Raw genomic sequence first — 139650 nt, 5'->3', positions numbered from 1 at the left:
TTTTGCAAATTCTGTGGACAACGCCCGCATCGTTCTGCAGATTGACAATGCCCGTCTTGCTGCTGATGACTTCAGAGTCAAGTAAGCCTGGGGGGTTAGGAAGCTGGGGTCAAGGGGATTTTGTTCAGTCGTGGGTGGAGCTGGGTGGATGAGAGTAAAGCACCATCTATTTATTCTTCATGTAACTTGGTGTGAAAAACTCTGCCCCCCAAGTGCCAGGAACGGTGTTCAGAGGATTAGTGCTTGATTCCTGACTCAGGTGGCTGGTGTGCAGTGGGCGTGAGGCTGCTTTTAGGAGGTGGCATGGGTTGAGAAGGTTTGGGACCAGAGGCAGGGCCCTTCTGATCACCTCCATTCCCCACAGGTATGAGACGGAGCTGGCCATGCGCCAGTCTGTGGAGAGTGACATACACGGACTCCGCAAGGTCATCGATGACACCAATGTCACCCGGCTGCAGCTGGAGACTGAGATCGAGGCTCTCAAGGAGGAGCTGCTCTTCATGAAGAAGAACCATGAGGAGGCAAGCAGTGGCCCCTGGCCACCAGGGGGTCAAGACAAGTCAGGGTGGGGGAGTAGATGGAGCAAGCCACATACAAGAAGACTTACAGGGAAGTTGAGAACTACCAGCCTAAGCACTTCTTAATCAGACTGTTGCCATGCTCAGTAGTTCACCAGAATTAGACATGGTGAGGTCAAAAAGACCTGGGTGAGAGGATGAGATGAGGACCAACGAGGAAACAACTAGCAGTAGAGATGAGATGTGATAGAGGATGGTGAGGGAGGAAGGTACAAGGAGTAGTTCTGTAGATGGAAGAACAGGATGAAGAAAGAAGAGAGAAACCACCACCTGTGAGTAACAGGCATGGGTGGTCAACAGTGGGCATTTTACCCATATGGAGTAGAAACCCAGAACTGGTGTTGCCCAGAGAGCAAAGTCAAAAGATTCCTCAGTTCTGTTCCCCAACTGATCCTGTAGGACTCCTAGAAGAGGCAGTCACAGATAAAGAGGCTTCCTGGAGCTCTGACCCTGAGACCCTCCTCAACATTTGTTCCTCTCTCTTTTAGGAAGTAAAGGGTCTACAAAACCAGATTGCCAACTCTGGGCTGACTGTGGAGTTGGATGCCCCCAAACCTCAGGACCTCAGCAAGATCATGGCAGACATCCGGGCCCAGTATGACGAGCTGGCTCAGAAGAACCGAGAGGAGCTGGACAAGTACTGGTCCCAGCAGGTATGAGAGAGAGTGATGGATGCCAAGCTCGGCACAGAGGCATGAGGGTGCGGGAGGGAGGCTCATGGAGAAGGAGGAACCTGAGGACCGTATCCATCCTGCAGATTGAGGAGAGCACCACAGTGGTCACCTCGCAGACTGCCGAGATAGGAGCTGCTGAGATGACCCTCACAGAGCTGAGGCGCACCGTCCAGTCCCTGGAGATCGACCTGGACTCCATGAGAAACCTGGTAAGAACCTTCAGTTCCTTTCACTGGGAACAGTTGTTTCTCCCGTTGCATTTCCCATTGCTCCTACCCACAAGCCTCGTGCCTGGCAAATAGCAGGCATTCAACAGAGTTTCACAGAGGGCTGAAAGCTGCAGTCTCTCTCTCCACTTTGTCTCACCCCACCCTTTTCCCTGTGCCCCTGCAGAAGGCCAGCTTGGAGAACAGCCTGAGGGAAGTGGAGGCCCGCTACGCCATGCAGATGGAGCAGCTCAACGGAGTCCTCCTGCACCTGGAGTCAGAGCTGGCCCAGACCCGGGCAGAGGGGCAACGCCAGACCCAGGAGTACGAGGCCCTGCTGAATGTCAAGGTCAAGCTGGAGGCTGAGATCAATACCTACCGCCGCCTGTTGGAAGATGGGGAGGATTTCAGGCGAGTGAGGCTCTCTTCCTACCCCTAGAAGCTAGGATCAAGCTACCACTTATCCCCAAGCCCGCATATGCCTGTTCATTGGCCCACTGAGCACTGGGCTGGTGCTCTGTGCGGGCCCTGAGAAGAGAATTGACCAATTCTCTCACCCCTAGCTGTTCTTAAGGCACAGGTGGAATTTGGCCTAAGTAGCTAAGGGGGAATTAGGAAATAAGGTCAGGCTTATTTTTCTTCACTTTCCTTGTTTCTCTTTTCTCTTCGGGGCTGTTTATAACTGTGACTGTGTCTTCTGTTACAGCCTTGGCGACGCTCTGGACAGCAGCAACTCCAGGCAAACCATCCATAAGACCACCACCCTCCGGCTCGTGGATGGCAAAGTGGTGTCTGAGACCTCAGACACCAAAGTTCTGAGGCACTGAGGCAGCAGAAGCAGGATCCCCTGGGGAGCAGGGAGTCAATAAAAGTTGAGACATTATTGCATATCACTTTGTGTCTTCCGTGTCTGTTTTCATACTATGAGCATGCAAATGCCCTGACCTGATAGACCTGTCTCTCTGATCAGGCAGAAATCACCTCTAAGCTCAGGGGTTTCATATGAGTGGGGGTATGGGCAGAAGAAGCATCTGGGTTCTTGGAAACAGCTTCTCAGAGAAATAAGAGGGACCTAATAGATGAGATGGGCCAAAGGCAGTGGGAAAAACTGCAATAGAATTGTGAATCTAGAGATTTCCCTGGTAGTCCAGTGGCTAAGACTCTGGGCTTCCAGTTCAGGGGACCAGGGTTCAATCCCTGGTCTGGGAACTAGATCTCATATGCTGCAGCTAAGAGCCAGCACATTCAAATAAATATTTGTTTAAAAAAAAAAAAAAAAGACCCAAAGAATTGTGAATCTAAGGTTAAGAAAACTGGTGATCATAAAGTTCCCACCTGACAAGTGCTCCTTGGTACAAATCTGAGCCTGAGGAAGAAGTGGTGCCAAGGGCAGATGTGTGTGTGTGTCTGTGTGTGTGTGTAAGTGGGTTTCTTGTAAATAACTGTGATAATTATAGTTAATTACTGCTATCGAAAGTTTGCTTCTTGCTTGGTCCTCTGCCAGGTTGCTTCATGTAATGCTCAGGATCAACCCAGTGGAGTAGATACTATCCCATTTTCTTTTACTTCATAGAGACATTTTTGATTATTCTTATATTTTCTATTATGGCTTATTACAGGGTATTGAATATAGTTCCCTGTGCTGTACAGTAGGACCTTATTTATCCATCCTATATATAATAGTTTACATCTGATAATTCCAAATTCCCAGTCCTCATCTCCTCCCTCGGCAACCACAAGTCTGCTCTCTATGTCTGTGAGTCTGTTTCTGTTTTGCAGATAGGTTCATTTGTGCCATATTCTAGATTGCACACATAAGTGATATGGTATTTGTCTTTCTCTTTCTGACTTATTTAATATGACTGCCCGGTTGCACAATTCTGCCCTTTTATTGGAAGTGTGTCATCTAGTAGTGAAAAAAAAGGATGGCTAAAACTAATCATGCCTTGATTGGAATGGTAATTTTTTTTTAATTAAAAAGTATTTTTAAAATGTACAAAATCCAAAAGGAAATAAGGAGAGAAAATTAAATATGACCCATTCCATTCCCCACAGTTAACCACTATAAAAGTTTCTTAAACTAGACATATACAAGTACATTTTATTTTGTATATGTAGGATCATACTGTTCTGCACCACAATTTCTTAAACTCTGTTTTCTTAGTTTCACAGTGTATCTTGGATACCTTTCTGAATCAATATATGTAGACCTACCTTTATTTTTTAACCCAGATAAGTGACTTTGGAATCTCTTCTACCTTTATTTGGAATCCATATGCATGTTCCGTTTACTAAAAAAATTGTTAGTCCAGGATTGGGGGAGAAAAAAGTACAGAATTGCAATGATTATGCATTCTGTCACACATCCTGTTCTGGTGCCAATTTCAATTAATTTTTCCTACCCATTGTCCAGTTGAATGTTTATATCACATAAATCTGCTTTTAATCTGCAATATAGAGTAACTACTACAGTGTACAAATTCTTTCAAAATATCAGAACCTTGCTCTGTATAAGGTTCAATCATGCTCCACAGACCAACTTGAGAAATGATATTTAGATTTTTCTTGATCTTTGCCTTAGTAATTTGTCATCCATATAGTTTGAGAAATATACAAAATATGATACCATTTTACATAAGACTTTTTATTGCATCTGTATAGGAGTGATGTTGGCATCATTATTTTAAAAGAATCCTCAGTAATTTTCTCTCGGGTCTCAGCAATTAAAAAAAAAAAACTGTCATTTGATGGGAAAGGGGCTATTACATTTGATTTCACATCATATGTCTCATTATTTTTAACAGCTGCTTGGTATTTTAGTGTGTGGAGTATGAATTTACTTAACCCAGGTCTTCTAGCAATGAATGTCTTGGTTTCCAGTAGTTAATGTTTTTGCAAAAATGCTGCAATTAATGTTGATTATTATGAAATTAATATCTAATTACTATATCGTATGTAAGCGTATCTAGGAATTTATCTATAAATTCCTAAAACTGAGATGCTGGACTGCCATATTACCAAATATTAACATTTATGCAGTGCCTACTTTGTGCCGGGCCCTGTCAGCATATATGTGATAAACAAAGTGGGTATTGCCCCAACCTTGTGGGGCTCACAGCCTAATGATCAAAAGGATGTGCATTTTTATTTATTCTTTCAACAAATACTTACTGAGCACCTACCATGTACCAGCCTCTCTTCTAGGCACTAGGGGTTTTCAGTGAACAAAACAGACAAAATATCTGTCCTCACAGAGTTTATATTCTGGTGACGGGAAACATACTAACTGCAATACAGCATGTTAGCAAGAAGCTAAGTGTTAAAGGCCAGACAGAGCAAGCCAGGAAGACTGTAGTCAGGAAAGTGCAAAGGTGATGGCCCCAGGATAATGAATCTCCAACCAAAACGGAAAACTGAGTTTTCACTTAAGAAATACAGTGTGTTTATTCTGCAATCTCTAAAAATATGAAGGTCCTTGAAGAAAAGCTAAAGATAGTACTGTTGGAGCCCCTTGGTCCTTGAGAGGCCCAGAGGACAACAGCACCAGAACAGGCAGCCCCCGAGGGCGCAGGGAAGCCCCCAGAGGAAGGGATTGGGCATCTTTACCGCAGCAGGCGCCCTGAGAAAAGATGACTCAGAGGTGGGTGAAGTGAGCAAAGCAAGGGTCACTCTTCCTGAGTCACAAGGCGAGGTCATCTGGGAGCTTCTGCAGGTCACCTGGGTCCTTCAAAACATCCTTCCTGAAAGCAAGGTGCCCTAGTGAGGTGTTTCTCACCCTTCTTAAACCTACCTTCCCTGAATAAACATAGCAATCACTTATCCAACTTCTTCTTTCCCAACTGCTATCATCCCTCCACAATAATCTTTGCAGGAGTTTACAGGAAATGAAACCTTGGGGCAAGATGGTTGAGCTTTACTTTCTGAGATTTGTTATAGGAAGGCCATCGAGGTAGTAGTCTGGAGCGGTCCTCTCCACCATTTTCCAAATGTGTAAGTAGGACACGGCAAGTGTTCCCTCCGACCACACAGGTGCCCCAGAAGTCTGATGAGCCCCCCACAAAGTGTTCCACTGCCCTGGCGGGCCATCACTGGAATTCTGGGGGGGCCCCGCTGCACAGCATGTGGGGTCTGAGTTCCCACACCAGGGAGTCAAACCTGTGCCCCTGCAGTAAAAGCACAGAGTCTTAACCTCTAGACCGCCAGGAAAGTCACCTCACTGAAATTTAGTCAAGAGGAATCTAGCTTTTCTCAGGCCTCTAAAACAAAGAGATTTATGTGGGACAGCGAGTCGACAGGCCTGAGACTAGCCTGACCCCAGCAAACAGTATAGGAAGTGTACCTGGTTCTCTGGTGGCTCAGATGGTAAAGAATCCACTTGTAATGCAAGAGACCTGGGTTCAGTCCCTGGGTCGGGAAGATCCCCTGGAGAAAGGAATGGCAACCCACTCCAGTTTTCTTGCCTGGAGAATTCCATGGACAGAGGATCCTACTGGGCTAGAGTCCAGGGGGTCACAAAGAGTTGGACATGACTGAGTGACTAACACACACACACACACACACACACACACACACACACACCCCTGCCCAAGAGTGAAGCAGAAAGTCCCTGGCGGAGCCCAAGCAGTGCTTGCAACTGAGGCAAATGATCGAAGTAACCTGAGATGAGACACCTGGTATGACTAGTCCTCCCGCTGGACAATGTCTTACAGTTCCCAGGGTGCTCACCCATTTGATCCTCTTTAAAATCCTGTGAGGCATGCAAGGCAGCAGTTATTACTGGCTCTGGCCCAGAGAGGTGGGCACTGAGGTTCACAGAGATCATGTGACAGGTCTGAAGCCACAGAGCAAGAAGCTTAACACAGGAAACTACATTTCCAGATTCCCAGTCCCAAACTCTTTCCTCTGTAGATTACAATTTAAACCTGGGGTTTGGGCGGGGTTGGGGGGGCGGATGCGGAGGTTGGAGTCTCAGCCCGTGGATGCACATTTGAATTACCTGGGGAGATTTATAAACAATACCAAGGCCAGGTCCCATCTCCAGAGATTCTGACTCAGTTGTTCTGAGGTTGGGGCACAGGACTCAAGGTAAATATTAAGACTCTGGTGTGCATGCTCAGTCGCTAACTCGTGTTGACTCTTTGTGACCCTATAAACTATAGCCCACCAGGCTCCTCTGTCCATGAGTTTCTCCAGGCAAGAATCCTGAAATGGGTTGCCATTTCTTCCTCCAGGGGATCTGCCCAACCCAGTGATCAAACCCGCATCTCCTGAGTCTACTGCATTGGCGGGTGGGTGGATTCTTTACCACTGAGCCACCTGGGAAGCCCCAAAGAGCCCTTAGATGATTCCAATGGGCAGGCAAGGTTGAGAGTCAGACCCAGTCTGTACGGACGGTCAGCACCATGGCTTTCCCTCCTAATGCAGGAAAGAAAAAGGAGATCAAGGACTCTGGTGTGGTCTGGCTGCTTTGCGGTACTAATGAGCTTAAGGAAAGGAAATGGCAAGCTTGACCTTTTAAATTCTTGGCTTAAGAGAACCAGGCTGCTCCTAAGAAAGACTTCCTAAGTGAATCTCTTAACTCCTGCAGCCATGGGGCTGATGCAGCTGAAGCCAGATTCTGCAGGTTGTTGGATTACATACGTTGAAATCACAACCTTGCCAGGTCTTATGGGAAAAACCAAGAGATTAAGGAGGAATCCTAAGAATGGGCAAAGGGGCTTTGGGATATATTTTAGGATGCTGAATGCCCAGGCCCAGCTAAATCTCACTGGCTGCCAGAGGCAGCCCCTCTTTCTCTGTTTAATGAGGCTGGTTTTGTCTTACTTGGAAACTGTAAAAGCCTCACTTGCAGCAGTCAATATGCCATGATGCCTCAGACACAAAACTAGAGGAACAATACAAAATCTGACCCCAGAGGAGAAAACTCACAAAAATTGCAAACATTTACTAGTTTATGAAGCACAAACTTCGAAAATATGTATAGAGTAGGATTCTAAAGATCCTAAACCAGAGAAGAAGGAACACAGTTTTAGAATTGGGTTGAATTTTTTTTTTTTTTTTTTTTTTTTTGCCCCACTGCATGGCTTGCAGGATCTTAGCTCCCAACCAGGGATTGAACCCGGCCTTCAGCAGTGAAAGCATAGAGTCCTAACCAATGGACTGCCAGGCGGAATTCCCTGGGCTGAATTTTTTAATATGGGTTCAGAGATTCCAAACTCAGTGTGCTAACTCCAGCAGTTAGGAATGATTTTTATCTCTTCCCTTAATTTGTTAAAACCTGGATTCAGGCGTGGTGCACAACAAACGAAGCTGTAATATGAGAAATCCTATTGTATAACACAGAAAAAGAAATCCAAAGACTTAGACAGGAATGGTAAAGGGGATTTACCATGTACAATCCATTCACTCACCCCTAAATAATTCCCCTAAGAGGGCCTAGGGGAAACGTCCTTCACTGAGGCACTGAGAAATATACAGGTGAGAGAAGCACATCATTCTTTAAAAGGGCTGTGCTGACTTTTCTCTGCACTCAGGAATGAAGATGGACAGGCTGCTATGGAAATGGGCTCCCTGATTTCCATAGCAATGATGGATACCAGCAAGGGAGACCAGAGGCAGCAACTGACCACCAGAGGCAAAGTGGGTTTGGTTACCTTAAAAGGCAACAAGGTCAGTGTAATTATCAGAATGGTCTGACTTTCAGGAATCTTTGGCAGTAATTACCTGGTCACACGGTTCCAGTTCTGAAATAATTGGGCAATCTATTAAAACCATCTTTTTTTGTCATAAATGTGTCTATAAGAAATTCACTTCTAAACAGAGTGAAGTAAGTCAGAAAGAGAAAGGTAAATATGGTATATTAATGCATATATATGGAATCTAGAAAGATAGTATTGCAGGGCAGCAAAGGAGACACAGATATAAAGAACAGACTTTGGACATAGTGGAAGAAGGAGAGGGTGGGATGATTTGAGGGAAGAGCATTGAAACATATCCATTACCATATGTAAAATAGATAGCCAGTGGTAGTTTGCTGTATAAAGCAGGGAACCCAAAGCCAGTGCTCTGTGACAACCTAGAGTGGTAGAACAGGGAGGTAGGGGGCAGGGGGGTTCAAGAGGCAGGGGACATATGTATACCTCTATGGTTGATCCATGTTGATGTATGGCAAAAACCATCACAATATTGTAAAGTAATTATTACCTAATTAAAAATAAAAATTTTTAAAAAGAAATTCACTTCAAATCAAGGACATAAAAATATTAGAAATTTTGCAAAATTTTACAATGTCCTGAACTTGGAAATAATCTATATGCCCAACAATAGGGACTTGGTTGAATACATTTTTGAACAATTGTTTAATGGATTATTAAATCTAATGGGTTGTTAAATCTATTTAGAATATTGACATGAAAAATTTTTCTACAGATAAATATATCAAATTTTTAAAAATCAAGGGTATAAAAAGTAAAAGAATGAAAAAAAGAAGATATGTAATGGAATATCAATCAAGAGAAAGCAGAAGTGGCAGTATAAATATAAGATACAGTAGACTTCAGAGCAAAGAAAACTGCCAGAGATAGAGACACTATATAATGATATGAATTCAATCCACCAGGAAGACACAACAATCCCAATGTGTATGCACGGAACAACAGAGTTGTAAAACATGTGAAGTAAAAAAATCGATTGAAATGAAAGAAGAGACAGAAAAATCTACAATTACAGTTGGAGATTTCAACACCTCTTTCTTACTAACTGATAGAACAATTAGAAAATCAGCAAAGATAAGAGGAACTCAAAAACACTATCAACCAATAAAACTTAACTGTCATTTATAAAACAGTTCACCACCACTAACAGCAGAATACACAGTCTTTTCAAGTGCCCACTGGACATATACTGAGACAGGCTATATCCTGGGCCACAGAACTAACCTCAGAAAATTTGAAAGAATTTAAATCATATAGAATGTTTTCTTTGACCACAATGGAATCAAACTAGAAAACAACAACATAAAGAGAAGAGAAAAGTCTCCAAACACTTGGAAATTAAATACCACACTTTTAAGTAACCCATGAGTCAAAGAAGTCTCAAAGAAAATTTAAAACCACAATGAACTGAATGAAAATTAAAATACATTATCTCAAAAATGGTAGGATACAGATGAAGCAATATTGAGAGGGAAATTTATGCTCAGCTCCCATTTCAAGAATACAGAAAAAGAACAGCAAAATAAACCATAAGCAAGCAGAAAGAAGGAAATTTAAAAGGAAGAAATTTTGAAAACAGTGACACTGAAAATAGAAAAGCAATAGAGCAAACAATGAAACAAAGGACTTTTTTTTAGCTGCTCTGAGTCTTCCTTGCTACACTGGGGCTTTCCCTAGTTGCTGTGAGCAGGAGCTACTCTTCATTGCAATACACAGGCTTCTCATTGCAGTAGCTTCTCCTGTTGCAGAGCACTGGCTTTAAGTACACAGGCTTCAGTAGTTGCTTAGTCACCCATGGCATGTGGAATCCTTTCCAACCAGGTATCGAACCCATGTCTCCTGCATTAGCAGGAAGATTCTTATCCACTGGATCACCAGTGAAGTCCCAAGAACTACTTCTTTGAGGGGCTTCCCTGGTGGCTCAGTAGTAAAGAATCCACCTGCCAAAGCAGGAGATACAGGTTCGATCCTTGATCTGGGAAGATCCCACGTGCTGTGAAGCACCGAAGCCTGTAGGCCACAATGAGAAGGCTGAGCAGTGCAACTAGAGAGTAGCCTCTGCTCACCACAACTAGAGAAAGTCTGTGTGCAGCAATGAAGACCCAGCCAAAAATAAGTCCATAAATAAAAAAACTTTTTTTAAGAAGTACTTCTTTGAAAAGATGAACAAAATCAACAAATATCTAGCAAGACTGACAAATCAAAAGAGAGAAAAGAAACAAATTGCCAACACCAACAATGAAATGGGATTGTGTGTGTGTGTGTGTGTGTGTGTGTGTGTGTATAGAGACAAGATTATTCTAAAATTTACATCCCACTCCAAATATTCTTGCCTGGGAAATCCCAGGGGCAGAGGAGCCTGGCAGGCTACAGTCCACAGGGTCTCAAAGACTCAGAAACGACTTCACGACAACAACCCACACATTTAATACTCACAACAAAAAAATTGTTAAATAGGACTTCATCAAAATTAAAAATGTTTGCTCTATGAAAGAAGCTGTTTAGAGGATGAAAAGCAACAGACTAGGAGAAATTAGCTGCAAACCATACATCTCCCAGGTACTACTGTCTAGAACATATAAAGAATTCTCAAAACTCAACAGTAAAAAATAAACAATCCAATTAGAAAATGGGTTAAAACTTGAAGAGACAATTCCCTAAAGAGGATATACAGATAGCAAATAAGCATATGAAAAGATGTTCAATATCACTATCGGGGAAATGCAAACTAAAATCACAACAAGATATCACTACACACAAATTAGGATGACTAAAAATTTTTAAATGGACAACACCAAATGCTGGAGTGGATGTGGAAAAACTGGAACACTCATACATCGCTGGCAGGGATGGAAAATAGCACAACTTTGAAATCCAGTTTGGCAGTTTCTTAAAAATCTCACACACAATGCAGCCTTGCACTCCTGGACACTGATCTTAGAGAAACAAAAACTTTATCTTCACAAAAGGAATCTGTACTGGAAAAGCAACTTTATCCTTTAAAAAATTTTTTTAATTAATTTATCTGTAAATATTTAGTTATTAGTTGTGGCACACAGGATTTTTTAGTTGAGGCATATAGAGTTTAGTTCCCCGACCAGAGAATGAAACCAGGCCCCCTGCATTGGGAGCAAAGAGTCTTAGTCATTGGAACCACCAGGGAAATTCTGCAACTGTATTCTTAAAATAGCTAAAAACTAGAAACAATATAAATGTCCTTCAACAAGTTAATGGTTAAATAATAGTACCACATCCTTGTGGTGGAATACTTCTCAGATATATGCAATAGCCCAGGTGAATCTCCAAGGAATTATGCTGAGAAAAGTCAGTCCCAAATGTCACATATTGTATGATTCCATGTCTATTTCATTCTCCAAATAATACAATTATAAAAATGGGGAACAACTTACTGATTTAGTGGTTGGGGGGAGAGGCGCGGGTGTTAAGGAGGAACTGGGGCCAGAGCAAAGTGTGTAGCCATACAAAGATAACACCAGAGATCCTCGTGGTGATGGAAATGTCTTGTATCTTTACTTCATCAAGATCAAAGCCCTGTCTATGATCTATAGTACTACAGTTTTGAAAGAGGCTACCCTTGGGGAAAACTGGGTAAAGAGTGCGTGGGCTTTCTCTGTTATTTCCAACTGCATGTGTCTACAATTATCTCAAAATAAAAATTTAATTTCTTAAAAATGGGTTTGTAAAATGTTTCTCATTTATTCTCTCCAAAAATAACCTTAAGATTACTTTTTAATACTCCATCCTTACCTTAAACATAAACGCGCTCATCACACACATACCTGAGATTTTTTCCCCCTGAGTTCTATGTGTTATGATAGGAAAGTGCTCCTCCTCCTTATCTTAGGAGACTGGGGCATTGCAGGGGCCCCGGGACTCGCCCTGGGTGCTACTGAAAGTTCCAGAACAAACTGGAAACCAGGAGACCCAAGTGAGGGGTTCTGCGGATACAGCGGCCCTGCACCGAGCAAGCACCCAGATTTGCAGAGGCCGCGGGACAGGGCCAGGCGGGACAGCCCTGAGCCCTTTGGCTGCAGACACCCAGGCGCCCCCTGCTGACTCCACTGGGACTGGGGCTAGGAGAGGCAGACCCAAGGGTGTGGGGACGCAGGGGGAAGAGGAGGGCGCGGGCCGGAATGCAGCTTCCCCACGCGGTTTGCTCGCGAAACGAGCCGAGACAGGCAGCGCAGATCTGAGAAGGAGCTCCGCCAGCTCCAGAGAGTCCTTTAAGGAGAAGTTTTGAGTTTTAGGGTCCAGCTTCCTGCCCAACGGTCCTCACTCCCGCGCTGCCCGCGGCCCCACGCTCTGGCGCCTTCTCTGCGTCCTTCTCAGCACCCCCATCCGTTCCACCTAGGCTGTGGCTTTAAGGGGAATCCCACCGGGACAAAAAGCTTCTTTTTGTTCTCACATTACCTCTTTGCCCCTCAACCCCACCCACAAGGACTGCAGCCCTGGAGGAGGGCTTGGATGTGATCTGGTTTGAGTAGGGCCCGCTGGGTGCCAGGAAAGTGAGTTGGCCAGGTGCCCGCTGAGGGAGCTAGGGAGGGAAGACAGCTTCCGGACCCAAGGGTGGCAGCTCCCTCACTAGACAGCCCAGCCTCAAATCCCAGGAGAACCATTCACAGGCTGGGTGACCACTGGGCAGATTCCTTACCTATCAGTGCCTTAGTTTTCTTGTTCCTAAAATAGTACTAAGGGTAGTGCCTGCCTCTTGGGGTTGTTCAGTTCAGTTCAGTTCCTCAGTCGTGTCTGACTCTTTGCAACCCCATGAACCTCAGCACTCCAGGCCTACCTGTCCACCACCAACGGGTGGCCAAAGTATCGGAGTTGCAGCTTCAACGTCAGTCCTTCCAGTGTTGGGGGGGATTAAATGAATTAATGGATTAAATGAAAACATGTAAAGCTTGTTGGACCTGTCTAACCTATGTTGTTGTTCAGTCCCTAGGTCTTGTCCAACTCTTTGCAACCCCATGAACTGCAGCACACCTGGCTTCCCTGTCCTTCACTATCTCCCAGAGTTTGCTCAGACTCATGTCCATTCAGTTGGTGGGTGATGCCATCCAACCATCTCATCTTCTCTCGCCCCCTTCTCCTCATACCCTCAGTCTTTCCCAGCATCAGGGTCTTTTCCAACAAGTCAGCTCTTTGCAGCAGGTGGCCAAAGTATTGGAGCTTCAGCTTCAGCATCAGTCCTTCCAATGAATACTCAGAGTTGATTTCCTTCAGGATTGACTGGTTTGATCTCCTTGCTGTCCAAGGGACTCTCTAGAGTCTTCTCCAGCACAGTTCGAAAGCATCAATTCTTCAGCACTCAGCCTTCTTTATAGTCCAACTATCACATCCATATATGACAACTGGAAAAACCATAGCTTTGGCTCCATAGACTTTTGCCAGCAAAGTGATGTCTCTGCTTTTTAATATGCTGTCTAGGTTTGTCATAGCATTTCTTCCAAAGAGCAAGCTTCTTTTAATTTCATGGCTGTGGTCACCATCCACAGTGATCTTGGAGCCCAAGAAAATAAAATCTGCCACTGTTTCCACTTTTTCCCCATCTATTTACCATGAAGTGATGGGACCAGATGCCATGATCTTAGTTTTTTAATGTTTAATTTTAAGCCAGGTTTTTCACTCTCCTCTGTCAGGCTCATTAAGAGGCTCTTTAGTTCCTCTTCTCTTTCTGCCATTAGAGTGGTGTCGTTTTTGTACTGAGGTTGTTGATATTTCTCCCCAGCTTGTGATTCATCCAGTCCAGCATTTCACATGATATACTCTGCATATAAGTTAAATAAGCAGGGTGACAATATACAGCCTTGTCATACTCCTTTCCCAATTTTGAGCCAGTCCATTATTCCATGTCCAGGTCTAACTGTAGCTTCTTGATCTGCATACAGGTTTCTCAGGAGGCAGGTAAGGTTGTCTGGTATTCCCATCTATTGAAGAATTTTCCACAGTTTGCTGTGATCCACACAGTCAAAACCTTTAGCATAGTCAGTGAAGCAGAAGTAGATGCTTTTTGGAATTTCCTTGTTTTTTCTATGATCCAGAAGATGTTGGCAATTTGATCCCTGATTCCTCTATCTTTTCTAAATCCAGCTTTGTACATCTGCAAGTTCTTGGTTCATGTACTGCTAAAGCTTAGCTTGAAGGATTTTCAGCATTATTTTGCTAGCATGTGAAATGAGCACAGTTGTACAGTAGTTTGAGCATTCTTTGGCATTTCCTTTCTTTGGGGTTGGAATGAAAACTGACCTTTTCCAGTCCTGTGGCCACTGCTGAGTTTTCCAGATTTGCTGGCATATTGAGTGCAGCACATTAACAGCACTATCTTTTAGGACTTGAAATAGCTATGCTGGAATTCCATCACCTCCCTTAGCTTTGTTCGTAGTGATGCTTCCTAAGAGCTCATTTGACTTCACACTCCAGGATGTTGAGTGACTACACCACCATGGTTATCTGACCCCATGGACTGTAACCTTCCAGGCTCCTCTGTCCATGGGACTCTCCGGGCAAGAATACTGCAGTGGGTAGTCATTCCCTTTTCCAAGGGATCTTCCTGACCCAAGAATTGAATCCAGGTCTCCTGCATTGCAGTCACATTCTTTACCTCTGAGCCACCAGGAAAGCCCTTATCCGGATCATTAAGACCTTTTTGTGTATATTCTTCTGTGTATTCTTGCCACGTCTTAACCTCTTCTACTTCTGCTAGGTCTATACTATCTCTGTGCTTTATTGGGCTCATCTTTGCATGAAATCTTTCTTTGGTATCTCCAGTTTTCTTGAAGAGATCTCTAGTCTTTCCCATTCTGTTGTTTTCCTCTGTCTCTTTACATTGTTGACTTGAGAAGGCTTTCTTATCCCTCCTGACTGTTCTCTGGAACTCTGCATTCAGATGGGTGTATCTTTCCCTTTCTCCACTTTTTCACTTCTCTTGTTTTCTCAGCTGTTTGGAAGGATTCCTCAGACAACCATTTTGCCTTTTTTCATTTCTTTTTCTTTGGGATGGTTTTGGCCACTGTCTCCTGTACAATGTCTAACCTATAGTAAGTGCTGTCTAAGGCTGGATATTATTATAAGCAGGTGAGCAGTAGAATTCCCTCTTCTTCCCTTCAGTTTCCATAATCGCCCTCCCCTGCCCTTCCCCTCTCTGTCACAGTCTGCTTATGCCGACTGGTCACAAGGAATCAGAAGGGGGGCGCACCGACTCCTGCCATCTAGTGAGTCTCCTCACTCTGGCCCAGGTCCCTCTCCCATCTCCCCACCCTAGGGAAAGTCTCAGCTCTCCTTGGTGAAGAGGGGTGAGGAGAAAGATTTTCCAACTCCCCTGGGCTGGGTCACCCACTGGGGTGTGAAAAGCAGAGAAGTTCTAAACTCTGAATCCTTGGGACTCCCCTGGTGGTCCAGAGGTTAAGGACTTTGCACCTACTGCAGGGGCCCAGGTTCAATCCCTGAACCTAGTCAGGAATCTTAGATCCCACATGCCATTGCAAAAAAAATCCAAATCCTTGTCCCAGCGCTGTCACTACCTGAGTGAAATAAAGATATTGCTTTCTTGAGCACACATTTATTAGGTGTAGACTCTGGCCTGGCCTGCCCTAACTACTTCATGGGTGGTTGTAAGGATTACTTGAAATAATACAGGTGGAAGTGAGTCATGATGCTCCATAGAATTTCACACATTTCATAGTCCTGAAGTTTTAGGAGGCAGACCAGGTCACTCAGTGCCTGACTTCCACTCCTCCCACCTCCCGGCCGTGTTGGCTCCAGGAGATTAGCGATTTTGGTCTGCTTTGTCCTCAGAAGTAACCAAGGTTCAAATTTGGCCTCTCAGGGTAGGAATCTTCCCTATGGCCCTCCTGACATCTGTCCTTCTGTGTGAAGACTTTAAGATAGCCTGTAAAGGACTCCCCCCATAGTCCAGTGGTTAAGAATCTGCCAGCGCATGGGACACGGGTTCGATCCCTGATCCGGGAAGATCCCACATTCAGTGGGGCAACTAAGCCCATATGCCACAACTACTGAGCTGCACTCTAGAGCCAGAGAGCTGCAACTACTGAAGCCTGTGTGCCCTAGAGCCCGTGCTCTGCAACAAGAGAAGTCACTGCAATGAGGGGCCCGAGGACCACAACGAGTCAGTAGCCCCTGCTCACCACAATTACAGAAAGCCTGCGTGCATCAGTGAAGACAGTGAACAGCCAAAAATAAATAAATAAATGATTCTTTTAAAGACGGCCTGTAAGTATCTGAAATCACTTTGCTGTATACCTAAAACTAACATAATATTAGAAATCAACAACTATACTTCAATAAAAAAAAGAAAATGTTTTTAAAGCTAGCCTGTAAGTGACTTAAGATAGTGCCCCATTAAGGGATAGTTAGCGAGTTTGGGATGGACATGCACACATCACTAAAACAGATAGTCAATAAGGATCTGCTGCATAGTACAGGGAACTCTGCTCAATGTTGTGTGGCGGCCTGGATGAGAGGGGAGTTTGGGGGAGAATGGATACATGTATATGTGTGGCGGAGTCACTTTGCTGTCTGCCTGAAACCATCACAACTTTGTAACTGGCTATACTCTAATATTAAAAAAAAAAAAAAAAAAAAACTTAAAAGATAGTGCCCCCATTGGGCACTCTAGTTCCTAGAGTATTATTGCCACTGACACTGGGCTGAAATCTGCCTTCTTGTAACCTTCAAGACACAGCTCTGCCCACCAGAACTACACAGAACTCCCTTCTCAGTGAGATACTATCTGTGAAAGTGAAAATGTTAGTTGCTCAGTCATATCCAACTCTATTCGACCCCATGGACTGTATCCCACCAAGCTCCTCTGTCCATTGAATTCTCTAGGCAAAAATACTGGAATGGGTTGCTATTTCCTTCTCCAGGGAATCTTCCCAACCCAGGGATCAAACCCAGTCTCCTGCATTGCAGGCAGATTCTTTACTGTCTGAGCCATCTGTGAGTGATTATTATTCTCCTAACCTGTGTAGAGGGAGCCCTGAGCACTGTGTATATATTTAGCTCCACTGTTGGCCTTGGATGCCCCCTGCTTGGGAGTAAGCTGGGAAGGCACTGCTCTACCTAAGAACATACAAAGAATTTGAATGAATGAATGGTTTTAGTGATCCTCAGCTCTTGGGAAGCTGCTTCTCCCAAAGGCCCTGACCAGAACATGAAGAAGTGGCTGGTGCTGCAACAGGAGGGATTTAGGGTAAACTAGGGATACAATGCCCTGGGCCTAAAGCAGGCAGAGTCTCCCCCTACCTCACCCCAGACAGTAGGGTCAGCAGGTCCCTACCAAAGCAGCTGACCTTTCTCCACCAGCCAACCCCTCAGGATCTGAAGACACTCATTTACATTGTTGACTTTCCTCCAGGCCTTTCCCACACATACCTGTGTTAGAGTCCTGTTTTGTGTCCCCTGCTAGAGCTAATGATTTACACTCAAAGCCAGATGAAAGGGCTTGGGAGCCCGTGAGGGGAGGGAAGAGAGCGGGAAGAGACTTTGAAGCCACCTAGATATGGGGAATGAATTACAGCCCCTTATGGCCCAAGTCCTCCACCCCAAGTTAGTTCACTTTGCCAGACTAATATTCCTCCTTTCCTTCTTCCAAAAGCCACTACAATCTCTTCCAGGAATTCTTCTTCACTCTTCCATCACTCTTCTTTCCTCTACCCCCATCACCTCACCCTACCCTCATTAATGACTAAGGCAGCATTTTTCAAACAGAAGGGTATGAGCAGAAGAGTTGTCTAACCAGCATATACATATAATTTTTTAACAAAGTTAATAGGATAGGGTAAAATAAACTAAATTGGAGTGCATCCCATGTGGTAAGGGTGGATACTGTTATACTGTTTCATGAAATTCTTAATGTGAAGAGAGACCTGTTTTATAAATATATATATGTATACATATATATATTACTGTAGATTTTAATCAAAAAAAATTTTAAAGTCACAGTCTAAAGCACTTGGTTCTGTCATTTTGATGACCTATATCTGGATTTGGATATATGACCCATCTGCCTTACCCATCCCTCTTCCTCCTTCCGCCTCTAATAGCATCCAAAAGAACTTTACTTTCTGCAGTAAAGGAAGTATACTATATGTGTCCAGTATGGTGGTCACTAGCTCCATACGGACTACTGAGCACTTGAAGTATAGCTAATGTGACTGAGGAAATTTATTCTTATTATATTTCATTTTGATTAATTTAAATTTAAATAGCCATAGTAGTGGCTAGTGACTAAAGGCTACTGTACTGCACAGCGAAATTCTTTACTGAAAGCTCCCTGTGGGCAGAGCCTAGGCTGTCTTGCTCACTCTGGTGCCCCTGAGACTTGGCAGAGTTCCAGCACCTGGTAAGTCACTTATAAACAGTCAGGTGTTTTTCTGTTTGAGACAGAATAAAGTGTCCCTAACCTGTAGCATTTTCTAGTTTCCATGGTATAAATATTCCCACCCTGGTCAATTTCAAGCTACTAATGGTTTAATTCTGGCAAGCGAACTTCCTAAGTTTAGCAACCAACTCTCATTAGCTGTTTTTATTTATTTATTTTTTATTAGCTGCTTTTAAATTAATTTATTTGACTGCACTGGGTCTTATTTGCAACATGCGGGGTCTAGTTCCCAGACCAGGGATGGAACTCAGCTCCCTGCACTGGGAGCTCAGAATCTTAGCCACTGAACCACCAGGAGAGTGCCCCTCATTCGCACTTGAATGAATGAGTGAATGAATGAACAAATAAATGAGTGAATGACCTATCAAGATGGGACACTATAAGCAGAACACTCAAGGGAAGGCTTAATAAGGAGAGTGAAAGTGTTAGTATCTCACAGGTCTCCGACTCTGTGAGACCTCGTGGACTGTAGCCCGCCAGGCTCCTCTGTCCATGAAATTCTCCAGGCAAGAATACTGGAGTGAGTTGCCATTCCCTTCTACAGGGGATCTTTCTGACCCAGGGATCAAGTAAGGGAGATTTTTTAAGTTGTCCACAGTCATTTTTGGGGAATTTCTTGGCAGTCCAGTGGTTAAGACTCTGTGCTCTCACTGCCCAGGGCTGGGTTGAATCCCTAGTCAGGGAACCAAGATCCCACAAGCCTTGTGGCACGGCCCAAAAAAGCCCCAAAAAATCATTTTTCTCCCTCTGTAAACCCTCTTTGTACAAAGAAATAAAACCCATTGGGAGAATGGTTGAACTTCCTCAGTCTGTGGCCCTGCTTCACAGCCACAGACTGTTAGGAAACCTCAAAGACTTCAATAGGCCCCAACCTAAGCCATTCTAGCCAGAAGAAAACCCTGTGTATTACAAAAGCTATTGAATGAATATCAAAACATGTGGGGTGAATACTAAGCTCATGTAATATAGTTATCATTTTTTTAAATTTCCAAGTACAGAAATTATACAGCCTCCCCCAGTCACGTAAATAGCCTTTGTAATGGGATGTGCTAAAACTATAAATCTTGCTGTCTTTTAGGAATGCTTAGTGCAAATGTTTATTGGCCCCAGGCACCATTTTCCACCTCTCCTTTGAAGGGCTCGGCAGTTCTCCCCTGGGGTCAATCCTGCATTCCACACATGTTCAAGAAAGGAGGGGCAGGTTCCTACTTTTCAGATAGCCTGAACTCTCGGTGGAGACCTTAGACCTAACTGATTCAAAACAACAGAGTACTCAAATAAAAATTCAATCAATAAAGTAAGAGACAAGGATATGAGAAAGGTTATGAGCTGAATTCAAAACCAAGGAATGGCAGGGCAGTAAAACGCTACAGGCACTTGGAGCAAAGATGGTGATTGTGATTCATGCAGAAGTGGGATCTGAGGGGTGCCAGGGCTTGTGCATTCCAGGTGAGAGAATGATGAGAACACAGTCCGCAAGGTCAACCATGAAAGTGACACTAACACTAGCGCATAGTGTCCTCTGGCTCCGCTGTCCATGGAATTCTGCCCCAACCCAGGGATCGAGCCCAGGTCTCCTACATTGCAGGCAGATTCTTTACCATCTAAGCCATCAGGGAAGGTGTCCTCATAGTAGGTATTCAATAAACACTTGTTCCTAGTGTCCCAGAGAACCTGCATCTGCTCTTGGCTATGGCAATGGCAAGAGAGCATGGGTGGGCAAATGCCAGGTGTCAGGCAGTCGGTCCATCTCCAGGGAGATAACCTGAGGCTGGCAGGGGCATACCTTAGGGCTGAGCTGAGCCAGAAGCACAGACAAAAAGGTCTTGTCCCTGCAGCTGCTATCTAGGATGCCAGCCCCCCAGCTGCCTCAAAACCTCGTGTCTAAGTAAGGAGGTGACATCCTGCCTGCTGAACATGGCTCTGCTCAGTCAGGGTCTCAAAGCCCTGCTGTCCACCTTAGTGCTCCCTTGAGCCTGCCTGGCACCAGGCCCAGCTTCTCAGAGCTCTCAGATCCCTCCATTGGCAGGGCTAAGGGTGGCTTGACCGTGACAGCCCTGGTCAAAGCAAAGTCTTTTTGGGGTCCCCTGGAGCTATCTCTCATTTGCCACCCACTCCCAGGCCTCTATCACCTCTGCTTAGCCTTTCCTAGCAACTTCTTTGGCTCGTTCAAGCTCCCACCAAGTAACAAAAAAATCATCCTTAAAAGGCAGTATCATAATGTTCAAGCCCTTAACCAACAGTTTCAAATTCCAGAAAACTCTGAAGACCAGAATTTTGTTGTTTTGCTTGGCTGCATGGCATGTGGGATCTTAGTTCCTTGACCTGGGATCAAACCCACACTCCCCGCAGCGGAAGTATAAAGTCTTAACCACTGAACTGCCAGGAAGATCCTAGAAGTTTTTTGTAATTTACTTACCTGAAACCCTGACATGAGGCTGTGTCTAGGTTTTATATGTCTCACCTGGGAGGAATGTTCCTACATCTCCCTGCTGAAATAGTAAAGTATCTGATTTCATGATTCCAGGGGCCATCTCAACCCCCACTGCGATTTTCCTTAAACATTACATGAACTACGTTTCCTTTCTAAAATCTAAAAGATTCTGAATTCCAGGAGTCATCTGGACCTCAGGGTTGGGTTCAGTGTTTGTGGACTTGTCGTATCAGCCCAGGCTTAAATTTAGAGCGAACAGATTCCAAGCCTGAACACCTCCTCAGAGTTGATGATGGGCAGGGACCCCAGGAAGACAAGACAGAGAGGGGGAGACAGGGACCGCTCAGGCGGTGACTATTTCCCAACTGAGACACAAGTGCAGTGTTTTCATACTTTAACAACTACGAGGCAGCCCGGGGACATACCTGCTGCCCAGCAGCCATGGCCTCACCCTTTCCAGCAGTCTGGCCTTGAGCAACACCCTCAGCTCCTCACCTGGGTTTCTTCATCGTTTAAGTGAACCCACCTTGGAGGAGCCCCAGGTAGGGACACCTGAGTAGCCCCAGGAGCCCCAGGAACTAAAACTGAAGGAACTCAGAGGGTAAGGACTACTTGAAATGTTCCTTCACCCAGTGAATTCTTCCTGGACCACCCTGTACTGTTAGGCCCCTGTGGGCAAGACAATGTGTAAGTTACAGGGTGAACTCAAGGAGAGAAAGGATGTGCGCACACAATTAAAAGTGAAGATCAAAGTAAGATCTCCAGGGAGAGGAGAGTTTGGCGTGGAGAAAAGAAAGCTTGGGAGGTAAGAAAAGCTCCCTGGGCGGTGTCTGGAGTCGTGGGCTGACTCACCAGGAGACTCTAATGTGGCTCTTTCCGCTCTGGGTCATTTTCCTCACTGACGAAATGTAGCTTAGCCTTCAGCATCCTCTGAGTTTCCTTCTGCTTTCTATAATCTGAGGGCCTGTCATTTAGGAGAAGAGAAATTAGACCTGGTCTTTGTAGCTCCCTATGAGTGGCTTTCCCTTGTGGCTCAGCTGGTAAAGAATCTGCCTGCAATGCAGGAGGCCTGGGTTCGATCCTTGGGTTGGGAAGATCCCATGGAGAAGAGGAAAGGCTACCCATTGCAGTATTCTGGCCTAGAAAATTCCATGGACTGTATAGTCCATGGGGCCTCAAAGAGGAGTCGGACACACTACTGAGCTACTTTCAACTTCACTTGTAACTCCCAGGGGAGCAAAGCATGCGTATCGCGAAGGGCAGATCTCAGCTCACATGAGGTGCTCCCCTACATGAGGGCTGTCCACCTCCTTCTCACCCGAGTGAGGCAGCCTGGGGATTGGGCACTGGGCAGAGAGTCAGAGAAGGGGATCATGGCACCAAAAAAGGCAAGTGAGCCACCCTGGGGCAAGTAGAGGGAGGAATGAAAATTTAAGGGTCTGGGCTCCCAGCACGATTGCTAAATGCTCTCTGCCTTCCTGTAATAGCAGCTGCAAAGGGCCCAGGCCCAGATTCCCAGAGAGACAGCAGTCCAAGAGGTCAGCCAGTGGCCCCACAAGAAGAACCCTAGAGAGACCACTGCTTCCATCCCATCTCGGGGATAGGGTCTCCCAGACCCAGTATCTGCATTCCAGTGAACAGTTCTCTTCACTGACAGTTGACCCCCAGAAGTCAACAAGGCATGGGTCTGGGGGTCACAAGAGAGAAAGGAGATATTCTGGGGAGGCTCTGTGATTAGACTGAGCCTCTGGGATGTACCCCTGAACCCAATGAGCTAGCCCCAAACCATCTACCACCTTTCTGCCCTCCATTTCCCCATTCCCCAACCCCCTTTCCTGCCTCCCTCCCCATGAACTGAGGTCAGAGTGTGCCATGCAAAAGTCAGGTGATACCAAGGAACTGAACCCTTCCCTGTAAGATGCCAGGCCCTCTGGTCCAGAATAGTTCACCCTCTCCTGTGCTACCCGGGAGGCAGGGAAGCTCCACTGTGGACAGAAGCATTCGCACAGTATAGACCCAAGGTCTGAAGAATCCCTGGATTGAGAGATGGGGGTACGTGTCTCTCCTGGCTTCCTCAGCCCCACGCCTCCTGGACCTTTACTCCAAACACTCCTGGGCCTGCTGGGACAATAGCAATGGCAGAGGCTGAGGAGTGGGGGAGATAGGAGTGCATGGGACCCTTACCTCTCTACTCTGGAACACAGTCCACACTTCGCTCCCAGAATTATCTGTAAATCCGCACCTGTCCCCTATCACCACGCCCTCCCCTAACAGATACCCTCAACAGTCCCACTGTTGAAAGTATACAATCCGACCTCCTTATCCTTGCATTCCATCTCTCCCACCACCCTGTATATGTCTCCCTGCTTAACTCACCTGTCTCCTTCAAACTCTTGGCCCCCTCACAATGTTTACTCAGCTGTCTCCTGCCTGCTTCTCTGTCCCCCTCTACTCTTCTGTTTCCTAGTCCACACATTCATCAAGGCTCAGCACTAAGGACACCTCCTCCCTGAAGCCTTCCCCATAGCTCTGGTACCGGATAACTGGTGCCCTCTCATTAAGACCACTCATTGAGATTGTTCTTTTAGTATTTGGGGTGCCTGGTGCGATATGTTGGTTGGAACTGATTCTTTGAATGAATGTTTTTTGGCTCTGTGATGGCATCTGCTCTACTCTCCAAGAAGAGAGAGGGTAGAAAAGCCCATAGCAGGGGTCAATGATCCCCAGGCCAAACCCAGGAGATGTTCATATGATGATGAAAGTGAGATGTCCCCCTCCAGGTTCAGAAGCACAGGCCCCAACATAAGACAAGGAAGCCATAGAGATGCAAAGAAACCCAAAGTTGGAGGCAAGGCCTGAAGCTGAGGGCAAGGAAAGCACTTGGGAAACAAAGATTCACTCTCCCCAGGAAAAGGATAAACTGCAGGGACTAAAGGGGGCAGAAACTAGTTCCTGGGAAAGAATGTGTTATTCATCCTAGAAGAAAGAAAATGGGAGCTTCCTGGAGGGGAGGGGGTACTGATCTTATCTGACGTTTACATTCCAGAGGGCCCTTGCTGCTGCTTCTCATCTTAATTAGAAAATACCTGAGGATCCCCGCTAAGTGCTCTGAGAAAGGAATTCAGGAACCTCTCCAGACCCCCACCCCAGGCTGGCCCCCCTCACCTCTGACCTCCAGGCTTGCTGTCTGGATAGACTGGTGGGAGCAGGGCATTATCTGCATTTCTGTGTCTTCATTCACATTGGGTGGGTCCTTTAAGCTCCTTGAGAGATTATATGAGGGGGTCTGGGAACTGTCAGGACTCCACTCCTGCAGGAAAAAAAAAAACAGTGCCAACCCCCACGTCGCCCTTCCCTCACCACAGTGGTACAGGGTGCTGACACTTCACCCATTCATCCATCTGGCTGTCCATTCAAAGTCATTTATTAAGGCCTGTTATATATGTGCCAGACACAGTGCTGGGGTACAGACGCTTCTGTGGCAGCCTCTGTTTTCAATAATATATGACAAAAGCTCTAATCCAGCTATATACATGCTATGAGTGCATGGCGACAAAACCTTGTCTTGCAGATGTCCTAGAAGCACTGACATCTGAGCTGGTCTTTGAAGGATCCGTCCAAGATGGCAAGGCGGTGGTAAGATAGGGCACTGCATGTTTAGGGAAGAGCATGAGCCAAGGTCCAGACTCCATCCCTTCTTAAACAGCATCAACTGACCTTCCTTCCTCTCCCCCATCAGATTTCTTTCTCACTCTCAAACATGTCCTAGTGGTGCCCATCTTAAGACAGGCCCCCTGGACCACTGTCCCAGCATCCCCTTTCTGAGTTCTCTGCTCCTTTCCACAGGCTGTCCCCTCCCTTGCCCCCACCTACTCCTCAGCCCACTCCAGGCTGGCCAGGGCTCCCATGAGGACTGCACCAGTCAAGGTTCCAAGAAATTCCACATTGTCAGAATCAGTGGATGCTTGACACTCCTTCTATTCCTTGACCTCTTAGCTTTCAGCTGCTGAACATAAACACTCTCTCCTTTTTGGAACACTCTCTTTCCCTCGTTTCCTTGAACCTCACTCCAGGTTCTCCTCAAGATGTAGCTCCTCAGCCTCTTTTTGCAGCTCATCCCTTTAATCTGCTCTGTATACATTGGCATGCCTCTGCATTTATTCCTGGATATTTATTATTCCCTTGAGTAATCTCACCCATTGCCATGGCTTTAACTCCATGCTCTATGGACCAAAGGCTTCCAGTCTTAGATGTCCAGCTCAGACTTCCTTGTGAGCTCCTGACTAGTCAATGGAACTTTCTACTTGATGCCTCCTATTGAATGTCTCTTAGACATCTTGGATTTAATCTGTTCAAAACCAAAAACTGAACTATTGATCTTAACTCCTCACCAGCTCCTTGTTAATTATTGCTCAGCTTAATAAGTGACACACATCCAACTGCTCACTCCCAAAACCTAGGGATCATACTTGACCTCTTCTCTCTTACCCCATCCCTCTGCACCTAATGAATTACTAAGTCTACTTCCAAAATAAATCCAAACCTATTCCCTTCTCTTCTTCTACACTTGGTATCCAGGCTGCAGCCATCTCTTCTCTGTATTACACTGTCTCCCTAAGTAAAGGCCTTCTTGGGGCCACCTATAACCCATTAGCCTTCTTTGACATGCCAGCCAGCACAGTCTTCTTTGAAAGTAAATCTTGTGGAACTTCCCCAGCAGAACAGTGGTTAAGATTCCAGGCTTCCACTGCAGGGGGCAGGGTTCCATCTCTGGTCAGGGAACTAAGATCCCACATGCTGCTCTACACAGCCAAAAAAAACTAAAAATAAATAAATCTCATCATGTCTCTCACCTACCTGGAATCCTTCAGTGGTCTTAGAAATGTGCAAACTACGTGGTCTCACCAGGGGCTTCCCTGGTGGCTCAGATGGTAAAGAATTCACCTGCAGTGTGGGAGACCTGGGTTCGATCCCTCAGTTGGGCAGATCCCCTGTAGAAGGGAAAGGCTACCCACTCCAGTACTCTGGCCTGGAGAATTCCATGGACTATGTATACAGTCTATGGAGTCGCAAAAAGTCAGACACCACTGAGCAACTTTCATGTACTTGTTTTAATTTCATAAAAGTGAGATTGGATTGTGCCCACTGTTTTATAATCTCCTCTTCACATATCACATATATAATGGGAATTTCTTTCCCTCCTTTTGAGGATTGAAGAGTATCCCCTCATTGAATGGATATAGAACAATTTATTTAACCATTCCCCTAGTTTGGGATATTTACATTGACTTTAGTTTTCTGCTGTCATAAACTGAATTGCAACAAACATCTCTCTGATCATTTAAAAAATAACTTTGCATTGTAAATGTTCCCATAGGTGGGCTGCTTACTCTGTTCCACTGTGAGGACCCTGCAGATAGAACAACCCTGCACCTTTTCCCCTCATACAGAGCCACACTTGTAGTCCCTGTGGTCCATCCCCTTCTCTCCCTCTGTATCACAGGGGCCAGTAGGCACTTCTCATCTAAATCCCACCTGTTTCAGCTCTCCACTCCTCCAGGACTCCCTTGTTTACTTCTCTGACTTGGGACATAAGTCAGTATCCACCTATGAATTAAAAGTAAGGTGATATTTTCACTATGGTGTAGTGGAAAGAGCTTTGAAGTCAGCCCAGACCTAAGTCTGAATTGTTTATTAGTTGTGGGTGTCATAGGCTGTCAGCCCATCCCATGGACAGACGGACCTGTCTCAGAAAAGGAAACTGAGGACTTCCCTGGTGGTCCAGGGGTAAAGAATTTGCCTGCCAATGCAGGAGACACAAGTTTGATCTCTAGTCCGGGAAGATCCCACATGCTGGGGAGCAACTAAACCTGTGCACTACAACATTGAGCCTGTGCTCTAGAGCCCAGGAACCACAAGGGAAACCACAATGAGAAGCCTGGGTACTGCAACTAGAGAAAAGCCCACCCAGCAGCGAAGACCCAGCACAGCCAAAATAAATAAATAAATAACATTTTTTAAATCCGCCTAGCTCACAGGATTGACATGAGTTAAAAAAAGAAAGAAAGAAAGAAGACTGATAGTGAACACCTCTAGTCAGGGCACGCCCTCCTGGTCTTCCACGGACTGCACAGCGCTCTGTGACTTACACCCCTTTACAGACATGCCTCTCTGAACTCTGCAGCATTTGAATTTGAGACCCAAGAGGATATTATCCCATTTGGTCTTTAACAAGGACCTTGTAAGGAGAGCAGGATTGTGGGAACTGTCCACCCTGAATTAGGCATCAAGGAGGCTTGTTGTCAGTGGAGAATTTTTTAAAAATAAAACTGACTAAAAGCCTGTTTTTTCTTATTTTCATGTGTAGACAATTCTAAACAAGGTCAGTAAGGAAATTCCCAGGTGGTATGGTGGTTAGGACTCCTTGCTTTTACTGCCAGGGGCCCCCAGTTTCATCCGTGGTCGGGGAACTATTAATAAGAATCTGCAAGTCATGCCGCCTGGATCAAAAGTAAAAAATAAGGTCAACGATCAAATATTTCATAAGAAAATCTTTTGTTGGTTCAAGTGCTAAATGATTGCCATGATGACTGTTGAGTTTTGATAATAAATGTGTAAACTTCAAATGAACACTTTCATTACTTATCTGTCAATAAACATAATATTCTTTACCCAGCGAATACCCTGTTCATTTTGAGAGAAGTTTGTAACAGTTCAGAATTCTCCAAGCTTTTGGATGAAGCACAAGCTGGAATCAAGATTGCCGGGAGAAATATCAATAACCTCAAATACACAGATGACACCAAACTTATGGCAGAAAGCTAAGAGCCTCTTGATGAAAGTGAAAGAGGAGAGTGAAAAAATAGGTTTAAAACTCAACATTCAATAAATGAAGATCATGGCATCCAGTCCCATCACTTCATGGGAAATAGATGGGGAAACAATGGAAACAGTAAGAGACTTTATTTTGGGGGGCTCCAAAATCACTGCAGATGGACCATCTGCAGCTATGAAATTAAAAGACGCTTACTCCTTGGAAGAAAAGTTATGACTAACCTAGACATCATATTAAAAAGCAGAGACATTACTTTGCCAACAAAGGTCCATCTAGTCAAGGCTATGGTTTTTCCAGTAGTTATGTATGGATGTGAGAGTTGGACATAAAGAAAGCTGAGTCCTGAAGAACTGATGCTTTTGACCTGTGGTGTTGGAGAAGACTCTTGAGAGTCCCTTGGATTGCAAGGAGATCCAACCAGTCCATCCTAAAGGAAATCAGTCCTGAATATTCATTGGAAGGACTGATGCTGAAGCTGAAACTCCAATACTTTGGCCACCTGATGTGAAGAACCAACTCATTGGAAAAGACCCTGATTCTGGGAAAGATTGAAGGCAGGAGGAGAAGGCGACGACAGAGGATAAGATGGTTGGATGGCATCACCGACTCAAAGAACATGAGTTTGAGCAAGCTAGGGGAGTTGGTGATGGACAGGAAAACCTGGCATGCTGCAGTCCATGGGGACACAAAGAGTTGAACACAACTGAGTGACTGAACTAACTTGCCCAGCCTTTGTGATGATACATCTTCTGGGTTTACTTAGACGATAGATGAGAAATAGACAATAACCACACACAGTAATTATTAAGAAAGATTGGGGGCAGGAGGAGAAGGGGACGACAGAGGATGAGATGGTTGGATGGCATCACCGACTCGATGGACATGGGTTTGAGTGGACTCCAGGAGTTGGTGATGGACAGGAAAGCATGGTGTACTGCGGTTCATGGGGTCACAAAGAGTCGGACACGACTGAGTGACTGAACTGAATTGAACTGACTGAATATATATATATGTAAAATTGACTGTACCAATTTTACATGCTTCCTATAGTGGAAGCATGAGTCTTAACCACTAGACTGCCAGGGAAATCCCTTAAATAATATTTTTAAATTTCTAATTGTTCTGAAGCTAAAAAGTGAATCAAGAAAAAAAATGATTCTTTCTAAAAATAATTTTTTCCTGTAGAGGAAGGAGGGTTCAAGTATGCCACTGGAGAAAAACATAGATTTTTTGCTTTTTTTTTTTTTAGATTTATTTATTTACTGGCCTGAGGCTTCCCAGGCAGGCTAGTGGTAAAGAGCCCACCTGCTAATGCAGAAGACACAAGGGACTTGGGCTCGATCCCCAGGTCAGGAAGATCCCCTGGAGGAGGGCATGGCAACCCACTCCAGTATTCTTGCCTGGAGAATCCCATGGACAAAGGAGCCTGGCGGGCTACAGTCCATAGGGTCAAAAAGAGGAGGACATGACTGAAGTTACTTAGCACTCATGCACATTTATTGGCTAATTAGAATTATTATGAGCTAATAACTTACTTCTTGGTAAATTAGCATTGTTATTGAATTAATAACATTTGTCCTTCAATTACTGTATCAGTCAGAGTTCTCCAGAGAAACAGAACCAATAGGAAATATAGAGAGACATGTAAGACAAGATTTATTTATTTACATCTGGCCATTCCTCGCAGCCTGTGGGATCTTAGTTCCTTGACCAGGGATTAAACCTGGGCCCTACGCAGTGAAAGCATGGATTCTCAACCACTGGACCACCAGGGAATTCCCAAGACAAGAATAATGGAAATTGGCTCACTTGGTTATGGAGGCCAAGAAGTCTCACAGGCAAGTTGGAGACCCAGGAAAGTCAGTGGTGTTATTCAGTCTGAGTCCAAAGGCCTAAGAATTGCAGCCCAGTGGTCTGATGGGGCCCATCGGTCCTGGTCTGATGCAAGGACCCATTGAAGCACCAATGTCTGAGGACAGAAGGTGGACGTCTCAGCTCAAGTAGAGAGAGCAAATTCACCCTTCCTACACCCTTTTGTTCTATTCAGGCCCTCAGCAGGCTGGATGATTCTCACACAAATTGGCGAGAAGGATCTTCTTCACTCAAACTACTGATTCAAATACTAATACTGTCCAAAGATACCCTCACAGACATACTCAGAAATAATTTTATTACCAATCTGGGCATGTCTTAGCCCAGTCAAGTTCACATAAACTCAATCATCACAACCACAAATTTGAATGGTAGAAAAGATATACAATGAAAAGTATGTCTTAACATGGGTACATGCTAAGTTCCTTCAGCTGTATCTGACTCTTTGCAACCCTATGGACTGTAGCCTCCCAGGCTCCTCTGTCCATGGGATTCTCCACTCAAGAATACTGGGGTTTCCTTTTTGATTTCTTCTATGATTTGTTGGTTATTCAGAAGCGTGTTATTTAGCCTCCATATGTTTGAATTTTTAATAATTTTTTTTCCTGTAATTGAGATCTAATCTTACTGCACTGTGGTCAGAAAAGATGACTGGAATGATTTCAATTTTTTTGAATTTCCCAAGGCTAGATTTATGACCCAGGATGTGATCTATTCTGGAGAAGTTTCCGTGTGCACTTGAGAAAAAGGTGAAATTGATTGTTTTGGGGTGAAATGTCCTATAGATATCAATTAGGTCTAGATGGTCCATTGTGTCATTTAAAGTTTGTGTTTCCTTGTTGATTTTCTGTTTAGTTGATCTATCCATAGTTGTGAGTGGGGTATTAAAGTCTCCCACTATTATTGTGTTACTATTAATTTCCTCTTTCATACTCGTTATTGTTTGCCTTACATATGCGGTGCTCCTATGTTGGGTGCATATATATTTATAATTGTTATGTCTTCTTCTTGGATTGATCCTTTGATCATTATGTAGTGTCCTTCTTTGTCTCTTTTCACAGCCTTTATTTTAAAGTCTATTTTATCTGATATGAGTATTGCGACTCCTGCTTTATTTTTTTTTTCATTTATTTTTATTAGTTGGAGGCTAATTACTTTACAATATTGTAGTGGGTTTTGTCATACATTGACATGAATCAGCCATTGATTTACATGTATTCCCCATCCTGAGCCCCCCTCCCGCGACTCCTGCTTTCTTTTGGTCTCCGTTTGCGTGAAATATTTTTTTCCAGTCCTTCGCTTTTAGTCTGTATGTGTCCCTTGTTTTGAGGTGGGTCTGTTGTAGACAGCATATATAGGGGTCTTGTTTTTGTATCCATTCAGCCAGTCTTTGTTTTTTGGTTGGGGCATTCAACCCATTTACATTTAAGGTAATTATTGATAGGTGTGGTCCCATTGCCATTTACTTTGTTGTTTTGGGTTCACATTTATACAACCTTTCTGTGTTTCCTATCTAGAGAATATCCGTTAGCATTTGTTGAAGAGCTGGTTTGGTGGTGCTGAATTCTCTCAGCTTTTGCTTGTCTGTAAAGCTTTTGAATTCTCCTTCATATCTGAATGAGATCCTTGCTGGGTACAGTAATCTAGGTTGTAGGTTATTCTCTTTCATTACTTTAAGTATGTCCTGCCATTCCCTTCTGGCCTGAAGGGTTTCTATTGATAGATCAGCTGTTATCCTTATGAGAATCCCTTCGTGTGTTATTTGTTGTTTCTTCCTTGCTGCTTTTAATATTTGTTCCTTGTGTTTGATCTTTGTTAATTTGATTAATATGTGTCTTGGGGTGTTTCGCCTTGGGTTTATCCTGTTTGGGACTCTCTGGGTTTCTTGGACCTGTGTAACTATTTCCTTCCCCATTCTAGGGAAGTTTTCAGCTATTATCGCCTCGAGTATTTTCTCATAGCCTTTCTTTTTGTCTTCTTCTTCTGGGACTCCTATGATTCGAATGTTGGGGCATTTCACATTGTCCCAGAGGTCCCTATACGACCCAGCAATCCCACTTCCGGGCATACACACCGAGGAAACCAGATATGAAAGAGACACGTGCACCCCAATGTTCATCACAGCACTGTTTATAATAGCCAGGACATGGAAGCAACCTAGATGCCCATCAGCAGATGAATGGATAAGGAAGCTGTGGTACATATACACTATGGAATATTACTCAGTCATTAAAAAGAATTCATTTGAATCAGTTCTAATGAGATGGATGAAACTGGAGCCCATTATACAGAGTGAAGTAAGCCAGAAAGATAAAGACCAATACAGTATACTAACACATATATATGGAATTTAGAAAGATGGTAGCGATAACCCTATATGCAAAACAGAGAAAGAGACAGATGTGCAGAACAGACTTTTGGACTCTGTAGGAGAAGGTGAGGGTGGGATGTTTCGAGAGAACAGCATTGAAACATGTATATTATCAAGGGTGAAACAGATCACCAGCCCAGGTTGGATGCATGAGACAAGTGCTTGGGCCTGGTGCACTGGGAAGACCCAGAGGGATCGGGTGGAGAGGGAGGTGGGAGCGGGGACCGGGATGGGGAATACATGTAAATCCATGGCTGATTCATGTCAATGTATGGCAAAAACCACTACAATATTGTAAAGTAATTAGCCTCCAACTAATAAAAAAAAAAAAAAAGAATACTGGGGTTGCCATCAAGAAGTGGGTTGCCATTTCCTCCTCCAGGGATGTTTTAATATATGATCCATGAATCCACCCCTGTGTATATATCCAAAGAAAACAAAAATACTAATTAAAAGATACATGCACCCCAATGTTCATAGCAACATTATTTGTAATAGCCAAGATGTCCATCAACAGAAAAATAGATAGGGAACTCCCTGGTGATCCAGGGGTTAGGTCTCAGTGCTTTCACTATCAAGGGACCAGGTTCCATCCCTGGTCAGGGAACTAAGATCCCATAAGCTATGTGGCATGGCTAAAAATAAATAAATAAAACAGAAAAATGGATAAAGAAGATGTGATGTACATACACACAAAATGGAATACTCAGTTCAGTTCAGTTCAGTCACTCAGTCGTGTCCGACTCTTTGCGACCCCATGAATTACAGCACACCAGGCTTCCCTGTCCATCACCAACTCCCGGAGTTTACTCAAACTCATGCCCATCGAGTCGGTGATGCCATCCAGCCATTTCATCCTCTGTCGTCGCCTTCTTCTCCTGCCCCCAATCCCTCCCAGCATCAGGGTCTTTTTCAATGAGTTAACTCTTTGCATCAGGTGGCCAAATTATTGGAGTTTCAGCTTCAGTATCAGTCCTTCCAATGAATACCCAGGACTGATCTCCTTTAGGATGGATTGGTTGGATCTCCTTGCAGTCCAAGGGACTCCCAAGAGTCTTCTCCAACACCACAGGTCAAAAGCATCAATTTTTCGGCACTCAGCTTTCTTCACAGTCCAATTCTCACATCCATACATGACCACTGGAAAAACCATAGCCTTGACCAGATGGACCTTTGTTGGCAAAGTAATGTCTCTGCTTTTTAATATGTTGTCTAGGTTGGTCATAACTTTTCTTCCAAGGAGTAACCGTCTTTTAATTTCATGGTTGCCGTCACCGTCAGCAGTGATTTTGGAGCCCAAAAAAATAAAGTCTGACACTGTTTCCACTGTCTCCCCATCTATTTCCCATGAGGTGATGGGACCAGATGCCATGATCTTTGTTTTCTGAATGTTAAGCTTTAAGCCAACTTTTTCACTCTCCTTTTTCACTTTCATCAAGAGGCTTTTCAGTTCCTCTTCACTCTCTGCCCTAAGGGTGGTGTCATCTGCATATCTGAGGTTATTGATATTTCTCCCAGCAATCTTGATTCCAGCTTGTGCTTCTTCCAGCCCAGCGTTTCTCATGATGTACTCTCAGTCATAAAAAGGAATGAAATGTTGCCATTTGCAGCAACATAGATGGACTTGGAAGGCACTATGCTAAGTGAAATAAGTCAGACAGAGAAGCACAAATACTGTATGTTACCATTTATGTATGTATGTGTTAGTCGCTCAGTTGTGTCTGACTCTTTGCGACCCCATGGACTATAGCCCACCAGGCTCCTCTGTAGAATTCTCCAGACAAGAATACTCGAGTGGGTAACTATTCCCTTCCCCAGGGGGATCTTTCCAACCCAGGGATCAAACCCAGGTCTCCCGCATTGGAGTCAGATTCTTTACTGTCTGAGCCACCACTTATATGTGGAATCTGAAATAAAGCAGCTTCCCTGACAGTCCAATGGACTGTCACTGTAAGACTCCAAGTTGCCACTGTAGGGGGCACAGTTTCGATCCCTGATCAGAGAATTAAGATCCCGCATGCCACAAGACATAGTCAAAAAATAAATAAACAAATTTTAAAAATAAGATAAAACAAAGCAGAGAATAGAACAGCAAAAAAGAGTAAGTCTTCATCCTATCCCAGATGCCCAGTCTCATACCTTATTCCAGATGTAACCACTGTTTACAGGTTTTTTAATTTCTGTAATTTTATAGTATAATTTTTGTTTGTTTGTTTTATTAGTTGGAGGCTAATTACTTCACAACATATAGTATAATTTAAATCTCATTTTGCAAGTGAGGAAACTGAGACTGACATGGCTGAATGACTGCCTGGGATCACACAGCTAAAGCGGCTAATAAAACGGAATAGAGGTCTTCCTGGGCACCATACTGCCACCGACATCATCTCAGGAGATCACACATATGTCCTGGATGTACAGCCTGGATTGAGGGCCGTCAGAGAGACGGGGCTGCCCAGGGAACCGGTCCTAGGTAGTTTCCAGCACTGCGTCAGCAGACAGTACAGCAGGAGGCCTGCAATCTGGTCTGCAATTAAGCTGCTGTGGAGATTTTTCTTGATTTCCTCACCTGTTCTGCTCACTCACTGGGCTATGTTGGGACGGAAACATGCTTAGTAGAAAGATGTTTGGAAAGTAAAAGTGTCACATGACACATTTGAGGAAGGGAGGAGGCCGATATTGACAACAGGTTTAACTTTATACCTTAATTTGGACACACATGTCCTCCTTAGATGTAAAGTTCCTAGGAGAAAGTTGCTTGCTCACTGCCTCTCTTCTTTTGAAGAGGGTGGACTCCTGCTGCTCGAATGAGTCACCAGCCCCCCCAGTGCAGACAGTGCTCCTGTCAGAGCATCTCTGAAAAACAGGAGGTTCGGGGCCAAACAGCATACTTAGGTAGTGATATTTCTGTCAAAGAGCAGAACAGGGGTGCCAGTCAGCTGAGGCGCAAGATAGTTGAGCCAGGAAATTCAAGCACGGGCAATAGCCTATATCTGCTCCTTGTCCCCTGTCCCCGGCTGATATTCTATGACTGCAGAGACACCTCCCCATCAGTTTAGCCATCCCTACATAGCAAAAGATAGTGAAGGACAGGGAAGCCTGGCGTGCTGCAGTCCATGGGGTCGCAGAAGAGTCGGACATGACTGAGCGACTGAACAGCAACACAAATCAAAACACCCAAGACGAGAGGCTTAAAACAACAATCAATTGTCAGCTCACAATTTTAGCTGGGTTCAGCTTGGCAGTTCTGCTGACCTCACATGAAGTTGCTCAAGTGGCTACAGACACCAGGACCAGGATGGTCCAAGTTGGCCTCACTCACATACACGAGGGTTGGCTGGGACTCTCAGTCACGGATCCTTGGTTCTCCTCCACGTGGCTCTCCAGAAGGACAGCACAGGTTTCTTACTGGGTACTAGCAGGTCCCAAGACACTGAAAGTGGAAGCTGTGGGGTCTCTGGAAGTTTAGGCTCCAGAAGCCACTCATTGTCACTTCTAATTTTTTGCTGGCCAAAGCAAGTCACAAGGCAATTCCAGATTCAAGGAGCAGGACGTTAGACTCTACATCTTGATGAAAGAGATGCAAAATATTTTGGTCATGGTGTTCAATCTACCACAAGCTTTATAATCATTTAAGAATTCTCATCAGGACTTCCCTGGTGGTACAGTGGATAAGAATCCACCTGCCAATGCAAGGGACACAAGTTCCATCCCTGGTCCAGAAAGATCCCACATGCCATGGAACAACTAAGCCCATTTGCCACAACTACTGAAGCCCACACACCTAGAGCCTGTGCTCTGCAACAAAAGAAGCCACGGCAATGAGAAGCCCGTGCACTGCAACGAGGAGCAGCCCCTACTCTCCGTAACTAGAGCAAATAAGCCACATGCAGCAACAAAGACCCAACCCAACCAAAAATAATAAGCAAATAATTTTAAAAGTAATTCTCATCTATCAACCAATCTTCACTCATGGAAAATCTAACATGCACTAGGTGTTGTGCTTGATACCTAAGTATGAAAGAACTCTAAGACCCAGTCAACATAGGAAACGTAGACCAAAATGAGCAAGAGATTACTGGGTGCCTTTCGGAGGACTGCTGGGCTTTGTTTAGGGACCTTTCAGCGTTACTTGATTCTGTTCATGTCTATGCTTTGATTTCTTAAGTTTGTAAAACTATTTTAAAGACTCTCCGTAGGACTTCATATCTTATTTTCAGATATGCCAAGAAGATAATGTGTTCAGTACAACCTTTGATAGCTCTTGTTTTATAATTTTTTAATTTATTTATTTTATTTTTGTCTGTACTAAATTTCCGTTGCTAGGCTCGGGCTTTCTCTAGATGTGGCGAGTGGGGGCTGCTCTTCGTTGTGGTGCACGGGCTTCTAGGTGGACTCTATTGCAGAGCACAGGCTGTAGGGCCTGCAGGTTTCAGTAGTTGTGGCTCGCAGGCTTCATTGCTACGAGGCATGTGGAATCTTCCGAAACCAGGAATCGAACCTGTGTCTGCTGCACTGGCAAGCAGCTTCCCATCCACTGTGCCACCAGGTAAGTTCTTTTGATTATTTTTATTAAATTCATTTATAGCTCTGCAAGTTGGAAAAACTGACAGTAACACAGATAATGTGGGGCCATAGAAATGCAAATGAAGGTTGAGATAAACAGTGAGATAAAATTGCTTTCTGAATTAAAGAAGACACATTTGCTAAAGGCTTTTAAGTAGCTCACGTATTTCTAAGGACAGTGAGATAGGCTCTATGGCTAAATATTCAGGGGTAAGTTCGCCAAAGAGCCATACATGACTTAGCTTATTTGCTGATTGGTAACATGCTGCTCTCCTGGAATAGGAAACAGCAATCCATTCCAGTATTCTTGCCTGGAAAATCCCATGGACAGAGGAGCCTGGTGGGCTATAGTCCATAGGGTCGCAAAGAGTCCGACACGACTGAAGCGAGTTAGCACTCACCCACACACACAACATGCTGCTGGTGCATGCTCAGTTATCTCCAACTCTCTGCCACCCCATGGACTGTAGTTTGCTAGGCTCCTCTGTTCATGAAATTTTCCAGGCAAGAATACTGGAGTGGGTGTCCTCCTCCTGGGGATCTTTCCAGTGCAGTGCAGTGCAGTGCAAGTCACTCAGTCATGTCCCACTCTTTGTGACCCCATGGACTATTTAGTCCATGAAATTCTCCAGGCCAGAATATTGGAGTGGGTAGCCTTTCCTTTCTCCAGGGCATCTTCCCAACCCAGGGATTGAACCCAGGTCTCCCGCATTGCAGGCAGATTCTTTACCAGTTGAGCCACAAGGGAAGCCTGGGGATCTTTCCAACCCAGGATCAAACTTGGGTCTCTGATGTCTCCTGTATTGGCATGCAGATTATTTACCACTGTGCTACCTGGTCCCAGCTGGAGCAGTTGTAGAGAAAACACTATCGCTGCTTCTGTTCAGCACTGATGGAGCTCTAGGCCGAATGATGGCAGTTTTGCTACTCAAGTCCTTTAATAGCCAGACTCTTCTACTGCCTTGTGTGCCAGAAGCCCAATTCTTTCCAGCGTCAGCATCTCCACCCTCTGCTAAATAGACTATTCATTTAAAAAAAAATTAATAATAAAATATATTTTAAAATAAAATTGGTTTCTGGGCTTCCCTGGTGGCTCAGTGGTAAAGATCCCACATGAGGCAGAGCAAAACTTTTTTAATTAAAAAAATAATAAAATTGGTTTCTGTCCAGCAGAAAAGATAATTCCAAATGTTAGTATATATAGGACATGGCAACTGCATTTCAGTATTCTTGATTGCCCATAAATTTGTCTGCTCTTGAGTCTCCTTTCAGTTGGTTTTTAACAAATTGCAGGTTTTCTCCTTAATTAGGGGAGTTAAATAATATCTTTGATGTGTATTCACTTCATGTTTGTATGAGAGTCATTATGTTACCTTTTTGAAAATTTATACCTTTACACAGCTTCCTCAATTGTAAAATGGCAATAATAGTAGAACTTCCTCATAGAGTTGTTGGACAGATGAAATTACCTTAAATTCATAGATATATTAGCAAAGTACCAAGCTCATAATAAATGCTTAATAAATATTAACTACTTTATTGTTGTTATTCTTACTATTATTCAAAGGAGTAATCATTTAGTTGGGAACTCACACAAAACAGCAGCAAAGAGTTTAAGGATATCTCCAAGCTCTAAACTTGAGTGGCAAAGGTTATTAACCCTAGTGTTCAAAACAGCTTAATGGATTCTGGAGTCATCCAGGAGGCTTCCTGAAGGATGGGCAAGATTTAGAGAAGGAAAGAGAGGCGGAGGAGATGGTCCCAGGCCAGGCAAGGTCAAGGTGGGAAAAAGTATAATATGACGAGGATCTGTGACAAATTCATCCTCAGCTGCTTCTTCTGTTGTGTTTACCTTTGATTTGTCTAGTAGAGAACATTTCACTATTCATTTCTCCACAGAAATACGATAAAAACATTTATCAGTTGAATTATATTCTTAGCAATATCTGTCCAAGAGCACACAATTAACTATAGCTTTGTAAACTCCTCAGGAGCAAGCGTTGGGCCTTTAGCTCTTTCTCAAACATTCTTCAGCATTAAAAAGCTTGAACTGATAAGTGAGAAGGAAGAGAAGGAGAATTTGAGCCTGCTGCCGTCAAACAAGCCTGTCCTAACGAGCAACCTGAGTGCTTTCTTGCCAAAGTCCAGAGTGAGTTTCGGGTTTGACCCACTACATGGCAAATCTCTAGCCAAAGCCCTCACCTGCTCCGCCACTGACTAGCAACTTCTAACCCAGGAAGTGAAACTATGGCGTCTTTGGTATCAGAGGTTGGATTTGGGCAAGAAAATGCCCACCCACACTCATCAAGCAGAAATTTTCACGTAAAAACAAAAACAAAAACAAAAAAAAACAAGGCCTTGGAGGAGAGGGAAAAGAGATTGTAAAATAGCTCCTGGAGTTTATCATCTAATGAGGAAGATAAAATCAACCAAGTGTTAGTTGCTCAGTCATGTCTGACGCTTTGCAACTCCACGGACTACAGCTCGCCAGGCTCCTCTGTCCCTGGAATTCACCAGCAAGAATACTGGAGTAGGTTGCCATCCTCTTCTCCAGGGGATCTTCCCAACCCAGGGATTGAACCCAGGTCTTTTGTACTGCAGGCAGATTTTTTACCATCTGAACCACCAGTGAGTGCAAAATCAACCGAGTACACAACTAAATAAGAGCCAGGCTAAGAAGTCTTGGGACAATGTCTTGGAGTGGGTAGGGCTTCTTCTGCGAGACTGAGAAGGTACAGGCTATTCTAGGCGAAGAGAATTGTGAGCAACAGCAGAAAAGCCCAGCAACTGCTCTGAGCAAGACAGAAGTTGGGGGCAACATAAAGTTGGAGAAACCAATTGAAGACAGATTATGAAGTGCTTTAAGTGCTAGGGAGGAGTGCCTTGGAAAGAAATGGAATGTGTATTAGTCAGAGTTCTCCAGAGAAAATGAAAACAGGACACACAGAGGTAAATATAAGAGGAGGTTTATTTAGGAATTGGCTCACATTATTATGGACATTGAGAAGTCCCATGATTTGCTCTTTGCAAGCTGGAGAGCCAGGAAAGCTGGTGGTGTGATTCACTCAGAGTCCAAAAGCCTGAGAACCAGAAGCACAGATGTCTGAGGTGGGGAGAAGACAGATGTCTCAACACAAGCAGAGAGACCAAATTTGTCCTTCCTCTGCCTTTTTCTTCTGCTCAGGCCCTCAGTGGATTGAATGACACCCACCAGAATCATTGGTGGAGGTTATCTCTACTCAGTCTAGCGATTCAAACTCTCATCACTTCCAGATATACCCTCACAGAAATACCAAAGATGTTTTACCAGCTATCTGGGCATCCCTTAGTTCAATCATGTTGACATAAACATTAATCATCACTGGGGCTTCCCGAGTGGCTCAGAGTTAAGGAGTCCACTTACCAATGCAGGAGACACAGGTTCGATCCTTGGTTCAAGAAAATCCCACACGTCTCAGAGCAACTCAGCCCATGTGCCACAATTATTGAGCCTGTGCTCCAAACCCCAGAAGCCACAACTACTGAACCCATGTGCTGTAACTACTGAAGCCCACGTGCTCTAGAAGAGTCTGTGCTCCACAACAAGAGAAGCCACAGCAATGTGAAGCCCTTGCACTGCAACTAGAGAATAGCCTCTCCTCTCCACAGCTAGAGAAAATCTGAAAAAAAGACCAAGCAGCAACAAAGACCCACCACAGCCAAAAATTTAAGAAAAAAATATATATATCAACCATCATAGAACCCAGGTTTAAGAAGATTCATCCAGGTAGCCTGTGCTGGGTAGACTGGGCAAACTGGGACAATTCTTGAACCAGTCCAGAGGGGAAAGGACAGTCACAGCTGGAACAGAGGTGGTGGGAATGGAGCAGAAGGCAAAGATGAGAGAAGTGGGTGACCACCCCTATCACCCTCTCCCCTGCCCAATGGTGACTCCTTCCATGGACCCCCAGAGCAAAGAATCCGCCGGCAATGCAGGAGTCACAGGAGATGCTGACTCAGTCCCTGGGTTGGGAAGATCCCCTGGAGGAGGGCATGGCAACTCACTACAGTATTCTTGCCTGGAGAATCCCATGGACAGAGGAGCCTGGTGGGCTATACAGTTCAAAGGGTCGCAAAGAGTCAGACACAACTGAAGTGACTTTACAGGCACGCACATATGAAATTAACTAAAAATCCAGGACTATTCCAGAGCAAACCCACAGGGAACTGGAAGGCAGAATCTGCCGGGGTCCAGCCTCGGCAGGATCCGGGGGGTACCCTCAGGATGAACGGCGTCGCTGAGAGAGAGAGAGAAGACACGTGAGACCAGCCTTGATAGCGCCAAATCTCTGTTTTACTTTTTGACAACGGGTTTTATACCCTTTCACAGAACGTTTTCAAGGTACAAGATGCTTACTCATGATTACACAGGATTAGCATTACATCATTTTGATTTTTAGGAAAAGCAGGATTTTTTTGCTTTCTAATTCTATAGTAATTTTTAGCACATGATCTTCTGGCCTTGAGGCTATTAACATTTCATGCAGGTCAGGTGATTGTAAACCTATTTTCCATTTTTATGGTGACCTTAACTGAAAGGTAACAGGGTCATAGGGAAATAGTACAGAGTAGAATTATATTCTTGTAAATACAAAAATTAATCTTTCTGCAAAAGTTGTCAGTTGCGTTTATCTAAGAAGTTTACCCCATACAGACTCTGCGGCTTCAGTGAGGCAGCTTCTGCCTAGTACTCCTGGCTGACAATTAACAACCATCTCATTGTTACCACACTAGGGCTAAGTTCTTATTTCTCTAGATCTTTAACTATATTAACAATGGTTTTTATAACACAACCTTAGCACATTAAAGGCAAAAATACAGCAAGCAAAACACAGCAAGCAAATCACAACCCAATAGCCACCTATAGAATAATTTTTCTTATGTTTTCTAATAGGACTCCTTTACCCCTTAAAAGGGCTCTATATCTATTAGGGCTTTTATATAATCAGGTTCTTTATGCTATTTTATGATTAGGATATTATAAGCAATCATGCATATTAGTACCAAGCGCATAAATGCATTTGGCTAACAAACTACCAGCAAAGGAGTTTAAATTAAAACACTCCTTTCACCCTAAATAATCTCATAAAATACCACCACCTGGGAAACTTATTGATTAAAGTTCTAAATTGATTCTTATTTGGGAAGAGATCGGGAAAGGCCTTCCTGCCTGTGTCAGAGAAATTAGGGAGTAGTCCATTGAGGCAGGCATCAGAAAGACAGATATCATCTTTAAGGTGAGCGCCGGGGGCAGCTTTTCAAAATCCCTGAAAACCTGATCTGCCTTACCTGTCAGGCTTTCTCCTCGTGACCTTGTCATGGGCGGGATCTTGTGCGCTGGCCTTTTCGAAAACCCCTGAAAACCTGATTCGCCTTGCCCGTCAGGTTTTCTCCCTTACAGCCTTGTTAGGGGTAGGGTCTCATGAGCTGACTTTTTCGAAACCCCTGAAAACGTGATTCGCCTTGCACGCCAGGTTTTCTCCCCTATGGCCTTTTTAGGGGTAGGGTCTCGTGTGTTGGCTCCCGGCAAGAATCCAAATCTCCAAACAGTTTAAAAACAAAAAACTGGAAAAAGATTGAAAGGAAGAGCTGAACTGAGAGTTAGTTACAAAGGTCACAACCGTAAGTGGGCAAAGCCATATATGGGAAAGTAAATCACTAGGTCAGAAAGCATAAAGAAACATCCAGGTTGAGCATGAAATATGTCAGGCAAAGGTGACTGAGGTCAGGGCCACAAGAAAGAACCATTTAGGACTCTTACAGGATGCATTTATCGGTGCTGGCTATAGGGAGCCAGGTCAGACTTGTGACTTAGCAATCAGTAGCTGCCCCCCACAGTTTAGACCAGGGCGAGAAACCCAGAGTTGGAGGCATCATTGAGCTCGCCAGGTGCTGTGAATCAAAGATCTGGTCTCTGCCCTATTTGAACAGGAGTGACAAAAGAAGCTTTGAGTCACTGATGAGAAAAGATGAGTCACCAAATGCAGAGCTCAAATTGCAACTGAGTGGCCCCGGGGTTAAGCTAACCCCCAGGAAAGTCTTATTTGGTATATACAAGGTTTTACTTTTGTAATTAACATCTATTCTCAAATGTTGACATTTTCACCAAAAAAAAACCCCATATTTCTGGTTTACCTTGCAGAAACTGGAAGATCTGGCGACCCTAGGCTTATGTTTCACTTGATAGTAAGAGGCTGAACTGAGCGGTGACTGCTGCCTTTAAAGAAAGTGTGTGGGGTACGCCAGGCTACAAAATAGAGGAAGGGGCTTAGAATGAAGATCTGTTTCTTGTTCACTCCAAGTCCAGGGTCAGTCGGGCAACTCTCTGGAGCAGCTCTCCCCTGGCAACTTCATAGGGATCCAGGTTGCTTACACATTTTCGCTCTACTTCAACTTATATTCTCCATGATCAGCAAGGAGCAGTAGCTGTTCAGATCAAGCTGCTCCATAGCTTTGAACATGTTTCCAATTTGATGGGACACAGCTCCTCCTCTGCCAGTCTGTCCCCCTCCCCACCCCTCAGCAGGGAGCTGAGAAATGGGGAGTTTATGGATTGGGGTGAGCAGGAAACATCTCCACCACACGGAGCAAGTGCTCTGCATGAAGTCTGCCACAATGCCTACAAGGTTGCTTAAATCATTCCCATTAGCTGCCCAGCTCCTGGAGGTATCTGCATCCTTAGCCTTTGGGCAAAAAAAGAAAGAAGGGCTGGGAGACAGCCTCCTCAAATGCTAGCTCACAACAGAACCCTAAAGTGGCAAGTGTCTTCCAGCTTTTCCTCTCCTCCCCAAGGTAGCTGGCTGCCAAGAGAACCCACACCCACACCTAGGCATCTCTTTCCCACTCTTCTGGGTAAACCACTGAGGGATGCCTGCTTCTTCTCCAGGGATGAGTAAAAATGTGCCTGAGCCAATGCATATTTCAAAATCCTCATAGTCAAGAATATTCTACTATATTCTCTCCATTTGATTCCCCCTTGCATTGTGTTTTTTGTTTACCTTTGTTCTGCAGAGATGAGTAGCAAGAGAGTTGCAACAAGAATCTGCACTCCTAGGTTCTAGAAAGTACAAATCCCCATGTAAACTGTTATTCAGGAAGACAATCCATGTGTCAGACCTTTAAAGTGCTTGCTTTACATATCTTATTTTTCCCCCAGCAATTTTTTTAAATTATCTATTCTTTTTTTTTTGCCTTCTTTTTGATTAAATGTCTTTTTAAATTTCATTTTAGCTATATTTCTTTGCATTATTGTTAAAATTCCTGTTCTAAGGCTTAGAATATCTATCCTTAACCTTTCATAGCCTAAAGTTAATATCGTATTTCTTTAGACAGAAGAACCATCATCCTCTACGCTATAGTTGTAAATAATACACACATTACACCTAAATACATTACAAATCCCACAAGACAATATTCTAAAATTTGCTTTTGCTTTTAATAATCAGATGAATTTCAAAGAAATTAAAAGGGAAAAAAGTCTTCTTTATGCATCAATTTACTATTTCTGAAACTCTCCATTCTTTCCTGATGATCTGAATTTCCTCTGGTGTCACTTCTTCTCAGCTTTCTTCTTCTGGCATGCTAAGAACCTTGTTTCTCTGTTTTTAGACCTCTGTAGTTCATGGAAAGCCCATGGCCATTCAAATCACTGTTCCCCTGTACACAATGTCACTTTTTTTTCTGAATGATTTCAAGATTTTTCTGTCATCACTGGTGTGTGTTCAGCATTTTGACTATGACATGCCAGTGCAGTTTTCTTTATATTTACACTATTTAGGGTTTGCTGAGCTTCCTGAATCTTAACCAAAAGTGGAAAGTTTAGGGGTACTATTTCTTCAAATATTTTCTACCCCAACTCTCTCCTCTCCTTTCGAGACTTCAATAACACGCTCTATTTTTTTATATTCTCCACAAGTCCCAGAGAGTCTGTTCACTGTTTTCTCCAATCTTTTCTCCCTCTCTTCAGATTTGATAATTTCTATTGATCTACCTTCAAGTATAGAGACTCTTTCCTATCATCTCTATTCTGCTTGTAACGTCATCCATGAAATTTATTTCAGACATTGTACTTTTTATTCTAAAATGTCCACTTGGAAAAAGAAAAAAATAAAATGTCCACTTGGTTCTTTTCATATTTTCTATGTCTCTGCTGAAATTTCCTACCTTTTCACTCATTACGAGCATATTTTATTTTAATTCATTGAGCACTGTTATAATAGCTGCATTAAAGTCTTTGTCTGATCATTTCAACATCTGGCTCATCTCAGGGTTGGTCTCTGTTGTCATGTGGTCACATTTTCCATCTTCTTCACATGTTGAACAACTTTGATTCACGTACATCATGTATATTATGTTTTGAAGACTCTAGATTCTGTTACGTCCTTCTGAGGCATGCCACAACTAAGAGTTCCCAAAACTAAAAGATTTCTCCAGCTGCAACTAAAACCCAGTGCAGGCAAAGAAATAGATGTCCACATCCAAACCTCTGGAACCTGTGAATATGTTTTATTACCTGGCAAAAGGGAGTTATGGCTGCAGATGGAATTATGGTGCACACTGGAAGACCTAAAATAAGAAGGCTATACTGGATTGTCCAGGTGGGCCCAACTGTATCACAGGGGTCCTTAAAAGTGAAAGAGGGTGGCAGAAAGAAAAGTCAGAATCATACTGATCAATACAAGAAGGATTCAACCCAATGTTTCTGGCTTTGAAAACAGAGGAAGTGGACCATTTTCCACCTTATATAGAAGGTGGAAAAAAGGCAAGGAAATAGAATCTCCCATAGAACCTCCAGAAGGAATGTAGTCTTGCCAACACTTTCATTTTAGCTCAGTGAAACCTATTTCAGGTTTCTGACCCAGAGTTGTAAAAGAATAAATTTATCTTTTTTAAGCCACTAAATTTGTGGAAATTTCCTACACGATGAACAGGGAACAAATGTATCCTCCAAAAATGTTTATGTTTTCATTTTAGCAAGCAATTAAACTGGTTGGACCCAAACTACCAACTCTCTCACATGAGGCAGACATCAGCTCAGATCTCAGTTCAATTTTTTTGCTTTCCTCAGCTGAACTGTTCATGCATTCATGCTTCAATGACCAGTCAGCGGTTTGGGTAAAGTCAACAGCAGATTTCAGGCTCTCTTCTTTACAGGATTCCCTAACAACTTTCTGAGAAAAGAGACTAAAGGCATGGCATCACCTAAGTGTTCATGCCAAAAACTTGGGAGAGTTCCTTCTCCGGTGCCCTTTTACATCTAGTCCACTTCCAAAATCTGCATCCATCTCTACACTCATGTCTAAAGCACCAGCTTCTCTCACCAGGATGACAGCAGTCAGGGTTGGCTTATTCAGCAAGCACAGCAGACACACTGCCTGGACGCCACCATGCTTTAAGGGCCCCACAAAAGGGGCCCCACATTTTAGCTTATTTTTAAATTATAAGATAAAATAAACGTTTAGGTTAAAGAAAATATATTTTATCAATATGTTGGGTTTTATACTAGGACAATCATAAAATACTAATTTTAATATTAGGACTTCCCTGGTGGTCCGGTGGCTAAGAATCCTCCTTCCAATGTAGGCAGCACAGGTTCAATCCCTGGTTGGTGAACTAAGATCCCACATGCCATGGGGCAATTCAGCCCGTGCTCTGCAACAAGAGAAGCCACCATGTGCTGCAACTAGAGAAAGCCTACATGCCGCAAGGAAGGTCCAGTGCAGCCAATAATGTTAATGCTGTTTTAAAGGAGAAAAGGGGGAAAAAAAAGAAAAAGAAAGGAGAAAAGGACCTATGAAGGCAAAAGTGCCTAGGGTCCATGAAGACATTATGAGGTCCTGGCACCGAGAACCTTTTAACTGATCCTTCTCTTCCATTAGCAGGTGTATAACCCACTCTCCATTCAGTAAACTGAGTAATCCTGTTGTTGTCATCACTGTTGTTTAAAGTATGATGTCTATACACTAAGTGCACAATTCTTGAGTGTACAATCTGATGTGTATAAATATACACTTATGTAACCATCACCCACATCAAGCTACTAAGTAACCCTTTACAAAACTATTTCAAGTCCTCACGCTCCCCTGCATAAAATCTTTCCACACTTTCCCAATCCACTTGGAATAAACCTGATTCACAGAGTCTCACATGATCCAACCACAACATATTTCTCAAACCTCATCTTTCACCACTCCCCCCCCACTCAACAAACTCAGACTCCAACTTGCATTTCCTGTCCTGGAGCATTTGATCTAGTTCTTTAGGGGGTTGGCTCTCTGTAACTGAGATTTCAGTTTACATGTCACTTCCTCAGAGGCCTTCCCTGACCATGCAATTTAAGTTGCACAAAATCAGTTTTATCAAATTACCTTAATTACCTGTAGAGTGCTTAACATTTCTAATATTTCATTTAATTACTGCTTATTGTCTTTCTTTCCCTCACTGAACTATATAACATCCTTTGGGGCAGTTTTGTTCCCCAGTTGTACCCAAAATGCCAGTAAAAGCGCCTGACACGTGATAGGAGCACAAAGCGAGTTTTCCTTAAATGAACTACCTATGGGGTTTCCCTGGTGGCTCATTGGTAAAAGATCGTTCTACCCATGCAGGAGACGTGGATTCCATCCCTGGATGGGGAAGACCCCTTGGAGAAGGAAATGTCAACCTACTCCAATATTTTTTGCCAGGGAAATTCCATGGACAGAGGAGACTGGCGGGCTACAGTCCACCGGGTCCCAAAGAGTCTGACAAGACTTGGCAACAAGAGGAAGCGCAGATAGCATTAGAATGTTAAATCCTAAGGGCCTGAGTGTTAAATCCTAAGGGCCTGAGTTTGACTGAATTTAGTTTAGAAGACGAAGGTTTAAAAGACTTTTAGTAAAAGATCATGGCAAGTAAGTGATGAATGTTACTTTCTTTCCCTTCTGCTGCTGCTAAAACGCGTCAGTCGTGTCCGACTCTGTGCGACCCCATGGACTGTAGCCTACCAGGCTCCTCTGTCCCTGGGATTCTCCAGGCAAGAACACTAGAGTGGGTTGCCATTGCCTTCTCCGTCTCTTCCTTCTAAACATCCCCAATTAAAACCATCCTTAAGCAGAATGGTGAGTTTATTTTGCTTTAACAAAAAGCGATTTACAAAGAAACTCAGAATCTCCCCAGGAAACCAATTGTGGCACGCCCATTCTGGATTCCAGCCGGCCTCCAATCGGTGCTGGAGAGGTGGAACTTGACAGCTCGGCGCCACCCCTTCCGTTTACCGCACCGGCAGGAAGCCTGCGGCTCAGGAGACCCCGCCCCAGGCACAGACCTGCCCCTCGTCCGCGCGTCGCCCTACGTAAAGCGTGAGGGGTTTCGCGACAGTGCAGGCTCCACCCCTTAGGCCACATGTCGCGCAGGTCTTCCCGTCGGATGCCGCGTCACCTCCTCGCGCTGCTTTACGAACCTAGAGGAGCGCCGCCCCGCCTCCTGTGTCCCTCCTCAATTCCCCGCCCCCTCTCAGTTTCGCGTCTCCTAGCCCGACGCGCTCGCTATAATCACGTGACCGCCTCATCCGGGTCCTTTGCGTTCTCTCTCCCTCTCCCAACATGGCGGCCTCAGGTGAGTGAGCGGCCGAGCGCGGTCAAGGACCAGGCTCCGAAGCGACTCTCCGAGCTTGATCCACTGATTCTTTGGAGTCGGGGGGTGGGCGGCACCTCTTCCCTTTGGATTTTGGGGCTGCGGCAGGCTGGCGGCTAGGCCATGTTAGGTTATTGCCTCGGGATGTTTGGGGGGAGGGGAAGGACACCTTCCCCTCCCCCCTCACACCCTTTTCACCCCATCTGCGCGAGGTTGGATTGGGGAGTAATGGTAGACTCTGGCTTGAGTTGGAGTGAGGAGGAGCCACAGAAAGATCAGCGGGAGATGTAGGCCTTCTCATAGACGTGAAGCACTGTGCCCGCGTGAAAGCGTGGAGGAAGGAAGGAGGCGGTTGGCGCGCGGACGGGTGCACTCTGAACTAGGTCTCCAAGGCGCGAGGCCGTTGCGGACGGGAGTGGGGGCAGGGAATAAAAGGGGGGCAGTTAGAACCCGAGCGCGAGTCGCTGGTGGGGCGGAGGAAGGCGGCGGTGCGCGTGCGCGGTCGGAAAGCCTAGGGTACTGGAGACTGGCGCGCCTGAAAAGCACGCGCGAGAGCCCAGATGGGAAGGTTTTACGCGCCTGTGTTACTTTCTCTTTAGGTCCTTCCACTTTTTGCTCTTCCCCTTCTACAGTGTGATCCGGCCCGTATGTTCTTCCAAGGGTAAATGGGTTAGGTTTGGAGGAGGTTGGTGCTACTAGAATTAGACGGGGGTGGGGAACCCAGTGTGGTGCGCCCACGTGTTGGAGGAGAGGAAGCAGGGTGGAGACCTAGATTTCTTCTAGACTTTTTCTTACTCACTCAACACAGTTTTACTTGAGCGTGAACTGTATATTTGTCAGGCATGGGTTCTAGATGTTGGAGATCCAGTGGTGACCAAGATCAGAGCCCTTGACAGCTTCCGTTTTGGTTGAGCTTTGATAGCCCCAGTAGTGGGGTAGGGCCTTTTTTTTTTTTTTTTTTTAAGGTAACTGCACAACTGCTAGGAGTTGCTTTTAGAAGAATACTAGTGGCTGGAGTTGATTTCTTGTTTAGAATTTGAGAGGAAATATCACTTTCATGTAAGTCTGCTTGCACTTCTGATGGACTAATAGAGAGTTGTGCCAACATTTTGTCAACAGTGATTTTAGAATGGGGGATATGATCTCTCCTCCCTGGCATGAGCCTGCATTTTACAAAACATTTATTGAACAATTTATCTCTGAACACTCATTTCTCACCAAGAATTTCTCTGTTACATAGAGATGTATATCTTTGGAAAATGTTGAGGGAATTGAGGTGCAGTTGAGCATATCTTTTACTAGTGTAGCACTTGACAATTGACCTGGCACTTTTCTGTGTGTTGTCTAATTTGATGTTCTGTGAGATAATGCAGATGTTGGTTATGTCCTGTCTGAGGAAGATGAAAATTACTTGTTTAAGGTCACTGTATGCAGATGGCAGGATAAGGTCAAAATCTTTGAAATTTCTCATTCTTCTCCATTATCAACCTGGGACTAACAAGGTTGGTTTCTGTGTTGTCATAAGTTTGGGATGCTGCCCAGGAGCTTCATCTGAAGTACTTTGGCCTGAATTTGTCATCTTGATGTCTTAGTGTCATAGTTAGTGAAAAGCCTGTATTCTCTTTCTGTATAACTTGTGTGGAATTTTTTTAGGGGTAGAAGACACCGATAGCATTGTGTTCATTTTGCAAAGTTAAGTCCAGACTGGTAAAACAGATGGGCTTAGTGAGGTCTCTTCTTTCACTCTACCTGAGTGGAAGCCCTCATCTCCTTTAATTCAGTTACATGAATCTTTCAGCTTGTGTACTATGTAAGGGCCCACTTTGGACCTTTTCCATCGTATTGATTTGGTGTATAATGGGTATACACCCATTCTGTTAATACAGAGCCACTGTATTAATGGGTCTGTAAAATTAATGTATTTTCAGTATACTTCTTGATGGCCCCTGAAAAAACATCTTATATATTCTTTGTGAAAATACATGCTAAAACTTAACAGGCCTCTTTTACTTTTTTTTTTAATTAGAGGAAAATTGCTTTATGATGTGTTGGTTTCTGCTGTACACATGTGAAACAGCTATAACTGTACATATATCCCCTCCCTTTTACTTTTAAATGAAACTAAAAAATTCTTTGCAATAATACAGTATCCATTGTGGCCCATTATTGACCTTCAAGAACTGAAGTTGTCCCAAAGCTAACTATTGCATCTGTGTCCTTACCTATAGGGGATCAAATGTATTTGACACGGGTTAACAGTTTGTGAGATGACTGCTTTGGGATTGTGTACCTGTGTGCACACAAGACCTTTCATTTACATAACACTTCAGAATGCCATTATATGTGGCATCTTGTTTGATTGTTTTTTATGGTAAGATAGTATCCAATGGTGGTTTTCAGGTTTTCATACAGTGCTGACCCCTATAGTTAAAAATGGTTTCACTGGTTGCTATTATATGTGGTTCATGTATTACCTATCTTCATATGCCTTCCTGTACCATATGTTTGTTATTCTGTTAGTAAGGTACCTAGATTCAGAGAAGGTCAAGGTTAAAATGTCTTATGAAAATTCAAGTACAAATATAAAGAGAAGTATCAAGGTAAAACATTGTATTTCTAAGTAATGTCACTTTTAAAGAAAGTATACTTTTCAGAGAATCTTGAGGTGTAAGTCACATACCATGTATGTATCACTTGAGATAGAATAACCTACTACATTGTATTAGTCGCAAAACATCCTAAAACTTGTTTTCCGGATCATGGGGAAAGGGATTAACTTTGGAATTTTGGGTATTCTTGTTTTAACTGGTTGGTTGTGGTTAAATATGTGTATGTACATTTATAAGTGGACTCAACCAAAGTCAGTTTCTTAGATTTGTATTGGATATTGCTGTGGTCCATATGTGATCATAACTGAGTATGTGCGGAGAGGTCAGGAGAAAACATTGTGGCATTTTCCTCAGACAGTGTCAAGATGAAGTTGAACAAAGAGATCCCATAACAATAGGGGTCAATGTGGTTCCCAGGTGGCTCAGTGGTAAAAAAAAAAAAAAAAAAAAAAAAATCAGCCTGCTAATGCTGGAGATGCAGGTTCAATCCCTGGTTCAGGAAGATCCCTTGGAGAGGGAAATGGCAACCCACTCCAGTATTCTTGCCTGGAAAATCCCATGGGCAGAGGAACCGGCAGGCTACATACAGCCCATGACCTTGCAAAGAGTTGGACATGACTTAGCATGAGCTAGATGGTGAAGCTTGTTGATCCTGACTCAGTCTTCTTTTTAAATATGGAATGCTTCACGAATTTGCATGTCATCTTTGTGCAGGGGCCATACTAATCTTCTCTGTATCATTCCAATTTTAGTATATGTGCTGCCGAAGCGAGCACCCTGACTCGGTCTTCATTCTCTGCTCTGCTAAACAGTAGCACAGTAAAGGTCGAGGACTCTTAATGTTATGGTACTGTGCCACACTCTGTGAAACATCTTTTCATGCTGTGCTCTAAACAGCAGTAAATAAGTCTAGTTCTAGGCACTCTGGTATTTGGGCAGATTGCTTTTTTGGTCGTTGTTATTGGCTGCATTGGGTCTTCATTGCTGTGAGGGCTTTCTCTAGTTGCGGTTCACAGGTCTCGTTGCAGAGCACAGGCTCTAGGTGTGTGGGCTTAAGTAGTTGCAGCTCACTGGCTCTAGAGCGCAGGCTCAATAGCTGTGAAGCGCAGGCTCAGTTGCTCAGTGGCAGTGTGGGATCTTCCTGAACCAGGGATTGAACCCATGTCCCCTGCATTGGCAGACAGATTCTTTTCCAATGTACCACCAAGGAAGTCCAAGAACTTAATTTTTCCAAGAAACAGTGCCTCATTTAATTATTAAGAACTTTGTAAATTCTTCTTCCTGAATAAGAGATACTAGTTTAAGAGGGAGAAGTAGGGCTGCATTGTACAACAAATAAGCTTTTATTGCTTAAAGTACTTTAAGGTGTCTACTGTTTGTTGTTTTTTTTTTTTTTTCCTACTGTTTTATTTAAAGAACAGTTTGCCCATAGATTTTACCACTCCAGTATATGTCAGTTGGAGCTTTTATTACTAATACAGTGGAGTTAGAACAGGAAAACATTCCAAGAAAACTAAAGGAAGCACTTTTACTTTCGATCAGCCTGATAATCCTGAAGATTTGGCTTATTGTAGTCACTTTTCTGCTAATGTGCTTTGTATAGGGCTAACATGTCCTTTTGTTTGTCTACTTATTTATTGATGTGAAAATACCACTTAGAACACTGGTTCTCAACCATGGGCAATTTTGTCTCTCCCACCCAGGACACTAAGTCTAGGCTTGGAGATTGCTGTTGAGTTACAATACATGGTACAGTGTCTCCCTGCCCTCCCCCCAAACAAAGGATTACCCAACCTAAAATGTCAGCCAGCAGGGCAGAAATTGAGAGTTAAGCTGATCAGTTGTAGTATTTATTTTTATACCTATCATAACAAAGCTTAACTAGATGAGCATATAAAGAGCTTCACAAGTACCTAGTATTTAGTCAGTAAATTACAATTGTGTTGAGGAAAGCAGGCAGTTAGAGGGTTTAATAAAATTTCTGGGACTTGTGTTTTTTTTTCTTCTTGTCCAAGTGGATTTGGTCTTAAATAATTGGGATGTGTTTTATTATATGGTTGAACTTTCACCAATTCACAAAAAACTTAAAGACATTTAAGAGTTGGATCGGCTCAGTCATTGTGTCAAGGGTTTGATACTGCTGGAGCATTAAAGGATGCTTTACTTAATAAAAAAGAGAACATCATTGAAGTCCTAAACGTGGAATGGACATAGATATTGCAGGAGCAAGAGGTGCATGAAGGATTTAGATAACATTGTTTCTCAATTATTAGAATAAAACAGTGGAGAGAGCATTTAGGTTTGTTAATTTCACTTTTTTGAAGGCTTGTTCTGTTAATCTGCTGCTTATATTATGATTGAGTCAGTGCTGCTGCTAGATTTAAAGAAGTTAGAGGTCTTGAGGAAGAGTTTTAGTTTGTCTTTATATGAAGGCTATCATCATCCAACATTTTCTTTTTTGGACACACTATTTTGAAATTTCAAATGACGTTAAAGGAGAATGTGAGATTAGTTTGTCAAGAGTCAAGGGGTGAAAATTGAGAAAATCTGATATAGAAAATTGATTTACGCCAAAATCAAACAAAGGACAGATTGGTTTTCCAGCTTGTGCTGTTTTGGCATTAGATTTGTATGTAAAACAAAGGGGGGAAAGCGATACCTCTGTCAAACTATTATTCTCATGTTGGGCTTTACCTCATTGAATGGGCTGACTAAAATAGTTCTATTTTTATTTTCTCAATGACCAGACAGATCATGAAGCCCCATGAAGATAAAGCTCTCTAGCTAGCATCATACAAGTCCCACTTACTTTTTAATTGAACAACTAAAATAAGCCTATACACTATCATTCTACCACAAAGGTATGTTTTATGTCTTATTCAAATTAAGATTTCCCCCAGGCCTTTACATATGAGCTAGGAGCAGTATCAGTATTATCAAACTTTCATAGCTACTTTCTTTCAAAGCATAGGATAGAGCCACAATATAACCTGATAATCATAAATGAGTTTTGGAATAGGGTTACTATTAAGTCACTTGAGAGACGCATGAAAACTTCACATTCAAGACCATATTTTCCCTATATAATTGTAGCCAAGTTTGTCTGTTTTGTGCATTGAGACCATAATTCTTGAGGTTCATTTTGTGTCCAGAAGGTTCATAATATTCATAGCAAACAGGTCTTTAGTTCCTGAGAGTTGTATTTTAAAGGAAAGGTAAGTACCAGGTGAGAGAACGGCCTTCGTTCAGCTAAGCAAATGGTGCATCGAGTTACAGACTCTTCATCATTTTGGATTGAAAATTGAAAGTTTGTTGAGAATTGGAACATGGAGAAGGAACTCATCATTATAAAAGGCATGAAACTGATCTTTGTTACAACAGAGCTGCTTGTCATGGTTTTTTGGGGATTTTTTTTTTGTTTTTGTTTTCCTTAGCCATGTCACAGCTGCTCTGAAGGGCCAATTCTAGAACTTCAGTACTAACTTTCAGCTCTTCTGCATTAGCTGCTGACTGGTGCCATCTGAGAAGTTGTAAGGATTGGAGAGTTAGAGCACTATGGTCAGGATTCCTAAAGATTTCATAACTGGGGAAAACATTAAATTGCTGGTTCTCAGGGATTTCTTATGTTTTTCCTTTAGTATAATATCTCATTTTCATATGTGGTGTTAAAGTAGGGAAGGAGTGTCAGAATATTAGAGCAGAGATTTTGTTTTGTTTCTTTGTGTCCCGGGAGCAATGAATGTAGTAACCTTTCTTAAACACAAATAGTTAAATTAAAAATCTCAAATGATACACAAGAGAATGTAGTAGGAAATAAAAGTTTGCGGGGGCCCCCCCCCCCCCATTTTACTTTTCACTTCTCATTGGGCTTTCTCCTTTATATCTGCTTGGAATTCTTTTGTATAAATGTACCACAATCTAAACCTATGATGGGCCTTTTTTGTTGTTTTCTTATAAGTACATTTAACAATAGTGCAGTGTACAATTCTGTAAAGACCCAAGTATTGATGAATAATCTTTCTCTTATCTTTTTGAAACAGCGAAAAAGAAGAATAAGAAGGGGAAGACTATCTCCCTAACAGACTTTCTGGCTGAGGATGGAGGGACTGGTGGAGGCAGCACCTATGTCCCCAAACCAGTCAGCTGGGCTGATGAAACAGACGATCTGGAAGGGGATGGTGCGTTTCCTTCTGTTATCCATCATGCCTGGAGTTTCTGAACAAGATACACCATAGTAATGCTTCACACTTGCAGTTTGGAAGAAGCGTACTAATTTTGTAGAACCTGAAATCTTATGTTTATGTATTTGTACATAACAAAATAGGTTAAGGCTGTGAGTTTGAAATAGGGACTAAAGTGGTGATTCAAGAGGGCTTAGTGCCAATTCTGCCTGTTACAGTAATAGAGTTTTGTCAGGATACTGTCCTTTTAAGCCTTGTTTTCTTCATTTGGAAAGTAAGGACTAGATGATTTCATTTTAGGTCTAAAATTCTGTGATGTCCTCATAAAGTAAGATGGCAATATAATCTATAAGCTGTTTATACTTAACAGTCAAGGAATAATTTGTTTAGTATGAAGGCATGGTGTTCCTGAGTAAACAAAAATGGTCTGAGAGAAAGGAATAGGAATAGTAATTATGGTGGGAAAATATTTGAAGAAGTTCTGTGCCTTCGAAGAATAGCTGGCAACAGGCAGGAGCTATAAAGTCATTAAGAAATTTCATCTAGATCATAACCTTCTATAAGTGTTGATACCTGAGGTACAAACTCATGGGCAGTACCGTAGGGACAGTATCTCCTAGCTCCACTAGGATTACCATTCTGCTGGGCTACCATCTGTGACCTTGGTAGGCAAGTTACAAAACCTTCCCAAAATCTTAGTTTCCTTTTGTGTAAAATGGGGAACGAGCTCACAAGATGACTACAAAGCTAAGGTGGAATAACATTGGCACTTCGTGTAGGTCCTCTTATTCTACAGTGGTACTAAGGAAAGTTTCTTCTATTGTTTAATGTCTACTTTTCTACCCTAGTTTCAACCACTTGGCATAGTAATGATGATGATGTGTATCGGGCACCTCCAATTGACCGTTCCATCCTGCCCACTGCTCCACGGGCTGCTCGGGAACCCAATATCGACCGGAGCCGTCTTCCCAAATCTCCACCCTACACTGCTTTTCTAGGGAACCTGCCCTATGATGTGACAGAAGACTCCATTAAGGAATTCTTTAGAGGATTAAATGTAAGTGTAAAGGATTTAGGTAATGAACTAGATAGGGAGGGTAGAATAGTGACTGTCTCTTGAATTCCTATGTTGAGAAAAGTTCTGAGGTTATATATAGACTTAGAAAAAAAAAATCAGTATATAATTAAGTGGCATTTAGGCCCTCTGGCTGAGAATTTTCTTGTTTGGACAGTCTTATCAGCAATTTAATGCCATATTGATACAGGGAGAATCTGTCAAGAACATATACCCTTATTAAGAAACTTAAAGGTGACATACCCAGTTGAATGTTGAAAAGTGGGAAGAAAGTTTCTCTGAACTCAGCTATTCTGTTAATGACATACAGGCTTATAGCACAACTACATTTAATATTTTATATGAATACATTTAACTGAGCAGATACGTAGTTTATATTAACAGAATCTGTTCACATATAATGGAATTCACAGGCTTGCTTAAAAAGCTTAAGGCAAGATGTTTGAAAGCACTGATCTGAAAGTTTCCAGAAAGACAAAGTATGAGGTACTTAGAAGTCCTGTTTCCAAACTTTGATGAAAAAATACTTAAGATTTCAAAAATGGAAGGAGTAATAATATCCAATTCTATTGGGTTTTTCTCCAGTCTTTGCCAATAAGAAGACATCTGTATTCCCTTTTATTTCTTTCCTTTTCCTGCTGTACTCATGAGTGGAGTTAAAATAGAATTTGAAAGCAACTAACAAAATCCATATCTCAGAAGCCCAGAATAAAGTATTAAATCAGTGATGCAAAAGATAACTTGAATGTATGCACAATGTTAGAGAAGTGAAGAAATAATAAGGGTTAGAAAACAGACACAAAAGGTGACAAGAAAGTAGTTAGAAGTATGATCTGGTGCTTTATCATCTCAGAATTTGGCAGAGAGGGTAAGGATGGTGAGAGTTTACAATCCAGTGTTTGATTCAGCCAAGCTATAAATATGTGAAAACAGTAAATAATGTTTCTCAGATAAGTCAGCTTGTCATATACTGCCCAGGAAAGCTTTTGGCAAAAAACTGAGTCTAATTTCTGAGAGAAAAATTGAAAATCAATTAATTGTGGAATAGGCAATTCCTCTTAATTGAAAAACAACTTAAAAATAGAAATACAAAATGAGGCAGAAGTCAGGAGTACAAGGAATACACTGAACTTGTTCAAGTTTTTTAAAGGTTAAATTCATACTGTTCAAGTTGAAAAGATTTTAACAAGGTATATAGTGAAGTCTCTCTTGTATCCCTCTGTACCAGTTTTCCTCCTGGAGACATCTAGGTTCTTGTGTGTTCAGAGAAATCAATTGCATATACAGTGTCAAAAAAAGAAAGCAAGTGAACAAGGACATTGAATTTGGGAACGATTTCTTATTTCTTCTTTAGATCAGTGCGGTGCGTTTACCGCGTGAACCCAGCAATCCTGAGAGGTTAAAAGGTTTTGGTTATGCTGAGTTTGAGGACCTGGATTCCTTGCTCAGTGCCCTGAGCCTCAACGAAGAGGTAAATAAAAGAAGGGTGGGGTTAAGGGCTGGGAGCTAACAACTCTTAAGTTTATCAAACTGATTATTTTTTAGTCTGGGTCTTTAGCTATTTCAAAGATTCCCACAATATCCACAAAGAAAAGCCTGGATTATTTATCAGTATTCCATTTAACTTTCAACATCTAGCAAGTTACACTTCCCTTCAGCAAGTTCAGCAGGGCCTAGTAATAATTTTAAGAGAGCTCAGAAACATTTCTAAAATGTCATTTGTATCAATAATACTTGCTCCTAGGAATGACAGTAAACATTCAGTCCTGCTTTTTTTTTTTTTTACTATTGTCTGTAGATGTTTTCCTGTCTATAGACACACCAGAGGTTCAGTAGGGAGAGAAAATTCAGTTGTTAATACATGAAGGGGAATGGAGATTAAATCTAATTGTGCTCAGTTATTTAAGGCCATGTATGGATTGTTAGGCTTGCCCAAGCAGGAATATTAAATCAGTTAGTTGCTTATTAGTGATAAAAAGTTTCTAATCTAGGAACTGCTTTTTTACCTCTAGTAACTTTAGAAATCAAACTGATTATATCGGGAAAGGAAAAGGCTCTTTTTTAATTCCAGAAACCTCTCATTGTTTATTGAGAAGGCAATTTCCAATGACATTTGTGGCATTATTTTGTGGTCCAAATCTGACATTGGACGTGATTGAAAGCAACTCCTCGTAAAATATTTTATTTGTGTATTTAGTTAAATATTAATAGATGAAAAACAAAAGTTTTTGAAAGTTTTTCTTTTCATGTCACTTTTAGGTTTCATTAACATTACTAATTTTTAACTTCTCAGTCTGGATAAGAAAAGGATACCATACAACTGTTATTGTCTGAAGTTTGTTGAATTGACTATAATGTAAAAGGATTACACATAATAAATTGCCTGTGATAGTTAAAAAGTTAAATCTATTCTGTGAGATTTGACTTTATAAAAGTAGTAAGATAATTGAGCTGACATTTATTTAAGCCCAACTTAAATGTTAATTCTACGAGGTTATTTTATATTCAAGTCTTTATAGAGGATTCTTTAGCCAACAGATTGTAGTGTTGGCTAGATTACAGTGTTTTTCCTTTATCTTCCTTCCCCCAGTGCTTCTGCTATGCCCAGACGTTCAAGGTCACTCATGGGATTTGTGCATAATGGGGCAAAAGGTTGGTTAATATGGTCCTATGCTCTCAGTCTCTAGGTAACAGGAGAATTCGAGTGGACGTTGCTGATCAAGCACAGGATAAAGGTGAGAAAGCTGACTGAACGTGTTCAAGTGTTCTGTTTCGTCTGGCCCTAGGATGACAAACCAGAGGTGCCCTTCCCCAGAAATTTTTAGTGGAGGCCTACTTTAATCTCAATCAGTAATTGTTGGCTGAGGGTGGTTTTGCTTCACAGGGGACATTTGTCAGTATTGGGAGACATTTGGGTAGCCACAAGTGTGGGGAGGGCTGACATCTAAAAGAATCCCGGGACTGTTCTATAGTGTATATATATATGATGGCCCCCACAACAAAGAATTATCCAACCCAGAACGTTAGTTGTGTTGAGACTGAGAAACCCTGATTGACTTACATGAACATTAAATATATACTAAATAAATTACATACCTAGCACTCTGGACACCAAGGGAGCCCGAGTCACGTGTATTTTAGAGGCTCCTGGCCTATGTAGACAATGAGACAGGTAAGCATTAAACCAGTAGGAATGAATGTGAGGAAGGGAGTCACTTGGTTGAGTTGAAGAGTGCACTAACAGGGGTGGGATGACTTCATGACAACGCTGTGGTATAAGCAGGTATCGTATGTGAGGCAGTAGGGGTTGTCTACACGTGCGAAAAATACTTGGCAACAGTTTTTGTGAGCTAACCTGTGGTTTTTTTATTTGATATATCCGTAGACAGGGATGATCGTTCTTTTGGCCGAGATAGAAATCGTGATTCTGACAAAACAGATACCGACTGGAGGGCCCGTCCTGCTGCAGACAGCTTTGATGACTACCCGCCTAGAAGGGGTGATGATAGCTTTGGAGACAGTAAGTTCATTTTCATCCAGTTAGTTTCTTCTGTGTTCTGGGGGTGTTTTGTAATTAGACAAATAACAGAAAATTCATTACCTTAAAAAAATCCTAGATGTCTACCCATACACCACGTACTTTTGTGAGCTCAGGATGTAGCAGTGAACAAAACATAAAATACTGCTCTCTGGACATTATTTTAACAGGGGAGAGATGCAAATAAAATGTGTAATTTAGAGATGACTAAGTAGTGGTTTCTTGATATAATGGACTTCTTGATAGCATAGCATACATGTGATGACAGGGATAAAATTCAAAACCTGTTTGCTGTGGCCGAGCTTCATGGCTTATGGGATCCTAATCCTCCTGACTAGGAATTGAACCCAGGGTCCCGGCAGTGAAAGTGCTGAGTCCTCACCAATAGACCACCAGGGTGTTTCCGAAACCTGTTACAGTGAGGAAGAAAAGCAAAAATGTGGAGGAATTTTAGAGCAGTATCATGTAGTGTAAACACGTAAGTTTGTAAAGATAAGTGCATGGTAACGTAACCACCTTCATGATTATGGATAGAGAGTGGAGGGAATTCTTTCTCTACATTTGTAACATGCTACTTTTTAAATTTTAAAACTGAAATAAACATGTAAAATATTGACAGAGTCCTCCTTGACATAGTTAAAATGTAGAAGGACAGAGTCATGTTTGTATCTGATTTTTAGATCAAGTCTGTGTTGACTCAACAGAGCCTTGGGAGAACTACTTAGGCACTTTTACTTCAGTATCTATGCAAGAGGTTCTATTGTTAACAAGGGAAAATGGCTCTTGAAAGGAAAAGTAGACAATCAGCCCAAGGGGTCCCAGGAACATGACAATTTTCTCACCTCAGATATTAAATTTAGAGAAAGTAAGATGGATAGTAACAAGGAAAGACTAGGCCAGGGCCCCAAAGTTAGCCCTGCCAACGTGGTAGAGGTAGGTCCCGCACTGTGCCACAGAGGGCAGACACCCCTGTCCCAGGCCGGTAGCCCATAAAAGACACCTTGGGAGTGGGGCACAGTATTATGCTCAATGTTTTGTATATTTCCAGAATATGCTGTCTTATAATAGCATAACTCCTGTGCTACTTTTCTTCACTGTGGATCCCTGCTCTCTTAGTGCAAGTTTATAATTTATAAAGTTTATTTACTTTTTTATTTTGCCCATGCCACGAGGTATGTGGGATCTTAGTTCCCCATCCAGGGATTGAACATGTGCCCCCCCCCCCCCTGCGTTGGAAGCGCAGTCTTAGCCACTGCACTGTCAGGGAAGCCCCTTAATTTATAAAATCTAAACTACCTGTAGATGAATGTTCATGTAGACAAAATGACGACCTTTGCAAAATGAAACCTTTGTTTAAAATGAAGCTGTCAAAAAATAAATAAATAAATAAAATGAAGCTGTCACAAAAATAATATCTATCTTTGACCCACTCAAGTAAACTCAAAACGTCTTTTAAGTTGGCTGTTTCATTTTTTAATTAATTGGTTCATATTGAGATGTTGAAGTATTTTAATTAACTGGTTGTCATATGTTGCATATATTTTTCTCATTTTGATTTGTGGTATATGTCATTATTTTTCCATGCCAAATTTTTGTTCCCCCGCCACCACACCACATGGCTTTTGGCATCTTGTTTCCCTAACCAGGGATCAAACCCATGCCTCTTACTGTGAAAGCTTGGAGTCCTAACCACTGGACCAGCTGAGAGTTCCCTCCATGCTAAACTTTTAAGTAGTCTTTGATTCTTTGATATCAAGTGGGAAAGATTGCAGCTATATTTTCTTCTGGTGTTTTGTGCTTATATCATTTAATGTTTAAATCGTTGATCCTGGAAGTTTATTATGGAATATACAGCTGTCCATGTCTCCTCCCCCCCATATTTGTGGGGATATATTCCAAGATACCACCACCCCCACATGGATCCCTGAAACCTTGGATGTTACTGAATCCTATGTGTTACTCTGTGTTGTTCCTATACATACATAGCTATGAGGTTTAATTTATAAATTAGGTATACTAGAGATTAACAATAATAATAATAAAATAGAACAATTGTAACAGTATACTGTAATAAAAGTTTACATGAATGTGTTGTCTCTCTCAAAGTATATCTTACTGTACTATACTGTGTGGGTAAGCTGGACAAAAGGGATGATTTGTATCCTAGACAGGTTGGAGGAAGAGAGCATAAGATTTCATCCATGCTATTCAGAACAGCACACATTGCTGTTACATTTTAAAACTTAAGAATTGTGTATTTCTGGAATTTTCCATTAAAAAATTTTGGCTGTAGTTGACCACAGGTAACTGAAACTTCAAAAAGCTAAACCACAGATAAGGCGGGACCACTGTATATTTATCTCTCCCCTAACTTCCTCCTAAATTGTTACCCCGAGACTTCCCTGGTAGCTCTGGCGGTAAAGCGTTCCACCTACAGTGCAGGAGATCTGGGTTCGATCCCTAAATTGTTACCCCAGGAACATTTATTGAATCACTAGAGAACTTTTTAAAAATAACTATTGAGAAAACTTAATTTAATTAACACAAATTATTCTGCCTTCGTTATAATATTCTTGTTGTTAATAAAAACAGACACCTCTGTGAATATGAACTCGAAACCAAACTGACCTAATGGGCTGTCATGTTTCTTTTTATTAGTAGTGTCAAAGAAAAAGGAATGACGTTACCTGTCTCTCTTCTTCTCTAGAGTATCGAGATCGTTACGATTCAGACCGATATCGTGATGGGTATCGGGACAGTTACCGTGATGGCCCACGCCGGGACATGGATCGATACGGGGGCCGAGATCGCTATGATGACCGAGGTGGCAGAGACTATGACAGAGGTCATTATAAAACACAAATGAAATGGTCTTCAAGAGCTTCCTTCTTCCCTCCAGTGTGATGATTACAATTTGGGATCTGTTTACAGGCTACGATTCCAGGATAGGCAGTGGCAGAAGAGCGTTCGGTAGCGGGTACCGTAGGGATGATGACTACAGAGGAGGCGGGGACCGCTACGAAGACAGATACGACAGACGAGATGACCGGTCCTGGAGCTCCAGAGATGATTACTCTCGGGATGATTATAGGCGGGATGATAGAGGTAATCATCTTGTCTGCTTGCTTGATGGAGCGTTACAAGTAGAGGAGTAACTGGTTGAAAATTTCCAGTTAATGGGCACAAACAGAATCTGCACATAGTTGAAAGAGAAAAATGCATCAGAACAGGATAGAAAGAGCATTAGATTAAAATGAACATGATAAAAATAAAGTCTAGTTCTAACCTGTCTTAGCATATAGATTAAAATTTAATTGAATAGACAAAAAAGGAAAAAACCATTTGCTAGACTCTTAAAGTAAGGTCTCACTTAAAATAGGCTGTTTAGCCCCACTTTTAAAGTGAAGAAATGAAACTCAGTCATGGTCTTACAGCCAGTAATTGGTAGGCAGTATGGGTTAAAAACCAGGTGTTGCTTATTCCAATACCAATATACCAGATGGTTGGTATTCATTCATTAATGTTAAGATGTCAGTGTACCTATTGTAAAATTAATGCCCCTAACTTTATGATCACTTATATAAAACGTGTTGTTACAACTCTACCTCCCAAAAAGTATTGTAAATGGCCACCATTTGTTGTTCTGACTTCAGTGATGTCATTTTAAAAATACTATATCTGGGGCCTCCTCCCTAATGGCTTAGTGGTTAGGATTCTGGGCTTTCATTGTCCTGGCTTGGGTTCAGTCCCTGGTTGGGGAACTGAGATTCCGAATGTGGTACAGCCAAAACTAAAATTTAAATAAGGTATCTGGTCCAGAATTATTCTCTGTAATTCTATTTAGCACACCTAGAATTAATGATTAGTAAGTATTCAATGTGGTAGAGGTACAAGTAATGTCTCCACTTTGAAAAGTAGAGGCTCAGATGCAATCTTCGTTAGCTACTGACCTTTGCTTTTCATGCCATTTCCTCCCCCAGTAGTTGATTTCCACCCCCCACCCATCACCCCCAACTCCTAAGATCTGCCCCCTTTTCTCCAGGGTCACTGCCACTGTCACTGTTCAGACATGGTTGCTGTGCCCATGTTATTAACATTTCCCTCTATTTTCACATTGGCTTGGGTTGTCTTTCTGGAACAATATCTAATTAGGTTATTCTTCTTCTAAAACCCTTTTTTGTCTCTTGATGGCCTGAAACATACTCTTTTGTACCTCTGACATAGACAAAGGCCTTCACTGCTCTGCCTCTTCATACTCCTGCTGTTGATATGGTATCTGAAATATAAGTGTTCAGATTATTTGTTGAGTTAGGTAAGTGAAATTATCAAAGGAGGAAGAAGGGGACACTGTGTACCACAGTGGGAGGAGTAGTGGAGTTGCTTCAGTAATGTGGATTTCATTTTTTGGTCCACCCTATATTAGGTGTGTGACTTCAATGAGTTTTTATTTCGGACCCCTATTGTCAGAATTCTGACCCCTAGTCTCTGTATTAGGGGTCAACCCCTATTGTCAGTTGTATCCTATTCACATTGGTTATGGCCCCTTGAGTTATACAGATGAAAAATGTTACCTTAAAAGTTACATAAACTACTAATGTAAAACCTTTATAGAAAATTTAAATTTTGCTACACAGTACTCTCTTTGTTTGCAAATACATAAATATGTACAAAAATAATAAAGACATGCATGAGAAGGATAAATAGCAAATTGAGCATAGTAGTTAGGAGAAGACAACACGGCTAAGCATGTTACCAGGGAAGGCTGTGGAAATTTTTGCAATGTTTTAAGTCGGGTGGTTGATGTACATAAGCTTTCTTTATTTCTTCTATGTCTTTTGTATGTTTGAAATGTTTAGGATAAACACTGATTTTTGAGAAATACAATCTCCTTGAAGCACTCAGGTTTATCTTGAAATATTCTGACAGCTTGGATCCAGGAAGAAACCAGACCCCTTTAGAGTTGACATTGTGGTGTTCACTGTTGCCTGCTTTTCCCTATGAATCCCTATCAAATTTATATATTTTACACAGAGATAAAGAATACAAGAGCTGGAGTCTTCCCCAGCATAGTGTTACAAGTTCTTCTTAACCTACTAAAATGATTCATCTTCCACACCACATATTTTAACAAGATACTTTCATCCAATATCTTATCATAGTTCAAAATCCCCCCAGATGATAGTAATCATGGTAAATGATCAGTTTAATGATCTGCCTCCTTACCTTTGTTGGATTGGCTAGCCACTCTTTAATCTGAATACTAAATAGCATTTCATAAGAGATATGTCTGGCAATATGACTTTTAGCCATCAGCTTCTAGCGTTTTCCAAAAACTATTACTTAAGAGTTTTATTTAACTTAGGTCCCCCCCAAAGACCCAAACTGAATCTAAAGCCTCGGAGTACTCCTAAGGAAGATGATTCCTCCGCTAGCACCTCCCAGTCCAGTCGGGCAGCCTCTATCTTTGGAGGGGCAAAGCCTGTAGACACAGCTGCTAGAGAACGAGAAGTAGAAGAGCGGCTACAGAAGGAACAAGAGAAACTGCAGCGTCAGCTGGATGAGCCAAAACTAGAGCGACGGCCTCGAGAGAGGTGAGGTGATCTTCAGTGATCTTCATCTTCAGTGATTTCCCATCCATGAAGCCCATGATTCTTAATGGGGGCATTGTATCTCTAGGACTCTCGGGAAATTTGTGTGAGTGTTCCTGGTTGTCAGTTACTGGCATTTAGTGCTCATGGGAGGAAGTTGCCAAGTGGCAGTGAGTGAGACAGTTTCTTCAGTTAGGGAAGAGTTGTGACCTGTCCCTTATGATTTCCAAAAGGCCTCCTGGGCCCTCACAAGCGCCTGCAAATTTTGTCTGACCTTTAAGAAAAAAAAAAATTGCCAAACCCTGCCTTAGTGTATAGAGTAAAATCCAACCAAAGTGAGGTAAATGGATTTACTTCTTTTCAAGTTATTGGAGATGGAGTAGAAAGAATGTTTTCACTCGTACTAAGTATAGGCTGTAAATTATTTTCTAGTTATAATAATCTGATAAAACTAGGCCTGGTTTTTTGATTGATTGGCAGAATTGTGTTGTCAATAAGGGAGCACAGAGTTACAGATTCTGTAGAAGAATGTTCTTAACCCTAACCAACACTTGGTGAAGTACAGGTTTTCCCCGATGTCCAAAAGTAGAGCATTCCTACAAAACTTTTTATAAGCCAAAATGGTGTAAATCAAAGAAGCAATTATTTTAGGACACGTTTTGCTAACAGATGAAAAGCTTGCTGCAAAACCAACACTGAACACTGTTTTCACTTTTCATGTTTTTTATAAAAGCAGAATCCTCAGAATTTCTTTCCAGTAGCAGCATCTTATATGGGTCTTTTTTTTAAAAGTAAAAGTGGCATAAAGGTAACTTTGATGCAAATGATACTTGTATTTAGAACCCAAGTGTGTTAAATGTCTGCCACTTTGAAATGGTTTGAGCAAGAAAGACAGGTTATACACCCACAGATAAAGCCAACATGATAAAACTTATAAAGTGATAGTTCTTGAGGGGTCAGCATGGGTCCAAGGTAGCCATCACTGAGCTGGACATGATGTATTTTGTTAAATCTCTTCTATACAGACACCCAAGCTGGCGAAGTGAAGAAACTCAGGAACGGGAACGATCGAGGACAGGAAGTGAGTCATCACAGACTGGGACCTCAGCCACATCTGGCAGAAGTAAGTCAGACCAGGGTGGGTATTTCATTATTGCCCTTTTCCATAACCTAACATATCCATAGCCAAATTATGCACAGACTTTGGAATATGAAATTTAGTCATGGACTCTTTATTTGAGTTATCATGGATTGGTCTGACTTTCATATCTGCTCTGAAAAAATCTGGGAAATGGGTACCAGAAGTGACTTAGTTGATCAGTTTAATAGCCTCCCACTGAAAAGTACACTTGACTGTTGGGTTTGTCCCCTCATCTTAGGTTCTTGTGTCACTTTGTTGTTGTGCTGGGTCTTCATTGCTGCAGGTGGGCTTCCTCTAGTTGTGGAGAGAGGGAGCTGCTCTCCAGTTATGATGCATAAAGACTTCTTGTTGCGGAGCCCAGGCTTTAGACGATGGGCTTTGGTAGTTGCCGCACACGGGCTGTTTCTCCACGGAATGTGGACTCTTCCAAGACCAGAAATCAAATCCGTGTCCCCTGCAATGACAGACATTCTCATCCAGTGTACTAGGAGTGGGGTCCAAAGTCTTGTATCACTTTTTGTTGTGAGTGTTTCTACATGTGTATCAAGTACCAACATTTTAACACTGAGAACAAAAAAGTTTATAATCTAAGGGAAAAACAATACTATTTTATCTGTGGGAAGCCAAATTCAGCTCTGTGTTTAAGAATAATGATGGAAAGCAGTATACTTGGATGTGGACCATTTTCCACTCTTCAGGTTCTAATAGATTATTATCAGTAAGCCCTTTTTTCTGATGCTTTGACCTTCCCATTCTGACCTCACAGATGCACGAAGAAGAGAGAGTGAGAAGTCTCTAGAAAATGAAACCCCCAATAAAGAGGAAGACTGTCAGTCTCCAACTTCTAAGCCTCCCAAACCTGAACAGCCTCTAAAGGTAATGCCAGCCCCTCCACCAAAGGAGAATGCTTGGGTGAAGCGAAGTTCTAACCCTCCTGCTCGATCTCAGAGCTCAGACACAGAGCAGCAGTCCCCTACAAGGTGAGTCAGCTTGGAAACATGGCAGTTGGTTGGCTATAGACTCTTCAGTGCTGTTTTCTCATGGTGGAAGGTGCCCTCTGGGGTGCTGGCCTTATGGCATCTGATAAGTTCTGCCATCTTGGCTCTCATAGTGCAAATTCTGTGGTGTGCCGGTGGTTCAGTTTTCTGGAGTTTTGCTAGCTGGTTGACATCACTTTGGTGACTCAGTTTGCACACACTATAAATCAGAACCCTCAAGTGCCTCATTATGGCCTTGGGGGTCACGTCACTTCCCTTAGTCTTAGGATTCTTATATGTAAAGTAGAGGGATAAGATTAACCTAACATGACTATGATGATTCTAAGCATGTGACACTTGGTCAAGTTCACATAATTGCTCTAATTGTTGTCTTTTCCCATATTTTAATGTTTAAAAACATTAAGTATGTGTTTTTAGTTTTCTGTAAGACTTACTGCACTTGACATAGACATTTCTGTTCCTTTCCTAAGATAAGCTGATGAATGTGATTACACGTTTTCTTTCTAGTGGTGGAGGGAAAGTAGTTCCAGCTCAACCATCTGAGGAGGGATCAGCAAGGAAAGGTAAGGCCAAGAGGGAAGTAGGCCATTCACCAAGATAGAGACCTAAATTTAAAAAAAAAAGATTAGAGGAATAGAGGAATTGGAAAATACTGAACTTCATTGTGTTTTACACCTTTTTTGTTGTTGTTAAAAGTTGGTTGTCTGCCTTTTCTTGCCAGTAGAGGGCAGGAGTGGCTTGTTTGGAGAAAACGTTGAGCCCTGCCCTTTCCTGGTAGAACATTTCTTTGAAAAGGGAAAGAAAAGGGGGTGGGGAGGAAACTGACATGCTTGGTCCAGATTAGAAATGTCGCCATCTGCAAGGCCAAGGTCACTACACGGCGTCATAGTCCTTATTTCCACTTTGCTTTTCATGATGGCATTAATTCCATGGCGGAAATTTTTAGTGGATCTTATTTAGGGTGTGTGACTGATACAGAGGACATGGAAGAAGGGCTTAGGAAGGAAGTCTAGATCGGAGGTAGTTTTCATTTCCCTCAGTACTTTGGGCATACTTTTCTTCAGCTTAAGGGAAACCTGAGAGTGGGAGTGTTTATTTTCCTTGACTTCCATTTATTTTTGTGCCCCTCAAACAGATGAAAATAAAATAGATGGGGTAAGTGCCCCAAAAGGCCAAAGTGGGAACTCCAGCCGTGGTCCGGGAGATGGAGGGAACAAAGACCACTGGAAGGAGTCAGACAGGTATGCATGTCCTTTCTTCATTTCTAATCTCTGACCTGATGCTAGATAGCTGTCTCTTTGTAATTAAGTTCTTCAAGCATTGCCAGTTCCCACTGTGAACCTGTTAAAGTCAGCCAATATAGTCAGTTACAATTCTGAGAATCTAGAAATTACAAAAGTTCCAGATAGCCAAAATTGTTGACTGGATGTGCCTATCAGTATCTGAAAACTGTTTGTGGGTGTTGGGAGAGTTCTCTCCTAAAGGTATTTCTGTTTCTGCAGGAAAGATGGCAAAAAGGATCACGACTCCAGATCTGCACCTGAGCCAAAGAAAGCTGAAGAAAATCCAGCCTCGGTGAGTGTCAAAGACTTCCTCAACTTCCTGTGACCCACTTTCACCACTAAAATTCTGTACATGCTGCAAACAGAGTGGTTGAAAGTGGCTATTGCTGCTTGTTTGAAATAGTGAAAAAAGCTTAGGCTAGCTTTTTTCCTTCATTCTACCTTTCACTACTCTGATCCCCTCTTCAAGATAAAAGGTGATGTATGCCTTCCATAAGAACACACCTGCCTCCAGTCAACTCTCCCCAGCTACAGCTCCATCAGAAAAGCCCGATAAGCAAACGAGTGGGTGTGGTCTGGACATCCACCTCCCATCTGCCGCAGTATCCTGGTCCTTGGGTTTTGCTGTGAGAGTTCAAGGCCTTACCTATCTTGTCTGTTACAGAAGTTCAGTTCTGCAAGCAAATATGCTGCTCTCGCCATTGATGGTGAAGATGAAAATGAGGGAGATTACACCGAATAGACCTCTGCATTCTGTGCTTTCTCCTAGTCTCTCTCCACCCTGGAACATTCGAGAGCAAATCAAACCTCTATCCAGACAAGACAAAAATAAAACTCACCATCTCCTGGAGACCTTTCTTAACTTTTTTTTAAAAAAACACAAAATGAAATGAAATTCTTTTGCATGCTGCTGCAGCCTTTAAAGTATTGAACTAACAGGAGAATCACCAGTGTAGCCAGAGAAAGAGACGTACAGCTTTTAATGGAAAAGTTGTGGTGTGTTTTTATGACACATGCACTTGCCTGTGTGATTAGTGCCTAGGGGCCTCTGTTTGGCAAAATGCAGTGACAGTGATGCAGTGTCTGGAATCTAGTTGGGCAGTAGACAGGTATAAGGAAGAGTGAGGTTCCTACCTTTGATTCTTACTATCCTGTTGTGGCATACATGAATTCTCAAATATTACCTGAATAAATTCTCCATCCTCGGCAAGGTAGGTTTAGTCTCCAGGAGGCTGCCAGCCCCTCCTCTCACTTAGTTCTGAGTTACTGGGGCCAGCCTATGGGGAGTTCCTTCATTTGTACCCCCCAGGGGGGTAGGTGGAAGTGAGTCTACAGGCCACTGAAGAATAGGACTGTTTGATGACCAAAATAAATGGGGAAATCGTGGTTTGAAAAGAAGGTTGGGGGCTTGGTGAATTATCTTGCACCAGTAATAGAGAAAATGGTATATGACCTCCAGTAAACACATGAATGGTTTACTTCCTGGAGCAGGAAGCACTTAGGGTTCGTGGGAATTCCCAAATCTTTATGTGTCCTGGTTTCACCCTTTCTTAAACACTATCCCTTCTGAAAGTTCAAATAAATCCACATTCTGTTGAAATCTTGAAGTTTTAAAAATTCAGACTCTTATCATCTTAGGTTCCTCATGCTAGTCTTTCCTGTTCCCTTCCCACAGACGACTTGGACTTCCATCACACTCTTGATCTCCTAGGCATCCTCTAGAGCCCCCTGGGAGCTGTCTAATGAGGAATCACTACTGCCTTTCTTAAGCAATTCTTGGCTCCTTCATGTCTTGAGTCTCACTCCTTCCCTTCAGCCATTCCTGCTCCTGCTGCTTTGACCCCTTTTGCACCTCAGAAAACTTCAGAATTACCAGTCTTAGGTGGTGAGTGTGGCCACTCATCCACATTGGGGTGAATGGAAATTAAATTGGAAACCTTTCTTAACAGCCTTGATTGGTGTTGGGGGGTGTGCTTTTTGAAAAAGTTTCCATCTCTGCACTGAAATCCCACACAAATGTTTGGGTTTATAATGTGGCCTAGACCAATGTGGGGGGGTGGGTTGGTTCTTTTTATTTTTTTAGCATTCCTTGCGAGAATGAATGATAATGGAGAACAATTTAACAAGGTTCTTCTCTTGCAACACAATAGCTTTACTTGCCTGCTTTTATGTGCACCTTGGTACTACCAGCTCAATAGATGGTGTCCTTATGGGCAGTATTGGTACCTACAGAGAAAAGACACCTTGGTCTCTTTTATTTGCGAGCTTTTTTCCCATCAGTCCTAGGTTAGACCCTGTCCAACCTTGCAGGGTGTTGGTTTATGAGTGCTGCAGCAGTGAGTGTAATGCATCATTTACCCAATGGACATAAAGGACATACCAAGTGAAGTAACTTTAAATAATTGGCTTGGAGTGGCTAGTAGCTAGGAAGTGGCTTTTAGAGATACCCAAGGTTGAGAGGGTATTTTTTTAAACCATTTGCTATAGATGTTGAAAAGGTAGGGTTTGCCCTCTTCATGTCTACTCCTTCCAAATAGATGTATACAAAAAAGCTGTTTTTTCCCCCCCGTTCCTCTACTCTGCCACCCTGTTAAAACAAACAGGGATTTATGACCCGCTCCTCATTACATGTAAAATTTGTACAAAAATATCTTCTATGAAAATGATTTGTAATCTGTAGACTTAATACCTGGGAGATGTCTTGAGATGTAAAATCCCATCCTTTGGGTTTGGGGGTTTATTGTTTTCTCCAAATAAATCTGATCTTTAAAGTTCACTTTAATGCTTAAATTTCTTGATATGCATACCACATTCTGACCACTGACAGTCTGCTCTCCACACACACACCTTGCTGAAGTCCTCTCTCGGTACTCGATACCACTTTATGCAGTTGAAGTGTGGGACTGCAAGCAGCATTTGTTGATTAAGGCCTCAGAATTGGAAATATGTATCAACTCCCCCTCCATCATTTTTGCCTGGTGTTAACTTTTTAATACCTGAGAGTATCTGCATCCCATTTCCTGTACTGTTTATTTTAATCGTAAGAGAAGCAGGAACTCTAGGGCTACATCTGCAGGTCCTTGAGGTGTTGTCTCCGCAAACCTGCACTCCAATCTGGATGGGTGCTGTGTCTGCTCTCCTAGCTGTACTATGCAGGCGGAGGGGAGTTGACAAGGTGATTCAGGTTACAACTGAGGCCACTTTTAAAGCACCAACGGTGGGAATTTTCCAAACAGCTAGGGACAGGCTGTTCATTGTTTCAGGGCAGGAAAGAGGTTAGAACAGTGGCAGAGAATCCTTAAGGTCACAAGGGGGTGGAGCATAAAAGCCACAGAAACCGCAGTGGACAATTTTGGGGACTTGGAGCCAAGAGGAAATGGGGGGAGATGTGGGAGATGGGAGCACAGTTAAACAGGTGGCTTTCCTGGGCCAATTCCAGCAGCAGTGGCTTGTGTAGTTTATAGTTTACGGCTGGTGCGTTGACCTCCAAGTTGAGGGATAAGGGGCGTGTGCTGTGCTGTGATCCCTGTGGGCAGGGAGGAAAAGCTCCCGCCCAGGCGGCATGTATAGCCTGCCTCAGTCACATCCTCCAAAGCCTTCATTTCAAGCCACCCTCTTCACTGTAATACTGAGGTCTGAATAAACTGATGGAAAGAAGGATGGAGATGGGAAAAGGGCTGACTGGAAAGAGGTTCATGTTGGTTGTGCACAGAAAAGGCAGGGAGGAAGGAACTCCCCAGTCTATATCCCAACAGGGTAAGTTCACTGGTCTGCCCCCCACCCTCAGTCATAGGAATGTATGGACTCTCAGAAGCCCAACTGTGGAACTGGGTTTCAAGATGGGTCAGCCCTGTCAACCTCTTGTCGTCTTGAGCAACCGGAGGCTGCAGGTTTGGCATGAACTTGAGTCTGGGCAGGTCCCACGTGTATTCCAGTCCACGTGGCCTAATTTCTCCGAAACAATTAAGCATTAGGCTCTGGATCCCAAGGCAGGGTCCCAGTGAGTGCTGAGTGCACAGCATCTGTTTTCTCAGGAAGTGGAAGACCTACCTACACATCTTCTGGGAAGCTGTTTCTCAAATAAAACCTTGTTTCTCAGCAACCATTGAAACCCCCAGGGCCATAAGTGTGGACGAGAGACTCTGCCTTCTCTCACCCCCAGTCTCGCCAAAAAGAAAAGTTTGGAAGAGGCGAGTGTGCTGCTCCCCGCCCAGCAGCAGCAACCTCCCAGTTGGACAATATACCCTCTGTCCTCAGCCAGGAGATCCGCCTCTGGAGATAGCTCTGCCCCTCCCCCGCCCTTCCTGGTTCCCAGAGCCCAAACCCTTCCCTCAAGTCCCCCTGACCTCTCCGTGCCAGAACAGTGCACTCTTTCAATGCCCTCGTCCTGTAATCCCCCACCCCAAGGATCTCAGCACACGCGGTCACAAGCATGGGATCACCCCAGACCACAGAAGAAGGGGTTCAGCCTTCCGTGCCAAGATGGGCTGCCCTCTGCATAGTTAACGTAAGGAAAACCTGCAGGAAGGGTCAGAAGGTGTTCTTCAACTTGATTCACCTTCACTGAAACCATCCTGGTTTTTCCCTCCCTTTTCCCTTCTTTTCTAAACTTCCCTCTGTTCTCAGCTGGTATGGTAGTCAGGATGCCTGGCTGGCCCCCAATGCCACCCATTATAATTTCACCCTCTTCAAGCCACCACCTTTATTTTTCCACTCTCCACCTTCCTCAGCGTCCCTCCTGCAGCTCCCTTCCCCTGAGCTTCAAGTTCAGCTGCCCATCTTATGACCCTCCCCCAATTCTTTGGCACCTCAAAAGTTCCTTTTAGTGGGAATTCCCTGGTCATCCAGTGGTTAGGACCTGGCACTTTCACTGCCAGGGGCCAGGTTTGATCCATGGTTGGGGTACTAAGATCCTGCTGACTGGGCAACATACCCCCCCCACACCTGCCAAAAAAGTTTCTCTTAGGGGCAGCAATACCAGCATGAGTATAAGGCTCTAGCCCTGCCCACCGTTCGGGGATCCAATCAAGGATATTTTCTCTGAGTCCCAGTCTCTCCTTTGGTACCTCTAGAACCTACCCCCTTTGGTGTGCATCCCAGGGCCCAGCCAAAGACCCTAACAAATTCTGGAAGAGGCAAGATTTTGTAAGAGCTAGCCTTAGGTTCCAAAGGAGTGAGTGAATTTTCATATCTCGGGTATCTCGATTACATAATCAGATCTGGCCAAAATACACTGAATGATCTTCAGCCCTACCCCTCCCCCAGTAGGTTCGGATTCCTGTCCTTCTCCGAATTCTAGCCCCTCCCCTTCTCCTAGTGCCTCCGATCTCTTCCCTCCCCTGCTCCATTCCAATCCTCCACCCCTTTCTCCAAAGCCCGGTGACTCCTGCCGCTCTGAGACTGCCTGTTAGACAACTACTCAGTCAAGAGCAGTTAAGTTCAAGGTTCCCAGGTCCCACCCACACCCACCCCTCCCAAATGCCAGCCTCTGGGGGCCCTGCATTGTCACCATCCACCACTTCCCAACCTCTTCACTGCCACCAGATTAGAATCAGGTGCTCCACTTTCTCCTAATCAGAACCAGACTTCTCAGCTTTTGCCAAAGGTTAGATGAGCACAGAAAAGACCCAGATGAGAGATGAGCCAGTAAGGAACAGAGGGTTGTAGTGCTTGGCGCTGGGCATTGAGGCCTGGGCACTGCCTCCTCAGAATCCGCCTGACCCCTCCCCCCTCCCCCCAGCCAGTTTTCATCATGGAAAATGCAAAGGGGAGAGGGAAAGAGGGAGACACTTTCAGGAACAGCTCACTGCTAAATAACTGGGGAATCTGGGAATGGGAATAGACTGAGCTTCTAGAAAGACATCCCTTCCCTCTACTTTCCCCTCCAGGGCAGCAAGACGCAAACCAACCCCAGAGCCTCAGTTCCAAGAAGTGCCAATCTAGTACCAGATCCAGACACTGCAGAAGTAGTGAATGAGGTTAGAATGAATTTCCGTGTCCACTGGGAAGCCAGGAACTCGAGTCAAAAGTGAAGACTCTTTTTAAACAGAATTCTCCTAGAGAACAGGCCAGGCCATGACCAAAGCAGGGAGACGTTTGGGCTCACTGGAGTGGCTTGGGGTTGGGGATGGGGGGGTTGAACTTGACCTGGAGTTCCTCAGCTCTGAGTTCTTTGGGGGAGCATAAGTGGCATCCAAGAGAGAAGTCTCCCGTGGGACAGAGGACCAGGGAAGTGTGTCTAGGGACTTGGGACACAAGCGACACCCGGTGCCTTCGTCTGAAGCCCCGGTGTGAAGGTGGCGCTGGCTTCACTAGGCCAGGCCGCGGGTGGCCCCTAATCTGGGGGTCAAGCCCACTCTCAAATACACTCTTGAGAAGGGGCCGAACTGAAAGAGGCTGAGGCAGTCTGCCCTTGCTTCTGGTGCCTTCTCTCCAGCTTTTCTTCTTTTGGCTCTAAGTTTCTTTGCTGTCTCCCTCTGGATCAGTCTCTGCGGGGCTCTGTTTCCTGTTCCTGTGTTCTCCGTGTCCACCTCTCTCCCCGCATGGTCTCCGAGGGTCTCTGCCAGTCCCCGCATGCCTCCTTCCCAGCTCCTGGGCGCGTGGACTCGCCGGAGAAGATGGGGAGGAGAGACGGAGGAGGAGGGGCGGGGAGCGGGCGGCACGTGGGGATTGGAGCCCGGGAAGGAGGGAAAGAGGGAGGGAGGAGAGCGCGCGGGAGGGAGCAGAGGGCGGCGCGGGGAGCGGCGGGGGCGAGCGCGGCGCGCCCGTCCCGCCTCCTCCGCCTCCTCAGCGTCCGCTCGGCGCGGGCCCGGGGCGGGATGGGCTGGCCCGGGGGCTCCCCCTGTTGCTGCCCCGCCCCGCCGCGCCCCCGCCCCGCCGGGCGCCCCCCGCAGGTGAGTGGCCGCGAGGCGCCGGGCGGGAGGGCGGCGGCGTGTGCGTCACGGCGCGGCGGGCAGTGCCAGTGGTGGTCGCCAGGGGGCGCGGGGCCGCTGCGAGGGGCGAATGGGCGCGGGGAGAGGAGCGGGCGCGCCAGGTCGGGGGTCGGGGGCCGGGGGCCGCGGCCGACTGAGGCCGGAAAGGTGACCAGGGGGCAGGGCCAGCGCACGGCCACTCCCCGGCCGGCCGTCTTGCCTTCGCGCGTCGGGAGAGCACTCGCCGCCGCTCGGTCCCGCCACGCACGCGCACCGCCCCCGCAGGCCCGAGACTTGGGCGGTAACTGACCGGGGAGAGTGCGTGTCAGGGTTTTCCTTTTCCACCTCACATCTGGGGAAACCGAGGCACGTGCGGCCTCCATCGTCAGTTTTCCAGATCACCCTGGGCACTCTCGTGCACCCCTCCTTCCCTCCTTCCCTCCTTCCCTGGGCCTCACCCCTCCTCCGCGGCTGGGCTCCCAGCCGCTCATCCAACCACAGCTATTTCCAGGAAGGGGGAGTGTGGGTGGAGGGGTTTCTCCAAACAAACCCAGGGCTTCGGAGTGAGAGGGGGCCAGGCTGGGGGAGAGGCTGACAGGCTCGGGAAAGTTGCGGGCTGGAAGAGGGTGAGGGTCCCAGGGCTCTGGCCTGGCCTTCCCAAGCCTGCCCCAGGGAGCTGCTTTTCCTCTCAGCACTAGCAGCGGGCTCAGCGCTCTCCCACTGCCATCTCACATGAGAGGTGCTCCGCAGGGTGGGGAGGGACTCAAAGCCATCTTCCCTGGCCACCCAACACAGCGGCTAGTGAGCCACCCACGAGGTCAAGAACGAGGGTCCGAGGAGGTTTGGGGACCTGTTGTCAAGTTAGGGGACTTTTCAGCCCCTGCGGAGGCAGCAGAAGTAGAGACAAGCCTGCTCGAGGAGTCCTGGTCAGGGCAACTGCAGTAGGAGGGGAGAAAGACCACCCACGCCCACACCGCCACCACAGCACCTCACCTGCTGCCAGCAGAGCTGCGGACTGGACCATGCCGGGCCCGATTGCCCACACTGGCCAGGGGCCCGGAATGTCCTGGGACCCAGCCAGGGCTGGAGGTGGGAGTGGGTTGCAGAGCCAGTGCCCCTCTCCAGTTACTAGTTAGGCCTCCCTCTGGCCAAGGTACCCTGGGGACAGACTTTCTGACCTGGAAGGGGGAATTAGAGCTTCAAGGGAGACGTCTCGGGCTAGGCCCAGCCCAAGGAAGTGTCCAGAGTGGGCTCATCCCAGAGGAGGCAGGATTAGACCAACCTTGATGGGCACGGAGGAGGGAGAGGGGAGGCTGAGGACCTGGTGGGAGAAGCCAGAGCTGGGGGAGCTGCCAGAGCCCTGGGACATTCAGTAACTACAGTGCAAATGTTGGGGGGCGTGGTGGGGGGGGCAGGACACACACATTTGCACATTCTTTCAAGCAGCTGGACTGTTCCACTGGACTGCTCTGGGGGGGCTGTGATCCAAGACTTGGGGCTGAGAACCCCCAGGCTGTTAACCCCTAACATTTTTTGGAAGATTACTACCCCCCCCCCTTTCGAATGCCCCAGTCCACCTCCTTCCCTTAACTCCTGGGACAGGAAGCTGGCTGTGTTCCCAGAGGGAGGCAGGAGGCCCGCAGAGGGGGGTGGAGTATGTGCTGGGAGGGGGGCCGCCTGTCCAGCCCTCCAGCCCTGGGACAGCTGCTGAGGAAGGAGAGCAGAGCTAGGGGAGCCATGAAGGTAGTTCTTAGGCTTGGGGTGGGGGTAGGGCTGGACGGCGAGGAGGAGGGCCCACGTGGCAAGGCTCCCAAGAGGAGCTAGGGACCCAGGGAGTAGGTGAGTGAAGGACTGTGTCCGGAGCAGGGCAGCTGGGGAGCTTTCAGGAGAAGGGCCTCAAATGCCTTGGGCTAAGGCAGAATAACTGGCTCCTGTGGGCAGAGCAGTCTCGGCTGGAATTTGGCCTTTCAGTGTAGATGGTGGGGGCAAGGGGCCAGTGCATGTTTTCCTTTTCCTGTTGCTTCACAACTAGTGAAACTGAGGCAGAAAGCCGACCCTCAGGATGCAGTCCAGGTCCTGAACTGGCTGGGACAGCAATTCCCAGCTCCTCCTCCCTCCCACTAGAAGGTCCCCAGAGAGCCTGAGAGTTCAGGCCGGGAGGCTGGCCTGGCAGGGACGCGGCGTTCCCCTCTGGCCCTTGAGCCAGGGCCTTGAGACCTAAATTCCCACCCCGCCCCTGTCCCGCCCTACTGGGGGCTGGACCTCAGGATCCCACAGATCCCCCATAGGGTAGATCCCAGGCCTGGGGGCAGCTCCTGAGCAGGATCAGGGTGGGGGCAAGAGATCCTTGGCTGACACTCCCAGCAGGGTAGATCCTGGGAATCTGATCTCCTGGCCTCCCCCACATCCTCCCCCCCCCCCCCCCCACTTCCTGGAGCAGCGACCTGCCCCCTTCCCGCCTGCACTCCCCTCCACTTCCAGGGCTGGGCTTCTCCTCACACCAGCCAGACAGTCTACTCTCCACCCAAGGGAAGCGGCTGCCTCCGCCAGGCCGCTTCCAGGAAGCCCCGGGCCAGGCCCCAGCATTGTTCGGGCCCCAAGGCCAGCACCCCAGGCAGCCAGACACCATGAAGTCCAGCGGCCCTGTGGAGAGGCTGCTCAGAGCCCTGGGGAGGAGGGACAGCAGCCGGGCCACCAGCAGGGTAGGAGTGCCCTTGACTGGGCAGAGGTGGGGGTGGAGGTGTGGGCAGTGGAGGGGGAGGGGGCCAGAACTCTGGCCAGAGCTTCGTCCCAGTTTCAGCTTCCTCAGCCTTCTTCCCTAGTCCTGTATCCCCTTGTTACTCTGTCTGTTTGGAGCGGCCAGGGCTGTGACATGAGCAGCAGAAGTCTGGGTGAGAGCAAATCTTCATCAGCTCCCCTGTCATCTTCCCTGCCCTAGCCCAGGCCAGCCCTGCACGGACGTATACATTATGGGAGGACCTTCCCAGGTACTAGTTTGGAACCCGGGAGAAGACTTCCCTAAGCTAAGAAGTTTAGGGGAAATGGGGTAGGGGTGGCGAAGGAAGGAAGGGAGGCGACCAGGTCTCAGAAGTGCTTTAAACAAGGGGGCTTGACTTGCTTTCCACTGACATCATCTGCCTGTGCCATTAATACCAAAATGCACCCAAGTTTCCTAGTGGGTCTGGCAGAGTTGGTCCAACCCAGAAGAGTTCAAGTTGGGTTAAATCCAGCAGCTTAAGGGACAGCCAAGAGACCAGAGGTGCTGCCTGCATCCCCAGGGTGGGGGGCCTAGAGGCCCCATCCCTGCCTTTCCCCACATTTTTTTCAGCCTTACCCCTCCAAAAGGCATCTCAGGGCAACATGAGACAGTACTATGGGGGAGGGAGGCAGGAACTTGAATGCCAGAGGAGAAGAAAAATAGGTAGGAGAGGAGACAAGGAGGTAAATGGTCCCCAGAGGATGGACGAATGGGAAGGGTAGTCCTGGGCCATAGGGGACATCCCAGCCTCCTCGCTCACTGCACTCTGGGAGGGGAGAGGCCGGAAAGCATCGGGTCCACCCTCTCCCCCTTCAATGCTGGAATCCCTCTTGAACCTTCTCAAGTGACTGGGTGCTTACTACATCCTGGAGCAGTAAGGCAGCTAAATATTTCCATGTCATGCCTCCATCTGCCTCTCCCTCCAGCATTACCGCCCCCTCCTTACACAATTGCTGCCTGCCGCCTTGGTGCACAATGAGTAAACATGTTGTTCTGACAGTGGGGGGGAGGAGGGCGTGTCAGCTGCTGGGAGGAGGGGGACAGTGGGAGCCAGGGAAGCAGGCCTGGCTGAGGACACTCCTCTGGGTCACCTGGGTGCTCGTGACCGACACCCTACATTCATGTCTGACCCCCTCTCTGCTTATTTTCTATAGGCGCCTCCCGGTAGGGAGGGCAAGATGGGAGGAGAAACAGGTTGCCTTCATAGAGGAGTCAGGGAACACCACCCCCCCACACCAGAACGGAAGCTCTAGGGTTTGGGTAACAGTGACCACAAGGGTGTCACACACCAGGGCCACGTGAGGGGCCTAAGTGATCCCTTGGGGAGGAGCTGACCCAGCTAGGGTGACGCAAGGGGCCAGGTTCCACGCACTGTGGAGGACAAGCACCGTAACTGCTTGGAAACAGCTGTGGCCAAATGCGTTTGACAAGTTTGGGGGCTGTATCAGGATGGAAGAAGACAGAAAAGGTGCTGCACTCAGGCCTGGCCCAGTCCTGGAGATGGACCCATGGGAACTGACACCTCTGTCTGCCTGTCTGTCCTTCCGCCCATCAGCCTAGGAAAGCTGAGCCACATAGCTTCCGGGAGAAGGTCTTCCGGAAGAAACCACCTGTCTGTGCCGTGTGTAAGGTGACCATCGATGGGACGGGCGTCTCATGCAGAGGTGAGGTGCCCCGCCCTAGGCTGTGACTCTGAGAGCATCACCCAGCGCCACTGGCTTGCACAGCCCTCAGCAGGCAGACCCCAGAACAGAGCATGTACTGCGTGTGCTGCCCCTGGGCTGGGCACCATGGGGGTCAAGAGGAACTGCCTCCCCTCCAAACAGCCCTTGCTCCCCCAGCACCCCAGGAAGCCTAGAACTCTAAATTACCCTCCTGCCTGACCTGGAACTGGAGGCTTCCCTCCATGCCTTCCTCCCGTCCCTTCCTCCTCACCCGCACCCACCCTAGAACATCACCCCTGGACCCCCCACTTCCTGGCCTGGGCAGTAGCTCACCACTGCCCTGTGCTTCCCTTGAACTCTGCCCCTGCTCCCGGACTCCAGCCAGCTCAGTACAGCTAGAGTCCGGGAAGTTCCAGGACCTGGGGAGACAAGAGAGCCACCCCTTCCACTGCCCTAGTAGGCCCCTGCTAACACCTCTCCTCCCCTCCACCCCCTCTAGTCTGCAAGGTGGCAACACACAGAAAATGTGAAGCAAAGGTGGGTAATCTGATGTGGGGAGGGGGGCCTGGGGTCCCTTCCTCCTCTGAAATGGGCTTTTCCTCCCCTCCACCCCTCTCTTCATTGGGGAACCCCTGCTGGGTAACAGGGGGTACTGTACTGGGCCCTTTAAGAACCACCCTACTCCACCCCCTGAGGACTGGCCCAGGCGGGTGGACAGCAAGACAGCACGTTTGTCTTGGTGCTGTGCCCAGGCTGCAGCTGGCGCGAGGATGGGGGGTGGGGAGGAGGAGGAGAACGAGGAGGAGGAAGGGTGGGGTGGGTGGGGGTCAAAGCAGAGACTGGTGGCCGGATGGGCTGTGCCTTCCCCCTGGGGAAGGGTCCTCAGGATGCCTGAGTGGGTCTTGTCCTGGGCCTTGGAAAAGCTGGGCAGAAGATGCAAGATGGAGGCAGCACCCACTATCCATTGGGTACCTGAGACAGCCCCATCTCTGGGGTGCCCTAGTCCTCCTCCTGCAGTGTGAGGGGTCCTAGGGCCTTAGAGCTTGCTTTGGGGAGCTGTGTGCCCAGGGGCGGGGTCTCCCGGTGAAAGAGGCCAGTGTCTGTCCCTGGCCGTGGCCTGCCTGCATGGCTCTATATATAACTCCTGCCCTGCAGCTGGATGAATGGGGGTCTGTGTGGGCAGGGGGCTGGGAGCCAAGAGTAACATGTTGGGGGCCCAGGGGTGGGAGACCGAGAGGCCAGAGGGGAGGCTCCCTTAAATAGAGGAACCTCAGTTGCAGCCTGTGCCCATCTGCTGACAGCCCCTCCACCTTCTTGCTGAAGCTGAGGGGTGGCCCCATCCTTAAGCCCAGGAGAGCCCATTTCACCAGCAGCTCAGCTCCTCACTCCAGTCTCCTTCCAGGTGACTTCGTCCTGTCAGGCCTTGCCTCCCGTGGAGCTGGTGAGTGTGCTCTGGGATGGGGTGGGGGATCCAAAGAACCTGGCTGCGGTGTCCAGAGATCTGGTGGCCACAGACGGGGCCCCAAGAAGTTACCTTGAATGGACTGCTGTGCATAGTGGCCATCCTGAGAGAGTGGAAAACTTTTTGAGCCCTCTGCTCTTGTGTCTTGGGTCTGCTCAGGGTTAGGACTCCTCCCTCTCTCCCTGCCCCACCTAATACAGCCCTCACAGGGAAACACACAAGCCCTCCCACTGCCCCCAGGCCCAGAATGGTCCTTGCCCCTTCCCTAACCGCTCCCTTTTCCTCCCCTCTCTCCCTCTAGCGGAGAAACACCGCCCCTGTGAGGCGCATAGAGCACCTGGTAAGGTGATGCTGCAGGGTGGGGGGCGGAAGCAGATAGCTCTGGGACTAAGGACCTAGGTCTCTCCTGGAGCAAAATTCATGGAACTCTGGAGTGGGGAGGCCTAGAGTGAGGGGCATAAAAGATGTGTGCAAAATCTCATCTCATCCACCAGGGATCCACCAAGTCTCTAAACCACTCAAAGCAGCGCAGCACCCTGCCCAGGTAAGTAGGGTGCTGGGTGTGGTCGCATATGAGCCGTTTCCTCATACCCCACATCTCAGCCCAGGGCAGTTCCCCTCAACAAAGCTCTCGAGGACAGCCCCACCCACAAAAATCAGGACCCAGGAGGCCTCACCTGTAGTCGGCCAGACACCTTTCCATCACACCAGCCTCCCGGTGCCCGCCCCACACCCTCTCCCCGCCCCGTTCCTAACACACCTTCGCCCCCTCTTCCCCAGGAGCTTCAGCCTGGACCCGCTCATGGAGCGCCGCTGGGACTTGGACCTCACCTACGTGACGGAGCGGATCCTGGCCGCCTCTTTCCCCGCGCGGCCAGACGAGCAGCGACACCGGGGCCACCTGCGCGAGCTGGCTCACGTGCTGCAATCCAAGCACCGCGACAAGTACCTGGTGAGAGGCAGGACCTGCTTCAGTCAGCCAATGGGAGGGCCAGACGGGCCCGGCGGCTCCCTGACGTCACACCTGTGGGGGCGGGGCCCGAGTGGGCGGGGCCCCGGACGCTCCAGGGAGCAGACCTCGAAGGCAGACAACGGATGCGACTGTCAAAGTTAGGCCGGCCGTAGTCACTTCCTCCTTTTAGAGAAAGACCCTTACTTAGGGTCACAGCAGGTAACACCTCCAAGAATCACCACACCTCGCTGCCTGGGGTCACTTCGCCTAACGCCCGCACTTTACTTGCAGCTCTTCAACCTTTCAGAGAAAAGACATGACCTGACCCGGCTAAACCCGAAGGTAGGAGGGAATTAAAACCATCACCCCCAGCCTTCTCAGTAGCACTTGGCATCTACGTTACTCTGAGACACTTGCCCATATGACTTGTGACTTGAGACAGCCCAAAGCATGGTGCAGCATGTATCAACCCATCATCTAGGTGAGGAAAGAGTTGAGGCTGTCATCGACACAAGCAACAGGCCCCTGACCTTGTCTCCAGGCACCTAAACCCTATCCCTCTTCCACCCCATCCACCTCTTATTTGGTGGCCACCAGCCCCAGTTCCACCCCTGTACCCCTCAGGTCCAGGACTTTGGCTGGCCTGAGCTGCATGCGCCCCCGCTAGACAAGCTGTGCTCCATTTGCAAAGCCATGGAAACCTGGCTCAGCGCTGACCCACAGCACGTGGTCGTATTGTACTGCAAGGTGAGCTGGAACTTCAGGTTCGCAGGACTGGGGACCCTCAGCAAAGGACCCCAGCAAGCCCTCTGTCCCTCTTTGTCCTCAGGGGAGCAAGGGCAAGCTCGGGGTCATCGTCTCTGCCTACATGCACTACAGCAAGATCTCTGCAGGGTAAGGTGCCCCAGCCCCAAGTCCCCCCTTCCCCAGGGACCCTCCCTCCAGCTGACCCTTGACGAGTCCCCCTCCTCCGAAGCCCACCTCAGGGTTCAGAGCCATTTACTATAAACTTGAGCTTTCCACCTCCTTTTTCTCACTTATACTTCACCACTTTTCTAGGGCTGCTATAACAAAGTGCCACAGAGTAAGTGGCTTAAGACAACAGAACTTTGTTGTCTCGGTTCTGGAGGCTAGAAGTCTAAAATCAAGGTGTCAGTGGGGCCACACTCCCACTGAGACTCTGAGAGTGGCCTCTTCCCAGCTGCTGGTGGTAGTCAACTGTCCTTGGTGTCCCGTGGCTTAAAAGATGTATCACTCCAGTCTCTGCCTTCGTCGTCACATGGCCTTCCTGTGTGTCTGTGTGTCTGTGTCTCTTCTCTTCTTCTAAGGACACCAATCACATTGGATTAAGGGCTCACCCTACTCCAGTATAACATCTTAATTAATTACATCTGCAACGACCCTATGTCCAAATAAGGTCACATTCTGAGGTACATATCTTTTGGGGGGACACAATTCAACCCGTTGTTGTTTAGTCGCTAAGTCATGTCCGACTCTTCTGCGACCCCATGAACTGTAGCCCACCAGGCTCCTCTGCCATGGGATTTCCCAGGCAAGAATACTGGAGTGGGTGACCATTTCCTTCTCCAGGGGATCTTCCCAACCCAGGGATCAAACCCATGTCTCCTGCATTGGCAAGTGGGTTCTTTACCACTGAGCCACCGGGAAAGCCCCCAGTTCAACCCATAGCATGGTCTTATTGTCCCATTTTACAGAGGAAGAAACTAAAGCTCAGGGAACAGTTGCCTGCAGTCCAACAACTAGTAAAGTGACTGCTTGTGGGGTTTCTAGTCCTCTTCACCACCACTCTGGACTTCCTCTAGACTTGCGGGGAATCACACCTCTCTTCCCTCCCCTAGAACTTAGGAAAGGGAGACCAGGATCTAAACCACCCCCTTAGCCCCCACACTGGCCCCCCTCTCCCCAGGGCAGACCAGGCGCTGGCGACCCTTACCATGCGGAAGTTCTGTGAAGACAAGGTTGCCGCAGAATTGCAGCCCTCCCAGCGCCGGTGAGCAGCCTGGGTGGGGATGGTCCAAGCGAGCAGGTCCCTCCATGGCTGCCAAGGCCAAGCTTATCTCACTCATGAAGCACACCTTCCTGGAGCACCTCCTGTGTGCTAGGGCTTGTGTCAAGTGCTGAAAAGAACAAATGCAAGGTCCCTAGGTCTCCTGGGGCTTATTTACGTGCTGGTGGGGTAGAAGGCAATAAACCTATGAATAAATAGACAAGATCGTTTTGGATGTTAGCAAGAGCTATACAGAAAATAAAGCTGAGTCTTGCTATAAAGAGGGACTCACGGGATAATCAGGGCCCATTGCTATATCACGTGAGATCAAGATCTGGAAGGGGCTTACGTCCACCGTGACATCCCACCACCAGGTATATCACCTACTTCAGTGGTCTGCTGTCCGGCTCCATCCGCATGAACAGCAGCCCTCTCTTCCTGCACTACGTGCTGGTGCCTGTGCTGCCAGCCTTTGAACCTAGTGCAGGTGAGTCTGCCTGGAATGTGCTCTGTGGGGGGGCTGTCCCCGCTCCACTCAACACCCTTCATGTACCTTCTCTTTTTTGCCCCACTAGGTTTCCAGCCCTTCCTCAAGATCTACCAGTCCATGCAGCTTGTCTACACATCTGGAATCTAGTGAGTGCCCTGTTCCCAGGCCCCTTCTCCCTGAGTCCCTGTTTTTCCAGCCTCTCCCAGACAGCTGGGCCTCCAGCTCTAGCCACTCCACCGCAAAACTAATAGCATCATAGAATCTGTTTTATAGATGGGGAGGATGATGCTTAAAGGGCTCGCACTCAGGGAGCACTCAGTCTCCGATCTCCCAATTCCCTCCGGACTCTTCACAGCCACCAGTGCACCCAAGTGCCCCTGCTTCAGCTCTGCCTTCTCTCTTCCCCAGTCACGTTGCAGGCCCTGGTCCCCAACAGCTTTGTATCAGCCTGGAGCCAGCCCTCCTCCTCAAAGGCGATGTCATGGTGAGGGGGCCTTAGCCACAGAGAGAGTCCTGGGGGTGGGGTCGGGGTGGTGGTGAACGCTGCCAGCTGCACTGTCTCTGGAGAGCCGTCGATTCAAGGCAGGTTGGAGGGCAAGGAGGTTGTCTTCCTGATGGGGAGGTCACGTTGGAGTTGAGGCAGAGCAGAACCGTAGCCGGATACTCCCCAGGGTGGAAGCCCAGAGGAGATGTGTGTGGACACAGAGCCTGAACGCTGGTCTCCCTCCCCTCACCCAGGTAACATGCTATCACAAGGGTAGCCGGGGGACTGACCGGACCCTCGTATTCCGAGTTCAGTTCCACACATGCACCATCCATGGACCACGGCTCACCTTCTCCAAGGACCAGCTGGATGAGGCCTGGGCCGGTGAGTTGGAGACAAGTGGCGTGGGGGCTGGAACCCAGGTGAAGGCAGGCAGGTGGGTAAGGGCAGGGAGGTGGGCACCTGGCTCCTCACCGTCCACTCCCCACAGACGAGAGGTTCCCCTTCCAAGCCTCGGTGGAGTTCGTCTTCTCCTCCAGCCCAGAGAAGATCAAAGGTAAGAGGCAAGCCTGGGAGGGGGCAGGAGTCAGGGGTTGTCTCTCCCTGCTCCTCACCCCTGGGGCGCCCTTCTGTAGGTAGCACCCCACGGAATGAGTCCTCGGTCTCTGTCGACTACAACACTGCAGAGCCCGCGGTGCGCTGGGACTCCTACGAGAACTTCAACCTGCACCATGAGGACAGTGTGGAAGGTGTGTGGAGTGCCCCCAGAGGTGGCGGGAGGTGGAGTTTCGGGGGGACATGTGCTTCCCTCCATTGACAGACACCCTGCCAAGAGACACCCCCTGATCTGGCGTCTCCGGCACATCCCTTATTAACACACGCGTTTTGTCTGTCTCTCCCTCTCTCTCTCCCACTTTTGCCTGCTTGCTCTCCCGCCCTGATCTTCTCCCCACTCAGACTCTGTCACTCACACCCGGGGGCCCCTGGATGGCAGTCCTTATGCCCAGGTGCAGCGAGCCCCCCGCCAGACCCCGCCAGCCCCGTCTCCGGAGCCTCCCGCACCCCCGCTGCTTTCCGTCAGCAGCGACTCTGGCCATTCCTCCACACTGACCACGGAGCCGGCCGCCGAGTCGCCTGGCCGGCCACCCCCGACGGCTGCCGAGCGGCAGGAGCTCGAGCGCCTGCTGGGAGGCTGTGGAGTGGGCAGTGGGAGCCGGGGAGCTGGGCGCGAGACGGCCATCCTGGATGATGAAGACCAGCCCGCTGCGGGCGGAGGCCCCCACCTCGGAATGTATTCTGGACACAGGCCAGGCCTCAGCCGCCATTGCTCCTGCCGCCAGGGCTACCGGGAGCCCTGCGGGGTCCCCAACGGGGGCTACTACCGGCCAGAGGGGACCCTGGAGAGGAGGCGGCTGGCTTTCGGAGCCTATGAGGGGCCCCCCCAGGGCTATGCCGAGCCCTCCGTGGAGAAGAGGCGCCTCTGCCGCTCGCTGTCCGAGGGGCCGTACCCGTACCCGCCTGAGCTGGGGAAACCCGCCAATGGAGACTTTGGCTACCGCCCCCCAGGCTACCGGGAGGTGGTGATCCTGGAAGACCCCGGGCTGCCTGCACTGTGCTCCTGCCCCGCCTGTGAGGAGAAGCTAGCACTGCCCACAGCAGCCCTCTATGGGCTGCGGCTGGAGAGGGAGGCTGGAGAGGGGTGGGCGAGTGAGGCTGGCAAGCCCCTCCTGCACCCCGTACGACCCGGGCACCCGCTGCCCCTGTTGGTGCCTGCCTGCGGGCACCACCACGCCCCGCTACCTGACTACAGCTGCCTGAAGCCACCCAAGGCAGGCGAGGAAGGGCAGGAGGGCTGCTCCTACGCCATGTGCCCTGAAGGGAGGTATGGGCACCCAGGGTACCCTGCCCTGGTGACATACAGCTATGGAGGAGCGATTCCCAGTTACTGCCCAGCATACGGCCGGGTGCCTCACAGCTGTGGGTCTCCAGGTGAGGGCAGAGGGTATCCCAGCCCTCGTGCCCACTCCCCCCGGGCTGGCTCCATCTCCCCGGGCAGCCCGCCCTACCCCCAGTCCAGGAAGCTGAGCTACGAGATCCCTGCAGAGGAGGGAGGGGACCGGTATCCGCTGCCTGGGCACCTGGCCCCAGCAGGACCCTTGGCATCTGCAGGTGAGACCCTGGGAAGGGGGGTGCCCAGGGCAGAAGAGGGGTCTGGGAAATGATGGGGAAAGCACAGAGTGAGGAAAAGCTAAGCCAGGCAGAAGGGGCTCTTCCTGGCCCACAGCCCCTTCTCTCCCTGCAGAGTCGCCAGAGCCTGTGTCCTGGAGGGAGGGTCCCAGCGGGCACAGCACCCTGCCCCGGTCCCCACGAGATGCCCAGGGCAGTGCCACTTCTGAGCTGTCTGGTCCATCCACACCGCTGCACACCAGCAGCCCCGTCCAGGGCAAGGAGAGGTGCTTCGTGGGGCTGGGCCGCTCAGGGGCCTCCTTGTCTGGGTAGACACTGAAGCCTGGGTTGGGAGGCAGCTCACACAGGGCTCACACACTCACTCCCGCCCGCCTTCCCTCCCTGCAGTGCCCGACGGCAAGACACCCGCTCCCCCACCTTGGCGCCCACTCAGAGACTGAGTCCTGCAGAGGCCTTGCCACCTGTTTCCCAGGGAGGCGCTGAAAAGGCTCCAGAGCTGCCTACAAGAAGTGGACCTGAGCTTCCAGCCCCTGGCACCTTCTCCCCAGCCTCCCCACCCAGCTCTCCCAATGACTGGCCTCAGGAGAGGAGCCCGGGGGGCCGCTTGGACAGCACCAGTCCAAGGGGGCCTGTCCCCAATACCCTGCCCGGCCTCCGTCACGCCCCCTGGCAGGGCCTACGAGACCCCCCGGACAGCCCGGACGGGTCCCCCCTCACCCCTGTGCCTACTCAGATGCCCTGGCTTGTGGCCAGCCCAGAACCCCCTCAGAGCTCGCCCACACCTGCCTTTCCTCTGGCTGTATCTTATGACATCAACGGCCCCCCCCAGCCCCCTCTTCCTGAGAAACGCCACCTGCTGGGGCCTGGACAGCAGCCGGGACCCTGGGGCCCAGAGCAGGCATCACCACCAGCCAGAGGCACTAGTCACCACGTCACTTTTGCACCTCTGCTCCCGGATAATGCCCCCCAACCCCCAGGTATAAAGGCCTTCAGGAGGCTGAGGCCACCTTGGGAGAACCCTTGTTTCCAGAGAGGGGCATGGCAAGGGGACTGGGGAGCCCTGGGGTCAAGCTTAGTCCCTCCCTGTTCTAGAGCCCCCGATGCAAGAGAGCCAGAGCAATGTCAAGTTTGTCCAGGACACGTCCAAGTTCTGGTACAAGCCACACCTGTCCCGTGACCAAGGTGAGAAGCCAGCCTGTCCCCACCCGCTCCGGGCCTTTGGCTCAGCTTCTGGTTTGTGCCACTTCCCCATGTCAGCAGGCCTCCTCTGGGCCGAGCCGCTCTCTAGCAGGTGAGTCTGGGTTTGAGGCCCAAGGAGGCCTCACATGGTCGGTGCCCACTGCACTGACTCCCCAGTGGCATCCTGGGTGCTGACACCACAGCTGTCAGGGCCAGAGGTCCAGGGGGCTCGGGCAGCAGAGCGGAGGGGCTACCTGGGGCTTGGTCGGCCGCCGTGAAAACTTCTCCCGCCTCCCCCAGCCATCGCCCTGCTGAAGGACAAAGACCCCGGGGCCTTCCTGATCAGGGACAGTCATTCATTCCAAGGAGCCTATGGGCTGGCTCTGAAGGTGGCTACGCCCCCTCCCAGCGCCCAGTCCTGGAAAGGTACAGAGTGGCCCAACCTGAGGGGTAAGGGGCGTGGGGTGAGGGAGGCACAGAGGCAAGACCAGGCAGGGTGGCCCGTGTCACTTCGTAGTAGGGAGGAGGAAGAGATGAGCTCTCCTGCTTGGTAGAGAATTCCAGCAGAGAGAAGCAGAACCTGGAATCTTCTTCTCCACTCCTGTCAGGGGACCCCTCGGAGCAGCTGGTCCGCCATTTTCTCATTGAGACTGGGCCCAAAGGGGTGAAGATCAAGGGCTGTCCCAGCGAGCCCTACTTTGGTGAGAAGCAGGGGTGGGGAAGGCTGCACTTGGCCTTCCAGGGAGGCCAAGAGGTGTCAGGAGGGAGGTGGAGGACTGGAGGTATCTCTGAGCACCTCGGGAGCCCACTTGCCTCTCCCCTGCAGGCAGCCTGTCAGCCCTGGTCTCCCAGCACTCCATCTCCCCACTGTCCCTGCCCTGCTGCCTGCGCATTCCCAGCAAAGGTGGGTGTCTGGTCATCCATCCTCCCCCTTCTCCCCTCCCACTGGGGCCAAAGGCAGAATCTCCAGTCCTGGCTCCCTGTCTGCCTGCCTTCCCTTGGGACGGCAGAGGGCGCCCTCACTTCCTGGGACTGCCACTCCCTGCTGACCACCGTTTTCCTCAGATCCTCTGGAGGAGGTCCCAGAGGCCCCAGTGCCCAGCAACATGAGTACTGCAGCAGACCTCCTGCGTCAAGGCGCCGGTACGGGCCTCTCCTTCCCTCCCCTGGGCACCAAAGGGGACACCCCTGACATGGGGAACAGAGAGGCCTTGATGTGTGTGGGCTGGCCCTGACAGATGCACCTCAACCAGGAAAGCAGGGGAGGCCTGTATCCATAAGCACGATGGGACAGAGAGTCCTGTCTAGACTGCGGGGGTGGGGGTGGGGGTGTCTTGCTAAAATGCAGATTCTCTGACCTATTTCCAGCATCCCCGACTATAGATCTCGCGGAGTCACCGAGTCTGCCTTTTTAACAGGTTACCTGTGTGACGGATGCACTTTGAGCAGCACTAGCTGGGGAAAGTGCGAGAGCTGGGCGGGTGGGAGGAACACGGAGGGGAGATAGGGCTGGGGGTTGGCAGAGCCACCGCTCCCTGCTCCCTTCAACCCACTCCTCACCCTGCAGCCTGCAGTGTGCTCTACCTGACCTCAGTGGAGACAGAGTCGCTGACGGGCCCCCAAGCGGTGGCACGGGCCAGCTCCGCGGCTCTGAGCTGCAGCCCCCGCCCCACGCCAGCCGTTGTCCACTTCAAGGTCTCAGCCCAGGGCATCACACTCACAGACAACCAAAGGAAGTGAGTATGTGTGCTGGATAAGCCCCTGGGGGACCCCAGGCACAGACCCCGGGGGCCCAGTTTCTGGATGACTTTCCCCACCCTTATCCTTACAGGCTCTTCTTTCGCCGCCATTATCCAGTGAACAGCATCACCTTCTCCAGCACTGACCCTCAGGACCGGAGGTGACTCTCCCTCCCAGCCCTTTCATCCCACAGCCCCCAGCCCAGCTTCTCCATTGGTAGCTCTTCCCTGGGTGCATCCCTTCACAGTTCTTCTCCTTCCGCAGATGGACCAACTCCGATGGGACCACCTCCAAGTAAGCCTCCCCCAGAGTGCCGTCTCCCCTCCCAGCATGGCATCAGCGTGGTGTCCAGGCGCCTCCTTGCTCCCCATCTCTGGCATGGCCGTCCCTGAGGAAGGGATGCTCAGCCCTCCCCACCCTGCCTTTGTACCCCCAGGATCTTTGGTTTCGTGGCCAAGAAGCCTGGAAGCCCTTGGGAGAATGTGTGTCACCTCTTTGCAGAGCTTGACCCAGATCAGCCTGCAGGCGCCATTGTCACCTTCATCACCAAAGTTTTACTGGGCCAGAGGAAATGAAAGAAGGCCACAAGCTCCAAGCCCGCGTCGACACTGTGCCCCTCCCAGCACCACACAGCCCTCACTCCCCTGGCCTGGACCCAGGAGACCCGGGAGCCGGCCTCCCCCCTAGGAATGGGGAGCAGACACACCGGCCTGCGACACTGCTCTCCTTCCCCGCCCCCAGCCTGCTAAGCAAGTGGATGGGCCCACGAGATGACCTTGCATGTGAGCAGAGGGCAGAGACGGGTGTGTGAGGGTGAGGCGGTGGAGCCTGGAAGGGGTGATCCAGACAGCCCCACCTGCAGGAGAGCATCACCGCTGGCAGGGGAGACAGGCCTTGCCTGCTCCACAAGCTGCAGGTCCCAGCACGGCAGGGAGAGAGGAGAGGTGTGGGGAGCGAGGCACTCCCTCCTCTGCCTCCCCTCTGAGCAGAGAGATCAGAGTAGGATCACATGAAAACGGGGGGAAAAAAGAGTCTATTTTTGTCTAATAATAAAGAGTTTCTATAATGTTTAGTCAGAGTTGAACTCATGCCTGTTTCCAGGAAGGTCAAAGCCTCGGGTCTCCCAGGACCACACCTGTGCTGCTTGGGGCATCCCAGGCCCAAGCCATGTCTGTGGGACACACACGATCCCTCTCCCTGGCCCCACAGCAGTCCACACATGCCTCGTGAGCAAGTGCCCTTCGCCACCCCTTCCTCCAGCCCTGTCCCTGCCCTGTGTACCAGAAAGGATTCCCCTGTCCTGGCTGTACTGATAAATATGGAAACTCCATCTTTATTGGCTGTATAAACATCTCTGGTCTGTACATACATTTCATACATCATAGTGCAGGGCCTGAAGGGAGGGCCAAAGTGGAGGCCCCCGCAGTACAACAGCTCACCGCTTCCCCTAAAGCCCTGCCCACTCTCCCCAAACCGAGGCCAAGGCTCCTGCTCCCTCTCCCTCCCAGAAGTCACTGTGTGGGGAGGGGTCTGTGTCAAGAGGCTAGGAGACAGGAGGGGCTGGTGGGGGAGGACACGTGTGAGCGCTAGATCAAACACTGAAGCAAAACAGGCAACTGGCACAGGCAGCAAGCGGGGTGCGGGTGGGGCAGGGCAGCACGGGCTCTCACTGGGCTCTGGGGTCCTGCCCTCACCGTGTGGGAGAGAGAGGCTCTGGGGTCTCAACCTGCATCCTCAGGAACTAGAGACAAACGTGCCACAGGTGAGCTGAGGAGGGCCAGAGGGAGACAGGAGCAAAGGCTCCATTCCCGGACCTGACAGCCCGTCTCACTCTATATGCTGTGGGCACCATCTACGTGTACAGCTGGGGGAGCCAGAGACGGGGTTCTCAGGGACCGTGGTGCCCCAGCAGATCATGAGGGAGAGAGCTGGCTCTGTGGGGAGAGAAGAGAGGCCCTCGAGTAGTCTTCTAGGGAGAGCATTCAGTGAGGGAGAGCGAGGGCCCTAGAGAACCCCCCAGCCCAGCCAGGGGGTGACAGCAGCAACTGGTTCACACGACCACGAGGACGAGGACAGGGAACAAACGAGGAGGCGCCCCAGGAACACCGGTAAGCGGGGAAGGGGCTGTCCGGCTCCACCCTCTCAAGCCTCAGACCCAACAGCAGCTGAGACAGAAGCACTCACTCCTCTCCCTTCACACGAGCTGGTGCAGAAAGGCGACGCAGGAGCCCATGGCCAAAACCCAGGGGACCTGGTCAGAGAGCAACACCACCCTTCGGGCCTGTTCCTGTCCAACCAGGGTCTCTCGCCCAGGGACTGATGACTGGGGCAGGCCTGGGCCAGAAACAGCATGGAGGAGCTTGGCAGGGGCCTGATCTGGTAGAGTCAGAGTGCCGACACACCCCCTGGGGCCTGCTGGGTAGGCAGATCCTTGGGAGTCAGGAACTGGGTACCTGGTTCTGCAAAGGGAGGGGACAGAGAGGAGGGGCAGGTCCGGGGAGAAGGCCTAGCCACTCAGGGGGTGCAGATCCACTTTGACTTTTTCCCCACAGCTCAGCATCCCGATGGTGGGGAAGAAGCCCCCGGAAGGTACAACAGCATCCTTCTTCCCAATGATCTTGCCATTCCGAGTGAAGAAAACCTAGGGGTGGAGGACAGTGGGATGGGCAGCAGGCTCTGCATGATGCTGGGGCTACACAGGCCTGAACCCCATCCCTCCCGACTCCTGCCACCGCAGGAGAGACAGCGGGAGATGCAGGAGGTGACCACGAGAGGGCGTCCAGAGGCCGGAAACCAGCCTCCCCACTCAGCAACCCTGCGCCCTCTCCCCAGGTTCCACCCTCTCTTCCGCAGGGACCCCAACCCTGGCCCAGCCCCAGACCCCCGCACTCACCACCACCTTCTTGCCCTCGTGCTCTTGTTCTATCTCCTCCCCGTCGTCCTCCTCTTCCTCCTCTTCCTCTTCCTCCTCCCCTTCCTGGTGCAGATACATGACATTCCGGACATTCCGCACAGCTCGGGCAGTCGGGGACAGGATCACTGTGTCACAGCTGTCGTCGCTGTCACCTAAGAGGCCAGGAAACCTGAGCTCCTGTGGTTCTGCCCACAGGACCCACCCAGTGCCCGGCCAGCCAGGTTGGGCACGGTCACCCCCACTCACCCTCACTGTCCAGAATGTAGTCCCGGGGGAACATGATTCCACAGCCCATTATGTCCCCTTTGTAACAGCGTGGCCCGAAGGGGTCCCCCACGCCGCTGCCATGAAAGATCTTCCCGTCGTCTGTTGGGAGGAGGGGAGACTACACGCACCTGCAGGAGGGGCTGATACCTTACACCCCCAGAGCGCGCCCCCGCTGGAAGCCCAAATGTCCCTCCTTCCCTCTCTGGCCCCAAGGAAGGGAGGAGAGACGATGAGGGCACCAGAAGAGAGACACACGTCTGTCCCCTCAAAGGGCTGAGGGGCGAACTCCCTTGGGAGCTGGTCAGAGAGCAGAGAGGGGCCTCGGAGGGGAGGGAGAAGTGGGACCAGGAACTCAAGGCTCGTCCTTTCTAAAGAAAGCCCGCAAGGAAATCGAACCAGTCAAAGGAAGAAAATGCAGAATCTGCAGGAAGGGAGCAGAGGGAGCCAACTCAGAGGCCTGGAATGTCCAGCCTGGGCCCAGCTTCCCCGCCCCTGTTCTGCTCCCCTGGCTTGTAGGGCTGGGAGGAAAAACAGGAGAAAGCGCTAGCAGCTTGGGAAGGGGACAGCAGGGGGCAGCAGGGGAGAGTCTCTCAGGTCAGATGCTGGAGGAGAGGCCCCTCGCGCAGTGTCAGGAAAACGGGTGTCCCTGTACCCCCATCCCCGCAGCCCCGGCTCCCCCAGCGCAGCCCCTCACGCACCTGCATGATAAGCCACAGACCCTCTGCTCCAGCCAGGGTGCCTGTTCTTGGGATAATCCTATGCCAGCGTGAAAAAAGGAAAGCTGTGGTACCACGCAGAAAAGAAGATGGGAGAGCGGCATCTGAACCCTCACCTTCTGGAACAAGCTACAACCCGGATGGCTGCTCCCACCCCGGCAGGCTCACACCTTCAAGCACTGGAGGTTGCGGGGGGTGGGGGCGAGTGAGAAGGTGCTGGGGTGCCAGAGTTGTGGGGTGCCCTCACCCCCCATCTAGGCCCTGGTGTGTGTGTGGTAGGCTCACAACCCTCTCTCAGCCCCGAGGTGACTGGGGGTCTGTGCCCTTACATAGCAGACACACACGACCTTTCTGTCTCAGGTTAAGACCCCTCTCTGCAGCCTGGCCCCTTCACCTCTCTAGGAGCTCCCAGCTCTAGACCAGAAGCCCCAGAGCTGAGCATCCCCCCAGGCAGAAAGCCAGCATTAGTGCCCACCTTCCGGGCCAGCCCCAAGGCGATGTAGCATTTCTCTCCAGGGTCCACGATCTCCACTTCAAAGTAGTGGCTACGTGTGCTGAGTGGGCGCCGGGCCTGGGCCAGCCCCACGTCCACGATGCTCTTGCCCTTGCCCAAGTACTCCAGCAGCTGTGGGGAGAAAGCCAGAGGTGGGGGCCAGGCTGACACCCCCCCGGAAACCTGGTTCCAAGGCTGTCTGAGGACCAGTTTCCTGTCTCTCACAGAAAGCCCGGCTGAAAGGGAAGTGGTGCTGGAGGCAGAAGGAGGGACTCAGTGTTCCCAGCAGGCAGGGGAGAACAGGGATGGGGTGGGTGACTGGAGGTGGCAGCAGGAGCAAGAGAGCTGAGCCCCCTACTGAAGACTGCACCCACCTGCCTACTGAGCCAAGGACGCTCTCCTCGCTGTGGGGAGACAGGACAGCAGCCCCAAGATCCCAACGGCTGGGCGCCAGGACCACACAGGGCTCTCTCGGCCATCACTTCCCTCGGTCACCCTGCCTGCCAGGAAAGGGCCACCCAGGGGCCCTGAACACAGAGAAGAGGAGAAGCGAAGGCCAGGGTAAGAGGAAGCCTGACGGTTTTCTCAGAGTGCCTCGGGAGGCCGGGAGGCCAAGGAGAATGCGGAGGTTAGGGGCCAAGTCCAGATGTCTGGGGGAGGGGAGACAGCTCAGAAGCCAGTTCTGCCTGGGATGGGACTGATACGCTACTCAAGGTCTTTGTTGTACTTGGCTTTGAACAGAGCTGTTTGTAGCCGGGTTGGGGAGGTGCCGGGGAGCCAGGGACCGACCAGGTCTGCTCCTGCATTCAATGTGGGGGGTTGCGGGGAGACAGGCAGAGCAGGGCTAGAAAGGCATTCCTGCTCCCAGCCCCTCGCGGCTCTTTTAAGCTGGAGCAGGGGTGTGGAGGGGAGCTGACTGATGGGCTCCTGGGGCTCCTCAGCCCCACGGTGATCCTGCCCGGGCAAGACGGGGCGGCAACCCCCAATCTGGGAGGATTTATTTATCAGTTGTCATGGTAATAGTGGGGCTGTGACTCAACCCTGACCCCTCTGTCCCCCACCCTCAGCATCACCTGGGATTCCTTAATCCCTTTTTAATTAGCCAAACTGCCCCTCAAGACTTTCTTCTACCCTCCCACCCTTCTGGCCCTGAAGAAAACTCACTCCCTGGGGACCTCCTCCACTTCTCCCAGGCAAGCCTTGGGACACTGGCCTCTCACCCCGCAAAGAACTCCTGCCTGAACAGGAAAGGCATCAAGCTCGCTGGCACCAGCGCCCAAGCCTCCGTGTGTCTTCAGCAGAGGGAGAGGCCACATCCTCACCACCCCTTCAGGGAGGCACTGGCCCCTCCTCACCCTGGATCCCTGAAACCCTGGCGCCACAAGTCCATCCTCCCCTCCGCCCCAGACAACCGCGGGCAGGCAGGGGACAGGGGCACCAGGAGAAAAGCTAGAGGTGTGCGGCAGATCACTGGACCTTTCTCCCCTCCTTCCTCCAGCCAGGACTGTACACACTTCAGGGCACCCTGGTTCCGCGATGTCACACTCCTAGCCCAAGTCTCCATTATCTCACACTGCATTCTTCCATGAGAAAGAGCTCCCCTGCAGGTGGTCTGATTTACCGAGTATTGTGAAGGCCCACCCTGTCTAAATTCTGTCTGGTCTTCTGGGTGGGCTCGGCTCAGCCTGAATTCCTCCACTGTCTCTCTCCCCCCAAGGCCGGGGGTGGGTGTGTGGGGTTATGGGTCTGAAGTCCATTAACTAGCATGGACTCCACCCAGTCTGAGCAGCCCCCAGCCCACCCTCTCCTCTGCATTGCCGAACTGGGTGGGGGACCCCACAGCTGCCCTTGACCCACAGCATCCAACTGGCCTCAGTGTAGGAAACACAGTGTTCTCCATTCTCAGAGCCAAAAGACAGCGGATCCAGATCCTGATCCTTGGGAAAAACCCGCCCAACCATTCCCTCTGCCTGGGTCCTGAGGAGGGCAGGCTGCCTTTTTGTCTACGGATAGGGTGGGGAGGCTTCCTTAAGCTACAAGTCCAGGAGGATGAAACACACTAATGCAACACACTAATTCGGGGCTCTAAAATCACTCCCCACCCTGCAGAGCAGCTCAGAAAGCACTGCGGCTCACCACCCAGAAGCCTGGGCTCCTTGCACAGTCAGAGGGGAACCACCACCTGCATCTCCAAAAACCAGTGACAAAGTGAAGTGAGTGCCATGGGCTTAGTCTGAGCCCGGCAGGTGATAAATGCACACGTCGGCCTTTCCTGAACTCAGGAAATGGGGTTTATACTAGAATACCCCAATGTTCCAATGCTCCCGAAACATTAACAATCGTCCCAAAGCTACAACAGACTGAAACTGCGAATCACAAAGAAGGAAAGGATCTTCCATCTCAGCCCTCCCCCCTACCCCAGCACCAGAATGGCCCCTGAGGCTCTCAGGACTGGTCACTGTTTCCCTAGGATACTCCCCAGATGACTCCGCCCAGATGACCAACTGTCTTCCTCCCAAGGCTTTCTCCTCAAACAATGCCCCTATCAACATCTTTGATGGGGGTAGGGGAACTCGTTCCTTAAGGCTCCCAAGACCCCCCTATACCTCCCTCTACACACAAGAGAAGCCTTGAGAGGCCAAACAGTTCACCCCCAAGAGCAGAGGCTGCAGACCAGGGTGCAGAGAGCCTCCTACACCCCACCCCTCCCTCATAGGCAGCACCTACTCTTTGCCTCCTCTCCTGCTGCGACCCGCCCTTGCCAGACCCTAATCCCTCTTGACAGGATCAAGGGAGGGCTCAGTGCCCCAGGGCCTAGAAGCAGCTGAAACACACACCAGGAACTTGCCTCCCACCAGCCAGCTCAGGCCCCAACACGGTCTCCTCCTGGGTTGGGTCTGGGGAGGACCCCTGAGAGGGTGGGGCCTCATTCACCCCACTTGTGTATGAAAGCTGCTGCCCTGTCACTAAGGAATTGTCAGAGGAGCTGTGAACAGAAACGAGGAACAAAAACAGAATGAGTCCAACCCCCAGCCCTGCCGACTGCCCCTCGCCCTCAGCATGTCACCTAAGCACACTGCGCAAGGCCTGGGGATGGGGATGAGGGGAAGCCTCCCCCATCTTGGTGCCAACATTGCAACAGCAACTCTTCAGCATCCCAGAGCTCTGGGAAGGGGGCGCTCTCTAGGAGGGGAAAGTAAGACAACAGGAAGCAGAGAAAGACTGCCCTCTGGAAAGAGCCAGGTCTGTCCACACATAGATCCTCAGATCAAACAAACACAACTAAATATTAACAACTGTTAATCTAGGTAATGGAGACCCAGTGGGTGTTTACTGTGCTACTTTTTCAGCTTTTCTGTATGTTACAAACTTCTCAGAATGAATTGTTAGGGTTAAAAAAAAAAAAGTCTGGAGTTGAAGTCTCTGTCTGGGAAGAACCAGTGAGAAAGGATAACTGAGACTATAAAACTGAAACAAAGACAGAAGTAAAAGCCTTCCAAGGTGGCCAAGAAGACTCACCTAGGAAGCCCCTGGCTAATGACACTAGACAGGAAAGTCTCTGGGAAAGCGGGCTTACGCCCAGGAACTCTGGACTCATCCTGTGAGAAGGGGGCAGGAGAGACTGGTTACAGTAGAGTGGGCCTGGGTAGAGGGCAGCATATATCAGAGAGTGGGAAAGATGGGGGGAGGAGTCACAGAAGGAATATCTAGGCTTAGTTCTGTTACTAATTCACTGTGACATTTGATCAAGTCTCTCTAATTTTCTCTGGGACTGTTTTCTCAGCAGTACAAGAGGATACGTGGGAATGCGCAGGCAGTCACAGCTGGGGGGCGGGGGCGTGGTTTGAGGAGCTACCAGCATCTTGGGTCTTGCAGCCAGGGATGCTAAACGTCCTGCCCATCAAGAAACTGTCTCACTTAAGAGGCCCACAGTCCCCACACTGAGAAACCTGGGCGGGATGGCATCAAAGCCTGCCCCAGACCACCCCAGACTTTTATGGTTCCACAGGGTGCTCTCCTGGGAACATCATCAGAGCAGGAGAAACAGGCTGCAACCATAGCAGAGGTCGAGGTCCCTGGGAAGGGCTCCGCACAGAGGGGGACGTAAAAACAGGAAGGGCAGAGGGGAGAAGCAACTGCACTAGACATCTTTAGAAACAGGAGGCACAGGCGCAGCCCAGTGACCTCTCCCAGGCTCCTGCAGGCTGACACTCGGATCACCAGATCGGAAATACAGTGGATGGTCAGAAGGGACACGAAGGAGGTGACCAGGAGGCAAGAGTGGGGATGGCGGGTCAAAGGGCTGGAAGAAACTGGGTAAGTCACCCTCACTTGAAAGATGGGGTGGTTGGCAAGACTAGAAGAGGCGTCCCTCAAGAGGCTCATGTCTGAGGCAGCCCCAGAGGAGCAAGTATGCAGGGAATAGCATGCCTACCCTGCCAGCTCTCCCTAGCTGGGGTTGGGGCTTAAGAGAAGAGTTAAACTCAGTAGCTTACATTTAAGAAAGAAAAAAGAAAATTCTTAAATGCGTGGCCTGAGGGCACTGGGGGAGGGGCAGAGAGGAAGGCAGGCTATTTATAAACATCTACAGGATTCCGCATCAATTAGAAAAGACTGCCTGGGAGGAGCAAGGAGCCGAGTGGGGACAGGTCCAGGCAGGGAAAGGTGCCAGGAAAACTTGAGGAGAGGTCAAGGGTGAGAGCTGGAACATCGCCCTGGCTCAGCCCCAACTTCAGCTCTGTAGATGTTGTCAGAATGATGGTGGAAGGGGAAAAGAAAGAAGAGAGGAAGATCAGGAAGTGGGCATCTGAGGCCTCCAGGCTGGTGGCCATTGCAGTCCCTGGACCCCAGGGCCAGAAGGGGGTGCAGAGTGTGAGAAGCTGCAGGAGTGCACGCTTCCTACCATTTTCCCTGGATTGGATGCACCTTGCACTCCAGAAATGGAGAGCCTTGCTCTTAACCCACTCCCACCCCCTACTGCTTCTGTTTTGCTATGAAAGGCTGAGTTAAAAACAGCCTGGCTTGGGGTGAGAAGGCCAGAGGGTGGAGGAAAAGGTTGAGCCAGGGGCGGGAGGGCAGCAGAGCGACAATTCCAAGTGGGAGGCCTGAGCAGCCCACTAGAGGTCAGGGCCAGACCCCTGACTCAGCAACCATCCACTTCCAAGCTAGCATGAGGCACAGAGGGTAAGTATGAAGAATTTCCTTCCCTCGAGGTCTATACACTTCCCACCCAAGTTTAAAATCTAGTCAGGGGACTAACACAGGTATGATGGGATGTACGAAAAGGCCAGCTTTGGAGGGTCAAGGACTCTCACTGAATCACCATTCGCCTCCATTCTCATCCTCTATTAGTAGGAAGGCCAAAGAGACTGACATGGATGCTTACTCAAAAAAGATCTCGAAGAACCTCTACCAATGCGAGTAGGATTTACAACAACACCTGTCCCACACTGCGGTGGATGGAAAGCTGGGCCAGCTGGGCTGGGTTCAAGCCAAAAGGGAGGTCCAGGCATCCGGCCTCTCCAAAGTCAGCCCAGCCTCTCAAAGGCAGACAGACGTACAGGGCAGCAGTGTGCACTGCCCTGAGGGCTGAAGGAACCAAAGAAGGCAAAGCAGAGCTACTGCTTTTCCCAGGGTTGAGCGATGAGCCTGAGCTCTCAAACAAAAGGGAAGGCAGGAAAGGAGGACCAATGTTAAGAGAACACAGACCTGAACTCAAGGATCGTGTCGGGGTGCCAGGCACTCCTGCCCAAATTCTCACTTTCCAAAACCCTACAGAAGACACTGTCTTCACTGCCTATCCTAAACAATCCTAAGAGTCTAAGAGCTGGGGCCCCTAGAGCTCCCCAGGCACCCTCTGCCCACCACCCCTTACTTACGGTTCCACAGACTCGGACATCGTGTAGCCGGCCCCACTCATCCTCGTAGCTGTCCACCATCATGACGCTGTCATCCTCGCGGCCCAGCTCAGCATTGAGATGCAGCCGCACCTCCTCACCCAGAGAATGCATGCCCACTGCCGGAAACAGCCCATCCGGGGACATGGGCATGATGGTGGAGCCCACCTGTGTTGTCGGGAGGGAAGAAAGGAGGGAGCTACCGCCTGACTCACTTTTCCTACGGCTCATCTAATTCTCACAAGGGTAATTTTGAGAATGATGCAACCAGGTATCATCACATACGCTGACAGGAGAGCAAAACAAAGGTACGGAGAAGTTTTTAAAAAGCTGCTGAGCACTCCTGGCTGAGGAAGGAATTCACAGAGCTAGAAGGCAAACGCCAAGTCTCTCAACATGCTGCCAAATACTTTTGGTACATGTTGAGTGTGGACTGGACCAGGAAGAGAGCTCAGGATAGATGCTAAAGGAGAAAAACCCCTCAGTGGAGAACTGAGAAAGCAATTTCCCTGGGCAGGAGGTGGGGCTGGGGAAGAGAAGGAAGACAGCCGGGGTCTGTCCTATGTGTTCTTAACCCAGCCCTCCACCATCACTAGACTTTGAAGAGGGAAGGAAAGGAGAAGTGAAACAAGGAACACAAAACACAGAAAAGACATACCCTCAAAAGCACTCAAGTCAAAAGTCCCAAGACAACCTCCAGCTTACAGAGCCAGGTCATAAACTCTCCCTCTTTTTGCCTGCTCAAAACCTTCCTCCACATCACTCCATTCTGTCCCCCACAAATCCTGCCCCTCCTCCACTGCATAAACTTGTCCCTCTGTGTCTACCACCTGGGGACAGTCCCAGCTTCCCCTGGGTGAGGGGAGGGTCTTCTACATGCAGGAGAGCCCAGGAGAATTTAAAACTGAACTGAAGAAGATGGGAAATGAGCCTAGGGGGCCCTGGGCCAGTCCCAGCCAGCAGACTCTTTCACAGCACTCACACAAGTCCCTGGACAGCTTCAAGCCATTTAAATCCCACTTAGGATGTCCCACTTACCCGCTTCCCATTTTTAGTGAAGAAGATCTGGGCAGTCTGCACATCAAAGGACACTGGCTCAATGCCACAACCAATCCGGTCCCCAGAGTTGCACTTTGACCCAAACTGGCGACCCTTGGCTCGGCCATTGTAAAGCCTGTGGACAGGGCGGAACGACACTCAATCTGAGCCTGGCCTCCCAACTTCTCCCTAGTGCTCCTGCTCTCGATCACTCTGCAACACCATCTACCTGCATCCTTGGATGAGCTCCACCCTCCCCTTTGAGTCTGCAAACTTCCAAGGAGAGTCAACAGGCCACCTTTCAGAAAAATCTATGAAAACACTCCAAAACCAGTGAAAGTGAAAGTGAAGTCGCTCAGTTGTGTCCGACTCTTGGCGACCCCGTGGACTGTAGCCTACCAGGCTCCTCCGTCCATGGGATTCCCCAGGCAAGAATACTGGAGTGGGTTACCATTTCCTTCTTCAGGGGATCTTCCCAATCCAGGGATCGAACCCGGGTCTCCCGCATTGGAGGCAGACATTTTAACCTCAGGAATAGCCAAAGCCACCCTGAGGTAGTCCATTATATCTCAGACTCCCAAATACGCAGAAAAGGGGTTGGGTGCCTTAAGAGGCAACTCACTTGCCATCATCAGCATGGTAGGCCACAGAGTCAGGCAACCAGCCAGGCTGGTGATCCAAGCTGTAGTACTGAGGGACCAGACCCACAGCAATGGTGCCCCGGACCCCACTGTCCACAATCGACACCTGGAGGGAGGAGAGCAGGACACAGTTAGCACAGAGGGGAACAGACATCAAAAGGGGTTGAGGCTCAAAGAGCCAGGAGACAGGGGAGTCAAAGAGAAAGGGCACCCAGAGGGACAACTGGGGAAAGTGGGGGCCCACGTTACCACAATTACTTAGAACATAATTTCCAAGTCATGGAAAAAGATAGGAGATGGGGATGCTGAGCTTGGGTGAGGGGGTGAGAAAAGACATGGGTCAAATTCTACCTAGGTGAAGGGCAGGAGAGCCAAAGGAACAGGGTGATAGGACTCTACGGTGCCTCTCAGATTAGGCATCATGATATCCTGGGCCCTATTCCCAGCCAACAGGATAATCCTGATGGAAAGTTTATAGAACTAGGTCAAGAATCCAGTAAAAGAGCTCCCTGGATCTAAACCATTTCACCCCCTACTCTGCCCACCCATAGCCTCGATCACCTCAAAATAATTGCTGTCCTTTGTCAGGGGTCGAGAAGCCACATAGCAGCCAACTTCACCAGAGTTTCCATGGTAACTGAAGGAAAAATGGAGAGGGAGGTTCATTAGCATCCTAGCCCAGGAATTTGGGGGAGCACCTTAGTGTCCCCAGCCCCCACCCTGTGAGGGCCAGCAGAGAGGAGAATCCACCTGGTCACAAGGGACATCTGCACAAACACCATAACAAGATACTTGAGGTCACCCGCTGCCTCCAGCAAGGGTCCAACCCATACCAGACCACTGTAAGCCTGGCTTACTCACTGCCAGTGGGGAAGAGGAGGCAGAGCCTCCTGCAGTTGCCTATTAGGCAGTCTCACACCCTGTCTAACCTCAATCTTTCATGTTGCAGCTTCAGCCCTTTTCCTCTGGCTCTGTCCTCAGTGGAGTTTGAGAATGGCTAGTCTCCATCCCTTGGACCAAAGCCGTTCATTGATTGAAAGAGTTATTCACTCCCTACTCCTCAACTTTCTTGTTTCCAGGCTAGACAGCACTACTTCTGTCCCTCTTCCAGTGACAACTCTGTGAGAGAATTAGGTTCCAACGGACTCAGGGGAGAGTTTCAAGCCAGAAAACAGAGAGAAAACAAACACACAAACCAAAGGATTGGAAGGCAGTGAGCAAGATGCATTGCAGGGCCATCCTTCCCAAAACAGGAAGTCCATTGCCTTTGAATTGGTCATTCTTTCACCAAACACAACTCAAGAGATGCAGGCAGGAGACCCAGGCACCGCACAGACTCACTGGAGTCCTCTCGAAAAGACAGTTGGGCAACTCCTGAGACCCCAGCAGCCGCCATCTCTGACATGACTGCTTCCCACACAGACCAGGACAGAGGGATCCAGAGACACAGGCAGAGAGAGCTGCAAGGTAAAGAAGCACACACTGCTCCATTCAGAAAGGCCTCCAGAGTCCACTGCATCCCCACGCAGTGTAGACAGCTGTCTGCTTCTGCAAAAGCCCCTTTTCGTCTCTAAGACCTGGCACAGAAAGGAAAATAAGGAAAATGTGAAAGCCCTCCCTGAAACTCACCTCAAAGTGTCTCCATCTACAAGAATATGCTTGAACCTCTCCTGATATCGGAAAGCCCGGACCTCTCGAATCTCCCGGATCCGCCGGCGCCAATTCAGAAACCGGTAGTGCAGGTTGAGGTCATCCATCTTGTTCATGAGAACAAACCTGCCAGGGGGAGAAGGGACTTGAGGAGGAGGAAGCAGGGCCCTGAGCACCTTGGCCGGTTCTACCCAGAATGCAGAAAGGACTCTAGACTTGAAGCCAGTTGCCAATATTGACCTTAACAATCCCCACCTTCATCCTTTTTTTTTTTTTCTAGCAATAAAGTTTTTTTTTTTTTTAATTTTTATTTTTCAGTGGGTTTTGTCATACATTGATATGAATCAGCCATAGAGTTACACGAATTCCCCATCCCGGTCTCCCATCCCACACCTTCATCCTTTTATTCAGCAAACATTTACCGAGCTCCCACTATGTGCTCCTGCTGTCCAAGGTGCTACGGATACAGCTGTGAACAAGATGGATGAGCTGCCTATTCTCATAGAGCTTCCATTCTACCGAGGGAGACATGATAGACAATAGACAGATATGACGGTGTTAGACAGTGCAGGAACAAGCAGAGTGACGTGATGAAAGAATAACGAGTTGAACTCTATGAGACGAAAAGGTGATTGGCATGTGATAAGCCCAAGAAAGAGCATCCCAGGCAGAGGGGACAGCCAGAACACAGGTCTGGAGGTGCAAGGCAGCTGGCATGATAGGAAATAGAAAAAGATAGGTGACTGGTGTGCAGGGAATGTGAGGCAGAAAAAAAATGTATCAGAAAAGGATGGAAGGAAGGTAGGGGCCAGATCAAATGCTCTACAGACCACGTTAAGGAGTTTGAATTTTATTCCAAGTATGATGGGAAAGCTCTGGAGGGTTTTAAGCAAGGAAATTATATGTTTCTAAGGCTTATCTGATTGTAAAAATCATTCAGGCGGTTGGCTGGAGACTAAACTCATCACAAGATGAGCAAAACAGAGTGGCAAACAATGAGGAGACTGCTGCTTCTGTTCTAATGAGAGATGGCATCCACAAAGATGGTAGTAGGGAAGATGGAGAGGAGTAGGATGACCCAGGTATTTAAACCACCAACAGTGCTAATGCATAGGTGAATGAATTTTCCCCAAAGTGACAAAAAGAGGAGTTACTTTCTCTTCCCATATCCCAAACCCTGGGACAAGGGTTCCATCAAGGCCTGACAGTGTCCTGCACACAGTAGGGGCTTAGGAAGCTGACTAGGCTAAATACACTCCCCATGCGCATATTTACAAGCTTCTGCAGTAGCTGCAAGCCACTGCGTGGCTCAGGAGGGTGTGCACCTGTGGGGTAGCCCTAGGACTGGCCTCCTCGGCACTTGGCCAGGGCTCGATCCCAGGTTGATGCTGGCACCCCAGACCTAGGGGCATCTGCTTGCCTAGAATCCCATAGCCTTGGCACCAGCGAGAGGAGGCCGCACCGGGCCCCGCCTCCACCCGGATCACTCAGAGGAGACCCGGGGGAAGGGAGCACTGGCCCGTCAGTGTGACTACGCCCAGACTCCCCAGGCCCTGCACTGGGCCGAGAAGGGTCCCCAGAGAGGAAGCCCAGCGACCAGAGCGCAAGGCCCCGCCCCTGACTCCGAAGCCTCCGCCCAGGACCCCCGCCTCCCGCCTCCCGCCTCAGGCTCGGTGGAGACCGACCCGAGGCCTCCGGGACCCCGCCCCCGATCCCCGCCTACCGGGGCCGCCGCGTCCTCCTCATCCATAGGCCTCTCAGCTCCGCACACTAGCTCTTCGGCCGCCGCCACCACACACATCCGGGTCCCCGCCCTTCCTACGCTTCCCCAGCCCCGCCCCTTTGCACCCACTCCGGCCAATCTGCAGCGGCCGAGGACGACAGGCACCTTCAGGAGCCAATCGAAGGACGCAGGCCGGACTGGGCGCGGCCCGGTGAACCGGGTACCTAGCGCCGGGTAGGGGCTGGTAAACCCGGGTGTCGAGAGGGTGGTAGGCGGCGACGTGGCGGCCCGGACGCCGCACTGGGCGCCCCGGGCGCTGACTGGCCGGTCAAGGGGCGGCTCCCACCCCGGGCGGGTAAGGTCGCTGCGTACCCACAAATACTGTGACTATTCCCTCAGCGCCAGTTCCGTGTCAGACGTGATGCTAAGAGTTCTGTAGGAATGTCCTTATGAAATGAGTCTTATAATTAAATCCTGTTTGCGTGTGCAGAGCCTGAGACTGGTCTCCATAACGTGTGCCTGTTACCATATGTTTTCTATTCTCCAGAGTTATACCATTACGGTATGCTTTATATTCTCTCGAACTCCATTTCATGTCACCTTGCCTTCATTCTGGGCAAGGCATTCCTACCAGGAGAAAACTTCGAATGTAAATAGCAGAGGGATTGGTGTGACTTAAGGAAAGTTACGCTGGGGCCATAATGAGTAGGGAAGATAGATATGGTACTGACCTTTATCGCACACCTACTGGAGGGTGATTATTGCCATTCTGGGGAGGACTTTCCCCATTTCCTTCCATTACCAAATTTCTCTTTTCCAGGTAGGAAGGTTTTTTCCCCTCCTCTGGTTTTTTTTGTTTTGTTTTGTTTTTTTAAGTCTTTATGGAATCTGTTACAATATTGCTTCTATGTTTTGGTGTTTTGGCCATGTGGGATCTTAGCCCCCCTTTCCGGGATGGAACCCACAGGCTCTGCGTTGGAGGGTGAAGTCTTGACCACTGGACCACCAGGGGACATCCCCCCTCCTCTGTATTCTTATACCATTTTCTTTGCACCTCATTTACAGCACTTATTACAGTCTTACTTTTACTATGAAAATAATATATGTGTGTAGATGTCTCTCTGCTGGAGTGTGGGCTCCTTCTGACTCCTGGGAGCTATCCTATTCTTACCATAAAGAGGTGCTCTACAGATGTTGAATGAAATGGAAGCCATGCTCTCCTATAACATAAACAGTAGCCACTTGGCATAATGGAAATAGGTGTCAGAAATGGATGTAGGCCGGAAATTAGGAAATCTGAATTAGAACCCCAGATCTGTGACTAACATTTACTTGTCATGTTTCCTTAGGCTCCTTAATCTGGGACAGTTATTCAGTCTTTCCTGAAAAGTAGATGCCAATTATTTTGTATAATGTCCTTCGGTTTCATTTTATCTGACTATCATTTTACTCATTATTAGATTGAGGTTATACATTAACAACTTTATTCAGATCTATGAGTAATTTTAAGTTAATTTTTGTGTATGTTATGAGGTAGAGATGAAAGTTCTTTTTCTTTTTTTACACATGGAGATCCAATTGTTCCAGCAGAATTTGTTGGGAGGATTGTCCTTTCTCTACTGAATTCCTTTGCACCTTTGTCAAACATGTATTGAACAACTGTTATTAAAAAAGTCTTTCAGGGACTTGCCTGGTGGTCTAGTGGTTGGGACTCCATGCTTCCAGTGCAGGGGGTATGGATTCAATCCCTGGTTGGGTGGGGAATTAAGATCCCACATGCTATGGGGTGTGGCCAAAAATAAATAAAATTTTTAAAGTGTTTAAAAACAAAAGAAATCATTAGCTATATTCTTGTGGGTTTATTTCTAGACTCTCTGTTCCACTGATCTGTTTTTTTACCTTTATGTTTTTATTATTACAAGTCTTGAAATCAAGTAGTATAAGTCTTTCCATTTTGTTCTTTTTAAAAGTTGGTTTGAGTTACTCCAGGTCCTTTGCATTTCCGTATGAGACAATCAGTTTGCCCATTTCTACCAAAAAAGCACTCTGGGAATTTAATTGGCATTACACTGAATCTATTGATCAATTTTGGGAGAAGTGACATTTTAACAATATGGAGTCCAATCCACAAGGATTGTACTGGTATCTTCCACTCTAATCCAGTACCACAGGGCTGATTCTACCCTTCCTCTCTACTTCTCTGTAACTTCTCTCTCAGACAAAGAAACTTAATACCCATTACTTATTTGCTCCACCCCATTGAGCAGTTTCCAAATTTTTAATCAATAAGCCCATGAGAAAAAAAAAAAAAAAAAAGCCCATGAGCAACGAATTTATCAGCTAGAGTACAGTGTTTATGTAGCGTATAGAGCGTGCCATTCCATTTATCAGTAGCCTTACAGTTTTCCAGTCGAAACACTTGTTTTCCAAAGTTACTTAAGTCAGCACCTTTTTTCCCCTCACCACCTTGGTGTGTTTATGTCACGCATGTATAATATAGTTAGATTTACCTGTTAGTCTGCATTCTATCCTAGAATACCCCACCATCCTGTTTGATTTTTTAGGTGTTAAGCATGTGTTGGATGGACAGATATTAATTCTAAGCTCCCTGTGAACACAGTTCCTCCTTAGTTATGTCCATGTCATATAGTTACATCCACATAAATAAATGCTCTATCAATCTATTGATTTTTATTCATGTAATTATTAAAAAAAAAAAAAAAAAAAGCAAACTTCAGACCTGCAGTTATTACTCCTTCTTCACTAATGATTCCCAGTTCCTAACCATCTGGCTAACTCCAGCCCAGTCTAGAAAACTTCTCTGCTCCCTTTCTAGTTCACCTTTCTCTGGTATAACTGGGACACTGGGAATCTAGGCAGAACAAGTCATGCACACACACCCGCTACATGACACTATACTCTCATACCTCTTACACAAAGATGTGCTTTTCTGAGACAGCCTCCACCCTTCCCTCTCTTCAACCTATCTTAACCTATCTTTTCTCCTAAATTCTATTTTAAAGACCTATTCTCCAGGAAACCCTCTTTGATTTATCCTGGGGCCAGGTTTCCCTCTCTTATTGAACCCTGACCACACTCAGTCTCCTTGGCCTTTACTCTGAGAACAACAGGAGGGATAGGGAAAGTGAGAGGAGGGACTGAGAAAGCCAAGAGCTGCCCTGGGTCACCTGGGCTAGCTCAGAAGTATAGAAGCACCAGTGGAGCCTCCAGAGAGTTACAATGTACCCCTTCACCTCTCAAGGCCCTCCCCCAGGACTGCCTTTGTTCTCACCCAAATCAACAACCTTTACTTGTATCAATTCCAAAGATGAGCTAGGAGCTGGGGGTCCAGAGATGAAGAAGGTATGGGGCTCTTATTCGCAAAACACTCATAATCTAATTGGAAAAATAAGACATGAGAAAAGATAAGCAGATATTTAAGACAGCAACACAATAATGGATGAATTCAGAGAAAGGCAGACAGCTAGCCAAGCAGGTGGGGAAGAGGTGGCAGAATCTGGTCTGTAGTAAGAGGAATGGCAGGGGGGAGTTTCATCCTTATGAGCTGAAGACTTATAGTCCAGATTACCTCTGAGCATCACACCTTCACCTCCCCTAATCTCAGTTCAGACTCAGAGATGAGAAGCTGCCAAGGGTGATCCCACCAACTGGTTGAACCAGAGTGTGCTTCCAGGGCTGACTGTCCACCGGGTCATGATTGCCATATGGCAGCACAGGTCCATGGGCAGGGAAGAAGGGCATAGGTACCACCAAAGGCATTTGAGGAGGAGAAAGCCACAGGAGCAAGACCAATTGGGAGGCTGCATGTGGGAAAGATGGCAGAAATCAGAGGCTGGAGACCAGCTGCGGTTATCACAACAGTTCCCATCAGACCCATACCAGACTTAGGCCACATCATGATGTGGTCATTTAGCCATCTCTCTGGGGCTTTCCATCTGTAGACTGTGCTACCACTTGTCTTTCTGCAGACTCAACACTCAAAAGGATCCAGGCAGACCCCCTCCTTTACCCCTCATTCTCAAAAGGAAGTTAGCACTTGATGGCGCTGTGGGTTTGGCGGGACCAGTTTGGGTGAGAGGAGGACAGAGTGTAACCTGTAAGAGAAGGAGGAAGTCCTGTCACAGTTTATTTATAAAAAGCCTAAGTAACAGCCCAAGCTGTCTAGCCTTTTCACAGCCATGACAGAAGCTTCCTCTCCACAGAGGCCAGACAGGGTCCCAGGGGTCTGTTTTGACCCAGGCTCCATCCTGAGCACTTACTGAGACCTTCAGACCTCTGCTCTGGGTGCTAAGGTGAAAGGCATCCCAAAGGGAGGAAAGCAGAGTTTGAGAGTCTCAGTGTGCAAGGAAGAGCCTAGTTAGATCTCAGCACTGGAAGCACACAGCCCTGGACACCTAGGCAGGAGGCATGGAGAGGAAGAGGGAAGAGCAGTGCTGAGGAGGCAGGTGGGACCCAGCTGCTCAGGACTGTGCTGAGGCTACAGGGCAGGACCCAGCCGGGCAGTGGAGTATAACCAGGGAAAGTCTGTAGAGGTGATGTAGGAGGGTGCATGGGGGAGGGAGGTTGGGAAGGGAGCGATGGATGTGAGAGGCTAGCAGAGTACTGGGCTTCTGTGCAATATAACCTGCAAAATCACTTTACCCAAACTTTTAAAAGCCACACTGCGATCCTGCAGGGAGCGGGGCCATCTCTTTCCCATTCCAACTTTCCACAGAATTTTCCGTCTTATTCAAGAGCAACAAGGTGGAGTCAGGAGAAAAGCCCTAGCCAGAGACATGTACTGGGCAAAATCAATAGTGATAAGGATGGAGGGACAGGATGGAGCACACTACCCTGGGGTCAGAGCTTGAAGCAGGAGGCCCCAGAGCCTCCCAGAGTAGAGGAGAGCTGCACTCCCCACTGCCCCAGCACCATCCTCCCTGCCCACCCAATCTGCGTCACTGTTTCTAGGCTACCGGAAGATACTGCTTCCAAGATGTTCTAGGGTCCAAGGGCAGCCCTGTGGGGAGGGTGCTGGGAGTAACTTTTTTTTTCATTTACCGAAAAGTTCAGGAAGCTCTTGCTGACATTCTTGCTTGGGGGCCCAGAATTTAAACTTAGTCACTGCCCAGAGCCCTTGTTTTAGGAAAGAATGAGATGGCCAGTGTTGCGTAACCCAGAGCTGTGTGGGTGGGGGATGCAGAAGGAAACGGTCCTTCTTCCTCCCTCTAGGAAGGAGGCTCAGCTAGGAGTTCTGGGGATGGGCAGGGAGGCCACGGGTGGGGGAGGTGGGGTGGACAGACCAATGGAGTGAAAGCCCAGGAGAGCAGGCTGACCCAAAACACTCAGCCCCATCACCGTCCAACCTCCCTTGGCATAGAACAGCCTGAATAATCCAGAAAACCCAATGGATGATACTGGGTGGGGATGGAGTGGGAGCCAGATTCTGGGAAAGGAGAGGAATGGAGGGGTGGGCTGACTTGGATGAAGGACAGAGGTTGGTTGAGGTCTGCTCTTTGGCCACTGTCCCTTAGAGCAGCCAGAGTATGGGTTCCTCTACCTCCCCACCCCAAACCCCCATAATTTCAGCTGGTCAGTCACCGATCCCTACCTCCCAGGTGTTCAGCCAGTTCTCCTGTTGCTATACTGCGGCCTCGCTGCCTCCCCCCACCATGGCCCACAATCCTCCCAGACCCTCATGGCCTCAGTATAGTCCGAGGATTTCTGCCAGTTCATTCAAGGTGTACTCCCCCCGTCTTCCAGCATTCCAGCACCCTACCCAAGTCTGGCCCCATCACCTGCCTTCCCCTCAGTCACATCTCAGGGAAACTTTCTCTTGCTCCTCCCTCAGCTTTGCCCTTCCTCTCCTCGCCCTGGGCTTACTCTCTCCCAGCAGCAATCGATTCTCCCAAGACCACACTTCTCCATCGTCTCCGCCTTTTCTCTCTTTTCTTCGCCCACATCCCCCTTCCGACCCCCACACCACCCCTTCTCCGTCCCCTTAAGTCCGCCATCTTCTCCCTCCCCACCGGGGTCCCTGGGTCTCCTTCCCCCGCCACACACACGCCCGAACTGGCTTCCAGGTTTCCCCTTCATCCCAACTCCAGTCCTCTCCCGCTTCCACCACTTTCCACCCTCCAGGGCCTCCAGCCAGCAGTCCAGCTCCCAAATTCCGGGCGAGATTCCCGGGAACAAAGCAAGAAAAATCAGAGTAATTTGGGAAGAAAACAGAAACCGGGAAGGGAGGAGGTAGAGAAGAGTGGGGAGGACCCAGGTGGAGGGGGGGCCTCTCCAGTCCCACCCAGTTTGGGGGATGCCCCTGCCTTCTCCACACGCCCCCCCTTCACCTGGCTCTTAAAGGGCCCGGCCCCTGCCGGCGGCTACTTAAGGCAGAGGGGCGGCGGCGGGCAGCAGCTGCGCTACGACTGCTCTGGGAGGAGCGGACGGGGCAACAATCCTGACCATGACCCCCCACAGGCTGCTGCCGCCACTGCTGCTAACTTTGCTGCTCGCTGCCCGCCCAGGAGGCGCCTTGGCTAGGTGCCCAGGCTGCGGGCAGGGGGTGTCGGCGGGTTGTCCGGGGGGCTGCGCGGAGGAGGAGGATGGGGGGCCGGCGGCGGCGGCGGAAGGCTGTACGGAAGCTGGGGGCTGTTTCAGGAGGGAGGGGCAGCAGTGCGGGGTCTACACTCCCAACTGCGCCCCAGGACTGCAGTGCCAGCCGCCGGAGAAAGAGGATTTGCCTTTGCGGGCGCTGCTGCAGGGCCGGGGCCGCTGCGGCCGGGCGCGCACGCCCTCGGGTGAGTCCGCCGCGCCCCGCCCCTGCCCCGCCCACGTGAGCCCCGCAATTCTGCAGGCTGGGTCCCCGAGGGATGAGCTCGGGGCGGATGGACGCTTCCTTCTCCCCATCTCTGGCAGATTCCAAGCAGTGCCTGCTCCCCTCCCTGTCTTTTCTTCGCCTGACACCCTGACTTTCGCTTCCCATCCTGAGCTCCGAGGGGGGTGGTATATTCTGGGGGGTGAAAGGGCAAGTGCGGGGAGCTCCTACAGGGCTGGAGTGAGGCTGACGGCCCTAGGGATGAAGCAGGGAGATGTCTGACCCCGCAGCCTTTTGTGCCCCCTCTGCCTATTTTCTCTTGAGGGGAAAGGGAGGGTTGGAAGGGTTTAGGGACTTGCTCTATGCCACAGAGGCCCAGCTCCTTCAGCCCTAGACCCCCAAGCTGGAGAAAGGACCCAGACATTGTTCCCAGCTTCCACTTAGAAAAAGAGGGACGAGAACTCCAGACTCCCAAACCCTGAACACACTAAGAAATACCTCCTTTTAATATCAGGGTGTCCAAAGCAACTGAACATAGAGTGAAAAATAGAAGATGGCTCAAATCCAGAGCTGTTTTAGACTAGACTAGGGTCAGAGGGTTGCCGCTAGCCCTCTCCCCCGCCCCTAGGGGGAGGGTTAGAGGTAGGAAAAGAAGGAATCTGCCAAATCAGGGTTATGATTTAAAGCTTTTCAGAACCCTCCACCCACCTCACCCCACCCTAAGCCAGAGAGGAGAATAGAAGGCTGAGTCATTGAGTGGGTGGGACAGAAGTGAGTCAGAACCTGAAAGATGGGGGGCAGCAGGGAGATGCGGAGAGCAGGAAATGTAAACGCCCCTCCCCCTCCCCCCAGGGGCATCTGAGCGCTTCCATGGGAAGGGATGGGAAATCAACTTTCAGTTTCTTTCAGTCCCAAATGCCTGGGTCCAAACTGTTTGGGGTTCTGGAAAGCAGCGGTCTGGGTGGGTCACAGGAGGCAGCTGGGAGCATGGTCGTGGTAGGATACTGAATAGAGAGAATGAGAGGCAAGATCTGAGAAGTGTGGAGGAAGAAGGATAAGACTTGGGATTGCAGAAGAAATGGATCTTGGGTTTTGAGATGGGAGCAGCTGTCTAGGCTTGAGGTCTGGGGGCTGAGCAGAGCTTGTCTTTGTGCGTGGAGAGGGAGAGACATCACTTCAGGGCTCATAATATTTCATTTCTAGCTGGGGCAGATTCCAAGCAGCGGCGACTCTCCTCCCTGTCTTTTTTTCGCCCCGACACTCTGACTTTCCCTTTTCATTCTGAGCTCTCCCCAAGCCCCCCAGTACCGTGCATAAAACTTTTTCCAGAAAAAGGAGCAGACTGCAGGTTGGAACCGCTCATTCCTGCACCTTTGCAACCTGCCCGCCTTCCACCTCCTGGTGAAGGGCTGAATCGCACAGGTTCCTGGGACCGCGGGAGTTGAGCTTGGCTGAACCTCGGGGGACCAAAAGGCCCCCATTGCAGTGCCCCCAAATTAACTGTGTCTCCAGCCTGGGAGGGGTAGGCTGAGTCACTTTAGGGTCACAGCGGGGACACACATTCCACTTGGGTCCCTGCTGACCCCCTCGCACCGCCGTTTCTCTTCTGCCCCATCTCCCTGGCTTGGTGCGCCCCCTGCTGGCCTCCGGTGGAACAACCAGGCCTTTTCACCCAAAGCCCCAAGGCTCTTTATCAATGCCTGTACGGTATTGATTTTCGCTTTCCAAAGTACTTGTCTTTTATAAGCCTTAAAACTAGTCTGGGGATATTATCATGAAAGGTAATATCACCATTTTTCAGAGAAGGAAACTGAGGCCTGGAGAAAGTAACAGTGGAGCCAGACTCTAAACCCCATCTCTGCTCTGAAAGTCCCACTCCTTTCCACTTGACTCTGTTTGACATCTGGTTGATTTCCAGGCTCTTCTTCCCCCATTCTTCTTGTGTCTGTAGGGGAGAATCCTAAGGAGGGTAAGCCCCAAGCAGGAACCGCTCGCTCGCAGGACATGAACCGCAGAGACCAACAGAGGAACTCGGGGACCTCTACCACTCCCGCCCGGCCCAATTTTGGGGGCGTCCAAGACTCTGAGATGGTGCGTTTGGGGCTGGCAGGGTGCAGAAGGGGTGGAGAGCCCTGGAGATTCTCCTCTGAGACCACTCCCTTGGGCTTGGCAAAGTCTCCCATCCCAGTCCTGGGAGCCTGGCTGGTGGGCCCAGCAGGCCCAGCAGGCTCTGCAGCGGAGCTGTCCGTCCTCCCAGGGTCCCTGCCGCAAACATCTGGACTCCGTGCTGCAGCAGCTCCAGACCGAGGTCTTCCGCAGGGCTCACACCCTCTACGTGCCTAATTGTGACCATAGGGGCTTCTACCGGAAGCGGCAGGTGAGGCCGTTCCTCCCCTCCCTTGGCCCATCTTACACGACGATTGGGTAGGGGCTTTACAGAGTTGTATAAATGAGAGGCTGGCCTGCCTTTAGGGCTCTCCCAGCTTTAGGGCCACGCACAGAGAATAGCTAACCGCAGCTGTGGGAAGGGTTAGATTATCTAAGTGAAACTGAAAGTCGCTCAGTCGTGTCTGACTCTTTGTGACCCCCATGGACTGTACAGCCTGCCAGGCTCCTCTTTCCATGGGATTCTTTAGGTCAGAATACTGGAGTGGGTAGCCATTCCCTTCTCCAGTGCATCTTCCCAACCCAGGGATCGAACCCAGGTCTTCTGCACTGCAGGCGGATTCCCATGGACTGTAGCCCACCAGGCTCCTCCATCCATGGGATTTTCCAGGCAAGAGTACTGGAGTGGATTGCCATTTCCTTCTCCAGGGCAACTTTCCAACCGGGGGATCAAACCCGGGTCTCCCGCATTGTAGGCAGACGCTTTACAGTCTGAGCCACCAGGGAAGTCGAGATTATCTAAGGAACATCTAACTCTGAGAGAGGTTCACATAAGCATCAGAATCACCCTACCATGAACACCAGTGGCAGAGCCCCACCCGTGGAGCCTGGGAATTTGCATTCTAACATGGCCCCTAGTGATGCTGTTGGTTCAGAAACCACACTTTGAGAACCACGGCTCTGGCCTAGAAGAACGGGCGTGCTCTGGTGGGTGGAGAAGGGAAGCCAGTGGGCCTCACTATCCTGAGAACACTCAGAGGTTCCCGCAGACTCAGACTCAGGAGTCCACAGCGCGTTCCCAACCCCGGGGGCCCCTCCCATCCCTCCCGCTGGAGCCTCACGGCACAGCTGATCCGTATGCCTCTCTCCCCAGTGCCGCTCCTCCCAGGGGCAGCGCCGAGGTCCCTGCTGGTGCGTGGATCGCATGGGCCAGCCCCTGCCCGGGTCCTCAGAAGGCAGCGATGGAAGCTCCCCCTGCCCCGCCGGAAGCAGCGGCTAAGCCTGGGCTGGGGGCTGCAGGGCCACTGGCAGGAACATGGGGCCATCCTCTTGGGTTATTTGCTGAGTGATGGGTAACTACACCATTCAGGCCCTGCCCCACTGTCCCCCTCACCCCTGGGACCTCACATGTGGAAAGATTGCTGGTGTCGGCTGGGGGTGTTAATAAAGCTGTGTTGGGGGGGATCTCTGGTTTATGTCTCTGTGTTCACCACTCACATTTATGGAGTCACTGGCCCTTCTTTCTGCCTCTGTCCAGCCCCCACCATGGAAGCTCTCTTCTCTTATGCACTGCCTTCAGTCCTTCCTTCCACACTCGGAATGACGAGACAGCCACTGGTAGAGGTTTCACCGCCTCAAGCCTCACCCAACTGCCCACTAGGGAGTGGGAGGCAGGAGATGGGGGTGGGGAGACATTGAGGCCTTGGCAGGCCTTGGTCTGAAGTTGTGACCTTGTTTCTACCATTGATCTTTGGACATAGAGGGAGAGGAAGGATTAATAGTTAATCCCCACCAGTAGCTCAACAAAGAGAAACTCAAGGCACTTACCATTCTGTTCTTTGGTATTAAAAAGGGAAGGAAATTAGTACTCATTGTGCTCTTGCCATGGGCCATGCCCTGGTCCATGTGCTTTTACCTGGACTGCCTCATTTTGTGCTTACCTTGTGAGATAGGGACTTTTGAACCTGTTTTTCAGAGGAGGAAACTTCAGCTAAAACTATTTGGGTCCTTTGCCTGAAATTCCACAGCCAGCAAGTGATCAAGGGAGGATTGAAATCTGGTTCTTCCATACATGATAATGCTGGCATCCCTCAGGTGCTGCATAAGTTTTTGTTTTGTCTCCTTTCTGCTTACCTGCTAACCCAAGCGGGTGTAGGGGAGGACTGGTGTCCAGAGCCCCCAGCACCCAGCCCTCCCCGGAGGGGCCACAGCCCCGCAGTTGTCTCAGGTACCCACCTCATAGAATAATAGTCACATGCACATACAGCTGTGTTGACAAGGTTCTTTCACACACTTTATGGTCTCAGGGAGCTAAGTGCCCTGATACCTGAAGATGTTGCTGACTCCTCCCCAACCTTCAGCCTACAAAGCAGGTGAAGCAGCCATTCCAGGTGATAAGCTTCAGAGGGGCAAAGTCCCCCTCCCCATGACGTGTATGGGTACAGAGCCCCCATTCCTGTGGGAGAGAGCTGGGCATCTGGATGGTGGCCGGGGGTGTTTGTTGGTGGGAGTGGGGTGGGGTGGGGGAATGTCCATCCCTGTGACAGCCAGCAGAACCTGTAGCTGAGATGGTGCTGCCTTCTGAATGGGGATAGAGGATCGGAAAACCTATAACCCCTCCTCCTGAAAGGACTTTAGTCTTTGGTGCTGTCAGAGGTGCCGAGATAAGCGCTCAGCCAGGCAAGCTTGAAGGAAGGGAGAAAACACTGATCAGCCGCCACTGCCTGGTCAAGACTCACATCATGGAGCCAAGGGCGGCCCAAGTGCGAAGGAGAGAAAAGCAAGGAAGACAGCAGGAGGACCGGCCCTCCAGAGAAGGGGAGCCCCACTCTGGGGGTGCAGAACGCCCAGGTGGCATTGGAGGTGGGGATGTGCTGTCGAGAGGGGGCTCCTGCTATCTACATTTAATCCTTCCAGCTGTCCTGGGAGGCCGGTAAAGGCAGACCCCAGCCTCTGCCTCCTAACTGCCCAACTGGGGAAGTAAGGAGAAAAGGGCTATCCAATGCCTTGCCTTGTCTTTCTGACTCTTTTTCACCCATCAGTGATTAGAGTAGCTTCTTGTTCCCTGGGTACCCTGTTTCCTGTAATATCATCAGGCTCCCTGCTTGCCGATGGCCTGCTCACCCCCTGAAAAAATCCCCTCCTTCTGATTACCCCCACCCCTCTCACCCTCCCTACCCTGGCCATGATACTAGATATTGACTGGTTGTGGGGAGGGGAGGCTGCTGAGTAAACAGAAAGCAAACTTGCTGGACAGAGAAAGCCTCTGGGTCTGCACTAGACAGCAGAACCCCAACTCCTCCTTTCCCTAGGAAACACGGAGGTTCACAGAGGCCCAGATTTGGTACAATGGACCCAAAATATGCAGGTGAGCAATGTCGGAGGTCAAACGGACGGGTCCTGGAGTAGAGGGAGCAAAGGGTGAGGACTGGTTTGGTGATAAAGACAATTTGTTCTTGGGTTCAAACCTCTCAGATCAGGGTAGAGCTAAGGATTAAGATGGAGGAGTTTGAAGCACAGGTCATCAGGGCAGGGGCCCAAAGTCAGCCGGTGAACAGTCTTCTGTTAGCAGGACTGGAGGTCAGGAGAGGAAAGGCTGGGGTCAGGGAGAAGACAGTGGGATCAGAAGTGACGAGGTGGTTGGGGGTCAGATCCAGAGACTGAAATTATCTTTCCTGGATCCTCACTGCTGCCCTGCGAAACCAGAGGGAGTTAAACAGGGTAGGGGGAACCTCTGGGCAGGAACCATGCTTGTTCTTCTGTCCATCCTGGGCACTCAGCAGTGTGCCTGGCATGAAGGGAGGCTCAGGAAGTGTTTGCTGGATGGGAGGAAGGCTGACTGGATGGAGGGACGGTGCACCCTGACCTGTTTTGTCCTGCAGGCTGTAAAGACACAGTTGCTGGAGCAAGCGCAGGGCCAGCTGATGGAGCTGCTGGATCAGGCCATGTGGGAGGCCATTCAAGCTTACCCACCACAAGACAGACCAGTGCCCTCCATCCCTCCAGACTCCTTGCACAAGTAAGAGTCTCAGGAGCTGGGGGCTGAGGAGTGGCTGTGTGGCCTTCTCCATCATAAAGACTATGAGCCACAGATGTTATCTCACATGCCCTATTCCAGCATGGATGTAACTTTGACTTCAGTCTTCCCTCTTCTTCCCTATCACCTGTCTTCCTGACATTGACTATTGGGCTCTGCTCTTCCTTGGCCATGACCTTTTAACCTCGTCCTGCCTGCTGGCCCTAACCCTGACCTTCCCCTACTGCCCTTGACTCCCAAGTAGTGACCTCCTGCAAAGCCCTATGCTCTGCTTATAGCCTCCTGCCTTTGGTTCCTAACCCAGAACAACTGTCTCTATTCAGGACCCGGGAGCCGTCCCTGGGGAAACGAAAAGTTTTCATCATCCGCAAGTCCCTGCTTGAGTAAGTCAGGGGAGAGGACAGGTGATGGGAAGAAAAGAAAGAGCTTTGTCTGGGGGTCCAGGACACCTCATTTGTCATCCTCAGGCTCTAGGTGGTTTAGGAGAGGACGTGGAGATGGTTTCTAAGGCTCCATTTCTCTCTTTGCCCTGGGCGTAATCGTGGAAGAAAGGCCACCAGGATGAGGGTTGTCTGGGCTGGAAAGGGCTTTGGACAGAAGTCCCAGCCATACCACAGCCTGTCTCATCAAGTTCCCAGTCACTAGGCCCCGTCCCCACGGTGTACAATGCCTGCAGCACCTCAAGGACTCTCCCACTGACGTTCAGGCCCCTGTCCTTCCAGCGAGCTGATGGAAGTGTCACACTTCCGCACCATCTACCATATGTTCGTCGCCGGCCTGTGCGTCTTCATCGTCAGCACCCTGGCCATCGACCTCATTGATGAGGGCAGGTAGGCACCCCTCCCTCTCATGGGCCCACAGACCAGGTCAGACCACCTGGGCGCCTAGAACTCCACCTGCCACTGGGGCCCCATAGAGCAGGTCCATTTGATCATTAAACACACATGGACATTGCTTCCAACCACCTTCCTACCCCCAAAGCCCTCTTAGATTTCCCTGTACAGCCTTGGATGGTCTTTGGTCTGTTTAACTAGGATCAGTCCCCTGGGGACACTAGGCCCCCACTCAAATCCTCTGGAACCCTTGTCCTGAGGCAGACATGCATGTATATGCACTCGTAAGTGTGGTTCCCACCTCACTGCTCACGCACACTCCCTTCCAAAACAGTGCTGTTCAAAAAAAAAAAAAAAAAAGACAGTGCTGTTTAATTCAAGCAACCTCCAGTGAGTCCCCTAAGTACCAGCCCTGGGGGCCAGAGGATGGGCCATGCCTCTGTCTGTGAGGCATTCCCAGTCTTGAGGGAAAGACAGATGTATGCACACAAGAGTCCAGGTTTCCCTACAAAACCCCTTCCCTCTCTGGGATGAGCTTCAGGGGACTGTGGACCCTTGGGGGTTTGGATTTGCATGATCCTGTCTCACCCTCCAGATAGCTTAGGAAGCAGTAAAAGGAAGAGGACCAAAGATTTGCAGGTTCAGCAACAGCACTTCCTTTTGATAAAATTGTTGTCAATCCTTATAACTAAGGATCAAATCTCAGTAAATTTTCAAATATATGCAGAGCGACTCCTCCACCATCCCCTCTATCCCAGACCGCTCCCCAGAGGTAACATGTTTAACAGTTGTAAGAGTTTCTCGCCAGGGCATTTTTCATGCCTCCACTTCCAGATATATGTAAGAACCAAGGGGATGTATTTGGGGGAGGTGGGGGAGGGGAGGAGCTTACATTACTAAGATACTTACTGTACATTTTGTTTCCTTTTCACTCCCTAAAGACCCACCTTAGAGGTCTTTCCATGTTGCTCCATTGATTTTAATGGCTGCAGAGTCTGGAAGTGCCAGCTTTTGATCATTTAGTTCTTTATTAATGGACTTAAAAATCACTTCTAATTTACCATTACAAGCCATGCACTCTTTTTTGGCCACACTGCATGGTTTACTGGATCTTAGTTCCCTAACCAGGGATTGAACCTAAGCCACCTCAGTGAAAGCGCAGAGTTCTAACCACTGGGTCTCCAGGGATTTCCCAAACTATATACATAATATATATTTTACACTGATATATAATATTGATAATTTTATTTATTTTTGGCCCTGCTGGGTCTTCCTTGCTGCATCTAGTTGTGGAGAGCAGGGGCTACACTAGTTGTGATGCAAAAGGGCTTCTCATTGCAGTGGCTTCTCTTGCTGCAGCGCACGGGCTCAGGGGCCCAAGAGCTTCTGGAGTTGCGGCATGTGGGCTCAGCAGCGAGCCTTCCAAGAGCTCTGACTGCAGAGGAAGGGGACAAGTTTGGGCCTCATGCTCATCTACTTTGTCGCCTTCCCCACTCCCAGGCTGATGATGGAGTTTGATCTGCTGACCTTCAGCTTCGGACAGCTGCCCTTGGCTCTGGTGACATGGGTCCCCATGTTCCTGTCCACTCTGCTGGTGCCCTACCAGGCCCTGCGGCTGTGGGAGAGGGCCCAGTCTGGAGGGACCTGGACCCTGGGGGTGGGCCTGGGCTGCTTGCTGCTGGCTGCCCACGCCGCTGTGCTCGGCATCCTCCCGGTCCACGTGGCAGTGGACTATCAGCTCCCGCCAGCCTCCCGCTGTGTCCTAGTCTTTGAGCAGGTGGGTGATGGGCGGGACCAATGGTGGGGTGGGGCCCCTGGGAGAGAGGGCATTGGATACTGTATTGGTGGGGGTGGAGCTAATTATCAGGGGCAGAGTCCTTTGCGGCAGATTTGAGCCAACCAGCAGTCTCCAAAGAAATGTAAACAAATGGACTCTGCTGTGCAAATATCATCATATAGTCGAAGGGAGTTGGCCGGCTAGAGGCTCTGCCCTTTCCGGTACTCCTTTACCCTAGACTCATCCCAGCAGCCATCTGTGTTAGGTTATAAGACTGTCCAACAAAAAGATAAAAGTATGGGGGTTGACCATACAAAGTTTACAATCTGCCTGCCCCTCTCCCGGTGTAAACGTGAGCACAGAGAGGTTAAGTGATCTGTTCAAGTCCCAAAGCACCTTAACCTCATTTCTATTCCACCTCAGGTCAGGCTCCTGATGAAAAGCTACTCCTTCCTGAGAGAGACGGTACCCGGGACACTTTGGGCCAGAGGAGGTGAGGCCTTCAGCAGGCGCTGCTGTCAACTCAGTCCTCTTGGTTGGTTGAATGAAGCCAGCAGGTGCAAGAGCCTCATAAAAGCTCCAACTTTCTAAGCCCTTCTTGCCCACAGGGCACACCTCCAGCCGCCAACTGGGCTCTCTGGGCCTTAGTCAATCGGCGTTCTCTTAGGTCCCACTTCTGAGAAGGCTGCTCTACTGCCCAGGACTTCTGGCTCATCCTTATTTAGACCCAGGGTATGAGAGCCTTATATGAGAAAGTCAAACCAGAAGGAGAGAGAATCGGGTGGTGGGACTTGTGGGTGCCAAATGAAGCCCTGGCCACAGTCCATCTTGTGCCAGAAAAGGGTGGGGGTACCTGGAATGGAAGCAAAAGGAGGCTGTTAAAAAGTAGGTTCAACTCCTGCCCAGTTTGACCTCCTCCCCCCACCTTCAGATCCCATATCCAGGTGCTCACCCATCCCCGATCCAGTCTATTCACCAGTCCCACTGCCCTTCCCTAGCACCCCACCCACCTGTGTCCTCTCCCCCTTCCCTCTTCACTGACAGACCCCTCTTACTCCTCCTCAGGTGAGGGGATTCGGGCCCCCAGTTTCTCCAGCTACCTCTATTTCCTCTTCTGCCCCACACTCATCTATAGGGAAACTTACCCCAGGTAAGAGCCTGCACCCCCTTCCCCACATGCCCAGGCCCACCAGGGACCCAGTCCTTCTACTCTCCTCTCCCTGAGGTGTTTAGCCTCAACCCCGACACTGGCCACTTTCTCAGGAAGCACCTCACAATAAAGATGGGAATAAGGGACAGATATGTTGCCCCTTCTTCTTGCCCCAGCCCATGGTGATGCAGTGGTGACTGACTGTCCTGGTTTGCCCAGGACTGCCCCAGTTTGCCCAGGATTGCTCCAGTTTTAGCACTGAAATTCCTATGTCCTGGGAAACCCCTCAGTCTGGAGCAAACTTAGTGGACGCTCAAGCTAAAATTCCACTTGTCATCTTTTTTAAGGAAGACCCAAAGTGTTCTAGATCCCCACCTCCCCAGGTAATCCTCCCAGGCCTGGGCAATTGAGGGAGCTGTGGATAGAGGGCCCCGGATGCTATGTCTGCCCCTGGCAGGAACAAGACAAATAGATGAGAAACATACTGTCTCCATTCCATTGCTGCAACAGGACACCCAACGTCAGGTGGAATTATGTGGCCAAGAACTTTGCCCAGGTCAGCAGACAGAGTCGAAACGTGGACTACCTGTGACTCATGGTGGCTGAGGGGGCATTTCTGGGAGTGAAGTAGGGGAGGCCCGGGAAGAGGTCAGAGGGTTGTGCAAAGAGAAGGGAAGGCAGATGCTGGGCCAGAGTCCAACTCCAGAGGAAGGGGGCAGTGGCCAGTGACTCCTCTCAAAGTTATGTGTCCTCCGCCCCTCTCCAGGCCCTGGGCTGCGTGCTCTACGCCTGTTTCATCCTGGGCCGCCTCTGTGTTCCTGTCTTTGCCAACATGAGCCAGGAGCCCTTCAGCACGCGTGCCCTGGTGCTCTCCATCATGCATGCCACCTTGCCAGGTATCCCCATCGGAGGCAGAGCTGCGGAAGGATGCACCCTGGAGAAGGATTAGCAGGGAACTCCTCCCTCCTCTCACGCCTAGTTTCAACACCTTCTCCCTCTGACATCTGCCCTCTCCTCTGGTTGCTCATTGTCAGAGTCTCACTCCAGATTGGGGCTTCCCTGGTGGCTCAGTGGTAAAGAATCTGCCTGCCAGTGCAGCAGACACAGGTTCGATCCCTGGGTCGAAAAGATCCCCTGGAGAAGGAAATAGCAACCTACTCCGGTATTCTGGCCTGGAGAATTCCATGGATAGAGGAGCCCAGCGGGCTACAGTCCATGTGGTCCAAACAGTTGAACACAACTTAGAGACTAAACAGAAGCAGCACTTCAGATTGCCGTCCTGTCCCCAACCTCTCCCAACAGGCAGAGATTTCAACATTCATGTCTATGTTCCAACATCAGGCATGGGCTTCATGAGCAAATGGATTGAATGAATGAATGCATAAATTTGTGAATGATTAATAAGTGATTGGTAGGTTGCTGGGTGACGGCTTCCTGGGAGGACCCTAGAGGTTCATGGGGGACCAGGGGGACCAGTCTGACTTGCAGTCCTTTGTCTTCTCTTCCCAGGCATTTTTATGCTGCTGCTCATCTTCTTTGCCTTCCTTCACTGTTGGCTCAACGCTTTCGCGGAGATGCTACGATTTGGAGACAGAATGTTCTATCGGGTGGGGCCTGGACCTGGGCTACCTGGGAGCTGGATGCTGGGAGAGCTAGGGAAGGACATAGGGGAGGATGATGGCTATGTTGGTTGTCACCTTGTAACTGAACCAGGTGCATTTGCCCAACTCTCGCTAAGTCAAACACTGAGATACCGAGATTTACAGCAGAGAAATGGTTTCTTCAACAAGGCAGCCAAGAAAGGAGAAGTGAAAACAATCTCAGATTTGCTTCCCCAAAGGCCAAGGGCTTGAGATATTTATAGGATAAAGAAGCAAGGAGATCTTAGGCTTGGAAAAAGTGATTGGAGGTAGAGAAAAGGTGAGGTAATCAGTGTTCTGCACAAACGTGTCTGAGTTACATGCTTCTTCATGGGATGCATGTTAAAGAATGGCATAAACTTGGCATAAACTGAGGGTGGAGTTTGGGGCTCTCTGATGTCAAAAAGTCATTCATCCAACAGCTTTACAGGCCCAGTTTTAGGGTCAGTGGTCCTAGCCAGTTTTAGCCCACTTGAACTAGACAGGAGCCAACTTCAAGTTCCTGGAAAATCTATGCCCCCTGTTGCTATAGTGACCCATACATCAGAGGTGTTATCTGTACAGGATGGTTAAGGAAGGAGTCAAAACAAAAAACAAAAAACTAAGTCTTTGTCAGTGAAGGCAGGTTACAGCAGAAGGATTTTTAACAAACTGTTCCCTTCCCTGCTCTTCTGTAAGACAAGCTCAAGAATTTCTGTTAGTCACCAGTTTCTGTTAACCCTAAGGGGCACGATTTCAACCTCAGCTGTGCTGTCAGCCTCCCACAGTGAGAAATGTGCTCCTCTGGGTATGCTTATAATGTCACCCGTCCACCTCCTGACCAGCCAGGGCTCAATGCTTTTGTGGGGCTGGTACTTTGGAATCTTCTCCTGAGAGTAGACAGGAAGGGCCCCAAGGCCTGAGGAGGGAGTTAGGCGGATGCTTGCTGGCCCTCTCCTGCTGGGAGCCAGCCCTTGCAGAGAACAGGACAGGGAGTGGGGAGCAGGGAGACGCAGCTGGGAACTGGGCAGAGACAGGGCCCTGATGCTCACCTCCTGCCCCGCCTGACCCCATCCCACCCCACCCCCAGGACTGGTGGAACTCAACATCCTTCTCCAACTACTACCGCACATGGAACGTGGTGGTCCATGACTGGCTCTACAGCTACGTGTATCAAGATGGGCTTTGGGTATGGGCTCAGCTCCCACGGTTAACAACCTCTCTGGGACACCCGTTCTTTCCCTTTCTCTGTACATTCCATTTTTTCTAGACCTAAGGGCCCCTTTGACTCTCACCTCCCTCATTCTACCCAACCCAGTGGGCAGAAAGAAAGTCCTTCTTATGATCTGACTTCCTTCCTTCCTTGTCCTCAACTACACCTCCTCCACAGGGCATGTCTCCCCTCCTCAGCCTTCTAAGGAACATGCATATAGCAATTTTCAGTTACCAAGAATTTTCCCACACTGTATAATCTGCACTGTAAGCCTGAGAAGTAAGTATGATTATATCCCCCTTTTGAAAGCGGCCTCTAAGGCCCAATAGACTAATACAATGCTTCTAAGTAAGACATGTCAGCCTTTCTGATCCCAAACCCCATATTCTTTCCATCGTACTACATACCCTCTGGCTTCCTTAAAGAGGGGGGCTCTTTGCAGAGGAGGCTTAGAGAGACTCACTCTACCCTCCTCCCCTGACCCCTGCCAGCTCCTCGGTGGCCGGGCCCGAGGCGCGGCCATGCTGGGCGTGTTCCTGGTCTCAGCAGTGGTCCATGAGTACATCTTCTGTTTCGTCCTGGGATTCTTCTACCCCGTCATGCTATTGCTCTTCCTTGTCTTTGGAGGTGAGCTGGGCCTCTGTATGCCCCCGTAGAGGGAGACATCCCAAGGGAAGAGTCCTGGAGATTCCAGACTGATGGGAGAGGCCACGTAATACCCAAGACAGAAGCGGGGTGTGCATGCCTCCTGGGGGAAGGCATGGTGCTGTGTGTGAGAGCTGGAGGGGGCAGGGGACTTGGAAGCTGGGAAGGAGGTAGCATCGGGAGGCAGCACAGTGGTATCCTGGGGGGGGTGCAGTGGGAAAACAATTCTGGCTGGAGAGCAGCATCTGAGCAGGGCACACACAGAGGGAGACAAAGGGGAGAAAACTGCTGTGGGTTGGGAGGTTCTGTAAGGGAGCCAGGATAGCAAAACGTAAACTGAGGAATCCTGAAGAATGCCTGAGACCTCCGTGGGTGCCTGGAGTTGGGCTCAAGATCTTTCTCAGTCTTCCTGTTCCAACTATCCCCTGTGCCCTGAGATAAGAAGGCAGCCAGGAAGATACATTACAGGTGTCTGGAGCTGAGGTGACCGACCACCTTTCCTCCTGCATCAGGGCCACTGAACTTCACGATGCACGACCGGCGCACGGGCCCAGCGTGGAACGTGCTCATGTGGACCTTGCTCTTCCTGGGCCAGGGCATCCAAGTCAGCCTGTACTGCCAGGAGTGGTATGCACGGCGCCACTGCCCCCAGCCCCAGGTAAGCGGCCATGACCCGCCCCCACCCCACCCGCTCAGCTCCTCACCCAGGAGGACACGCTTCCTCTCCCCAACAGCCAGCCCCCTATGGTTGCCCTGTTCAACAGCCAAGGTCAGGGGCCAGGGCCTGTTTCCTGGGTTCCCATGTCTTAGATGCATAGGGTAAACCCTGGGAGGGATCTTATTCACAACTCACTTTTCTCTGGCACAGACAACCTTCTGGGGGCTGGTGACACCTCGATCTTGGTCCTGCCACACCTAAATGCCAGGGTACTGTCACCGCGCAGATGACACCACCAAGTTCTTCTCTGCCTGCAAAGTCTGGGACCAGGACTCCTCTCTGCATTCTCAGACTGAGCTCTGAGTCAAGGGGGCCTGCCATGCCTGACCCCACCAGGGAACTCCAGGGACTGAGAACTGTGGACCTGTGAGCATAGACTCAGAATGGTGATGACTCTTGAGCCCCCATCCCTGTGGACTGGGCACAGGGCCCCCTCTCACTCCATGGCTGTTCAGACTGGCAGAGACACAAAGGATCTTACAGATCTGGTGAATGTGGCTTGACTTAAAGCAAGCTGAGGTAATCAAGGTCTGAGAAGGATTTGTTTCTTTGCACTCTTTCCAATATAATAATAAACTGTATGTATCACTTTTTATTCATTCATTCATTTGTTGAAGACCCATTTTTTTGGCCACACCACACAGCATGTGGGTTCTTATTTCCCTGACCAGGGATCCAACCCACACTCCTTGCATTGGAAGTACAGAGTCTTAACCACTGGACCACCGAGAAAGTCCCTTGAAGACCCACTTTTAAAAACTTTTTACAATTGAAGTATAAGTTGATTTACAATGTTGTGTTAATTTTTGCTGTACAACAAAGTGACTTCTTTTTATGTGTGTGTGTGTGTGTGTGTGTGTGCCCAAAACTCAAATTGTATTCTTTTCCATTAGGTTTTATCCCAGAACATTGAGTATAGTTCCCTGTGTTATATAGTAGTACCTTGTTGTTTGTTCATTCTATATATAATAGTTCACATCTACTATTCCCAAACCCCCAGTCCATCCCTCCCCAACCCACCCACCTCCTTGGCAACCACAAGTCTGTTCTCTGTGTGAAGACTCATTCTTTAAAAAACTTTTATTTTATACTGGAGTACAGCCTTTTGTGATAGTTTCAGGTGAACAACGAAGCAACTCAGCTATACATGTACATGTATCCAACTCCCCTCCATTTTAAGGTTGCTGTATGGCATTGAGCAGAGTTCTCTGTGCTATGTAAGTGGTCCTCGTCGGTTATCCATCTTAAACATAGCACTGCGTACATGGTGACCAAACCAGTCAATTCTAAAGGAAATCAACCCTGAATATTCATTGGGTGGACTGATGCTAAAGCTGAAGCTCCAGTAGTTTGGTCACCTGATGTGAAGAGTCAACTCATTGGAAAAGACCCTGATCCTGGGAAAAAGTGAGGGCAGAAGAAGGAGGTAACAGAGGATAAGATGGTTGGATGGCATCACCAACTCAATGGACATGGGTTTGAGCAAACTCCAGGAGATAGTGAAGGACAGGGAAGCTGGAGCGCTGCAGTCAGTCCGTGGGGTAAGAAAGAGTCACACATGACTTAGCAACTGAACAACATGTTGACGACCCACTTTTGACAGGCATGATTGAAGAGTGTGCCTGCAAAGGCGGGACTTTGTGATGGGAGGGGCTGAGTGATATCCTCCTCATCTTTTCTATGCCACCCCAATCTGCCCAAAACTCAAATCACTCCTCCTTCTACCTCTCCTCCTTCAGATCAAATTTCTACAGCCCTTTCATCCTTCTAATCCTGGCAATCTCCAGCACGTTTTCAGAGAGCACATAGCTGGCCTCCTTTCCTTCAGAGGACCCAGGAGAAGAACCCCCTATACAGACCGTAGCCAAATCTTTTAACTTCATGAGCTTCAGCTTCCATAGCTATAAAATGGACATTTAGGGAGTTCCTTGGTAGTCTAATGGTTAGGGTTTGATGCTTTCACTGCTGTGATTTTCACTGCATTTGACTTTGCAATTATAGTTCAATTTCTGAACTTTCTATTATGTTCCACTTATTTTTTTGGTCTTTCTTTACACCAGCACCACACTTTCATGATTACTGTAGCTTTATAATGTCTTGAAAACAGGTAATGTAAGTCATTCAACCTCCTTTTTCAGTCATTTTGCCTAATTGAAGTCCTTTGAATTTTCATTATAAACTTTAGAATTGGCTTCTAAGTTTCTCTTAAAAAAAGAAAGAAAGAAAAGTCTGCTGGGATTTTGATTGGAATTACACATTATAGCTGTAGACCAATATGGATAAAATTGACATCTTAACAAAATTAAGTCTTCCCATCCATTGATATACTATATCTCTCCACTTGTTGAGGTCTTCTCTATTTTATTGCAGTAACATTTTGTAGTTTTTAGTGCACAGGATTTGCACATTTTGTCAGAATCTCCCCTAAGTATTTCATATGTTTTAATGGTATTTTTAATTACAATTTCTGATTGTTAATTGCTACTATAGTGAAGTCAACTTTTTTTTTTTTTTGGCTGCCCTGGGTCTTCATTGCTGAGCGTGGGCTTTCTCTCGTTTCAGTGAGCAGGGGCTCCTCTCTAGCTGTGGTGCACGGGCTTCTCATTGCAGTGGCTTCTCACTGTGGAGCACAGGCTCTATGGTGTGCAGGCTCAGTAGTTGGGGCACAGGGGCTTAGTTGGCCCCCCAGGTGTGGGAATCTAAACTCCCCAACTAGAGATCACATCTGTGTCCCCTGCCTTTGCAGGTAGATTCTTAGCCAGTGGACCACCAGGGAAATCCCAACCAACTGATTTTTGAGTATTATCCTTGTATCTTTAAACCTTGTTAAATGTACTAATTATTTCTAGGAGTTGCTTACTTTTGAAGACTCCAAAGGATTTTCTACAGAGATGGTCATGTCATCAGCAAATAGATAATTTTATTTCTTCCTTTCCAATGTTAATGCCTTTTATTTCTTTTTCTTGCCTTATTGCACTACCTAGACCCTCCAGTGTTGGAAAGAAGTAATGACAGTAGACATCTTTGCCTTGATCTCAGGGAGAAGCATTCAGATTTTCATATTAATGTTAGCTGTAGGTTTTTCATGGATACCCTTTATGAAGTTTAGAAAATTCCTTTCTGTTTCTAGTTTGCTAAGAGGTTTTCTTTTTTTTTCCTGCCAGAAGTGAATGTTTAGGAAATTCCCTGGCAGTCCAGTAGTTAGGACTCAATGCTTTCACTGTTGTGGGCTTGGGTTCAATCCCTGGTCAGGGAACCAGGATTCTGCAAGCCATGTGTCATGGCCAAAATATAAAATAAAAGTAAATGGATGTTTAATTTTGTCAAATGCTTTTTCTGCATCTACTGAGATGATCATATTTTTTTCCTTTTTTAAACTTTCAGTATGTAAATTACATTGAGTTAACATTCTGGAACAGATCCTACTTAATGCTGATACATTTTTAAATGTATCATTTGTTTCTATTTACTAAATTTTAAAAATAATTTTGCATCTCTGTTCTCAGGAACTATTGGTCTGTAATTTTCTTGTAACTCCTTTATTTTGATATGAGTGCAATTCTGGCCTCAGAATTAGTTGGGAAATATTCCCTTCACTGATTTTCTGAGTTTGTAGAAGTGCCATTTTAAAAAATTAAATGTATGGTAGAGTTCAGCAGTCAAGCCACCAGAGACCAGAGTTTTCTTTGGAAAGGGGTTTTCAAAATTCAAGTTCTTAAATATATTTAGGATTTTTCAGGCTACCTATTTCCTCTTACCTGAGCTCTAGTAGTTTGTGAAATTGTCCATTTCATCTGTATTGTCAAATTTAGGGGCAAGATTCAGTACTTTCCTGGTGGTCCAGTGGTTAAGAATCTGCCATGCAATTCAGAGGACACCAGTTCGATCCCTGGTCAGGAAACTAAGATCCCAGGTGCTGCAGGGCAACTAAGCCAGTATGCCCCAACTACTGAGCCTGTGTGCTCCAAGCCTGCACGCTACAACTAGAGAGCCTGTGGGCCACAAGGAAGGTCTCAAGTGCTGCAACTAAGACCTGATGCAGCCAAACACATAAGCATTTTTTTTAATTTATGAGCAAAATTTTATTCATAATATTCCTTCATCCTTTTCCATATCTGTTAACATTTGTGGTTACGTCCATTCTTGCATTTATTGTCTTTATTTTTGGCCATGCCAAGGGGCATGCAGGCATGTGGGATCTCCCCACCAGGGATCAAACCCATGCCCCCTGCATTGGGAGCGTGGAGCCTTGACCACTGGACCACCAGGAAATTCTTTCATTTTTGATGTTGGTAGTTGGGTGTTCTTTTTTTTTCCCTTGATAATGTATGACTTTAATTTATCAATTTTATTCATCTTCACATAAAAAAACACTTTTTGGGTGCATTGAGTTTCTCTATTGTTTTCCTGTTTCCTACTTCACTGATTTCTGCTATGATCTTTTTAACTCCCTTGTTTCTTACTTTGGGCTTAATTTTCTCTTCTTTCCAATATCTTAAGGCAAAAGCTGAGGTCTTTGAAATCTTTTTTTATGATATAGCTGTTTGGTGTGCAAATTTCTCTCCCAGCAGTGCTTTAAGTGCCTCCCACAAATCTGGATGTTTCATTCAGTTCAAAATATTAATACTTCATATTTTCACTTTTCATCTTTGGTCTGTGAGTGGTTTTGAAGTATGTGCCTTCATTTCCTGATATTTAGGGGACTTTCCAGATATCTGTTTTTTTAAAATATATCTTAATGTTTATTTATTTTGGCTGTGCTGGGTCTTTGTTGCTGCATGCAGGCTATTTCTAGCTGGGGCACAAGGGCTTCTCTTTGCAGCGGCTTCTCTCGCTGTGAAACACAGGCTCTAGGCGCACAGGCTTCAGTAGCTGTGGCACGTGGGCTCAGCAGCTCTGGTGTACGGGCTTAGTCATTCCGTGGCATGTGGGATCTTTCTGGACCAGGAATTGAACCCATGTCCCCCACACTGCAAGGCAGATTCTTAACCACTGTACCACCAGGGTTGTCCCTCTGTTTTAAATTTCTAATTTAAATCATTTTGATCAGAGAACATACTTTGTTTGATTGGCATTGTTTTAAACTTACTGAGACTTGTTTTACTGTCCAGAATGTGGTCTATCTTGTAAATGTCTAGTGGGCACTTGGAAACAATACTCCACTTGGGTGGAGTATCTATAAATATCAATTAGGTCAAATTATTTACTGTTATTGTTCAATTCTCTATGTCCTTACTGACTTTTCAAATGTTCTATTAATTACTGAGAGATGATAAAATAATTGTGGATTTTTATATTTGGTTTTAGTTTCACATATTTTTGAAGCTCTTTTTAAAATAATTTTTAAATTGTTACATAATTTTTAAAGGTTACTTTCCATTTACAGTTATTACAAAACATTGGCTGTATTCCTCATGTTGACAATACATCCTTGAGCCTACCTTACACCCAACAGTCTGTACCTCCCACTCCTCCACCCCTACACTGACCCTCCCCCTTCACTGGTAACTGCTATTAACTGTTTTATCTGAGTCTGAGAAGCTCTTTTTGGAAGTACATAAACATTAGGTCATGCTCTTTTAACGAACTGACTTCTTTATCATTATAAAACATCATTTTTATCCCTTGTAAAATACTTTGCTTTGAAATCTAGCTCATCTAATATTATTATAATCACACTGCCTTTCTTCCAATTACTGTTAACAAGCTATATCTTCTTCCTTCATTCTATTTTTTTCATCATTCTATTTTTAATGTATTTGTTTCTTTAAAACAGGTTTCTTGTAAGTAGAATATAGTTGGGTCTTGCCTTTTTAATCACATGTAATAATATTTGCCTTTAAATTGCAATGCTTAAGCCATTTACATTTATTTTACTATTCTCTACTTATTTATGGTTGCACGGGATCTTCGCTGATGCCTGTGGGCTTTCTCTAGTTGCAGTGCACAGGCCTCTCATTGCTGTGGTTTCTCTTGTTGCAGAGCACAGGCTCTAGTGAGCACAGGCTCTAGTCGTTGTGGTGTACAGGCTTTAGTTGCTTCACGGCATGTGGAATCTTCCCAGACTAGGCACTGGACTCGTGTTCCCTGCATTGGCAGGCTAATTCCTACCCACTGTTCCATCAGGGAAGTCCTTAAACAATTTACACTTAGTATGATTATTGATATGGTTTAAATCTACCATCTTTCTATTTTTTTCTATTTGTCCCATCTGTTCTTTGTTCCCTTTTGCCTCTTCTGTGTTCTTCTGAATTAATTATGATTCCACAAGTGGAATGAATGGCACATTTGATTTCATCTCTTTTTTCTTTTATTGGCGACACCTGGCCTCATTCAAGGTCTTCATTCTCCTACCAGGAATCACCTGCGCCCCCTGCAGTGCAAGCGCGAAGTTCTGGCCACTGGACCACCAGGGAAGTTCCAGATTTCATTGTATTTTATTGTTCTTCAATCTTTCTATGTTATTGCTATTTTGAGCAAGTTGTTATTCATTCCATTTCCTCTCCTTCCTTGCTATTTTGAAAGTTCTATTAATACTTCTCCATTCCTTTGATAGTAATCTTCCTTTCCAGCACTGATAGTCAAATATGTATTTCTTTACCATTATTTGAAAATATACCAATTATTTCTTTCATTAATGTGTTTTATTTCCTGTCACTTTCACCTCAATAAAAGAGACCTTTAGAATTCTTTTACTTACCTCTTTCACTCTGCTTTTGATTCCTAGGTTTTGCTGAAATAGTATATTTATGGTTCTAGATAAAATTAGATGCCTATCAATCTCCATAAACATTTAGCAGTATAATATTTTACCAGATTTGTTCTTTCTCCTTTTCATCTTCTCCTATCTTTACTTCTCTGTTCTCTAACCAAAATTTTCTTGACTATTTTCCTCAGGTGAGAAATGGAATTGATATACCCTCTGAATCCTTTATATTTCCATGTATCTTTCTTTTGCACTAACAGTTGAATGCTTCCTCAGCTGGGTATGAGATTCCGGGGTAGCCATCCTTTTCTCTCAGTATATATGCACTGTTAGATTTCAGTGCTGCAGATGAAAAGTTCTGTGTCAATTTGATCCTTTTTGCTTTGTAGATAACTTGTTCTTTCTGTCTAGATACTTGAAAATGTCTTTCTTTAATCTTGGACTTCAGGAGTTCCAAGCATAGATGTCTCCCTTCTCTTTTTGTATCTTCCTATGTGCCCTTTCAGTTTGCAAGGCAGAACTTTCTTCAGGTCAGCAAAATATCCTATTTTTAAATTACTGCCTCTCCTTCTTTTATGCCTTTTTTTTTTTTGGAACTAATATATTTGAATGTTAGGATTACTGGGTCCATTCTCCAAGTCTCATATTTTCCTCATTATTTCCATTTCTTTGTATTATTTGCTCTGTGCTTTGAAATATTTTTCCACTTGTTCTGCCAAGCCACTAATTTGAGTCCCGGCGGTGAACAGACTTCTTTCTTCAAATAAATATGCTGATTCTTGTTGTTGTTGTTGAAGATAATAGTTTTAGTTTCAGAAAGTAAATTTTTAGTACACTACTTGAATCTTTTTAGCTGCTCCTAATATTTTCTTGAGTTGTCACATACCTCTTCAGTGGTTCCTGCGCTGTCTGGTGGACAAGACCAGCTGTAATGATCTCATTCCTGTAGGGCCAAGGCCCTCTGAGTCATGCCCTTAAAATATGCCCACCATCCTGACCTCTGCTCCAGGGCTCTCCAGAGCTGCTCTCCAGGCTCCTGTGTGGTGAGAATGAGGAAACTCCTCACCTGTCTCCCCAGACTAATGCCAAGTCCAAGCCTACATTTGCATACCCTGCCCACTGGCCCCAGCAGCAATATGGCCAAAGAGAGAAAAGTGTTCCGAGATGGGAGTAAAAAATTCCCTTAGAATGGTGGTTCTCAAATTCGAGCATGTATTAGAATCATCTCCAGGGCTTGTAAATATGGATGGTTGAACCTCATCCCAGGAATTTTTGATTCATGTGGTCTAGGGTGGGGCTTAAGTATCTGCGTTACTAACCAGTTCCCAGAGAACACTATTGCTGCTGATCCAGGAACCACAATGTGACAACCACTGTGTTAGAATATACCAAACCAAGCCTTCCTCCTTCATCTTCTTCAAAATGATACTGTTTTGGGGGGCAAAGAAAGTAATCCAGTTTCAGGGAGATATCATCACCTCATCTTACATTGGGTTCTCCCATTTGTTCTTAACATTGACACTTGTACACAGCTGGGCTCTATCCAGGCCACCTCCTCACCAAGGTTACAAGTAAATTTAGTTAATTTCTGCTGATAGTTCCTTCCATCATACTTATGCACTGCATTTTATATATGTCTCTTGGACACTGAAGTGAAGTTGCTCAGTTGTGTCCGACTCTTTGCAACCCCATGGACTGTCGACTACCAGGCTCCTTCATCCATGGGATTTTCCAAGCAAGAGTATTGGAGTGGGCTGCCACTTCCTTCTCCAGGGGATTTTCCCAACCCAGGGATCGAACCCGGGTCTCCCGAATTACAGATAGACACTTAACCATCTGAGTCACCAGGGAAGCCCTCCTTGGACATTTAGTAGTGGACATTTATTTTGGATGTGGACCATTTTAAAGTCTTTATTAAATTTGTTACAATATTGCTTCTGCTGTATGTTTTGGTTTTCCAGCTGCAAGGCACATGGGATCCTAGCTCCCCGAGCAGGGATCAAACCTTGCACTGGAAGGCAAAGTCAACCACTGGACCACCAAGGAAGTCCCTGCAGTGGACATTTAGCATGGGCCTGAGGAGACTGGGGTTTTCTTTGGGACTTCCTAGGAACTAGTTCTTAAAACATATTTAATTTTACTAAATTTACTAAGAGCAGCCAGAAGTTCTCCAGGATAGCTAGACTTGGAGTCATTTACATGTTCAGCATCAGTGCATGAGATTTTCTCACATATTAAGGGCAGGAGATACTTAACTTTGTATATAAGCAGCCAGTTGTTCCATTTGTTGAAAAAGACTAAGTTCTCCACTGTATTGCCTTTGCAACTTTGTCAAAAACCAACTGATCCTATAGGTATGGATCTATTTCTGGACTCTGATTTCTGTCCCATTGATCTATTATTATGCTAATACCATTCTGCCTTTTTGGCCTTCTCTAGTTGCAGCGAGCAGGGGTTACTCTCTAGTTGCAGTGGCTTCTCTTGTTGCAGAACACGAGTTCTAGGCATGCAGGCTTCAGTAGTTGCGGTGTGTGGGCTCACTAGTTGTGGCAGACAGGATTAGCTGCCCTGAAGCATGTGGGATCTTCCTGGATCAAGAATCAAACCCATGTCCTCTGCATTGGCAGGTAGATTCTTAACCACTGGACAACCAGGGAAGGAACTGGAATCAACTGTTAATTTCTACAAAAATTATGCTAGGATTTTGATTGAGATTACACTGACTTTCTAGATCAGTTTGAGGAGAACTGCTACGTCAGCAATACTGTGTCTTTCAATCCATAAACATGGTATACCTCTCCATTTAACCTTGCTTAATTTCTCTTAGCAATGTTTCTAGTTTTCGGTGTCTAGAATTTCCACATCTTAAGTCAGAGTTGTCCCTAAGTATCTCATTTTTGGTGATATTGTGAGTGATACTGTCTTTTCATTTCAATTTCCGACAGTCTGTTGCTAGTACACAGAAAATTAATTTCTGAATTTTCTATCTTGTGTCTTGTAATCTTGCTAAACTAGGTCTATTAATAGTAGCATTTTGCAGCTTCATCAGAATATTCTACATATTCTAGCACCTGAAAATAAAGATAATTTTTCTTTTTCCTTTCCAATTGCTATGTCCTCTATTTTTCTAACCTCTAGCACAACTTTAAATAGAATGAGTGAATGTGGACATCTTTGCCTTGCCCCTGATTTAGAGAGAAGGATATGTGTAGATGAGTTTTTCATCAACTTTATTCAAATATAATTTACATACCATTCAGTTTATCCACTTTAAAAAGGTAGAAATTAATAATTTTAGTACATTCACAGATTTGTGCAACCATCACCAGAATTCATTAATTTCAGTACATTTTCATCACTGTCTCAAAAAATCTTGTACCCATTCCCTCTAAACACTTCAGCTTCAGGCAGTTGTTTTCTAAAGGGGCTGCACCAGGTTATAGTCCCACCAGAAGTGTAGGAGGCTCCAATTTCTCCATATCCTCACCAACACTTGCTATTTCTCTTTTTAATTATAGCCATCTTAGTGGGTATGAAGTGGTATCTTGCTCCCTGATAATTGATGATGTTGAGCATTTCATCATAAGCTTATTAGCCATTTATGTATCTTCTTTGGAGAAATGTATATTCAGATCCCTTGTCTTTCTTTTTTTTTTTTTTTCTGGCTGCACCATGTCTTAGGTGCAGCAAGCAGAATCTTCAGTCTTGGTTGTGGCTCACAGGATCTTTAGTTGCAGCATGTGGAATCTAGTTCCCTGACTAGGGATCTAACCCAGGCCCTTTGCATTGGGAACGAAAAGTCTTAGCCACTGGACCACTAGGGAAGTCCCAATTCTTGCCCATTTTTAAAGTGAGTTATTTGTCTTTTATTATTGAGTTGTAAGAATTTTCCATCTACTCTAGATATTTACCCTTTCAGATATATGACTTCAAATATCTTCTTCCATTCTTTTTTTTTTTTTTTTTTTTTTTAGTTCTACCACTTAATTGCTACCAACCCATCTCCCTCCATCCTCATGTACACATGCTCAGTCATGTAACCCCATGGACTGCAGCCCACCAGGCTCCTCTGTCCATGGACTTTTCCAGGCAAGAATACTGGAGTGGGTTGCCATTTCCTTCTCCCTTCTTCCATTCTTTAGACTCTTTTTACCTCCTTGACGCACAAACTTTGAAGTACAAAATTTTTTAATTTTGCTGAGAAAAAAATTATCTATTTTTTCTTTGGTTGCTTGTACTTTGGTGTCATATGTAAGAAGTCTTTGCCTACCCCACGCTCACAAAGATTTACTCCTCCATTTTCTTCCCAGAGCTTCATGGCTTTAGCTCTTACATTTCATAGCTCAGGTGGTAAAGAACCATCCTATATGCAGGAGACCTCAATTTGATTCCTAGGTTGGGAAGATCCCCTGGAGAAGGGATAGGCTACCCACTCCTGTATTCTTTGGCTTCCGTGGTGGCTCAGATGGTAAAGAATCCACCTGCAATGTGGGAGACACTGGGTTCGATCCCAGGATTGGGAAGATCCTCTGGAGGAGGGCATGGCTCCAGTATTCTTGCCTGGAGAATCCCCATGGACAGAGGAGCCTGGGGGGCTATAGTCCATGGGGTCACAAAAAGTTGGACATGACTAAGCACAGCACAGGTCTTAGATTTAGTTCTATGATCTGTTATGAGTTAACTTTTGTGTATAATGTGACAAAGGGGTTAAACTCTGTACATGGATATCCAGTCATCCCAGCATCATTTATTGAAAAAGACTATTCTTTCCCCTAATGAATTGTCTTGGCATCGTTGTTGAAAATCAATTGAGTGCAAATGTGAGGGTTTATTTCTAGATTCTCAGTCTATTCCATTGACCTGCATGTCTATCCTGTAGCCCACATTGTCTTGATTACTGGAGCTTTGTAGTAATCAAAGCTTCCATTGTAATCAAAATTCCATTCAGGACATGGCCCTGTCTCAGCATTGATGTGTGACAGTATGTAGCAGAAGGGAATAGCACCACGACACCTCCAGCTGACAGTAAAAACACTTAAACCTCTGAGCCAACTTTAAAATGTATATGGTAATAAGAAAGAGCTAAAAATAACATGCTACAAACTAAGGAAATGTGCAAGCTCATTATGTTGGCACCAGAGAATTTGCTAAAAATGAACTTCAGGAAATTTTCAAAACTAGGCCATCAGACTACCGGATTCTTCTAAAAGGCAGAAACTGGATCTCAAGAACTAAAGAAAGTACAGAACTATTGCATTGGGGGGATAAAATTAAAGAGATGGTGGCTTATACAAACAAATGATATTCCTCTTTAGAACAAAATACATCCTCTGCTTAAGAGACACTTTCATGACCTTGTTAAGAATCTGAGCTTTGTTCAGCCTCAGCTGCCTTATTTGTAAAATAAGGGTTTTAAAAATCCACCTACAGATGGAGGTTGTACCAGATGAGTTCCTGTGCTGGCCTCTCAACTCTAAGACAGAAAATTCTGCAACACTTGTACTGCTAATGCTAAACCAGGGTCTGTAAGTTTATACAAAACCCAATTGGCAAGGTTCTTCACTTAACATTAAAAAAAAAAAAAAACACCTCTCTAAAAAAGAGATGAGTCACGGTGAGATGTGGGGAATGGGAGGGAGGCTCAAAAGAGAGGGGATATATGTATACATACAGCTGATTCAAAAAAAAAACAAAAAACATATAGCTGATTCACATTGTTATACAGCAAAAACTAACACAACATTGTAAAGCAATTATACTCTAATTTTTTTAAAAAAATTTTTAAAGATTTAAAAAATGCAAGAGGTCTTCCCTGGTGGTCTGGTGGCTAAGACTCCGTGCTCCCAATGCAGAGGGCCTAGGTTCAATCCCTGGTTGGGGAACTAGATCCCATATGCAACAGCTAAAGATCCTGAATGCTGCAAATAAGACCTGGTGCAGCCAAATAGATAAATTAATTTTTTAAAAACGCAAAAAGAAAAAAAGAGATAAAGTAAGCATCCCAACTCTGTACCTCACCTCACCCACTACCATCCTAGGTTATCAATCCATTCTCTCTGCTGTTCCCGTGCCCGCTCCCAGGGGTACATCACTCCCCCCTTTAAAGCTCTGGTCCTTTGTTT

At 47.7% G+C, this 139650-nt stretch overlaps 6 protein-coding genes and 1 non-coding gene across 9 annotated transcripts in view; 5 read left to right on the top strand and 2 right to left on the bottom strand.

The window, feature by feature from the left end:
* The window catches only part of KRT18 (keratin 18), a 3699-nt gene extending 1357 nt beyond the window's left edge, over nucleotides 1-2342 (top strand). Inside the window, exons 2-7 of the mRNA XM_065932059.1 lie at nucleotides 1-81; nucleotides 365-521; nucleotides 1067-1231; nucleotides 1336-1461; nucleotides 1646-1869; nucleotides 2165-2342. The exon at nucleotides 1-81 is cut by the window's left edge and continues 2 nt beyond it. Of these exons, the coding sequence (XP_065788131.1) occupies nucleotides 1-81; nucleotides 365-521; nucleotides 1067-1231; nucleotides 1336-1461; nucleotides 1646-1869; nucleotides 2165-2285 (874 nt within the window). The 3' untranslated portion in view covers nucleotides 2286-2342. The remainder of the gene's footprint in view (nucleotides 82-364; nucleotides 522-1066; nucleotides 1232-1335; nucleotides 1462-1645; nucleotides 1870-2164) is intronic.
* A 45810-nt stretch (nucleotides 2343-48152) lies between these two features.
* Nucleotides 48153-71513, top strand: EIF4B (eukaryotic translation initiation factor 4B). Of its 2 annotated transcripts, none has more exons than XM_065934348.1 (15): nucleotides 48153-48306; nucleotides 54974-55111; nucleotides 55963-56171; nucleotides 57544-57660; nucleotides 58870-58924; nucleotides 59575-59709; nucleotides 62435-62572; nucleotides 62659-62832; nucleotides 65090-65318; nucleotides 66341-66453; nucleotides 67223-67436; nucleotides 67962-68017; nucleotides 68590-68695; nucleotides 68957-69029; nucleotides 69402-71513. In XM_065934348.1, the coding sequence occupies exons 1-15, from the start codon at nucleotides 48294-48296 to the stop codon at nucleotides 69477-69479; spliced, it is 1848 nt and encodes a 615-aa protein (XP_065790420.1). In that variant the 5' UTR covers nucleotides 48153-48293; the 3' UTR covers nucleotides 69480-71513. The 2 variants fall into 2 exon arrangements, with proteins under 2 accessions (XP_065790420.1, XP_065790421.1); XM_065934349.1 differs by having other exon boundaries at nucleotides 48154-48306; nucleotides 66341-66438.
* On the bottom strand, nucleotides 51603-51709 carry LOC136168012 (U6 spliceosomal RNA). Its single transcript, XR_010663179.1, has one exon. It is a non-coding gene; the product is annotated as a U6 spliceosomal RNA (small nuclear RNA).
* A 3992-nt stretch (nucleotides 71514-75505) lies between the features above and the next one.
* Nucleotides 75506-91644, top strand: TNS2 (tensin 2). Of its 2 annotated transcripts, none has more exons than XM_065934346.1 (29): nucleotides 75506-75630; nucleotides 79962-80070; nucleotides 80570-80607; nucleotides 81473-81511; nucleotides 81834-81872; nucleotides 82027-82076; nucleotides 82313-82484; nucleotides 82776-82826; nucleotides 83109-83231; nucleotides 83314-83378; nucleotides 84412-84495; nucleotides 84867-84979; nucleotides 85068-85128; nucleotides 85391-85466; nucleotides 85721-85850; nucleotides 85957-86022; nucleotides 86102-86215; nucleotides 86424-87635; nucleotides 87769-87919; nucleotides 88041-88630; nucleotides 88746-88835; nucleotides 89133-89258; nucleotides 89441-89533; nucleotides 89659-89736; nucleotides 89898-89975; nucleotides 90400-90568; nucleotides 90664-90732; nucleotides 90837-90866; nucleotides 91009-91644. In XM_065934346.1, the coding sequence occupies exons 1-29, from the start codon at nucleotides 75556-75558 to the stop codon at nucleotides 91145-91147; spliced, it is 4230 nt and encodes a 1409-aa protein (XP_065790418.1). In that variant the 5' UTR covers nucleotides 75506-75555; the 3' UTR covers nucleotides 91148-91644. The 2 variants fall into 2 exon arrangements, with proteins under 2 accessions (XP_065790418.1, XP_065790417.1); XM_065934345.1 differs by lacking the exon at nucleotides 75506-75630 and adding an exon at nucleotides 78128-78350.
* Nucleotides 91645-91879: 235 nt separating this feature from the next.
* SPRYD3 (SPRY domain containing 3) lies at nucleotides 91880-106035 on the bottom strand. The gene is made up of 11 exons (XM_065934350.1): nucleotides 105912-106035; nucleotides 104168-104314; nucleotides 103100-103175; nucleotides 102520-102644; nucleotides 101898-102033; nucleotides 100842-101027; nucleotides 94945-95094; nucleotides 94452-94509; nucleotides 93733-93852; nucleotides 93466-93638; nucleotides 91880-93213 (listed from the first exon to the last, which is right to left on the bottom strand). The coding sequence occupies exons 1-11, from the start codon at nucleotides 105932-105934 to the stop codon at nucleotides 93079-93081; spliced, it is 1329 nt and encodes a 442-aa protein (XP_065790422.1). The 5' UTR covers nucleotides 105935-106035; the 3' UTR covers nucleotides 91880-93078.
* Nucleotides 106036-112301: 6266 nt separating this feature from the next.
* Nucleotides 112302-116295, top strand: IGFBP6 (insulin like growth factor binding protein 6). The gene is made up of 4 exons (XM_065934344.1): nucleotides 112302-112708; nucleotides 114677-114816; nucleotides 114983-115102; nucleotides 115985-116295. The coding sequence occupies exons 1-4, from the start codon at nucleotides 112375-112377 to the stop codon at nucleotides 116108-116110; spliced, it is 720 nt and encodes a 239-aa protein (XP_065790416.1). The 5' UTR covers nucleotides 112302-112374; the 3' UTR covers nucleotides 116111-116295.
* Nucleotides 116296-117414: 1119 nt separating this feature from the next.
* SOAT2 (sterol O-acyltransferase 2) lies at nucleotides 117415-127578 on the top strand. The gene is made up of 15 exons (XM_065932058.1): nucleotides 117415-117693; nucleotides 118143-118198; nucleotides 118713-118849; nucleotides 119191-119250; nucleotides 119590-119697; nucleotides 121201-121477; nucleotides 121901-121970; nucleotides 122543-122627; nucleotides 123138-123183; nucleotides 123394-123523; nucleotides 124137-124234; nucleotides 125337-125435; nucleotides 125951-126086; nucleotides 126617-126762; nucleotides 126973-127578. Exons 1-15 carry the CDS (start codon nucleotides 117573-117575, stop codon nucleotides 127021-127023), a joined length of 1620 nt encoding a protein of 539 aa, XP_065788130.1. The 5' UTR covers nucleotides 117415-117572; the 3' UTR covers nucleotides 127024-127578.
* Nucleotides 127579-139650: the final 12072 nt, after the last annotated feature.

The sequence above is a fragment of the Muntiacus reevesi genome, chromosome 4 (assembly GCF_963930625.1).
Source record: "Muntiacus reevesi chromosome 4, mMunRee1.1, whole genome shotgun sequence".
Classification (NCBI taxonomy): Eukaryota; Metazoa; Chordata; class Mammalia; order Artiodactyla; family Cervidae; genus Muntiacus; species Muntiacus reevesi.
Note: the sequence above shows the minus strand (reverse complement) of the source record. Positions and strands in the feature narration are given on the sequence as shown.

Excerpts from the sequence above, each read along its gene's own strand:
- SOAT2 (XM_065932058.1), top strand. The coding sequence starts at position 117,573 with ATGGAGCCAAGGGCGGCCCAAGTGCGAAGGAGAGAAAAGCAAGGAAGA. Across the intron at positions 122,628-123,137 it reads TATAGGGAAACTTACCCCAG|GACACCCAACGTCAGGTGGA; the intron begins GTAAGAGCCTGC and ends TTGCTGCAACAG. Across the intron at positions 124,235-125,336 it reads GAGACAGAATGTTCTATCGG|GACTGGTGGAACTCAACATC; the intron begins GTGGGGCCTGGA and ends CCCCACCCCCAG.
- SPRYD3 (XM_065934350.1), bottom strand. The coding sequence starts at position 105,934 with ATGAGGAGGACGCGGCGGCCCCG. Across the intron at positions 103,176-104,167 it reads GTAGATGGAGACACTTTGAG|TTACCATGGAAACTCTGGTG; the intron begins GTGAGTTTCAGG and ends TTTTTCCTTCAG. Across the intron at positions 93,214-93,465 it reads ACGAGGGCAAGAAGGTGGTG|GTTTTCTTCACTCGGAATGG; the intron begins GTGAGTGCGGGG and ends CTCCACCCCTAG.
- IGFBP6 (XM_065934344.1), top strand. The coding sequence starts at position 112,375 with ATGACCCCCCACAGGCTGCTGCCGCCACTGCTGCTAACTTTGCTGCTC. Across the intron at positions 114,817-114,982 it reads GCGTCCAAGACTCTGAGATG|GGTCCCTGCCGCAAACATCT; the intron begins GTGCGTTTGGGG and ends CCGTCCTCCCAG. Across the intron at positions 115,103-115,984 it reads GCTTCTACCGGAAGCGGCAG|TGCCGCTCCTCCCAGGGGCA; the intron begins GTGAGGCCGTTC and ends CTCTCTCCCCAG.
- TNS2 (XM_065934346.1), top strand. The coding sequence starts at position 75,556 with ATGGGCTGGCCCGGGGGCTCCCCCTGTTGCTGCCCCGCCCCGCCGCGC. Across the intron at positions 82,485-82,775 it reads AGCACCGCGACAAGTACCTG|CTCTTCAACCTTTCAGAGAA; the intron begins GTGAGAGGCAGG and ends CTTTACTTGCAG. Across the intron at positions 87,636-87,768 it reads AGGACCCTTGGCATCTGCAG|AGTCGCCAGAGCCTGTGTCC; the intron begins GTGAGACCCTGG and ends CTCTCCCTGCAG.
- EIF4B (XM_065934348.1), top strand. Across the intron at positions 57,661-58,869 it reads CCCTGAGCCTCAACGAAGAG|TCTCTAGGTAACAGGAGAAT; the intron begins GTAAATAAAAGA and ends CTATGCTCTCAG. Across the intron at positions 58,925-59,574 it reads TGATCAAGCACAGGATAAAG|ACAGGGATGATCGTTCTTTT; the intron begins GTGAGAAAGCTG and ends ATATATCCGTAG.